The sequence below is a fragment of the Aulonocara stuartgranti genome, assembly GCF_965226115.1.
Source record: "Aulonocara stuartgranti genome assembly, chromosome: 14".
NCBI lineage: Eukaryota > Metazoa > Chordata > Actinopteri > Cichliformes > Cichlidae > Aulonocara > Aulonocara stuartgranti.
Window position 1 is genome coordinate 13410736 of NC_138950.1, and position 120499 is coordinate 13531234.

The window sequence follows — 120499 nt, forward strand, 5'->3', positions numbered from 1 at the left end:
AGGCATATCTCGTAGCAAGCAGAATTGTTTTTCCAACACTGTAGAGACCCCTAGAAATTAATTAGTTTAGATGAAAGCCATTAAAGTGTGTTCTTCGACAGCACTGCGGCCTATTGTTGCATTGTGGGTAATGTAGGTGCCATGTATTGATAAATAGCACGAAGAAAGTAATATCTCTGGTTACTAAGCATCCATTTTTAGACATTAACACTAATGAGTAAGGGTTGAAGGTAAAGTAAAGCAAAAAGATGCATATACAGTATCTTAAGTCATGTCCTCTAAATATATACACGAAATAAGAGTTTGACGCACTGTAATCATTGATAATATATCTTTATTTTTTTTTCTTTACTCTCACTAAAATAACTCAATTAACATGTCTTAACAGAATATCCTCGTCTACATTAAGAATTTAAAAGAGCATCTTTAAATGAATAAAACATGTAAAACACCACACTGTTAAAAGTTCCCCATGAAGAGCGAAGAAACTTTCATTACGCGACCAAAGCACGATGCCGCACAAAATACACTTTCACCGAACCGCATGAGCTGACTCGCATGTACATCTCGAGCATATTTTGCCGCGGTGCGTTCGACCTTAACGAAAGAAAAGGAAAATACGAAATCAAAAATCATAGCACTCATTGTTATTTTGCAATACACAATGTGTGATAAAGAAAAAGAAGCGCAAAGTTAGAAAGCATGAGGTTATCTTCCGCTTTACCGACCCTCCCAAAAAGTGCTAATTTGGATTTTAAACAAAGATTCTGAGCAAGCTGCTTCTTACAGAAAAAAATAGATACGCTATATATCAAGAGGCTTCATGTATACCACGTTAAGACAATGTGTTTCGTACACAGTTATCCTTAAAAGTGCTTGTTGAAGTCTGAGCAGACCAGAATAAAAAACAAATGTACAGTACATTGGCCACATGTTAGATGTGTTATTTATAGAAATATACGTTTAAAATGACTGTTATTTTATACACATTCTAAACTTTAAAATCATATTCATAAAACCAGTTAATTTACCTTGTCATCCCTTGTTGTGTTGCTTAGACATTAAATAAAATCTCTTCTTTTTTAAACACATTTTCTTCTCGTCATGCGTCTTAGTGTTTACACTCTTTTCATTTAATACAAGGCCTGCATACGATTCATTTGTTGGCTTCTAGCTTCCCTGGAAGCCACTGGGAAAATATGAAACTACCACTAACGCTGGCAGTATGATCCCCAGCAGCAGCAGCCTCACTTCACACTTTTTGTAGCAGCTCCTGAAGGTTAAAATAAACACACTTTCAAAGCAACAGTCTGTTGGTCTGGCTGAGGATAAAGTGCTGTTCTCCTTTGGCCCCAATGTGGAATCAGATAAAAAAACAAAAAAAACAAAACAGTGGTCAGAATCACTCGTAGACCCCGGCTTCTGATCTCAGAGCAGCGTGATAAAAAGCCTCATGACCCAGAGCCTGGGACAACAGTCTGTGCCCGCGGGGCGACATGCAGCCCTGGCCAGGCAGATATCCTGCCACGGCTTTAACGGATCTTGTGGGTTTAGGCTTGGGTGCTGCGTAATACCCCTCCATGTGGTCATATTGTGTGGGCCTGACTTTAGTGCTCTGAGTCCTTCTGTTGGAAAAGGATCCCAGATGTTCGGGATCCATTTGGGATTTGGCGTGGTAATGGTAGTAGTGACGGTTTTCTCTGGTGCTCTGCGACCTCCCGGGTCTCCTGAGGATGCTGGGTTTCACCATACCAGAGTAGCTGTTGACAGCGTTGGTCATCATTAATCGATCCTGGTCGTGACCTCGCGTATGGCTTCTGTCGTTGTGCTCGACGGTCTTAAAGTTAGGACAGCCTCTTTCTGGGAGCGAGGGGACTTTGCGAAGCGGTGGCTGCTGAGAGGAACGCTCTTTGATGTGAATCCGCCTGGAAGGCCCCGAGTCCGCGCTTGAGCGGTGAACGCGCTGCCGCCTGGTGACCTCGGGGTCTACCGGTTGGGACCTCTGGGAAGTCGGGGATGTAAGCATAACATTTTGTCTTTCCATCTTGTCAGCGGAAAGGAGGCAGGCATTTCCAGGGTCTGACTTGCTTCTCGTGTGTGCGATGTCTCTACTTCTTGTGTCAGCAAGCGAGATGGGACTCTCGCAAGGAGACGCAGCTGGATATGTGTTTTTATGTCTGGATTTACTCTCCTGCATGACTGGTTGATATAAGAGTCTTTCAAAAACTTCTGCGTCTCTCGCCTCATAAACAACAGTGTCCCTGCTTTCTATGAAAAGCTCTCTGTTCACAGGGGGGACGCGCTGAGGAGAGTAGTTGTAGTAATCTGATTGTCCGCTTTCTCTTGTTGAACGCACGGTGTAAGACTTACTGTGTCGGATGCCGCTTTGCCGGCAGGGCTCTGCGTAATAGCGAGAGCCATCTGCAGGGTTCACATTTGAATAGGGACTGTAGTGGTAGTCAGCGTGTGTGTTCTCAAACTGCGGCCGCACAGGGTGAAGACCAGTCTGATTCAGCCTCTGATAAGGTGCTTCCTGGCCTGCTGTCTGCTCGACATAAAACATGGTGTCAGGGGGCAGGACTTCTGTCTCTGCCAACTCGTAATGACTAATCTGAGGGGCATGGAAGGAGCGAGCCCTCCGGATGGCCGGGTGCCCGACTACTCTATCGTCTGACCTCTGCCACTGGCCTTGTTGCCTGTGGCAGCCACTGATAAGGTGCTCATCTCTATGGTATCGTCTGTACTGAGGTGACAAAGGGTGCCTTAAACCTAAACTGCTGTAGCGGCCTTCGGAGGACTGCCTGTACAAGCCTTTTGGCCCAGAAAGGTGAACCGGCAGAGCATCAGGCCGAGGGCAGTGAGGTGCAGGCATTCGTGCTGCCTGAACTGGTCGGTGATGATGATGATGATGATGATGATGATGATAATGTTGATTACTGTAGACATCCTCAAGCATGCCGAGCGGCGTCTCCTCTTCTGGGCTGTAATGATGCGTTAAGGAGGGCTGTAATGGACGCGGAAACACCTCCTCGATGGATGCGGGCATGGAGGTCTCTGCCAGAACGGAGCGGAAATTAAAAACGTTTATCGAGTCCGGGTTGACGTATCCAGGAGAAGCCGATGGGCTCTGAGGCGAGTAGACGGGCTGAGTGGGTGTTGACACTCCAACACTCTGATAGGTGTGCTCTGTTTGCGTGACATCGCTAAGCTCTTTTTTCTCTCTGCAGTCCCTCCTCTCAGCGCTGCCTTCATCCAAGCTCCCTGACCCGAGCGGACTGACATTAGGAGTGAAATTGCACATGCTTTCCTGTCCGTCGGTGACCTGTAGCGACTCTGAGCAGAGGTGCGGAGGCAGGAAATGAAGAGGATGAGAGTAGCAGTGGGTCTCCGCAGGGCTGTGCACCGATGTTTGCCACTGGGAAGCAGGGGAGACATTAGAGCCGCTGTACTCCTGGGGATATGCTTTGAGATCAAGGACTGAGGGCCGTGGTGGTCTGTCCTGGACGTGAGATGCTTCCGGTCTGTGAAGCGGATGCACAGGGACATTGCTTCTTCTTTGGGAGCCACTGCTGGCCTTTTGGGCAGTTTCAGCCAGAGCCAGAGCCAACTTGCGTGCGGCACTCGTCAAGGGAGGGTGAGGAGGGAGAACAGAGACTGAACTCATAAGTCTATCTGTTCCTGGGGAGGGATAAGACAAACAACGCTACAGTATGACAGGACAAACAAAGCTATGGTAAGACATGATGGGACAAGACACAAAAGCTTTCATAAGAAACTAAGAAAGGCATTCTTATTTAAATAACCGCTAACTTTACAGTATAAATCAAGTATGCAATGTGAAAGAGCAATGGCACTAACCTGGATCGGACATGTTCTGTGCAGACTGAGTGAGGTCTGTCACAGCTGATGCCTGGCTCGCTGTGCTGAGTGGGCTGCAGTGTTGATAGGACGCTTTGGGCCCTTTTCCATCTGCCAGTGGAGCGTCACTGTTATCCGCTGGGGTAGAAGAAACCTTCTGAGGTGGCAGAGACATGGATGCAGACTGAACATCTGCTTGCGTCTTAAATGATTTCTTCCTGAGTTTAGGGGAGAGCTGCTTGTAGCTAACCTTCCTCACACCTTTACTGAGCACTGGACTAATGTCTGGAGACTGTAGGCAGGCCAGGTTGTTGTTGTTAGGAGAAGAGATGAGCTCTGATTCACTGGAACAACCAACATTCTTCCTCCACTTGTTTGTATCTTTACCGTGTTGTGGTCCAGGGGTTGCTGAAGGTGGGCTGCACTGAAAAGACATGGGGTCAAAGTCTAAAATAGAGATGCCTGCAGCCGGTGGAGAAAGGTCGAGGTCATCCTCCTGGTGCGGAGGTGAAATGCCTGCTGCAGTACTGACACGGTCAGCACCAGCATGACTCTCGTGTGGCGGTTTTGTTTTGCGGTCGCGTTTACTGCCGCCGTTGTGGAGGTCGTCTTTACTGACGGCAGACATGGCCTCGCTAGTTGAACGAGGTCTGAGAGGACGGTAACTTGGAGGCTCCCCTGGGATGGAATAAATTATACTCATATTATATTTATACTGATTATTTAGTAGTATGTTGTACAAAAATATTATAAACCACTGGCAGCATGTTTGAAGTGTAAAAAATAGACAATATTAAACATTAATTACCTTGTAAATTTTGCAAAGAGGTGAGAGATTCTTCACTTTTGGTAGAGCGCAAAGTGCCACTATCTCCTCTTCCCCCTGCAAACATTTGATCAAATTAATATTCCTAATAAATTAATCAGCATCTCTAATAAATACATCAATCAGTATAAGAAAGCGATAAATTAAAATGCAAAAAAAGAAGCAATAAAGATTTGGGGTACAGAAGCTGCATGTTTTCTGGCTGCGCAACAGCAGCAGTGAGCTGACCTGGCAGTGCAATGCTCTTTATCTCGTTAGGCTCACTGGGGTGTCGCTTCAGTTTACGTTTGGACACAGAATGGGATTTTCCCAGGTGGAAAAAAGAGAGCCAGTTCCCCACTGGAGACTTCTTAGCCTTAGCAGGAGGCCGCTTGCTGCTGCAACACAGAAACGCATCATTTTCAATACTGGCGCTTGTTTCTAAAAGTACAAGAAGAAGAAATAACTGCTGTGAACAAAAACAAGACATTAGTAGTTACTATTTTTTCATTATATGATGTGATTAATTATCTAGTCTACAACCAGAGTGTTAGCGATGACTCACGATCAATCACAAATTGCATGATATTGTGAAGTATGAGAAGAGAGTGAAAGGTTTTCTTATCATTGGCTGTATTACACAAACGTATTAGAATTCAAATCCATTCAAAACTCAAAGAGGATCCTGCCACAGCCATAAACAGCGTGATCATCATGTCATAGAGTGGACCGGATTAGCACAATGATGATAGGAAACCCCCGACCAGTAATACGAGCACTGACTCAGCGATTATGACCAATAGGAGCATGTTCATCACCATCTAACAGGATACACGTGGCAAAGTGAAAGTTCGAACTCTCCTGTCATTTGTTTTTTCAGCTTTTTTCATGTTGTTCAAGCATGTTTATTATCATGGAGGATCTCATGTTAATGACTTGAATGACTAAATTGTTTGAACTGATTCTTCAGCCCATCAGGAGCAAGAATTTGTAAGTGGTGTGCATGAAGGTCACACTGTGAAAATGGAAAAACCTTGTAAGTGACCTTATCCACACATTTCTTTTTTTATGTGTTACAATTTGTATTCAGCCAAATTGTTGTAAAACTTGAGTGAAGACCCATTACGTGATCATCGTTAAGTGCGATTAAACTGTGACCAATACTGTAAACGGACTGACAGATGACGGATGCCTCATCATGGCTCATCAGTCATCTGATTGGACTAAAAAAAATAAAAAAATAAAAAAAGAGAGAAAATGCAAAATTCCCAAAAGTGAACTTGACATTTTCAGATACTTGTTTTGGCCGATTATTCATCTCATGGCATCTAATTAAAGAATAATTTAGTTATAAAGTTTGCAGCTTTGCTTTGTAAATGACTTTTAATTAAGTGCCAAATATGCTGCTCATCCATTAACTGTTATCAATAAACAGATCAGATCGGGTGTGACAACACGTGAGTCGCGGTTCGAGAAGCAGAAGGATTCCTTCACATATATCACAGAAGGCGGCCATATACCAACCTCTCTATCGGAAGCTCGATGACTGTGTGGAACTTGCCGAGGAGAGCTCCTGGTCCCTCTCCGACCTCGATGTAGTCACTGTGGGTGAGGCAGGGGGTGGTGGCCGGGGAGCTCAGATGTACCTGTGTGCGAGCCTGAGCTTCCTCTATAGACAGTAACTTAGTGGATGGGGAGCAGACCATCAGGGACTTTGGTCTGGATAAGGTGTTGTTACCTAAAGTTGAAATGTTCAGTGTGTTAGAGATGCATACAGGGTATATAATGTATACAAGAACTTTTATAATCCTTGACTGGGAAACAGTTTAAAAAAAAACACTTACCAGTCCTTTCCCTTATGATCGAATTAAGTTTGGGGCTGAAGAGAGCCTCAGTATTATTGAGGATGAATTCCACCACCACCGACTGGATACGCACCTCCATGAACGCGGCCGTGCCGCTAAAGCAGGCCGACTCGATCTGTCTGGACCTGAAACACAGCAAAGCACAGCGCAACCCATTTCACAGCTCTGTACCACTGAGACATGCCCCAGTTCACCGTCACAGAAAGGCTAGAATGAAACAGCAAAGCTAATGCTGTGACGCTATGATAGTCACCTGAGGAGGTTAGGTGCCCAGACGATAGCTAAGTTTTTTGTGTGCATGTTAGTGATGGAGCTGAAGGTGGCGAGTTGGGAGAGGTGCCTCATGAGGAACTCCAGTGTCCTGCAGAAAAAAAGTAAATTTTTAATCTAAGCTTTTTTCTTTTTAGACTTTAAAATTGACAACTTTAGCTTATTGTATCTGCTCAAACCCAACACAGTTATCCTTCCTATTACCAATAAAAAGATTTGAAACTGGTAGGATCAGTTTTTCAAATCTCAAGCTAAATAAAATAACTTTCAATTGCTGTATTTGGTGAATATGAGAGACATTTTTGTAACTGAGATATCGGCTTGTGTAGGAAAACGGGATCTCACGGCTTCCATAAACCAAATCAGGCTCTCAGCAGGGTCCGACATGCTGTTTACAAAATCCCATTTCCACTTCAGACCACCAGGGTGCAGCAGCAGCGAGCTTGAAAGCTGACCTGTAATGTGGAGGAGGCAGCTGCTGGATGACATTGTGGATTTTGACCAGCCTCTCCTCATCTGTGGCTGCAGACACAGCCTCCTGTAAAAAGACAGAGGATAAAGCGCGCATGACTTCGAGACCGTTAATCACAGCCGAGGGAGTTTCCTCAACATCCCCGCTCTCGTTTTCCCCCTCTTTTTTTAAATATTCAAAGCAGCCACTGTTTTGTCTCGCTTAATCTGCTATTCGGGTTTTAACATGCACAACCCCCGCTGTTCCTAGAAAGCTCAGCGTGATGCACTGACCCCATTTTGAGCAGCACTTCAAAATGAGCAGAAATTTTGAAATGATTTCCTCTGTTCTTTTGTCAACACTGAATAACTAGAAATAGGTTCCTCGCAGCTTTTTTGCCCTACTTGTAATACTTGACACTGTTGCAATACCAGCTTCCTTTCTGATATCTATTCCCAGTGTAAACCCGTGCTGTGGTCCTTACCGAGAATCTGTCGTAGAGCTGGTAGGTGAGAAGAGGGTTGGGCAGCTCCCTGAAGTACAGTTTGCAGAGAGAGCCCACTGAGTGGATATCCTGTGTGTAGACGTCTCTGCTCAGGTCTGGGACCTGTTCAGAGTCAAACTCATGCCTACATGGAGACCAAAATAAAGAGAAAGCAGAACAGTGTGGGAGTCATCCTACTGCCCATCTGTCAATATATGAGAAAAACAAACAACAAAAACAGGACTATAAGCTCCTTTTGAGGCAGAAATCATTAATTTACCACATGATAATTATTATTACTATTTCAGTGTCTTTGTTTAAAAAAAAATTTCATTCTTGCATCTAATGCAGGAAATCTATTAATAAACTTGCTGATTATTATCAGAAAAGCGTCGACTGCTTTTTTATCTCCTGTGTTTTCATAAATGTTGAAAGACTATTTCATGTGGTGTCAGTCAGTTTTAAGTGAGAAAAGACGTTTTGATTGGCTGTCAAACACCATCAGGTTCTGTGCCTAATTTATGTACTGATGGGGGATTGTTTCACAAATTCCTCCTGGCAAGCATAAACTAGATGAGAAGACCATTACAGCCGTTCAGAGCTGCACAGCTTGAAACAAATTGTGTTTGATGGATTCCAAGAGAAGCAGCTCAAAAAGAAAATAATATTTAATGAATCTCAGTATATTTCCAATTACTTATCATAATTCAGTCACCAAAAAAGCTTTTGAAAGAAAAAAGAAAATAAGCAAAAAGAAGAAAAAAAAGACACTGAAACCCCAGAGGGAACTCAGACTAGAGGGAATATTTTAGAAGGTAGATGCCAGTTTTGGAATTTGGTCCTTCCTGGGAATCCTCAGGAATTGTTTAGGGTTATATATCGATTTTGCAGCATGTGCGAAACAGGCACAAACCTCAGTTTCTGAATGTTGGAAGAGATCCCTGAGAGCCTGTAGATCCCATCCACCACTCCATGTTTCTCTATGAAGTCTGCACAACTCTTAACAACCTGGGGCACTGCAATAGACAAAAGATGGTCAGCGACATGCTTCATTCCTTTAGGATATCTGAAGTTGTCTACGCATTACCACATAAGAATAAAAAACCCCAAAACTCATTGTTCCTCTGATTAACAAATGGACTCTCCTCAAGCAGCCTGCCGTAGATCTTACAGAGGAGGCTGAAGAGTGTGATCCCCATGAAGCTGGAACACATTCTCCGGTCCACCTTCTTAAAAAGAGAAACCACTACCACAGTCTGCCAGTCCAGAGACATTGTCCTCAAGTTCAGTGCTTTGCTGCAAAAGCATGCCCACTAACACAGCCCTGAAACATCCGGTTACTTAAGAAATTCGAGAAGAATCTCATCCACCCCAGGAGCCTGGCCATCAGTGATGGGCAAGTCTTCCCCCTGGTCCCCAGTCTCTGATTCTTCTGTGGAAGCCGTGCTACTGGGATCTAACTATTCCAGTGCACTACACTTACTGTAGACAATGTGAGTAGAGCCCTGCTCTCCCCTCCTGGAAAACCTGATGGTTTGCCACAATTGCCCCAAAGTCTACTAAAAGTTTTGCACCATGGTCTCAATAAACTCCTTTTTTGCTTCAGCTACAGCACAGCTGCACTCCATACAGCCTGCTGGTAGAAATGAGCTTCCCCCAGAGGGTCCATTGGATGAGTTAGGGAGGTGGTTGGGGAGAGGGAGGCCTGAACATATTTGCTTAGACAGCTGGCCCTGTGACCAATGACTCAGATAAGTGACAGAAAATGGCGGATGTAACAATAAAACATCTGTTTTGTCTTGATTCGGTGTACTGTGCATCTCTACATGTTATTACAAGCCAAGACTTTTACTAACCACTGCAGTCTGTTTACTGGGTTGGCCATCACTGACTACGGGCAGGTAACAGTGGTAAACGTCCAGCTTATCTCCGCATCATTCTCTGTTTCAACTCCAATAGTCACATTTAAATAGCTGCTTTTTTAGTGTGTTTTTGTGATAATCTGCTATTTTCGCACCTTAGACATGGATTACTTTGCAGTAAAGACTGAAACACGCTTATAGCTAGTGTCAAATTGAAAGTCGTCATTAAAAATATCCTTTCTTCAGGTGTTTTATAAGTTGAAGGTTTTCTATATCACGTTGCTTGTGTTACATTTTGCACACATTTTTGATGCCTCGATCGGTTCTTTCAAAAGCAATTTTTGAATGGGACGCCCTGACAAAAATCAATCATACCACGAAGTACTGCATGTGCAGCCAAAGCCCGAAAACCTGGATCGTATTTCTCTGTACCACAGCATGGCTCGTTGTGCTATGCAACAATTAAAAACATTTCACTGAGTCAATGTGTTGCAGTGGATAACAGGCTCATTCATCACTGTAAATACAAGGTACTGTGGTTTATCTTGAGCGAATCCAAAACACACAGTCCTGAGGCTGTTAAGACTCTTGAGTGAAGTGTTTACGCAGCATTTAAACATACATCACCCACCTTCAACAGGGAAAAACACTGTAATACAACTGGATTTTTTCCTATTTCAGCTGTTTTCTATGAATCATTACTCACTGGCTGAAGTGTTCCCACGAGGAAAGGTTACAAGTAGGCATCGCTTCATTGTAAGGAGTCACAACACAGGTGAAATTACATTATCCAGCGTGAAGAACAGATTTTACTACAATATTTAGCAAGAAATGTATGAAATTAAAATTAAAATACACATGATGAAAGTCACATGAGTATTGTCTACCTATTGACCCGAAGGCCTAAAAACCCAAAATACACAAAGCAGTTTTGGCAAATCTACAAAAATCTATAGAGCCACAGATTCACGAGGTAATCCCTGCTTTGGGATTAGTTCTTACCTTCCAGCAGTTTACACTGAAATGTGAACAGCCAGCAGGTAAAAATGATTCACTGTAAAATGAGAAATAAAAATCCATTTTACCCTCATGTCCTGAGTTGTGGAGATGTTCCCCCAGGTCACAGCCAAACACACGCTCTCGGAGGATGCCGCGCTGCCTGAGCTTCTGCGGCGGCGGTCGAGACTTCATAAAAGACCTCAGGAACGTTACCAGCTTTCCATGCTTCTTACACACTGATTAAGATGAAACACACAACCAACATACATATAACAGGCGAGTGAAATCAATCTGACTCATATCCTGGAAGCAAGTCTTAAATAAATCATCACGCACCGACACACACACACACACACACTGAAAAGTACCTGGCTTTGGCACTGAGCTTTGAACACTGGGGGGAATCTTGTCATTTATCAGCTCAACACAGTCACAGGGGAAGAAACCAACCTGGAAGAAGAGAGAAGAGAGACTGAGAGGACTAAAGGGGAGAGACAGAAACTGTGATACGCTTGAATGTTAAAAGGACCAGAGGGGGTGTTTTATGCTGGAGCAGACTGTTATACGGCGAGGGTGCAGAAATAGGTCAGGAAGCATGAGACGCTGCCTCAGACGCTAAATCCTCAGCTATCAGCTGCAATAGTGTGGCTGGCATTGTTTGTGACAAACAGACACAAAACCTGTGAGTCTGTCTCGTTGCGTCTAGATCCTCATTGCAAAACGTGCTCCTGTTGGCAGCAACTACTTCTACTCTAGCAGGGACAACAACACATTTGATTACTTTGGTAAGGCATCCTGGAGTTGCAGGCCAAACCTATTATTAAATATATCCACAGACTTTGTATGGACATTGTAAATGGTTCATTTATTTGAAAGCATCAAATTTTTAAAAACATTTTCTGCTCTCCCATCTCCAATTTGCATAAAAATGTTGTGCGTCCAAAGTCTGAGGATATAACGATTGCTGTGAAATTTAGGCTTCATATGCTAATTACTTTGTATACATTGTATTTCTGGTTTGTTGAGCCACTCCCAGCGTGTTTTTCGTTCACACTTTGAAATCTGAAACTATATTTGAATATGAATATCTCATAAAGTATCCACAATAAAATGCCTGAAATGTTTTTATACATCAAACACAGCAAAATAATTAACAGTTATAAGAAAGGGATTAATAATTAACTTTCCTGTCATAAGTGTCGCGAGGCCAAATTGCCGTTTCCTCATGCCGAGATCGGTATCTCCAAGACCTTAACTCCCCATTCCAACAGTAAGTCTAAAGCCACAACTGCTGCAGGCAAGCAAGGACACACGCTAACTGCCAGAATATATATGAAAATGCTACATTGTTGCATTTTTAATGTCTCTCTGACTATATTTTAAACTTAATCTGGATTATCAGACTGCTCCGGGGCAGTAGGACTCGAAAATTAAAATACACAAAACATATTTTAAAAACATTATTTGCTTAGTTATAACTAGAGTACCATTTAGAAACTATTCAGATCTTTTTGGATCAGACACAAAATGTTTTTGAAACCAGAGAAAGTCGAGCAGAAGACCCATGATGATAGAATGACTCAAAAATATTAAAAGGTAAAACAGAACAGGGATGCAAAGTGGGACACCTCTGGTTCTCTTTAATTAAATTCAAGGTATTACCTGTTTTTACCTGTATTATTATACAGTAGAAAGAGGACATTTGTGCATTTATTATACCTGAAATCCATGTTTCCCTCGCCACCAGCCTGTGTCTTCTTTAGGCGGCATGTCGATGACTGAAACAATGTCCCCCACCTGGATCACAAAGCGTGTGATGATGAGTCTGATCACAGGTGAGTCCATTAAAAAGGAATCATGATGGAATCAGAAATCTGCATATGCTAAACACTCGGTCAAATAAAATCTAGCTAAAGAAGAAAAAACAAGTTAAACAAATGGGAGTGTGTTTCTCATAGATGTTTTATAATAGCTGGTACCTCAAAGGTTAGCTCGTCTGTGGCCTGGGCTGTGTACCGCTTGGTGACGTGGGCAGCGGCGATGGCGGGGACATTGATTGAAGCTTCTTCAGACACCAGCAGATGGTTCCCCTTGTTGTCGATCTAAAAATAAAAAGTGTTACAACAGAGACGTGTTAGCCCAGTTTTTCTTAAGCACAGGAAGCAGGGAACGGGAGCTCTGTCGCTGCAGTAAAAGTGACAGAGACAGGAAGCAGAAGAGAGGGAAAAAAATATTTTCTTTTTACCTCCAACTTGACTTAATATCAGTCGTTCCCTGTTAAAGCAGAGCCTGAACAATGCACAGCATGTAGCATAAGCTATTAAACTATTAAAGCATGTTTATAACCCCTCAATGTCCAAAATCGTCATTAAGGCTACAGGGGAGGGCATCAAATGTAATCTTTATAGGCGAATGAGCTACAGGAGACGCACTACTTCACAAAATACACTGACAACCGCAAGTTCTTTCATGCTTGTGTTGATATGATCTTGGAGCTCTGGTTTCTCTCACCATCAGAAATGTGGAGGGTTAATGCTACCAGTCTTGCCCAGGACACTCTAAATTCTGTTGTGCTATTGTGCTAATTCTTGATTAAAATAAAAAACTTACGTTTTTCTGCAACAAAAGCAAAATGTCAGAACAAAAATCACCAAAAAGATAGTCAGATACCTCCATCCATGTTAATACCGGACCACAGTTGATCTTATTGTCAGCGATGTTAGAGAAGCGGGACAGGTAGGTTGCCAACATTGTGGCTACTGACTGGAAGGAAGCACATGATCAAGATTTGTAAAACACAAACTGTCTGTAACATTAAACAGATAACTTCAGGCAAATCTGTGATCTTATACGTTATGGACATAGATACCTCATCGGTGTCCTTCAGCGTGTCGTATCGCGGCAGCTCAGTGAGCTGGGAGTAACGACGGTCGTATATACACAAGTGCAGATGCTTGTCCAGCACCCGGAAGTCTTCATAAGACCTCTTCACCAGCCAGTTTCGACCCTGAGAGGACGAACAAATGATAAATGGAAATGGAAAGAAATATACGACATCGTGCGATCTAATCTCGTTCACAAAAGTAGCAAGTGATGTTACCTGGCAAGTGATCTGGACCAGAAAGACCAGCTCCTTGGAGTCCAGCCCAGCCTTTGGTCCTTCACTCTGCCCCTCTGCAAAGGCCAGCTACAGAGAGACAAAGAAGCTAACGCTGAGAAGGCTGTCGTGCTAAATAATTGATCAGTTTAATACAACAACCTCTCTGTATATGACCTGGTATACAAGGAGAACTTCATGTAAGGACCCATTTCTGCATGAAATAGTAAAACCACTTTTACGCTGAACAGTGGAGTGAAAAAGTGTGATGAAAATCAAGCACCAAGGCACTGTGGGCAAATAATGCATTAATATAGGAGGATGTGAAGATTTTGTAAAAAAGGAATTCCGACAAATGATCTTTAAATGTGACTGACAGCCTTCGTGGTTAAGTTATTTGGCGGATAAGGAGGATATATATCATCTGCCAGCAGCACTTCACTATAAATCCTGCAGTATGAAATGTATAATAGATCAGCTGTTAGGATTTCAGAACTTGGAGGTGGTGTAGATTTAAAGAATATTTCTTTTTCTCTTCCTCCTCACTAATTTTTAATATGCCCCAAAACTGAAACGATCAAAGCTTCACTGTAGTTTGGGAATTTGTTGATAGACATTACTGTAGCAGCGACTTCAAAGGCCTCGAAGCCAAGGGAAGTTCTGGTTATTTATATCTGTTAGCAACTCATCCAGATACACTGTTATACAACACGCAGCGACCCAGTTACTGCTCAGCAGTAATACAGCAAACCACAGTGACAACGAACGCAGTCTGAGAAATTTGTATCTAAATAATTCATGATGGAAGAGCTCTTGTACACTGTGAGAATCTGAAATACTAGTCCTGACCAAACAGCTAAATTAGGTACGGACGGGTCAACGAGCCAAAGAGATTATGATGAGAAGGATTATGGACTGAATCACAGACAAAAAAGTAGGTTTCAATTTAAAAGATTTGAATAAAAATAAAACAGCAAAAATCTCAAAGTTTTCACCGAAGGCATGCTTGAGCATCACTTCTTCCGTGACGCTCACACCTCAGAGGCTCCTCTCTTCAAACTAGAGCATGCTAATGCACAAGCGTGACATTATTTCCTCACGAATATCAACCATCAGAAGCTCAGATGAATATATAGTCAACGCATGGTTATGTTACCTGCCACTAAGGCATCTCACATATTCCCCGCAGCTGGAGGAGGTGGCTCTCTCTTTGTGTGCAGCCGCAGTCCTGGACCTCAGCAAGCTCCTCCAACAAGCCAAATCTTAGCTCAGAGCAGCGGCTCAAACGCAGCTCGCCTATTTGCCGTCCCCTGCCGTTTTACCCAAAAAGCTCATTTCCAGTGCTTTGGATCATCGCGCGCTCATGCTCTGTTCTAAAAGCAGAATATATGAAAAGAGGATGCTCCCAACTGTGTGTGTGTGTGTATGTGTGTATATATGTGTGTGTGTGTGCGTTACCCCCCTTCCTGCATCCCTTTTTCGATCTCTTCCCCCTCCTCCCTCTCCTGCGCTCGGTCTCCATCACCCTCCTCCTCTCGCTCTCCCTCGGTCTCTCTCTCTCTTTCTTAACCCTCTTTCCTTTCTCCGGCAACAAAAGGGGGTTTGCCAGTAAAATGGGCTCAGCCGGCACACACAGATACACAAGCTCATCCATCATACAAAGGCACAAGACACAAAGATGACCCTTTGTCATTTCAAAACAATTCTCCTTCACTGCGCTCTCAAGGCGAGACTGCAGCTAATCTGGAGAGGGATCAATCAGGCAGGCTGCAGACAGAGGCAGTCTGCTGTCCTTGTGCTATTCTGCAATCATGATATATGAGACTTGATCAGCGCCTGGCTGCTGCACTATGTGGATGAAGAGACATGAGAAATGCATCACGGGACAAAGACTAATCTCTCAGATTAAGTCGAGGATTCATCACGTTGCATTGTGGCGTGCAATACACCCCACAGCAATGTCTCCACACACCCAAATTTCTATTTCAGCTTGACTCTGCCTTTTGTCTCCTTGTGGTGCTTTCCAAGGTCACTGGAACTGTGCTGCTTCCACTTCCCTCCACGCTGCTGATGCATCCATCACAATCATGGCAACCACAAGAGGATGCGCAACAGAGTCAGAGCATCCAAGAATCGAAGTCCCGTCCAGCCTGTTACACTGTAGCTGACTAATACTAGATGTAGGGATTCAGCCTTAAAGTATGTGTGCATACATGCATACACTGCTCTGGCAGCCTAAAGCTGACACTGGCAGCCTGTAGTTGGAGCAGCCTGTATCAGAGGTGACTGACGCACTCTGCTGGCAAGCAACCTGCACTACACCGAGGTTAACCAGGCGACTAACAATCACTTCCACACATGGATGAGCAGCCACTAAGGCTTCACTGCTTCTTATTATCACTGCAGTGAACAAAGTCTTTCTTAAACCTAGAAAATTATCTATATGTCCAAATAATTTATTACGTGGTTAAAGGAAAGGAATCCCAATCACTGACTTCAGAGGCCTGTGTTATGAAGCCGGATTTAAGGTTTAGTCTGTGCTTTTAGGTTAACTCTTCCCCTGCATCAACTATAACTGCAGCCACACTCACACACGTAACATGTGATTTATCAGACTGAGATTTTAAATTTGTCTCATACAAAATCCTACAATTCCTGGATAGAATAGACTATTTGCTCTATTGTGACATTTAAGGAGAAAGAAGGATAGAGCAGTAACTGTCCAGGAAAGGCAAACAAGGTTATCGATTCAGCTGCCACGCTGCGTTTAAAGAATGATTCCTTTCTGGAGCAATTCACTAAAACGGCCACTGAACTCGAGCCAAAGACACAATTACTAAACATAGAAACTCTGCTGCTGAAGTCACGGTGTAAGTATTTTCCGGTCTCACCTGAACATTGCCAAAATCAACTGTCTCATAGTGGAAATGGGCACACTCTGCCAATCTGGGAAAGTGACCTCTGGGAAAAGTCAGCCTGAAAAACAAAAACAAAAACAAAAAAATATAGCAAACGCAGCAACTTATCAGTATTTAAAACACTGAAAAAGAGAAGAGCAAAGTTTATTGGCATAAAAGAAGAAGAAGAAGAAGGGTGAGGTTAGGTCTGCACATGATAACAGACTCACTTATCTGTCTGTGTCACACCCGTCATTTTATAGGTCCTCATTTCAGTGGCCTGAATAAGAGGCCTGGTTTACAGCCTATAATAGCAGCAACACTGTCTCCAGGAACACCTACTTCTTCATGTTCTTGACCTTCATGCTGGCTGTGCTGACGCAGGAACGCAGGATGGGCTCAGCCGGGTGCTCTGTGATGTCATCGCTCCTTGCCTGCCAAACGGAGACAGCACCCTTCGATAAATGTCAGTCAGTCACGGGACAGCTGATGGAGAACCATTTGCAGTGACCACAGTAATGATGTCGATCACATGAAAGAGTGAAGGTGCTACAACTGAAGTGCTACACACTAAAGGAGTGACTCTAAGCAGTACAATAAGTTTTATGCTACAGCATAGTATGCAAGGCTAATATGTTATATTACTATATGCTGTGGTGTATTGCATTCTTTGCTATCCTATAACTGTGTTATCATATATGTGTTCATGTTTTGTTGAAATGTCATTTACACTAATATTAGCAATTCCTGTAAGCATTAGGCCTTTTCTTTCCATGGATTCTGTTACTGTACTACGTTGCTATTGTGCTCCATAGAGCTAGAAAGCCATGCACATGAATGGACAGATATATATTCTAGTACATAATGAACAAATACTGCTTTATCTGACTTGTTATCAAGTCAGATGTTATCAAGTTCATTACTTTGAACCAAAAATGTACTTTATTCAGCATATTTCATACCACCATGATGTCAACAACTCAGAAAACTGGTGCAGCAAACTTGCTCACTTTGAGGCAGAGTTCATTGGAATTTTTCCAGTTAGAAATCAAGTTTTCAATAGTGAACGCATGAATGCAGTATAAGCTGTAATCTTGTTCTTCTTTAAGCTGTTCCCTTTAGGGGTCGACACAGCAGATCATCCCTAGCATCCTCTTCTGTCACACCAACCCTCTGCATGCCCTCCTTCACTACATCCATGAATCTTCTCTGCAGTCTTCCTCTTTTCCTCCTGTCTGGCAGCTCTATAATCCACTTTCTTTGTCTAATATATCCACCATCTCTCCTCTGCACATGTCCAAACTATTTCAGCCTTGCCTCTCTAACTTTGAGCCGTCCCTGTGATGTACTCATTTCTAATCCTGCCAACTCTGCAACCTCCACCTTGGCCTCCTGACTTTTGGTAAGTGCCACCGTCTCCAAACATGTATTATAGCAGGTTTCTCTACCACTGAGCAAACTTCCCCTAACACTCTTGCCACTATCCTTCTGTCACACTTGTCTCCACCCACTCCACGTGTACATAGCTTGAAAATCAAAATGCAAACTTGGAATTTTTTTTTTTTTTTTTTAAAATACAGTATACATTAAAAAAAAAATGCACACGTCATGTGACCACTTTGCCTAATAATCCCTCAGGAGGTAACCATGAGACAACGGGTATCTGGTGCCAGGACTTCCTGTTTTTTGTAGTTGTTATTGTTTAAGAATGTAGATACATTTTTAAAAAGCAAATAAGAAATAATAATCATACAGTCAGTAGTTTTTTGTTTTTTTTTTAAATTGCATTTTAAAATGCATCTATGTTCGGTTAATCAAACAGGAAGTATTGGCACAAGATACATGCTGTCCCACGGTAATGACACTACCCCACAGCCACCCACCTTTGCTCTTCACAGGACTGTTTCCCTGCTTGCAGTCTAACATTGACCAGATGTAAATGGTTAATACTGCTTCAAGCAGAAACCAGAACGCTTCCAGGAACAAGAATCTAGCAAGTCCCTTGCTAACAGATTCTGCATATTCATGTGCAGATATCAGAGTTAAGAGAGATTAATATGGATAGAGAGAGATAGAAACAGACAGATGGTAATTAACAAACAAAATTCACCAATTTTACATCTTAAAATCCCCCTTCAGATAGATAAAGAAGACAAACAGAGAGAAAAGATGACATCATGTGTCTGTGGCATGACACCGTCATCACACCTTTACCTCAGCTGCTATCAAGCATGTCATCTCAGTCTCTGGTGAGATATCCTTAAATGCAAATTTACATAACAGCTGACTTTCACATGTCCGCCATATGACCTCGGTGACAAGATGCTGTGAATAACCTCCAGAACCAGTGCAGCCTCATGGAAGAAGGGAGACATCCATCTCTGCTGGTGTTTATGTGTTTTCTTGTATAAGTGATGAGTCAGAGGCGTGTGTGTGTGTGTGTGTGTGTGTGTGTGTGTGTGTGTGTGTGTGTGTGTGTGTGTGTGTGTGTGTGTGTACCATGACAGTGGATGTCTCCTGTGGTTGTTTCTCCTCTAGAGGATTACTGTTAGTGGCTTGAGGTAAGGCATCGTCTTTGTCCAGCTCGGTAGACGGTAACACGTCACTACAGGAAGACACAGGCCAGGAATTTAAATAAAAGAGAGATAACATGTCACAGTATCAACTGCTGTGCCACGGAGACTTTAAAATAAGGCTTGTCACTTTTTTTTAAAAAATACACCAGAGGGAGCAAGTGAGGAGGAATTCATAAAGTGTGGCTTGGTCTCAAATCCTGACATTGCAACAGCATGGCCCAGAAAACATGTTGTACAAGCACTGCAAGGTTTAAATTGCATCACATATGATAACTGGGAAATATGTGAAAATACTAGTTTAATCCAATCAGGTCAAGGTGGAAACATATGTTGCACAAATGTCCGTGATCCAGATTAATCTGAAAGCAAAACAAAACAAACTGTAGCACATTTGGGGTCTGTTGGATGCCCTTAGGAAAGCCAAGGTTGACTATTCAGTGAGCCATAAAGACAATTCACCCACAAGGGACTGCTTCACAAAACCGTCACTTGAAATGTGACTCAGTGTATTGAAGAGGGCAGGGTGAGGTTCCATTCAGCTCAACTTTTATGAGCAACAAAGCCAGGAGAGAGACAGAGCACGGTTTTGTCAGCGTAATTCAGCATGATGAGATCAGGACTCCAGGCCAGGAACACAGACACACAGTGTAATTTATGTGATCCACAGGGATACAGTGAATTGCATAAGAGAAGAAGAGATATGGTAAAGTCTGGACATGATGAAGCTTGAAACAGAGACAGTCTGTCTGTCTCTCTCTCTGGGGACAGGGTCATGTTTTAGCCTTAACGCTGTCCTGCTCTTACTTTCCTTCATGCAGCATCTCAAATGCAAAAACGCATGTAAATGAGCACACAAGCACATGATAGTTAGAGCTACGCACGCACACGTCTGTCTCCACACATTTTTATGTTTTTACATGATTCACATCAGCTGACATGATGTGAGAAAAAAAACAGAGCAACTCACCTCTCAAGGACGTCACTACTTCCTGGTTCTCCCTCGGGTCCTGAGGCAGCATTCTCAATCACCGCGGCAACCACGCATCCAGCCTCCATGATGCTGCTTTTCTGCAACTGTCCGCTGTAGAGAAACGTGAGTGGGAGGAGAGGGAGGGAGACAAAGCCAGAGCGGGTGGGTGAGCGTAAGAGTAGAGCATGGGAGAAGGAGTCCGATCCTATGAAGCCGCCAGACGTTAACACACTTGAGGCTGCAGCGTGCGCGACTCTCAAGGCTACAATTCACATAGCCCAGACTGTAATCTGCGATGACATCATGCTACAGTGCCAGGAGCTGCTTCAGGGATATAAAGAATGTCAGACGGCACATTCATGAGAGGATTTCATGAGAATATCAGCTTCTTTTCTTTCTTCCTTTTTTTTTTTTTTATCATTTTTGCACTGACAGGAGTTAGCTGGAGAAAACATCCACCTTCAAGAAAATGTCAAGGCTGTCATGGCAGTTTCAGTATGAGCCCCGGGATAAAATTAGTTCACTTAGCATCATTATCTTTGCTCATAGATATCCACTCACTGGCCATTTTGTTTGGTGCAACTGTTAAGCTGCTAGTAAATGCAAATATCTTATCAGCTAATCACATGGCAACAACTCAATAAATTTTGGCACGTAGAAATGTTCAGAACAACCTGCTTAAGTTTAAACTGAGCATCCAAATTGTTAATAGAGATGATTCAAATCACTTTGAATATGGCATTGTTGTTGGTGGTCTGAGTATTTCAGAAACTGCTGATCCACTGGGATTTTCCAACAAAATCATCTGTAAGGTTTACAGAGATGGTCCATAACTGAGAAAATGTACAGTGAGCACAGTACTCTGGTTAAAAATGACTTCGTACATCAGAGGAGAATGGCCAAAATAGTTCACACTGATGGGAAGGTAATAGTAACTCAAATAATCAATCATTACAACCAAGCTATGTACAAAAGCATCTCTGAATGGACAACATGTTGAACCTTGAAGCAGATGGGCTACAGCTGCTGAAAACCACGCCAGGTGTGACTCCAGTCACCTAAGAACAGGAAACTGAGGCTAGTGTCATAAAGGTGTGGGAGGTTTTTCCTGACAGACTTGGGGCTCCTTAGTGTTAACTGGCATGATTAGAAATGCTACAGCTTACATGAATATTGTTGCTGACCATGTCCATCCATTTGTGACCACAGTGTACTGATCCTCTGATTGCTGATTCCTTTAAAATGACAATGAGTATACTGCACAATCAAATAGAGCATCTATGGTGGAATGGGACGTTCACATCATGGATGTGCAGCCAACAAATTTGCAGCAACTGTGTAATGCTATCGTCTTAATATGGACTTCATCCATTATCTACTTCTAGTTATCTAGGGGCAGGGATAGCTCAGTAGGTAGAGCGGTGGCCCCATGATCGGAAGGTCGGGGGGTCGATTCCTCTGAACAGCCACCCTGAGGTACCCCTGAGCAAGGTACCGTCCCTACACACTGCTCCCCGGGCGCCCAATGGCTGCCCACTGCTTCACTGAGTGAATGGGTTAAATGCAGAGAGGAATTTCCCCACGGGGATCAATAAAGAACACTTTCTTCTTTCTTTCTTATCCCTATCAAAGCACCACCTCACATTGGGAGGTCATAGAGTATACCCTGTACTGACCTTCACTCTGTTGCAAGTCACAGACAACTAAATAAGGTTCATACTGGTGCTGTCCAGGTGCAATTTTGGTCTGGGGTTATTTCTTATGTGCTCGGCTTGGCTCCAAGTCACGGTCTGTAGCCTATCCCAGTTACCACAGGGCGAGAAGGGGGGTACACCCTGGACAGGTCGCCAGGCTGTCGGAGGACCAACACAAGAAAACAGACGACCATTCATGCTCACATTCAATCCTACAGGCAACTTAGAATAACCAGTTAACCTAATCCCACCAACTGTATGTCTTTGGACTGTGGGAGGAAGCTGGAGTACCAGGAGAGAACCCACACAGACATGAGGAGAACATGCCAACTTCACACTCCAAAACTCAAATTTAAAAAGTTTTAAGTGTAAGAATGCGTAAGAATCATCATATTTGGAAAGGCTCATACCAATATGGCCCTGATCTATCTTACTGTCTAATGGAATCCAGTATCACTACTGACCTCCTTATGTACTGTAAACAAACAGAAGAAATGCCCTGATTAAGCAAACTCGGCACCACAATCTTCCCATAACTAGCTTCTAACCAATGTGGGTGTGCATTGTGAAACAGTGCATGTTAAAAGGGCGTGTGGGTGGAAAAAACAAGCCTCTTTTCACACCTCTGAGGTTCATCTCCAGTAGAGCTGGGCGATATGAGATTTTTTCATATCACGATATGTTTTTTTCATTTCAGGCGATAACGATATCTATCACGATATAAGCCAAATAACTATAATTGTAAGATTTAAATGTGCCGTTGCTCACAAGTAAAATGTGAAATAATCAGCAGCTTGTTTTTATTTAAATATTTATTTCCCATAATAAGTTCAACAGGGTAGATGTACTTAAGGAACATGAGACTTTTTCAGATAAATAAAGGCAAATATTACAAACTACACAAAAGGCAGCCGCTAAAGCGTTTAAGTTTCAAAATAGAACAAACGAAACAGACTAAATTGTCAATTCCACTTAGAAACAAAGTATTAATTCTAAAAATAAATCTTAGTTTGTTTTACAGAAGAACAGACAAAACTGACTAACTTTTGTCAATATCAAATAAACTGAGAACTAAAAGGAAATTCTCAATCTCTCCTTGTTGTATAGCTTAGTTTTTCAAACAGTTTTAACAGTTACTTTAGTCTGACAAAAGCCGAATGACAAATTAGCGCTTCCAGTCAGAGACTGAGGCTACGTCCACACGTACACGGGTATTTTTGAAAACGGAGATTTTCCGTTTTCGTTTTAAAAAATAATCCCATCCACACATAAAGGCAGAAATGAAGGAAAACGCTGCTATGAACATGCCAAAGCAGCAGGTGGCGCTAGATTCCTAACCGTGCAGAAATGTTGGCCAATCAGAAGTCTAGAAGCCTCGGTGGGAAAAAGTAAACAAAGCTGGGGCATAGAAGCAGAACCGAGTCGTATGTGTGGAGGGACAGTAACTGTGTGTATATGTAAGCATTTAAACACTGCAGAGAGTAGAATTAACAGTAACAGTATTGTAGAAATTCATTTCACCGAAACAATAACGTGGCGCACAGTGTGACGCATGCACCAGTTTATTGTATTTCCAGACTTGCTTTCGGCACAATTTACAGTGCACGCTACTCTGTTTTTTGTCAGACTTGAAATAGCCGAAATACCTTCACACTACGGAACTTCTATGGCTCTTCCGTTCGACAATCTCTCCGGCGTTGGAACCATCATCTGTTTTCTCTTCGGTCACGCTCGGTTGATTTTTCTAGTCGGCACACTCATTTCCTCCATTACGCGCTGGCTCCATTACCCGCTGGCTGCTTCCCAAACAAACACACGTGCGGCTTGGCACTTGTGCTGTACGTAACAAGTCACGCGACGTGACGCTGCGGCTGTGATTGGTTCGGCTCTGCGCTACTGAATTTGGATCGGCTGACCTTTTTTTTTTTTTTTTTTTTTAAAGAGGACAAGAGCGGCGAGGTCTATCGCGATAGCTTAATTTCTCTATCGAGTAAAAGTTATATCGCGATACATATCGTTATCGTTCTATCGCCCAGCTCTAATCTCCAGCACTAAAAATCCCTCCATTTAACTCTAAGGCAGTTTTACCATCCCTAAGCAGCTCTGCTAATCAGCACAGAAATGTTTGGAGTAACAAGTAGATTCGTCAGCCCCAACTAACTGCTGCTGTAGTAGCAGTTTCCCACCAGCCCCTCTGGCCCAGAGCCTCACTGAGTTGCTGTTGACGGCCTTCTACAAAGCCTCCTGACTCAGCAGAATGTGAGCAGGCAGACAGGAATATGGGCCAGATCAGACTCCAATTCATCCACATCTCATACTGCATCTCCTCTCTAATAGACACTGTAACCTTGCCAAAGGAGAGCCAACGTACTATACAAGCAAGCAGCAAACTAATTTATTGTTTAGAAGTGTTGCATCAAGCACTGCTTCATAAGGGTCACCGGAGGGAATGTTTTTTGGAAAGTCATATAGAAGTGAAGACAGTATGCTGCCAATTAATGTGGCTCTAGAGGCACATGTAATAAAATTAGTGCCTCTATTTACAGCTTAAAAATCTAGGTTAACACAAAAAGATCCAAGCATTATCTCTTCATTGTTTACAATATTTCCTTTATCGTGCATTCCATGATTTAAAAAAAAATGTGTGCTACATGGTACAATACCTGACCTTGCTGATGGCACCGCATAAGACAGTGAATCAAGCATAGGAACATGCTGTACTGCACACTGCAGAGGAGGCAGGCTAGCTGTGTGCTTTAAAGCTGCCTGACAGAAACAGAAGCCTGACAACTTGTGGGGGATGAGCTGAAGATAGCCGACAGCAACATATGATTGAGGGCTATACCAAACACCTCTCAGCATCATGAAAATCACAACACATGGAGGAAAAAACAGGAGGACTATTTTGGAATTGCCCCAAATAGCTTGAGCTATAAAAAGATAAAGCTGTCACATCTGTAAAAAAAAGTCATTACTCTAGTTGATCTTGGCAATGAAACAGGTAGCACATATTGATGCAGCCGTACAGGTGAGAAAAACACCATCCCGCCAAACCAGGCATCAAACCCATGTAACTAAAACTGCAGAGCTGCTGTACGTCAAGCAGAAATCATCTTTCCACCACATCTCCATCAGTCATTTTCAATGTGTTAAGCAAACCTAATCCAGATGTACAAATAAAGAAACCCTCTACCTGTCACTTAAAAAAAAGAAAAAAAGTAGTGCTGCTCTGATGTCAGGAGACTGCAACAGAGAGTGTAAAAGGATGTCACCCCGGTATCTGATGGCCTAGATGGCATTTTAAGGAAAAACAGGGCAGCCTACACAGTCGTGCACACTTTTTATGAAACTGCTATCAGCATGTGTGCTGACAAGAAGAATGACTGCCTGTATATTTGTAGCTACAAACACACAGCAGATGTGTCTAAGTGAGTCACAGATACTTTATCACATATGAGAGGAGGCAGGAAGGCAAGCCAAGGAAGGAAGGAAGCTAAGAAGAAGGAGAGGGAATATGAAAATGTCTTTTTACCTTTCTCTGTAAAAATTGAATTTAACTGACACATATTAATGCAAAAATCGCTCCCATTCTGTGGACCTACAGTAAACAGTGTAACATGACGTAATCACACCTTCATTATGGAATTAGCAGAAGTCTAATGAAAGAGCAAAAAGAGTAACAATAAGGCTGCATTGTAATTATCACTGCTAGCTTGCAGAATGTTTGATTTTTACTTTTTAAATTTGATCCCTTACTGGCCAGATGATAAAACACACATTGTTGGAAGTTGCCTAAATAAATACTTCTGGCTACATGATAAGTGTAAATCTGCTACACTCTGTCCTGCTGTTTTCACCACATTTGGGTGTCTGTATTTCAGTGTTAGCTGGGCTGTGTGAAGCAGGTTTGCAGGCCTGTTGTGGTTAGAATGAGCCAAAATAGTAAAGATGGCAGGTCAGAAACCCAAAATGAGCTAGAAAAAAGCTGAAATTATCCGAGAAGCTGAGTTACACAACAAAGTGTGATGATAATCATAGATGGGGAGGAGGAGTCACCATGACACCACCCACTCATCTGTGAGCGGAGCATTTTGCCCGTCAACATCAGGGTCCTTTAAAACTACATTTCACATGTGAGGGGTGAATCCGAATAAGGAGAGAGGGCACGGCACACTCATAAACTTGTGACTTTAAATCACATGACAGCCAATCAGATACTCTGCTTTATAAACTATTTACTTTACATGGAACTATGATTACCAAAATGAACTTCGTGTTGGATTCAATAAGACTTGGAACTGGTGACTGGGACAATAAATATATTCGCAAAGTGTTTACTGAGGTCATGAATGGAAAAACAAGATGACTATATCATAGTTGCCAATAGTTGCTATTAGAAAGAAAGCAGGTTTAAGGCCCTTGAGCACTGGTTCTACTTTTCAGACCCAAATACGATGCCCATTTCTTATATACGGTCTATAGTGATAACTGTCTCTGGGTATGTGACCCTTTCACATACACATGGCCATGGTATCTGTGAAGTTTATTAAATACCGACTGTATCAGCTTAAACTGCACTTTTAATAAAATTCTTTTATTTTTTCTGCAGAACCCCCCAAAAGGCAAGTGGCTGGCCGATGGAGGAAACTTGGTTTCATGCTCTCATTCTGAGCTCTGGATTGCAGTCAACACAGGCAAGAGACGCAGAGGAGAAAGCCCTGTGGTTACCATGGTAACCGCTCTCCCGTCCATCGTGACTTGATGCTCCTCCAGACTGAGGATGAGGTAAGCACAAGGAGGCAAATGATGCCTCAGAGGAACCTTTGGCCAGAAGCTCCGACACATCACCAGAAAGTCTATTTGTTGCTTCTCTGCACGGCAGGACTGAGACAGCAGGTGAGGCACTGCTCTCTGATAATGCCGTTTAAAAAAAATAATAAAAAATCAACTGTAGTTACTGAAGCTTGGGCTCAAATCACTTCATAGAGGGAGGAGGAGGAGATGGTGGTGGCGAGCGGTCATTTGATCTTATAATCTCCTTGAAATCAAACCACAGTGAGATTAAATTTAGCTCGGCCTTTGCCCCGCAACCTCCAGAGTTACAGTGATCCCCGGTGCCAGGCAGAGAGCGGGGTGACCAGCAGGGCGATTAAGTTGTATGCAACAGAGCCAAATATTTAATCAACAAGCTGATCTGTCACTCTGGATGACAGTCTAACCCTTACAGTAAGATGAAGGTCTTTCCAGTATAAGCACGAGTGTTTACTTTGTCTAAAAAAAAGACATTTTACCATTTTACTGTGTAAGACAAAAAAAGAAAAAATGCAGGAATGCCAGAGGACGAGATCCCAGCTCCCTTTACAATCTAGTGCAATCTAATACAGCAATCCCTGCAACAGCTACAAACTTTGTAAAGCTCATGTTCAGCTGTCAGGGAGGTTTTGACTCAGCTCTGTGGAAATGCATTTATAAGGCTGTACTGTACAGTCGACTGGACCACATTACACAAAATACACATTACCATAGAATATGACTAATGCAATTATTACAGCGAGCCCACACACTCCAACACACATTTCTAAATAATATTTTCTACGATGAATCGTTTGTTTTACGACATCTCCAATGCATTTATCTCCTAACGCCAAATACAGTGTCTGTAAATAGCACGTTTTGTCCTACAGACATTACAAACATAATTGTTCCCGAGTGACAAACTGGACCCAGTGGATTCTGGGAGTTGTGTAAAATGTCATCAACTGGATAAAAATATAGTTCATTAGTACAGAATGTCAAATAGCTCAAAGTCTTTACTGGTGCATCTGCAGTCTTAAAAACAAAGCCATTTAAAATGTATATATATGATTACTCAAATGTTGTTAACATATTTCAGTTAACTGAGGGATTGATGGACTAACCATTCACTCAAAAATCTGCCTGTTTCTGTGTTTGACTAATGTAATTACATGTGATTTTGTTACATAAGTATAATGTAAAATTTTACATTTAATTGAATCTGGGCAAATGAAATTCACTTGATTGGTATACATTACATTTAACACATTAACAGTTCATTTAATATATTTCAGTAGCATCTCACTCAGAACTGTTGCTTTATGTTTGTTTCTACTCTACAGCTATTTTATACTCAAGCCTCCACCACACTTGCCATATCTTACATAATGAACACAGCCTCACAAATTACAATACAATTCTTAGCTTTCAAACACTAAAGATCTTTCTAACTAATAAATAAACACATGGCAGAAATTCGAATACAGGAAGTGCAGGTGTCACAACACTTATTGCAGGGCAAGTGTTGCACTGTTGCAGTAACACGGGTCTTGGTTACACTGTGTCCACGCACTGCACAACAGTGATTCACAGACACACACCAGCAACGAAATCCTCTTGACAGACAAAGTCAGTTTTAATTCCCTGTGATGCAATCATGCGCATATTGCAGTCCCGTAAACCGACTCCTGGGATCCACTGGGAAAACTTTACAGCCTGTGTACTCTGACCTGTTGGGCCTGACAGATCAGCGGTCAGCTGCGTGCGTAACACACGCGCACACATAAACACACGATCATTAGTCAACTCTAATGTAAAGAATCACATCAGCTTGGTGGTGGTGGGGGGGGGGTCTAAAATACGCGCGATGGTCACACCTTCGGCGGTTGACAGCACATTAAACCCGGTGTGGTTATGTCTGCACAGCCAGTTACGATCCCTGCTCAAACAGCAGCCTACCTGTAACTGTACCCGCTGCTCCACTCTGCTGCCTCCTCTATGCTGCACAGCGCAGGGCTCCTCGACGAGGAAACATGTTGTCAGCATCGCACTGCAGAAATGCGCAGCTCGGACTCACACTCGGGCTACGGCTGATCATCTGAGGTAGACGTTTTGCGGAGAAAACCGTTGACCGGGTGCGGCATCGCTGAGGCAGTGTGGGAGTCTTTCCGGGAGCCGCGACCGGACTGACTGAAAGGCTGGGAAATCTGCACACTCGGTGCCGGGAGCGCGCGCTGCTGAACTGACCTCGTGCCCGCGCCTAGGATGTTTTAGCCTCAGGGCTTCCCAGACCTTTCAAAGTCAAGGACCCACATATGAGGCAGGCATGAGGGTATTGCAAGCGCTTGTTGGAGAAATATTCACCAGTCCGAAGAGCCCCGTCTGGCAAGTTGTGCTGCATTAGGTAATGCTCAGTAAGGAATTACATAACCCTGTAAAATAGGTGGGTGGTAACAGAGAGGAGTGAAACCTGGTGTGCAAGTCACTCATCCTAATACAGCATCTATTGTGCTTGTCCACTGAAGGAGGTAATGTGAAATTCAGCTCTTCTGTTTTAGGCTGTGGGAGCACTGGGACCTTTTGATGACCTTTTATGGTCCTTGCAAACCTGTACTAAAATTTCTGGCCTACTGTAATTTTGAAAATCGATTATACAGCTAGCATAATTGATAGGATCTAATCCATCTTTTTAACAGAAGCTTCTATTTTCATGCACAGCCATTTTTGGCACCATTGAATAACATCATAATATACTGTGAACAGTTTGTGCTCTCTCTTTATTTATTTTTCTTCCAAAAGTAGCTAGCATATGATGGAGATGGACAAAATGTGGAAATTAATTTTGATTATAAATCTACTGCCTGGTAACTAGTTAGGATACCATACAAATTATTCAAGTCCTTCCTTTTCAGCAGCTTGAACGAATGCCTCGTCTAACCTGCACAAACATCAGCTCGGCTTAATTTACATAGAGTGCTGCATCCACAGCCACAATAATGTCACTGCTGCAAATAATCCACTGGAGACTGGAATATGTAACAACATCACCTGTGAAACAAAAATAATGGGGAAAAAAAACATTTGACTTAAAGTTGAGTAGAAGATGAAAAGGACAGATGTTATAGAAAGTGTGACAAATCAGTTGCTGTTTGAACCTATGCTATACATTTCATAGTTGTGAATAATAAATGAAGATAGTACTGTTAGGCCACCTGGGCAAACCCGCTGAAGTCGGTCCCTTTGGAGAACCTGACAGATGTGTGTTACTGCTGTCTGATGCTGCTGGTATGCAGCGTGGTGAACTCACAGGAAAGGCTCAAGCTGCTGTAAGAAGCCAATAAAACTTCAACTCCTGTTAAAGTTTTGTCAAAACCTGGGTTTTAGTCATTAGGCCCAGTGGTTAGCCTTGTTAATGTACCTCATAATGTTAACTTAGTAAAGTTATAACTTTTCCCAGGGTTTTATTTTCTAAGAGATGCCAAGTTTCAGAGCAAAGTGAATATGCAAAAACACCACACAGGTCCCGCACAAAATCCAACTCTGTTTTTCCTCAGTAAACCCTTTCCTAATGAATTTATGTTCTCTAGACCTGTTAATCAGGATGCAGCCGTTAGTGATGCATCCACAGCTTTAACATGTTTTTGGGAGTTGTCTGTGTTTTTGTCTTTGCACCCACTTGCTGTGTGTTTTCAGTTCACGTTCATCTTGTAATGTTTCACTCACATTCAAGTAACTATATTTTGTTCTAAAGGTCAAAAACATGGAGTAACTTTCAGATACTCTGCTGTTGTCCAGTCGCTCTGAATGTGATTTGAACAAAAAAAACAAACAAACTGATGTTTAGTTTATTAGCTGGTTTCCTGGTGGAACCTTGTTTGTACAGTTACACCGTTTATGAATTTGTGCTAATTAATTAAGGCGATTTTGCCACCTTTCACCGATTAAAGCTGCTATACTTACCACCCCTGTCCCTCTCATATCCTGTATGCCACATTAAAGGATTTACCAGACAAATCCAAAATGTATTTGGGTCTTATCATCTAACTCTGAGGCAGAAAACTGCCGATATGTAAACATGTTATTTAAAATGGGCTTTTTGTATTTTATTTTGGGCTATATCATTCATCATATCATAGTATCATTGTAATGAATATCTGATGCTCCCAGGCCTCGGGTAAACTGTGGTATTTACCACTATTAGGCAAATACTCAATGTTAAATAATGTTTATTCATTTCTTTAAATAAAAACACCCTCACATTTGCTTTATTGACTTACACAAAAAATGCCATAGTTTAAACAGCAGGAATAAGATACAAAGCAATTAACCCTGTCTATTCAGCAATCTTTGTGAAATGCAGGTGACGTCGTCTGTTTGACCAGCGGATTAGGTGAACTTTTATTTTCCTAAGGTGTATGCAGATGGCTTTGCATTTGTTTGCTTCCAAGCATGCCAGAGGGAATTTGAACAAAAGCACAAAGGTCAGTGTGACAGACCTCATCCTCTTTCAGGTTATTTGTCTTCCTTGTTCTGGCTCAGCCGCAGGACAATTCATTCCTCAAAGTCTGGGTGGGGATATTAATCATTGAACAACAAGCATGCATTTGAACCGAGTCTTTGATCTTCCTTGGTTGTGTCTGTCGGATCTAAGAGTACATTCACAGGATAACTTTTATTCTTTTTTTTAATTCAAGAAAAAAGGTCATTCGAAACCTGGCGCTCCTGTAATCATCCTGCTCATGTGTCCTAAAATAAAAAAACAACAACAACAACAAAAAGGAAAAAAAACCCTGACCTGATTAAGCTGCTCATATCCCATCCTCACTCTCTGCCCAACACTTACACCCTGTGTCTAGCGTATGAACTACAGCATCTTCTTCACCGGTCACACAAAACCACAGAAAAAACAGGACCTCTTTTGATTTTTTTATTATATCAAAATACAAAAATTTGAGAGGAAAATTTCATATGGGACTAAACGTTTGAAATGATATGGTGACATGAACACAACACTGCTTTCATATTCTCACAGACATGCCATAGATAGAGCATAGAGCATGTGCTAAGCCCATGCCTACGTCATGACGAGCCACCGGAAGTGAGCCTGTGCGTTTTCCCTATAAAGGCTTGAGATGGCAACGACTGCCGCTGTACATCCAAGGCCAGTTGGTAACGGCCCAGGGTGGTTTTTACATCATAGTTCATTCAGGTTTCAGTTTTACTCAATAAAGAAACAAGATCCATGGCAGTTGAACATGAAGAGTGAGTAAGACATGATCTGAGACGAATTCACTGGAGAGCAGTGGCAAATGAGAAAAAAATGTAATACAAATATTATACATAAGGCTTTGGTACAGCACCATACAGTATGAGTTAATTGCTCACAAAAAGTTAAGTGAAGCATAAATACCTGATGCGGTGACAGAAAAGAAAGACAAGTCTAAAAAACTGACCAAAAACAAAACAGAAACATCAGGTCATTGTTGTTGTTTTTTTTTTTAAAAAGAGAAAAAGTAAAAACAAAAACAAAAAAAACAGACAAATGTTTTTGCTTTGAATTATTTACATATGAACATTATGGAGACAGATTATGCACATAAAAAAACAAAATAAAAACATATAATACAGCATGTAAACATGTGATGTACAGCACAGAGTTCAGTGGATGGAAGTGAAATGAAATGTAGTAAATTTTCTTCCTTTAATTAAGCACTACTTGGTTTGCTTGAGTATGAGCATTAGCTAAAACAGTCAACGATGTAGTGCTTATTGTAGCCTACGATAATAATACATTCTAGTTCTCAGTGCTGGTACACAAAAACAGAGAATATAGAAAATACTACATATTTCTATTTTCCGTCCAATAACAACCAGCTCGGATGTCCATGAATGATTGCTAAATAGGCGTTTTTGTATTGTCTCTACATGCAAGATTAATACAATTTAAAAAAACGAAAGGAAAAAAACAAATCTCTTCTAAGTATCATCCTACCAGCACCTAGTGATGCACTAAAAGCTGTAAGCAGAAAAATTGAGAGAAAACAAACGAATCAAAAAACAAACAGAAATGAGCTAACAGTACATCCAAAGCAGCCCTCTTAAACACTGTACATGTTTCTGTTGAAGATGCAAGGAAAACAAAAGAGAGGGAAAAAAAGCCCGGAAGACAACATCCATTCTTAAAAACCCACGAGGAAGAGGATGTATGAGCTTTCCCGATTCCTTTCTACGAGGGGGATAATTACAAATGTGGACTGGTGACTACCCATGGCTATACTGTACAGTACTAGTAGCAATTCTACCTTGAAAAAAGGTGGCGGTGTGACATGAGACGGTAGCGCCCCTGCAGTCGTGTGCTTGAAAAACAGTGCTGTTAACCAAAGACCTACAGGAAGTGTGTAGAAAAGATCCCCTCGTGATCTGATGCTCTTAGATTCCTTCTCATGTGTCCTGTGGCGTGTACTAATCTAAATTAGGTTATGTTTCTCCTTTTAGGCTGGGTTAATAGTCTCAATATCAGCACAAACATCGTTTAGAGAGGGTACCTTGGAAGCACAGACAGACATTGCAAACACGCTATAGAAAACAAGTCGTCTTGAGTTCATCTGAATGTCACAAGTCTCTATTATTTGAGGTTACACTACTAGTTTCCAGTATTGTCTATCACTGTCTTCACACCATGATACCGTTAACGAAAAGGGCCTAGAGTGTCTAGTTGCTCAAAAACACCAGGGGCCGACGGAGTCGCTTGTGGAAACAGGGAACGGAAAAAAAAATCTTCAGACCTCTATTCTACAGCACCACAAAGTTAAACATAGCACCAAGTCGTAATGTTCAAAGCAACTATGCCCTAACACACGTTTCGTCATCGAACTAATGTAAACACAATTTCCTCCACAGCACGTGTTTTACAGGACTCTAGCATGTCCTCGACTCTTAGAAAAAAACTTTATTTGCTTTGGACACGTGAAGGCGAAGAGATCTGGAGTGAATCTACAGGTGTGCTCGTGAACGGGCGAAATACAGGATTACTTTGTTCCAGAAATATTATAGTAGAGGGCAACACACTTCTGCTCCTAAAGCTTTTTCCAATGGGCATTCACGTACTATACATCAGAGAGAATACTAATCAACTTGTGCAGCCAGCGGGCTATGGCAATAACACACTGTACGGTACTAACATGAACCTTTCTTTTCTTCTCAGATAAAATAACGTCTGCTAAAGTATGACAAATTAGGCACCTTAAAATGTTTTAAAAACATTATCCACTTAAAGCCGTACTGTAAGCAAATACTTTTATATATAATCTAATTTCTTTTTCCGTGGGATCCTTTTCATACATCCTCATACAAGAACGTGTTCCTGTAAAACATGGTTTGCGTCATCTTTACAAATACAATACACACCATGTACAGTACATAACAAATATAGATTTTTTTTTTCCTCGTATCTTACACGAAACCAATTTCTGGCGCTAGCCTTCAGGCAAGCGCCGCTTTCTCGCTCGTCAAAAGATTTCGGCGAGCAGACGTGGAGTCGAGTCATTCGCGCGGATTTTTTTTTTTAGCTGGAAACCTTTGAGTCGTTATTAGGAGAAGAACTGTTTGATATGTCTCGGTGACAATACGATGATAACTGCTTTTCCTCTTCTGCAGATCAAAGCGGGGACTTGGCTCAGAAACCGCGTGGGACTGCATACAGGAATTTGGACTTGATGCGCCAACTGGTCACCTCACCAATCTCAGCTACACTAGAAGCAATAATGACGGGTCATTCAATGTTCTGTGACATTGGGACATTCATTTCCTGTACAGCAAAACATACATTCAGTATCGGTTAGTGTCGAAAAATCAACAAACACACAGAGAAGTAGCTAGCAAGTAATCTACAGTTGGTAAAGATAAACAGTCAAGGTGGCCGTCGTTTGAATATTTCCCATTGCTTGTTAACAGCTTTAGAAACAATCACATTCTCCTCTAAGAGCTGCTGCTAAACATTAACATCCTCGCTGTACTGCTTGGTTATTTTTGCATCAAATCTTTTGCATGTACAGTGCAAAAATGTGTCGATTTATTTGCCTTTTCCCCCTCCTAATCTGACTGTGCGCATTTTTTTAAAAATTGTTTTTCATAGGTTTTAATCTGGTTCTATCCTATTATTTGGATATACACAGTTGAAGCACAAGCCCATGTTAAAAGAAAACAAAACAAGTGTTCATGCATCTTCCGTAGCGATTTCTCTCGTGAGTCCTTGGCAGAAAAAGTAAAACCACACACACACACACACACACACACGCTATCGGACTCCCTCACTCCTACAGTGAGAGAAGCGTGAGAAGGCGAAGAAAAAGGCAGTTTATGTTCGAAAAAATAAGCAAACACAACAGATAAATACAAGGCAAAAACAAAAAGGCACCTCGAGCTGTGCCGCGTTCCACAAATGATTTCCTTAATAATGAAATACATACAGTACAGTTCACAATTTGTCACCCCCGTCCCTCTGACCCTTCAAGTCCAACCTCCGCTGAGCATCTGAGTCCCAAGTTAGTTTGAGCGATCTCGTGAAGGTTATGATCTTTGTCTTAACGCAGCGCCGCAGTGCTGTAAACACACTTGAACCATCGCGCAGTAAAATGAAGACGCCTTCCTCTAATTGTTGGCATCGGGTCACAAATCAAAACAAACACAATATGCTAGCTTTTACTGGTAATAAAAAGCTTCTAAAGTAGATAAAGTTAGGCCATATTATCCGTTTGAGAGAATGAGAGTGGCGTGTGATATAAACCTTTTTATCCATATGTAAAAAGGTCAAGTACGTACAGTATACCACAAGAATTACAGCAAATCTGCGTTTACTCTGAGGTATATTTGTGGTAAGAACCCTGTGTTTAAATACTGAATCTATTTGTATTGTAGGAAAGGTAGACTCATGTCCCTGTCCGAGGACGCACCAGGCTTAACAGTACGCTGTATCACTGAAAAACCTAAAGATATGGACCCCTCAATGACCAGTGAGTGAAAAATCTTGAACGTGTTGTGACATACTCAACCAACACATTTTTTTATTACTGTAGGAGGAAGCTTAATTCCCTTGTTTTACTATTTATATACATTATATATTTTCAGAGCATTTTCAAGTGAAATTCCTCAAAGACAAGTTGCAGTGACAACCCGGAAAAGCCATTGTTCTTGTCTTCCAACCCCGGAGTATTCAGCTCAATGTTTCCCACTCCCCGAAACGCAGATTAACTTTTTAAGGATTATAAGAAAGGTATTCGTTTGATATTTAGGTAGAGCAGGACGTGCTGAGGTGGGATTTCTCAGGGGTGGTCAGTTTAGTCGAGTCCAATGGCTTGTTGGGCACACGGGTCAGCGTAGAGTCCCATAATTTGGGCCCTCTGAGTCTGCACTGGCCAGAATGCCTGTCTGGTCCTCCTCGAACTGCCTGCGGCGCAGGAAGGAGGTCAAATAGAGATAGGGGTTCTTCTTGTTTTGCTTTTTCCTCTTTCTCGGGAGGTTAAGATCCTCTCCCTCTTGGGGTGTCTGAGATTGCTGCTGGGTCTGAGAGAGAGACGCACCTGAAAGAGAGGCAAAGGACTCATACACAGGACGGCCGTTTGATCGGTAATCTTTTGTAGCTGCTCTCCGATCGTCAGACAAACCTGTTCTCCTTCCGGAGGTTGTGTTGTTATTGTTGTTGGCAGCCACTCCCTTGGCTTTAGTAATACAGTGTTGTAGCAGTGCTGGTAAGCTCTCAGACCCGGCAGTATCGCTAGACGCACCTAGAGGTTCCCTGAGAAGATGAAAGACACAGCACACATTGTTCTGGATTAATCCAACAGTCGTGTTCGGTCACGTCTCAGAGAGAACAGACAAAATGGCACTTTCATTTCTATTTCCAGAAGGTGCTATCATATGATTTGATGAGCTCTTGAACTTCTACTGAGAGCCCTTTCACTAAGATGATGAATTTCCACTTTCTATCTGCGGTGATGGATGAGAAAAGTTAGATACAAAGAAAGAAAGAGAACGAAAAAGAGAAAGAAAGAATAGTTGACTTAAGGTGGCAGTGGAGTTGGTGAATTATTGGCTATACATTTGTTTTTCTTAAACAATCATTATGTTAAAGACCCACTCTGGGATTTATAATTAAAGTGTATTTGTTCTCAAATTCAATTCATTCAATCAGTTCATTTTCTTCTGATTTTGGTGGAATAACACTCTTTAAAATCTGGGATTTCATCGAGTCTTAGAGACAAAACTATAAAAGAAACGTGCTAAGTTTACAGCAAGCTTTCGCTTTAACATTTGGGTCTTTAAATAGTGACTGCTTCAGAAATGCGAGCAATATTGGCCTCTTTGCTGTATAAAACTCATAAAATGAAAATAATTTCTGGAACTTGACAGTTCCTGTACCAATGAAGTCGTCTAAAAAAATTGTACAAAATTCTCTATTAGCGCTATTTTTACTAGACCGTAGGTTCAGGGGTCGGCAACCTCTGACCGTCACCTGCGTCAGCACACAATCTCGTTTTCAAGTAGTGGCCCGTGAGACGGACAATGGTTCAGAAAATACAAACTACCAATCAAAATTTGGGGTCACTTTTTCAAACGTGTTCAGCTGTGGGCTGAAGAAATGTGTGCCTTAAATATAATGTGTAAGTGGCGGTTGCCCTGTTGCTAAACGTTACTAATAAAAGGGCTTCTTGTTATCTTGTTTTGGTGAATCAGCAAAAGACTTGCTGACATGGTAATGTGACTTTACAAGCACCATACAGTTCATGCTGAGAGGTCTTTAGGCTGCCATACAATCCTCCCCTGTCCCTCAGATATCTTCAAGTGCATGACACAGAAATGCTGATTTAGTAAGTGCAAATTGGGCTTAAATTGAAAGAAATTAATGGGTAAAATTACAGAAAAAGGTCTGGTAGCTCATTTCCCTGGAATTATAAAATGTAATGTAATAAAGTTTTTTTCTGTTAATTCACAGAAATTTCTATCCTGTAGCAAGAGTACTGACAGGGACTAGAAAGAGACAGGATATTTCTCCCATACTGGCTTCACTTCATTGGCTCCCTGTTAAACCCAGAATCAAATTTAAAATAATTTTCATCACATACAACGTCTTGAATAATCAGGCCCAATCTTATCTTAAAGACCTTATGGTACCATTTCACCCGAATGCAGCACTGTGTTCTTCCACTGCTGGATTATTTGTGAGTATTTAAACACAGAATGGGGAGCAGAGCTTTCCGCTTCAAGGCCCTCTTCTGTGGAACCAGCTCGACTTAAAACATTTCTTTTTGATAAAACTTATAGTTACGGTTCGATCACACGACCCCAAATCCTTCTTTAGTTATGCTGCAATAGGTCTAGGTTGCTGAGGGCTTCCCATGATGCACTGACTGTTACTCCTCACTCACCCTTTTTTTCCACTCACTATATGTTTATACACCACTCTGCATTAGTTATTATTAATCTATTTTTAATATTATTCCACATCATGTCTTTGTCCTGTCTTCCTCCCCCCACCCCGTCAGATGGCCGTCTTTCCCTGAGCCTGCCTCTACTGGATGCTTCTTCCTGTTGAAAGGGAGTTTTCCCTGATGTTGCAATTTGGGGCTATATAAATAAAAGTGAATTGAGTTTTCTCTGTTATTTAAATGTTTATTTATTCCTTAGTTGCTTTAGTACAGTATGAATGGACATGGGAAGATCTTTGTCAATAGGAAAAGCCAGTTAGAAGTTCAAAATCTATACACTCCTTTACATTCTCAAGAGGGCCAAATTGGAGTCTTTAACGGGCCGATTCTGGCCCCCAGTCCTTATGCTTGACACCCCTGTTTTCAACTCAAAGTCAGAGAAGATGATTACATAAAAGAGGCTTTAATTAATTCCTTTAACACTTGCCTCTGTCCACACTAACTGTTGCTTACTTAATTACTGGGAAAATTTCTGTATTTTACTTATTAGTCAGCTGCATCGCAGCTATGGCTATAATTTTGCAACCCAAACTGTGCATATAATATTATAAAATTGTAGATGAGGTCAAACTTATCATCATAAAAAAAGGTTGCCAACCCCTGCAGTCCATTTATGTACTCTGCATTTCTCTGATTGCTCTGCATCCTAACATGAAAGTTCTGCACATTTCAAAAAACCAGAAACCAGAAAACACACAGGAAGGTGTTCCTGAAACCTTGAGAACTATTTTCATTTCATGAGTGATGCATGCGAAGTTGAATGAAAATAATTAATTAATCAGCACAAAGTAATCACATCACGTTAAGGTATCCTCACTTCCAGTGGTCTGCTTAGAAGCAGTTTTACCTCGTACTGGAATACGCTTGTTGTACTTTTGTTGTCCATCTCTCTCATAGAAAGATGCAATAAAGTTAAATAAAAAAAAGTCCAATAACCTCACAAAAAGTTAAGCTTGTGTTCACGAGGCTCACTGTTGGCTCTTTGCCTTTCAAAGAACTGAATGCAAACAGCGTCGAACCTGACTTAATGCTTTCATTAAGTCAGGTTGTCGCGCCAAACATGTATTGTTTCAAAAGGCATGGGAACACAAAGCTTTAGAGATGCTGTCCATCATTTGTCACTGTGGAGAGAAAGATTGAGAGCCATTAGCAGAGAGGGGGAGACAAATCGGAGAATTGCAACAGTCCTGGACAGTTAGAGAACATTTCCATTATCATCACATAAACTGTGTGCCGAGGCAACAGTGTTAAAATATTGCTCATTTCCATAGACATAAACACTATACAGCACACTTTCAGAAACATGAACACTGCGTACAGAGGCTTCACCATGCTGACGGGAGGAGATGGCAGGTAGAGGAAATGGCCGTTAAAGAACAAGTCACATGACAGGAAGAGGAAATGGCCATTAAAAACAGTCACATGACAGAAAAAACGAAAGCACTCAGGACAACAAATGTGACAAAGAATTTAGTTTGAGAATTGTTGTTATTTGTTTGGTTGTAGAGAGAAGTTTAGAGAATGCATGCATGGCATTTTGCACATGGAACAAAACTTTAAAGGGGAATACTCCAGTCTATCATTCATGTGCGTCCTCTATTGATTCAAGGCTTTTTCTTTTTTTTTTTAGTGCAGGGAAACATGTCTGCGTTCAAACAATGAAAAGGACAAAATCAAATGCTTCTCCACAATCCAAAACCACTCCTCCTGCTTGCTCACAAGCCTAATTACTGTAGCCTACACCACAGCAGGCTTACTCTGCCTTGAAACTGTATTGACAAATGTGTCCTGCAGTCATTATTACCATTAGTTGCACTTCACTTGAATCCAGCACAGAGGCACAACCCAAAGCGATTCCCCTTTAAAGGAGAGAGTGATTAGAGCCCTCCCCCTGCTGACCCCTCCCCTCTCAGACATGGGTCCGACCCTTACCTATTGCGGCGTAGGGGACCGGGTCACAACAACGCTGCCCAGATAGCTGAGATCAATCAAAAACAAATCAGGTAAGACCCTTACCCTCTAAAAAGCAGCAGCCCTATAAGCTACTTTCCCTTAAAGGCCAGTGATAGTGCAGGAGCGAGTCTCTGCTGCATGGCTTTAGCTACCATGTGATTGTAGCTTCTAGGGTAGTGAGGTGGGTGTGAGGGGCCACAGGAGTGTGTGCAGTAAAGAAACTCTACGGGGTGTAGATGTGTTTAAATGTGGGTGTAAAGCATAACATTTCCTCCTTTATGTAGTAAATGTGCTCAGCCACTGATCTACCAATACTACGAGAAAAAAAATCTATTGTTCTATTTAAGCGGGTTAGTCGGTTTTTATCCTTACGGATGCCACTTTCTAATAATGCAGCCATTATATGTTATATGCCTTATAACTTGACACTAATTATTTTTGAATATATTAATTTAATGGTTAATAAATCACTCTGCAATACATCGGATTAAAGTGAACTATTTTGCCAAGTCATCTTCCTCAAAACACTTCGTTTGCCTCTTTAGCGCTCCAATTTTGGACCTTCTAGAAAAGTGGGAGTCCCAGGATATATTTAACATCTTACTTTTTATGATCAAGTGACAGACACAGAGCCTTCTATTTATGACTTTACTATTATAAATACAACTCATCCAACTGTATAACTATAGACCAGATGGTTTGTTATCCATCCTTATAAAGTATTGATAAGTTGAGATTATGGCTTCATTATTTGTTTATAAATTGTTTACTAATTCTTTTTAAAACAATCTTATTAGTTTATGAGCAAGAAGCGAAAGTTAATGAATAACATAACACAATGAGTATGTGTCAACTACTAAATGTGTACAAACTACCAACTGCTTTGTTTTACACTTTCTTTCCATCGCTAAGCTACAATATAGACTTTTACAATTTCAATCTTCTTCAACAAAGAAGAAAAGTGTTCTGCTACAAGCGGCTATAAGCTACTGGCTCTAATATTGGTTGAGTTATGAATAAGTAAGCAATTTATTATCCATGAATAAATAGTCTGGAAGGTGACAGAATAATGGTATAAATAATAAATGTAATTGTTCATTAAATGTACAGTAAATTGTTGAGGTTAAACCTATAAACACTAGTTTCATAAACCGACCCGATTTAATATAATTTATACTCAGTTTTTAAAATACTTTAACTCAAAGATTTTAGATTCAACATGGGAAACAGAAAAAATGGCTTTTAAAGTTGATTTAAGTTTGAATTATGATCAATATTTCATCGATTCTATTGATTACGAGCCATCAGTACTATATACAAAAATACATGATCTTAAAATCACACTGAGCTTTCACATGCTATTCAATGTTAATGTTTAGATCATTTTTAATGAACTGAGACAATGTGTGCTAAATGCAATTACATGCCTTCTGCATATTAAAGTACAATATGCATCTTAATTACTTCTTAATGGAAACATCAAAGTGATACTGAGGATATTTAGCGAGCAGACGAAAAGTCTCCTCCTTAAAAAATGTGTGACTATTCTCTACTGCAATGGATCACCTACCCTGAGGCTGATATCTGGAGCTGGGAGGGCTCTGAGGGTAGCATCTCCTCCTCTGTCCTTCTCTGGGATGGCCTCTGCCCGAAAACATCCCTGCCCTCCGGAGGGGGAGAGGGGGATTGGGAGGGGTAACTGGCTGCAGTGGAGGCATAGGACATGTGGGCGTGGTAACTGGGGCTGGGTTGCTTGGCGCCCTGGCTCTGAGTAGGAGAGGCGGTCAGGGAGGACCTCCGAGAGAAACTGACAGTAGCCGAGGGCTGCAGGGTGATCTCAGGCATCTCCAGAGACCGAGAGGTGCGGAGGATGCTGGGGCGCGGAGGAGGCCTTACAAGAATATCTGGGGAACCCGGCTGGGTGCTAAGTGGGCTCTGGGAGAGTGGAGAGAGGCGGGAGGGTTGGAGTACTAGTGGGGGTAGGCTGGGGTCTGCCCGGCGCCCCGCCCTCGGGCTGAGCCAGGACTGAGGGCTACTACTGGGGGCTGTGCTTGGGCTCCCTGCACGGACTGCCGGGTCAGGGTAAGGCAACACTGGTACACCCACACCGTGGGCCGTGTGTCTGAGCTGGCCAAGACTCTGGGCCTGTTGCATAGCTAAACGCCTAACCGGAGGCCCTGGGGGCCTGTCTCTGCCTGGGGGAGCCACAGGAACCTCCAGCTGCAGGAGTCCGGGGCTTATTGGATCCTTTAGGTGTGGGAGGTGCAGGCGACTGGGAGGGAGAGAGTGAGGAGGATATGGGGGTGGGTCAGGGAGGTCCTGGGGGTGATGTAACGGATGGTGAGGTGGATATATGAACCGTGGACCTTCTAGACCCAGGAAGGGTAACTCATGAGGCTGCCAGCTTTCAGGTGAGCGAGAAGGAGGGCTGTGTGTGTGAGACAGAGAATGGCCAGAGGCAGTGTACTGATGGTGCTCCATCTCTCCACTCTCCTCGGGGATGGAGGGGTAACCAAAGGGCCCCTCGGCGGTGCCTGGGGGTGAGGATAGAGCGGAGCTACGTGGGCTGATGTCAGGCATGTAGAATGGTGGTGGAATCCCTGATTCAGCGCGGCTGCCTAGATACCCATAGAATGGGCCTTGGGGAAAGCCCCTGTAGCGGGAGGCCGGGGCCTGCCCTGAGGCGTGAAGTGCACTGCCCTCTGCAAAGCTCATACCTTCCATGGGCCTGTGTAGGCGGGGGCTGTAGGTGGGGGGCTGCGTTGACTCCAGGCTCGAGGACGTTGGGGAGAGCTGGGGCCGCAGCGTGGGCATGATGGGCGGCAGAGGCCCTGGGTCAAAATCATTCTCCTCATCGGACTGCCGGAACTCAGGGTACATGTCAGACTCCTCTGCGAAGGGGAAGCCCTGGATGCGGCGGGGAGGTGGGCTGGTCTCCATGACGAAGCGGCCATCGGGGCCACGGCTTATCAGCTCAATAGGCGTGGTGACCTCTGCCTCATGTTTGGACACACTGTATTTCTTGCTGGCTATGGCACGCTTGGTTTTCTTGTAGAAGGAGAGCTCTTTTTCTTTTTCTCTCTGAGGACTCGGGAGCTTCCTGACATACAGGCCCGGACCGTGGGAACCCTCCGACGAAAGAGAACGGGGCCGAGATGGAGGGGAGCTCTCTGGACTTATCTTCCCCGATGATAACCTGATAAAAAAAATAAAAATGCAGACACAGAACGCCGGCTTAATTTAACACATAACAGATGAAGCGGATAGTGGTAGGAGTATTTTAAAACAAATCCCCAAAAATCTCTGATACTTGAAATAAACTGATATGATTGCGGTTTGTAAACAGATGACACAGTAGAAAGCCAAAGCGCTCGATCAAGGCAGCCATAATGAACTTCATTACGGTATAATGGCCAGTTTATGGCGGCAGCAGACTCCTGATAGGGGCTGCAGCTAATGAACCAAAGAGTGACGGGATGAGAGAAAAGCCAACAACGCAACCATGACAACCGTATCACAGATCTACTGAGTCTACATCTTCTTGAGCAGACGTGAGACCAATTTCCATATGCTGCACCAAATGGTGATGTGTGGAAAGCAGATGACATCTAACCAGGCCTCATTTGCCCACACCAGGAGCAGCATACTCGACACTTACTGTACTGGGTCACTGAATGCATCGGGTAGACATCAATTAGAATGTGAGTGCATATACACAGTACTGTACTGTACATGCAGCTGAGCTAGTGCAATTTAATCCCTGTATGGTGCATGGAAGTCTGTGCATGCAAATAGTAGGCACCCCTACAACTACAAATAATCACTGTGAGCTAATCATTTCTATGCAATGCATTAACCATGCAGCCAAGCCAGTGCAGTGCAGCACACTCTGTATTTTGGTGCAGGCAGGCACTCACAGGGGGCTGGCCGGCGGGGGCAAGAAACTGCTCCTGGCAGGCTCGTCCCAGCAGGGCTCTACCCCTGGCAAGGGGGTGAGAGGAGGCCTGCGATGGGAAACAAACGACACGGGCCTGGTTCATCTTTAACTATGCTACTTGCTGGAAGGACTAAGTGTAAACTCCCTGAGCAGCCTGGACCATTTCATGAAAAAATAGAAAGAAGTAATCTGATACTGATGTTTTAGGTTTTAAAGTCACAAGCAAACATACATTTACTCTGCAATGGGATTTACACAGATTAGAGTCAGAAAGGAGCTTCTTTTGAGATTGAAATGCAGTCATACATGTACACAAGATATACAGACAGACAGGTACACACGTGTAGCTGATACTGTACAAAGAAACAGCATCATTAAACACTGAGAATCATGCAGAAAGCAGACAGTGTTAAAGAATACAGATGGATCAAAAATCAATACACATACTGCAGCTTGAGCACTCTGGGTAATGTGCTTAAAATGCAGACTTTGCTGCTTTGAACTCTCCTTAATTTTTCCCGTGATCCGCTAGAGGTTGCTACTGTTCATGTTCTTTTACACCTACCAAGAAGCCCAATCATGTCATCAATGGGGTTTTTTTTTTGGTTCATTTTCAAGACTTTCCTCAGATATACCATGTTAGATACTGACTTGTTGTTTAAAAGCACTGGAGAAAACATGCTGAGGGTAAAAATCAATTCTTCCCAGTAGGCTCCAAAAGGTATTTTCAGGTGACAGGTCAGAACTGAGTGTTATTTAATGTTAACGTGTATGACTTGTCATAGCATGCAAGGGTACAGATAGTTATAACAGGTGTAAGAGAGGACGAACAGTAGTGGCGACCTCTAGCAGACAGGAGAGGCTCTGGGGTAGCTTTACTTACGGCGACTCAATGCTTTTCCTGAAGTGTGTCACCGACAAGGGAGGATCTGAGAGGACAAACACATTTAAGTTTAGGATTTTCTCTAATGAACACCACAGGTAAAAGTCAGTCACAGGGATGAATTATGAGACAATGAGCTTCTGGGCGCAGACGATAAAGGACCCCCGCCCAGCAAAACAAAAAGCAAGACAGACTGAAAAAGACCAAAAACAACTGCAAACAATTTACTTCTTAGCTACTCTTTGTTGTCATTTTTTATCTCTTTGTGCTTGCTTTGTGTTTTTCTTTGTGCCTCTGAGCCCATTGATAAACCCATCCATGGTCAAACATGAACTTTTACCTAATCTATGTAAATTTAAGTGAAAGAGGAGACTAACCTGGTTTGCGCTTGAGTTTGCGACGGTGTTGCTTGTTGACAAAGCAAGCTGCTAGAGTGCTGAACAGTACCGCCGCTGCCAGAAAACAGATAGTTGCCACGACTCCTGCCACCACAGGTCGCGCCAAACCCTCATCGGGCAACTCTGGAGCAGGGAAGGGATCTGAGAGCATAAAAGGAGATATGGAGTAACAACTTAAAAATAGATTATTCATAAGGGCCGAGCACAAAGACACTCACCTGTGCTAGAAACTCCCACAACATTGCTGCTCTCGCTGATCAGGTCATCCATAACGGCCATTACTCGAAATTCATACCAGGACTCCTGTCAGAGAGATGCAGAGATGCGCTGCAATGCAGGGTATTGTGCTCAGACTATAAGGCATTGTCTTGCTGCACATGATATATTGAAAGCAGCTTCTTATTTATAACTGTTTGCATACCAAAGAGGAGCTACTTTTCCTTAATTGGATTGACAAAAAAGTACTACTTTTCTACTCCTTAGGATTCAACGTTACACAGCTAAATTTCCATATACTGACCTGAACAAGGTCTCTGGCTATGAGCTCGGTCTCAGTTGAAGGGATTAAGTCATCCAGAACCTCCCACCTCTCCCCAAGGCGAAACTCCATGATATAACGGTCGATGGGCGAGGAGTGGTTGGCTGGAGGGAGCCACGTGAGGAGGACACCGTGCTGCGTGCGATTGGCTGTGAGGCACCGTGGTGGAGTAAGAAGCACCAGTGGTTCTGGGGTACCCAGAGGAGAGCCTGTGAACCAACCATGCATTATGAAAATGTATTCAATGGGGGAAAAAAATCAAACAAACAAAAAAAGTTACAGGGTGTTGCTCGTGCGATCGCATTTTTTTTTTTAAAGAGTTAGATAGGGTCCAGATAAAAACTCTGGATGGGCTCCATTCAGGGACCTCCATCAATGGAGCATCAGAGTACACTTTGGATGTAACGATTACCAAGAAATCAGAAATAGCAACACAAAGAGCATTGACTTTTCTTACATTTCTTAGGTTAATCAAAGCTGATTGGTTAACTCAAAATATTTCATTATAGGTCGTGGAGAAATGTATTAAACAGCAGAAGCCTACTGGTTTCCATCTGAGAGTGTGAATTAGGTCAGAACTTTGCAGACCTCATTTAACATTTGCTAAATGAAGGAAAACAGTTGGCAATGTGAGGCCGAATCAGGGCTCACGAGGCAAAAAGTACCCCCACCATCTGGGCCGGATTATCCAATGGGCATTTACCCAGGGGTATGTGCACATAATGTGAAAATAAATTAGAAGTATTTAGCTGAAGTGTATTTTATTTATGTTAGTTCTTTTTTAACTTGTAGTTCTAAATTGGAAGATTATTGTGATATTGAAATATAAAAATAAAATTACGTTCTATTATTTTTTCATCGCTCAAAATAAGCGTCACACTCGCTGAAGCCGGTATACCCGCCGAAACGCCGTGCATTTATCGAGACTTTCAACCCCAGGTAGGCCAATTATGGCTCTTTGGATCCACATTATGTCAGCAGCTATTCTCCTCCGTGAACTATGTTAAAAACAAACACCGCTCACGCCTCACAGATGACAGCTTACAGTCCTGCGTAAAGATGAAAGTGACTTTGTAAAGCCCCGATTTGCACAGAAGCAGAAGTCCCATTGTAAACATACTACGGCAGACCCGACGATGTTTCCATGAACACGCTCTTTAGCATCTCTTTATTGACCACTTTTCACACACGGTTGCTGTACGCATACAGCCGGCTGTAGCTTTGCAGCTCACAGCCCGACACACACCAACACAACAGCAGAGAGAGCACAGATGTTAAGGCGCCTCCCCTGCAGCGGCACTGCAGACCACGCCCTGCCACACACATTAACCAGTTAAAATACATATTTAGGCAGAATTTTGCAAATATCTATTTTTCATTTTTCAGCAGCATAGTGCTTTTTTTCCAAATATTTTTTAAAAGTCAGGTCAAGGCTCCAAAAGCCCAAAGGCGATATAACAGTTTTTGTTTGCTACATGGATCCTTTTAGTTCAGCTGGGTGTCTTTCCTTTTGTTATATTTCTTTAAGAGTTCAAAATGTGTTAATAACATAAATAAAATGTAATTTTCTCTGTAGCACTTCATGGATTTCATAAGCAACACACCTTAGTTGTACACACAAAGCATAAAGGTAAAAAACAATATATACAGTGTTATCTTCATTTTAGATTTCAAAAAGCATTTGTGGCTCCCAGTGTTTTCTTTTGCTTGGAAACCAAATCCCAATGGCTCTTTGGGTGTTAAGGTTGCAGACCGCTGGCTTAAACGAATAAATAGAAACAATTCCCTTAGAGTAATACTGTAGTCTTGTTATAATTTAACACTTTACTGCTTAGAAACTGATCACTTAATAAGGTAATATTGAAAAACACAACAAAACAAAGCAAAAACACTATATTTCAAGTCAAGATCCTCTTCAAACTAGCCCCATGTAGCTGAATTCACAAGCAGGCTGCTCCTTAGGCAAACATTTATTACACAAGATCAAAAATGCCTCTGGCTGACATCTATCAAAGGCTTTACCACCTGCGGCTTTTCTTCCATTTCCTGTCTGGCCATTCAAAGTGTCTGAAGGATCTCATGTTTAACTTTATTAATTAACATCCATATTAGCTGTTTCCAGACTGTAATGACTTACAGTCTGGAAATCTTCCTAAAAAACTTTGTGACACCAATTTGTTAACAGTTTAAATGTAAACAACACAAGTGTGTCTCTATCTTTCTTGTAACTTCCATTATTTCTGAATTAGATGATACGGATAAACTTACGGGTTCAATATACATTTCATTTCTACAATAAAACATACAAAGAGTCTCACTAAGTAACTATTGCATTTTGTACTGCAGAGTGTTTCTAATATAACATTAAAAGTAACTAAAATGCAGATTAGTGGGCAGTCATCATGTCCAACAACCTCTACCAACAAGGTAGCCTGCATTACATAATAAAGTAAGCTTAAGAACTGTAAAGTAGGGCTTAAATAAACCTACACAGCCACTGTGGCTGCATTTCTTCATTTAATTTGTTGCTCTGAGCTTTTGAAGGTGATGGAGATGAGCACATACAAACATACAAAATCACATTGGACTGTATCTCATCTGGAAATCTGAATACAGCATTCACATTTAAACAATAAAACTAAGCATAGGACAGGATGAGTTTAACCATCACTAGAGGGCAGTATATTCCACACTGTGTCTGGTTATAGTCTAAAATTAGAAATAGTGTCTCAGTGCAACTCAGCGGGTTGATTCTGAAGTCAAAAAGCAGCAAACATGGCTGGAACATCCTTTGATTAGCAGTACCCACCTGCAGTGGTGACTGTCACAACTTCACTGAATGGGCCCGTGCCCAGTTTGTTTTGAGCCAACACACTGAACTGGTACTCTGTCCCAGCCTCCAGCCCTGGCACCACCAACCAGGTCTGAGCACCAGAAACTGGCATTGAATGCCAGTCATGAGGACCGAAGTCTATTTTCTTTGACCTACGGACAGAGAAATAAAACAGACAAAGAGAAACTTATGAAGGAGAAAATCTATAATGATTAATTAACTATAAACAGTCACATGACAAGCTGCATCTAATTTAAAGGCGACGCACCAAACAGAGTAACTTTTATAACGTTTTAGAGACTCGGATCAATCTAACATGCTTACGATTTATGAAACCTCCAGGCTCGACTCTTTGAAACACTGTAACGCGTAGGAGAAAAACTTTGGGAGAGGCAGCCTTTAATTTCAAGCTCTGAGCTGTTAGAACAGCCTGCCAGAGAAGTGGAAAGCAGCTGAAACAGTTCACATCATCAGCCCCATGAGGTGTAAGCAACTTTTCCTATTCCATAAATATATATGCCTGGTCTAGTTCAGTCAAAAAATGAGAATTTAATCTAATAATGCACAGAACAGTTCCTGATATGCATCGTTTTAAGGAAAACCTAAATATAAACTGGAAACCTGAATTTTTTCCTTTTTATAATAGTGTGAGATACATAATATTTGGATTTCCAGAGTCTTGGAAACTGGGGGAAATTTTTAAAATAAAAATGTAAAGAACATCAGATAAACATAAATTTGCCTTTTTTCTTAGACTCTTTTCCAAAAAAGTCTTAATATTTTTCCTGTTAGACTAAAAAAAACTATAAATGTCCTCTTTGTGCATAAAAAGATAAATATTATGTTAATTAAAGATACATTAATACATACTTTGTGTATTTCTCTATCATGTAAGTCTTGTGTAAGTCACAGCTATTTTATTGTGTTTTATTGTATTCATTGTGTCCACAATACTGCACTCCACTCAGCCATAATGTGTTTTGCTCGACATTAAAAAATGTGCTCAGTATGTAATTACAGTATCGCTTACAGAGGCACAACTGCAGACTGTGACTCACATATTCATGTCTGTGATGTCCTTGTCTTCATGTTTACAGTCAACAAATGTCTTTCCTGATACACCAGGATAAATGATTTGCACACAGGGAAAAATATTCTAAATTTTTGTGATGCCATCTGGTGTTCCTGCAGTGACACTCCATTAAGTTCTCAGTGCACACCATGAATTATGCACATCTATATCTATATACACTAAATACCTCAAGTCAAAAAAATCCCGCTGTGAGCGTCTGACTGAATTTGCGAAGAAGAGCTCCGACTAATCCGGACGTACGCGTCTACCTCCAGCTACCATCTGTTTCTGCATCTATGCAGACTGCTGGCATTGATTTAAAGTAAAGTGAGAGTACTCACACTGGACCATACCACACAGAGAATGTCTGTTCGAAGCCGCCATCATAACCTGGTTCCCAGGACACATTAGCAGAGGTTGTTAAGGGCAGTACATGGATATTGCCAGGAGCGTGTGGGCTGGTGCCTGAGTGATTTACAGAGACAGAGACAGAGTGGGAATAAATTCATAATGCACACATACTAATTTACTTATAATATAACATCTTACACCCACACATCACTTAATATCACTTGCAGTGATTAAGCTATAGAAATTCTGTAAATACTAATACTGTTTTGACATTTTATACATATAACTGTCTGTTCCTGAATTACTATGATTTGTGTTTTAGTCGAATAATGTAAATGACGCAAATTATTTATGCTATTTATGCTATTTTCACCCTCCAAATGTTGCTGTGTCATGCATCTGCCAGCTCTATGCAAATCATGTGATGCTGGCTGAGGTGGTGACCAGCGTAAGGTCAGGCAATTCAAGTGCAGCAGTGCTATCTGCAGCTCATCTCATCCCACCAAACAGGCCTAGCAGCTGTGCAGTGTGGCCTGAAGCCAGTTAGTTCTCACTGGGATAAAAGGGAGACCTGTGGGTGGTCGGAGGAGCACAGCTGTCTGCACCACCCTGCCACACCTGCCAGCTTAGTGCTGGTCACATGGAGGCGAGCTGAACGTTGCCAGCTGTGCAACACTGTGATGAATCCTTGGAAAATAGGCCAATGGACCACAGTGTCAGTCTTACTGATCTGCTCGCTTTCACCAGAGGAGAGTTCACAGAATTTATGATTTACCTGTACACATCTGTTTTTAAAAAATATTAAACATTTCTTTGATAAACTACATTAATATTTTGATTTTTTTAAAAACTTTTTTATTAAACATTTTAGCTAGTTTTGAATTTGATGGCAGCAACACATCTAAAAAAGAGATGAGCTGAGATGGGGGCAACACATAGCTAGGAAACAGCTTAGACATGTTTTGCAGGTTGCTAATGGTTGGGTATAAAAGAGCATCTTAGAGAGTATAATATCATCAATAAACTCAGAGAATCTGGAGAAATCTCTGTGTGCAAGGCCAAAAATCTATATTGGATGCCCAATCAGACAGCAGTATATTACAAACAGGCATGATTCTGTCATGGAAATCACTGTGTGGGCTCAGAAATCACTCTTTGTGAGCACATTACCATCCATGTATGCAGATAAGAGCTCTATCATTCAGAGAGGAATCCACATGTGACCGTGATGCAGAAATGTCGCTGTCTTCTTTGGGACAAAGCTCATTTAAAATGAACTGAGGCAAAGTGGAAAACTGTTCAGATGACTTAAAATGTGAAATTCTTGTCAGAAAACATGGGAATTGCATCTTTCAGACTAAAGAGGAGATGAACCATCAGCTTGCACACACAGGTTTAAGGACATTTGCTTTTTCCAGTGAAGGTCTTGCATATTTCAGTAAAAGAAAACTAAACCAATTACTACATCTATTAGAACAGCATGACTTCATATATTCATGAGTAAATCATTACATTTTTAATATGATAAAAAAGACCCAGGACTGTTGAGCAGCTAGAATCCGATATCAGACAAGAATGGGACAACATTCCTCCCCAAAAACGTTCAACAGCTGCTCTCCTTAATGCTGGGAAGTTTATGGAGCATTGTTAAATGAAGGGCTGATGCTACACAGCGGAAAACAGCTAAACTGTTTTAAGATATGTCGCTGCCATCAAAGTCAATATACATTTTTTATTCAAATGGTACATTTTCTCAGTTTAAACATTTAAATGTGTTTTTAATGTAATATTGTGAATAAAATATGGCCTTTATCAGATTTACGAATCATTGCATTGTTTTTGTTTACATTTTTTACAGCATTTTTTTTTTTATTGGGGTGATAGCATTAGAAAAGCTGAGCGGCCATCTTTGTCCCAGTGCCTCCTATCTATCTCTGCAGAAAATAATTTTTAGCAATCATTATTTCATTTCATAATTTTATTTAAAAATGTAAACTTTTATGTTTTGATATTTTCTATATAAACTTTTATATATTATATTATTCATTACACACAGGATCTTGTGAATGATCATCATCTGTATAGTCAGCAGTCTTCCTCGTGACTGTGATTGTGTGCATGAACTAGAGAGAGATGTATTTATGGTGTCTGCTCAAATTTTAAATTAAATGATACTAGATTTGAGATTAAGGTGCAATCAACACAAATGAAACCAAAAAAAAGTTTGAAATATTTCACTTTCAATGAAAGACAATAAGTTGTAACTAAGAAACTGTAAGTTCACCTTTTTGAATTTGATTTATGATAAACTGAACTTCTAACCAACAGTAGGTTTTCAAAGTCTAGACAAGAATCTGAAATTTAATTGCAAATCATCATAACTTCATTTGCCATATTAGTTATATATCGATGAAGCTACAGTATGCAGCCCACTTAAATGGCTGGGATTCCAGACATAAGGAAATTGTGACATCTTAAGTAAGTAAAAGGCATTGTCAGTGTTGCGAAATCAATTTGGATCAAAGAATACAACAAAAGGTACTTAAAGGTAAAATTGTTGAGATCAGTTTGAATGCTGCAACTTGATCGCAGAATACAAATAAAATAAGAAGATCCACAATGTAAGACTGGCTCTACCAATGCACATGAAGGCTTTCAGCAGCCTGTTTCAAACTTAATAACCCTGTTTGCCTTTGTCAACACTTCAGTCAGTCAATTCAAAGAGTAAAAAAGATGCCCTTGGTTCAATGACTAGACAGACAAAGGCTGCAGTGACAGTGTTTCAGCACATTGTACTTACACATTCAGGCTTTAAATTAACTGTATAAAGCCACTGCAGATAAGATTAGATTAAATTTTAATGATGGCCAAAGGGAAATTGGGTAAAGGCAAAGAGTTTGAGGGATGAGGGTGACATCTTCTTCATGCAAATCCCACAGCAAAGTGAACTCAACATAAGTAAGAAAGGTCAGTGGCTGAGGAAACTGAGAAAGCTGAGAGCGCTGTGCAGACTGTTTGTACCGATGACTAGGATACGCGTGCTGGCAGTGATGCTTGTGACCACATTTGTGGCTACACACTCCCATTCTCCATGGTCTTCTTTGCTGAGGGACACAAACTGTAAGCTGCCACTGGGTAGGATGTTGTGCTTACTCCTGCTTGGCTTCCCCACCTTCAATTGACATGAAAATTACAGTGGTACAATTAAACACAGCAAAAATGTCAAGTTATAGGTGAAAACAAGCACATATTTTCAAGAGAATTTCGATGGCGTGTGTTTAGCTGTTTGGCACCTTTCTCCAGGTGATAGATGGTATATCAGGGTCTCCAGAAGCAGCACAGGGGATTACTAGCTCTCTCCCAGCCTCTTGACGGTACTCCCCCCCAGGCCTCACATTAAAGTAAGGGGGATCCTTGAGAAATCAAATCATAAACACTTACAAGTAAGTGTGCACAAGTTATAAAAGAGAGACTATATAGAACTTAAACAGTGATCTACCTTTAGCACCAAAGTGGCAGGGGGGGACATGCCCATGGTACCCAGGGCGTTGTAAGGCACACAGGTGTAGGTGCCCAGGGAGTCTTCTGTGGCCTCCGCCACCCGGATACTTCCGTCTGGCATCAGGCTCCAACCGGGGTACTATAAGACAAGGGGGCATCTGAAATGCTTGATTTTAGGGGTTTTCCTGAACTCTCAGGGTCCCATTTAATGTTTTTGAACTGCACGAGAAAACAAAGATCCCCAAAGATTCTTTAAATCAGATGAATGGAAGTTAATGTTTATTTAATACAGACCTGCCCTCAACACTGGCAGCATTTTAGATAAAAGAAAAACAGAGCAAAGATAGAGAGCTCTGTGCACAAAGATGCTATACCCAGGTGGCACTTTGAAATGATAAAAAAATCATTTATGTACGCAGCTGCTGTACTGTGTATGCAAAAAAAAATCTTTACTTGTTAATTTATGCACCAACTGGCCACTTCATTAGTTACACTTGTTCAGCTGCTTGTTTGAGCAAGTAGAGCAAGCTTGTTCAGCAGAGCCCGACCGATATATTGGCGTGGAGAATATATCGGTCGATACTAGCTATATGCCGATGAATTCGCATCTGCATTTATAATGGCCGATATATGAAAATTTAAAAAGTAAAAGGTGGAAAAAACAAGCTTCAACCTTGTTATGAGTGTTTTTGTTGCAACGTTTGTCCAATATCGGCATCACTATCATCTTAACAATCTTATATCAGTCGGGTTCTACTAATATGGCAATGACATGGGAGCAACCCGGTCAGTTTAGGCATGTAGTCATAGTCGTGATGACCTGCTGAAGTCCCAAACAAGCACCAGAAAACGGAGAAGAATGACAATCTAAGAGACTTAGAAAGTGGCTTGCTTGCTGGTCTGAGACAGTCTGGACTGAGTATTTTAGATGCTGTGGATCTACTTGGTGTTTTCTTGGCACATTTTTGGCCCCCTAATAGCAACTGAGCACCATTTAAATACCACGGCTTAGCTGAGTACTGCTGCTGACCTTGTCCATCCTTTTATGACCTGTATTATGATGACCAGCGGGATAATGCACCATCTCACAAAGCTCAAATAATAACAAGCTAGTTTCTTTCACGTGACACGGAGTTTGTTCTAATCAAATGGCTTCAACAGTCACGGGATCTCTGTCCAGTGTGTATGTGCACTGTGTGATGCTATCAGGTCAAAATGGACCAAAATCTTTGAGCAATGATTAAAAAGGCAGAAGGGGGTTCAAACCAGTAATACCAAGATGTAACCAATAAAGTAGCCAGTGAAGGGACACTGCAAGTAAGTAAAAACTAGCAACTAAAAATCCCATTTAAGCTAAACTACAGAAATATTATCAGCAAATGTACAAAAATGTTCAAATCAAAAATGCCCCGGTGAGTGACATTAGTAGATTGTTAATACTGCTGTTAATTTTATTATTATTATTGTTAGATTTGTCAGCGTGTACTGAGATAATGTTGAGAAACACAAGACAGAAGAACACATCTGCTACAAATATTTGTACTTTTCGCCTCATTGGGCTTCCAACAACTTACTCAAAGGAAACCATTTGTGAACCTTAAAAAGGGAAATGAGAGACATCGGAAACATGGCGAGATCCTAAATTAGACCCAAAATACAAACAACATCTGATTTTTCAATAACGTCTCATATTATTCTTTGCTTCTATGAACGTCTCGATGCATGCTCAATAATCCACGTATGGAAATCTCGCACAGTTGAATTTGTTGGATGCAGTGTTTTCACTGGGTGACTTTTTCAGCCTCTTTTCAGTGGGAGAAATGCTTCATCGCTCATCAAAGAGACTAGAAAAAGTCACTTTGATGAGCGATGAAACATTGCTCCCACTGAAAACACGGCAAACCCAATGAACAGAATCAACTTTCAACGTTTTAATGAATGTTCCAGTTCTGAAAAGTGAGCAGTTCTTAAGTAACAGTTCATGTGTCAGATATGAGGAAGCAGAAGTATAAAGCAGTAGTTTAATGGACCCCAAATGTGTACACAAGTACAGTATGTGACTAAATGCTCACAGTCACTTAACTATTGGCAAGAAACATAAGCAATAGTTGTGTCTTTTTGAATGCTTGTTTCCCAAAAGAAAACCAATTCGTAATTTAAAAAATCCACAGAGGGCTGTTAAATATAACACTTCAACACAACCTTCAAAGCAGTCCAGCAGTCCAACAACGTAATAACTCCTCAAACCTAATAAGATATTAGACTAGATGATACTTCTCTGAGTTTCTGTAAAATCTGTTTTTATGGGTTTTACAATAAAAATGGGGAAAAAAAGTCATCTTTACTGGACAATATTTGAGAAATATAATTTTCAGCATAATCAAAGACTCCCTTGTGCTAAACCGATAAGATAATTATGACTTATTTTGCCACGAATCTCAACAAAAAAGCAGATCAGACTCACCTTCTCCACTCGGAGTGGGTATCCATCTTTCTCCCACTTCACTGATGTCACAGGTGGGTTTGCATCCACTGGGCAGCGGATGATGCCTGGCAGTTTCCGTGGGACGTAGATGACCGGGGGCATGTTGATCACTCGGGCAGGGTCTGGACAAATAAGGGTCGGGTGATAAATCGACAAACTATAAATAACTGTTAATTTCTGAAAATGCTTGATTCAACATGTTTTGATTAACAGAAAAATCAAACATGTTTATAAAGCTTCCCAGATTAGGAAGATTCACAGCTAGAAGTGTTAGCGTCTTATCAATTTTCTTAATGCCTATCACTGCCAAATTTAGGAACACATAAACAGAGGCAGGTAAAATCAGCATTAACATATTTTTAAAATTGCAGCATGTGGCATTTCTGGCAAAACTAATATCTTCACAACTCGTTTTATATATCAGGACAAAAACATTTAAATTTCAAATAATTTACATGCAGATAAACAACAGCACATCACATATTCTATTCATTATTTTATATAAACTAAGCCAGGATGGAGACGCAAGGCGTGAAAAAACAAGTGCGCCCCATGATTCAGCAGCTTGTAGAAGTAATAACTTTTCTGTAGGACTTTATCGGTCTCTCACATCGCTGTGGAGGAATTTCAGTCCACTCGTCTTTACAACGTTGCTTCAGGTCATTGAGGTTTGCGGGTATTTGCTTTTGCTCGGCTCTCTTTAAGTTCTCACAACAGCATTTTAATGAGGTCGAGGTTTGGACTCTGACTGGACCGTTGCAGCATCTCGATTCTTTTCTTTTTCAGTCATTCGGTTGCTGCTGTGCTTGGGATCATTGTCCTGTAGCATGACCCAATTTCAGCCTTTTCAGCTTTAGCTGTCAGACAGACGGCCTCACATTTGACTCTTTGAATACTTTGGTATAAAGAGGAGTTTGTGGTGGATGCAATCAGTGCAAGGTGCTCAGGTCCTGTGGCTGCAAAATAAACCAGCCCTTCCTCGCTGCACCGACAGTCAGGACGAATATTTGTGCTGAATTGTTGCGATTGGTTTGCAAAGGACATTCCTCCAGACGTCTTGTGGTTAGTTCAGATGCAATTCTGCAAACCTATGATTTGGTTTGGTTTCTTCGAAACAAATCATGACACTGCTTTATATGTCATCTATAAGTGTTCACCTGAGGTTGCACTTAAATCATTTTAAGACCTGCTAAGGTCTGCTCCCAAACCATGAATCTACATCAACTACAACAAATAGTATTAAGATGCTGTTTCATAAATGCTTCACTTATAGCTGTTTCTGTTCATGTTTAAGAGATGAATTAAAACATCTCCGGAGCATTTTCAAGGACTGGGAAAAATCAGAGAAGTAGAAAAAAATCTCCTGACATGTAAGGAACATAAAAGAGGTGCTGAAAGGGGAATTAGTGGAAGAGAAGATTAGGCAGCAGCCAGCAAGAGAGTTCTCAACATAATCACTGCACATGCATGTGTGTGAGCAGCGTGCACAGGATGTGGTGAAGCATTACAGCCTCCAAAAGGTTTTTTAGTGTTCAATGCAAATTTTCTCGAGTACTATCGTTTCTTTTTTTAAGCCGAGTGAGTGAAATTTTGACATATTTCTGCACATACAGACTTGCTAAGTTACAGAAGATACTTGGCTTCGCATATAAAATCCAGAAAACATCCAGAAAACTATTGCACCACCGTTTAATTTCTGCTTTGCTAGTCCAAGAAGTTTTTTACTTTGAGTTAGGAGTGTTTTTCCTCTCTTCTGGGAGTGATTCTCAGCTGCTTCATACATAAAGCTGGAGTTTGTTTTACATGGACCATCAGGACATTGGTTTATCGCCTGCTGTATGTGAGGCTAGTGATGAAGTCAGTGCCTGCAGTGCTGTGAATCCCCCAGCTCCCTCTCATAGTGTAGCACAATAATCAATGACCAGCAGAAACTTGGGAGCAAATTAGCTCTGCACAGTGGACTTATGATGAAACGTCATGTGTGTGGGAGTGGGGGTTCTTCTCTCATCACTCACAGCCACAATCAAAGGAGAGCTGGAAAAATTGAGTCTGAGGACGAGTTTGTCTCCATGTTTGTGCACAGGAATGAGGCTGGAGCCGGAATAGATTATAATCCAATTCCTAAATTCCAATGAGAGTGAGAAAATGGTCAAATCAAAACTCTGCTGCCTTTCTGCAACACCTGACCTTGAAATTCAAGAAGGTTACTTTGCATTACAGGAGCAGCGCAGCCAAATACTACAGCAGCCTCCAGCACGAGCAGACTCCATACTGCTGCTGCTGCTGCTGCTCCTCACATGGCTCGCTGTACTAGCTCCCCGCCCCTCCCCCTCCCACTTTGTCGTCATGGCAACACTCACACTGAACAGTCAGGTAGGCTGATGCTGAGGGCGAGATACCGAGACTGTTGCTCGGACTGCAGGTGTACTTCCCAGCATCCTCCGGCTTGACCCGGAAGATGATAAGGGTGCCGTCGATGAGAATGCGCACTCGGAGCTTCAGATCGCTGCAAGAAGACACAGACGTTTTATCACAGCGTGTTACTGAAGCACACCGACAGGACAGGGCACACATCTACAGAGCTGAATTACATCAAGGTGCCATAAGAGAGCAGCAGAGAGTCAAACAGAAGCCAGCTGAGAGGGGTCCAAAGAACACTCTGTACAAAACGAGAGACTCAAATAAATCTGCTAATTGTCATAACTGCCAAATGGTACGGCCCTCGTGGTTTCCCTTTCAATTAAAAAAAAAAATGACAGAGCAGACAATATTAATTTATTTTTCTTTGTTTGTTTTAAACAGATACTCAGGACTCACTCAGTACTTTAATAATTAATTACTTTAAACTAAAAAAAGCCTTTAAATAAAAAGTAAACGTAAAAAAGACCTGCAGGGCTTTGTTAATGGTTGATCATTTATTATACAGATGAGTTATCACATTTATTTAACGGGATGATATTAATACTTCTAGAAAAGAGCTGTTAAAGATTATTTTGTCAAATACTTAATTGGTAACTAACATATTTGTCACACTGAGCTTCGCAAATTGTTGTTGAGACTTGGTATCTGCTTCCTCCTGCCTTCAGCTTATTTGTACTTAATGAGAGTTTTGAGCATCTACAAAAAAGTTCTTTACAAAAACAAATGATCATCAGCATCAGTAAATCAGTAAATTTCATTTAAATTAATAGCAACAAAAAAATGAGAAACCCCATATATAACAGTTACATAACTTTGGTTTGAATGATTTAATTATGTGTTGCAACTAAATCAGGATCATTAACATTAATGCTGACTATATATTATTTATTAGTAACTAAGAGAGCAGCCAAAGGGTATTTTCACTCATTTCTCCTTTTTTCTCCAACACCAAACAAGCAGCAAAAGTGAAAATGAGAATTAAACCAAGAGAACGCCAGAAGGTCACTGCCATAGCAGCTCATTTGGCTCACGATCCGTCACAGTTCACCGGTTAGGGTGAATACCCATTAGGCGATCACTGTGTGCAGGTTTCATTTAAGTTTAATCCAGAAGGAGTCCTTGTGAACTGTGAACGACAGGATGGACGATGGAAGTCTCACCCTGGTATAAATTCATCTGTCTTTCGGCTGGATGAGCTAAAAGATGTAAAAATCTCACTGGCCCTCTCTACAATAACACAGGCTGAACATTTGGCTCAGAACACATGACCGGATCTGTTCTGTTACACGCATGAGGGCATCAACAATTAACTATTAAAATTCATCATATGTAATCATATTTTATGTATAATCAGACTTTTGTGGAAATGTTACAGCTGTGAAATAAAAATGAGATGTTTTTCAAGCTGTTGTAGGTGCATAAACGCTAAAAACTGTTCATTTTAGCCAACAGCTAAGTGGTTGTAGCAATCGGCTAAAACGTGACATCACAAGATCTAATGTAGTCAAGAATCTTCATGGGCTGAAGGTGTAACTGTGAGCCAATTTTGGCTGCTCAAGTCCCGATCATGTAGGACTAGTTCACAGGCAAACAAACAGAGGATTTGTCTGCAGAGGAGCACACACCTGAGGCAGGGATAGCTAAGTCTATAAACACTTAGATCAAGTCCTTTACAACTTGCTGGTTTTGAAAGGGAAAAGATCACTAAGTCAAATTTCAGTACCATATGGCACATATAGCCAGAGTGTTTATATATATGCACATGTGATTAATCATGTGATCATTTGCTAGCTGTTCTTAAAGGCTATGGTTTGCTGTAAGCTGCTTAAATTAAACGTTTCTTACTTCTAACACTTGGCAATAGGCTCTTGTTGTGCAACCACTAAAAGTTTGATCAGTGCATAAATTCTGACTGTCTCATCATAAAGTCCCTCAACTAAATCTTTCCCATCCTGTAAAAAAAAAAGAACGAAAAAAAAAAATCAAGATTGACGTTACAAAAGCTGTTTAAAATTAGTATGGAAACTTCCTCTGTGAAAGTCCTTCAGACACTTGTTTTCACCGCCAGTCAAAACCCTATTCACTAGTTCTTCCTTCCCACTTGTTCTGTCTGTCACTTCCTCACTGCAAAAGCCTCTCAGACTCTAAACACCAGCTCTGGGGAGCCTGCAGAGGTCCTGGCTACGCTTCATATCATCACCGCATGAGAGGCATATGATGACACAAGGCCTGAGTCGTGATGTTGTCACCAGAGCGCACTAACTCGCCTGGCACGTTCCAGACGGAACCCCGGCAGGCCCACTCTTACTGCCTCTGGGGTCACAGCAGGGCATGGCACACACAAACTAAATACCCTTGGACAGTCGCTCAAAACGCAGCACAGCAAAGGGCTCAGAGACCCGCAATGTCAATCACATCACAAAAGCTCAGGGATAAAGGCCTTATGCAGCTTGCATGGTGCTGATTTAAATCACTAAGTCTTAACCTCACACAAGTGCTTAACTAACAAGTTTCCCTACACTGAGAGCGAGAACAGCCACAGTACAGAAGTGAACTTGATCATAACTTTACTTCTTGAAGTAGACGTTGTCCTCTTCCCAAAACCAGGTGTAGGTGAGGTTGCCTGGATATGCCTCTGCTTGGCAGGTAAAGAGTGCATTCTGGGATATGTTTACAGTGACATTTTCTGGTGGTGAAACGATGTATGGAGGCCCTGAAAGAAACAGAAAAAAGTGTTAAAAGCGCTGAAGCAGGCAGTCTTTTTTTCAATCCGCCTTATGAATGTTAATTCAAAATTTCCGTCTTTTTACAGCTTTGGTTTTCATCTCCATTTCAGCTTTTCTAGCTGCTAAATGGACTCAGGCCCATTTCCAGAAAAAGAAATGGAAAGATGGCACTGTCTTTATCTAGGTATATACTGTGTAGGCTTTGCCAACGCCAAAGAAGGCATTTTACAATAATATTTAGTGCAGTGCTTGCAGTATACACTCATCAGCCGTTTTTATAGGTGTTCAACTGCTTGTCGATGTAAATATTTATAGCAACTTTGGGATGTGGAGGAGCACAAGACAGCCAAGGTGTATCTAATAAAGTGTCCAGTGAATACTTTCTAATAGTTTCAGCTGGTTTTTGACATCTTTTGTTTGTGGATGAACAGTCACTGTCTAGAAAGGTTTGTAGCAGATGTTTCATGTCGCTTCATAAGCTTGAACTAATACAGTAAAGCTGACAGTGGATGAAACAGCGAGCACAAAGATGCTAAAAAGCACAACTTCCTGTGGATTTGTTCTTTGCACCACATAAGATAAGATAACCTTTATTAGTCCCACGCGTGGGAAATTAGTTAACATATGTGGTGCCCAAAGCTCTTGTTTTATTTTTACTTAAAAAAAATTATATTATTGAATGTTAGGCATATATCATCGCCTTCACCCCAACCCCAACATAATAATTTAATTCTTTAAAACCTAAACTTATTAATTTTTTTCAAAATTGATGAAATTTCATTTAAAAAAAATCTTATTTAGAGGCTTTCACACCAACTTTGTTCTTTCGGGTGCAAATCAGGGTGAGAAAAGGCACACACTAAGTAATATTTACAGCATATATCATCACAGTCTGATTTAAAATACAGTAAGCAGCCAGCTGTTGTAAACTTAATACTAGTCAGCATTCTGGTTTCGCATGCTTCACACTGTAACCTTTTTCATCTCCTGAAGTGCTCTAGATTTGCTCTTAGCGCTCAATAAAACAGCAGAAGCCATGAAAGGTAAGCTGTCTTTTATGAGAAGGCCCAGATACAAACCTCCTGTTTGTTCACTTCTGAGCATGCACAGCCTTTTACATCACTGTGCAGATGTTTCACATAACAATTAAAAACAGATCACCAGACTGAGAACCATGACTCCTCAGATGTCTCCTGGTTATTGCTCCGCGTCTGCGAAGTAATCGCGTCTCTTATTTCACGGTGTTATTCGTGGTAATATTCAAACAAACTACAGCATCAACCTTTTTTGTTTTTGTGGTTTTGGTCTTGTTATATTGCAAAAACACTGCAATGTCTACAAAACTACAATGAAAGATTTCTGTGCATTTATCATATACGCATATCATGACTGAGACTTCTTGCATAACGATAAGAGAGAACAGGTATCGAATTGGTACTTCCACCAGAGGCCTGAAGCCTTAATGCAGTTGTATCTCATGCACCACCAGTTAAGTCTTCAGTAAGTTACAAAACAATCACCATGTTTGCAGTGTGTGTGTGTGTGTGTGTGTGTGTGTGTGTGTGTGTGTGTGCGTGCCTCCATTTACTGTACTGCGAAGGAGTGGAGTTATTTCTCTGCTATGTTTGCACCTACAGAAGTCAAGCGTTAAAACACACCTTAAAAGCAAGATGCTCAGTTGCTTGTTAAATACACACTGTTAACTCGCCCAAGCCCCGCTGTATCAAGAGACCGAGAGAGGCTGCTATCACAACCATCTATCTGATCTGTGTCTAGCAGAGAGCCTGGTTAATGGACCGGAGACAGACAGTGACGCACTCTTAGACAGATCCTGTTGTATACACATGGCTGTGCACACATTCACATACAGAGGCCCCAGACTGAGCTATTGACTGCCCGATACAGACTCAGAAGGTATGTTACATACATCAGTACCCCAGAGGAGTGCAGAGCTTTGCCTTTAAGTATAAATAATGGAACCTAACTACTATATCGATGCAATCAGAGTGGTATGCCTCCGGTAGAGACGGGGAAAGATTTTTCTTTTCAATGAAAAATCTGGCAAAATATCAAAACACATTCGGATTCGACTTTTATATTTGTAACTTGTATATCTGTTTTACTCATCCTGAGGAGACATCACCTTGAACCAACAGACGGGTAGTGTGGAGCACTTCTCCCTGGTCGCTGTGGGCTCGGCATGTGTACGCCCCTCTGTCATCTCTGGTGATGCCAAGGATGGTTAGTCTGCCATCGTGTACCTGCAAATGAATGGGCAGGAGAAAGAAATAAACATCCAGCCTTTATATGGCAAATTTAAAACTTAAAAGCCCTTGTTATGTTATAATTAGAATGATACCATATAGATGAATAGAAGTACAATTGTATAGTACCTCGAATGTATTCTGTTCAGATCATGTAGTTTGTTAAATTTTACTACAGGTCAAAGTTTCATGCAAAAAAAAAAGACTTAAAAGTCACAAGTGTGTCCTGATTTATTAGCTCCAGGTGTGATTCCTGCATATGGTCACCTTGGTAACGTCTAACTCAGTGTTACCGTACATCCCTGTGTGCAGGCACTGATGAGAACCAATAAGCGGCGAGGAAAAACACATTAACCAAACCTCATAAATTATGCAACAGGTGGCGAGAGGCTCTGTCCATTCATGTCACACACAGCTGTAGTCTGTCCATTCACACAGCTGAGCGGAGAATCTGCTATGCCTGCAGAATTATTGCTATTCATCTGTCTCTCAGATGCTTTATGGTACAAGCAGAGCAAACAAAGCAGAGCTTAACTTTTGCAAGGTTGTTGGGGAGCTGCATCGCCGTCATAACAATGTTAATGGCGAGATAACACCCTCGTGTGTGGCACACTTGGTTCTAGGAGTGTAAACTAACCACTGATTTAAGGTGAATTTATTGCTTTGTTGGTTCAATAATGACTGAAGGAATGAAACTGTCTTTATTTTAGTAGAAAAATAATGCTCTCTTTCCAATTCCAGTTCACCTCCTTCACATGCAATTTACTTTAAATGACCTTCTCTTATTCAAGGCTTATATAAAGGCTAATCGTTAGCCGCATTCACTCTCTAAAATTGAAATAAAAATTTTCTTTGTGTGATTAGTGCAAAATTGTTCGGTGAGCCAAACTGAGCATGCTATATAAGAATGATTGCAGTCCAATCATCCAATCATCACCCATCATCCAATCTTCAGGTATTTTGGGATACCAGGTGAGAATTGGAGATCTGGTCTGAATTTATGTTTCTAAACTATCTATGCCATGGGGTATTGTAACCAGTAAGCCCTTCTGAAAATCTAAACTGTAACTAGTGCCATAACATGATGTATAGCTCCCTAGAAATGTGAATATGCAGCCCGGGCAGCTCATAACAACTGCGACTGGCCCACTCAGTACTCTCATTTCCTCGTAATTCTAATGCTAACTAGTGCATTGGCAGCAAAATCTATGTAGGCTCTACATAGATTCAATGCAGACATAAAAATTTTAAATGCAGCCAATTCCTAAGTGCTTTAACCTGCATTATTTTTTAAATGACCAATAGGAGGGTTGTAAATAAAACCTGTCTTTACATAGAGTTCTTTGGAAAAACAGCCTTTGGTTCCTTTGCTCTTTGTCTTGTTATGAAGCTTAATATCAACGGTGGCTACATCCATCTTTTACATACAGTCTATATTTGGACCGAACAGTGAAATAAACGTAGCTTGTGTTTTGCTAAAGCCTCAGGCACACAGGCCTAGAGACTGTTTGACAACTGTCTGTCAGCCAGTGGTTGTAAGAAAAATGTGTATTCTCCAACCAGTTGGCAGCTGTGGGAGGTTGCTAGCTATTGTTTGGTGAAAATGGCCACACAGTGGTACACAATTCAGCATGTTCTATGCAGACGATGAGCAACTACGGCAATCTGCCAACAAACCACATCCATGTGACATTTAAGAGGTATGTTTAGCCAACATTGAGGTCCCCCAACTTTTATTTTGAAACTATTTTTCAACCATTACTAGACATCAACAAAAGACCGCCATCTGACAGACATTCAGTGTTGAAATGTTTGCTGGAAACGTTCAGTCAGAGGCTGAGTGTAACACAAACAAAGACACTCATGCACAAAAGGTTATTTTTAGCTAGCTTGTCATTGCTAGCTATCAAGCATGTTTCGGGGACAGCGTGGTCTAGCATATTTTTAAATCCTGGCATTTGTTGTTGCACTGAATCTAAAAAAGCCAAAGAGTCTAAACCACTGTTAGATCAAATCACTAAACTCATACACACCACAAATGCAGCAGTGATGTTAACACACAGTAATCTTAACAGAATCTAAAGACATGCACTGGTCGTCATTCTGATCCAATACTTTCTGTGCCATAGCTGAACTCAATCCAAGGTGAGTGTGAGGAAAGTAAGCAGAATTCCAACTTCTGTCCTATGCACTTCACTCCAGTGAGAATGATATTTGGTTGGCTGCCACTGCCTTCCTGAGTTTTTTAAGTCTTCTTTTTCAGTTTCCTGGTTACTTAATAGATCTTTTTTTCCGGGCTTTAAAAAAATGAGGAAAGTGAAGAAGGAGGAGAATGTGGAGGATGAGTGTTTCTGCTCCTCTCTAACCCCGTCTGTCACATTCCTCCCTTTCTCCATGACGTCTCCGTGGATCTGAGCATGTGGGTGAGCAAACATATCCTAATGCTCCCTATCGCACACACACACACACACAGCTCTCCTCTCAGCACAGAAAGGAGCACTCCCGTATTTTAGGGGAGATGCAGCAAGAAACAGGTGAATGTACGAGGGGAGACGATAAATGCAAAGTGAGGTTATTAGAATTTGGCATTTGGCTCTCACTAAAGATTTTCCTTTTTAGTGCAACATTCATATTAGGGCTAATGTAATATTGATGCCGAAAAGGGGAGATTAATAATGCATCAGAATGTTGTCTAATCGTTTACTGAGGGAATGGTGTTAAAGAGAGGCGACTGATGGTGGGGCAAAAAAGGCGAAAATGAAAGGAAACGAGGCCTTTAACAGACACGCTTCTGTGCTGCTGTCACTTCCTTTGCTGTATGTTACACAGGCAGCTGTGAAAAGGTGATAGCGCCTGCAGCAGACTGCAATATCAGACACATACGAGAATGTGAAGGCATGAAAGAACCTTTGAAAAATCCTAAAAACAATTACAAGCAGTATGAAAAATTACCACCGTTGCTACACTTCTTAGACACGATCAGCAATCTGCTTGCATCTGTTACAGGCGTTTGTGCGTCTGGTGTGTGTGCGTTTTGTTTTAGCAATTAGCTGATGTTTGAGTCAGCCTCCCATATCTAACTTAACTTTTGCAAGACTAACTCCAGAGATGAATTTGCTGGGGGTCAGACGTGTAGGTGCAGGTAGTGCTTCTCATAGTATAGTGAGAGCAAGCGATCCTCCACTCCAGAGAAAGTGACACTTGCACCGCTCACTCAAGATCCAACATCCTATGGCTCTAATGCATCATCGCTCGTCGAAGCTTTTGCCACTTTTGAATCATCTGTCATGGAGCCGTGGGTTGACTGTCTTTGATTTGTTGCAACTAACACTACAAACCTGATTTAAATGTTTGCAAGCACTGAGGCAGTGCCAGAAATATCCTTGCCATGACATCAGGCTGTCTGCATTTGGGAGTTTAAAAAAACAGTCAGGCATCACCAGACAACAAAGAGGGCTCAGAAATGTGAGGTGTGCCACTAAGCTGTGCTTAAAATTGTTCAGATTATGCAGGGTTTATTTTTATTTTTCCTAACGACATCACAGGGAAGACAGAACAGCCTGACTGTCAGTCATCCTGGAGCGATGACATAATTGTGTCCTAAATAGTCAAATATCTGCAGCTTTCCACTACTTGTACACCAAGTCTGTGGTGCAATGTTTTAAATGTACAAAAACGATGGGATGGTTCTGCTGTTTTTTCAGACTTCGGACAACACATCAGGTTTAGAGACTAAACCACAGCTCATGAAGCAGCTCGACAATAGAACAAACTGACATTAGCCCGAGTGAGACATAGTCCACAACATACTGTCAGTACAGATGGGCTCAGCGGATGATGCCATCTGTGCACAAACCCCACTTCTATTTTTGCACACAATCATAAATCGGAGTTATGTCCATGATATTTTCTTACCGAGTATTTTGCGTTGGTTGCAAGCTCCTCCCCCTCCCTCAGCCAGCTGATCATTGGTTTTGGATTTCCCTGGGCAGAGCAGCTTAGCGCAGTGCTTCCCCCTTCCTTCGCCTCCACGTATTGCGCCGGCGTCTCCGTGAATGAAGGTGGAGCTGGGGAGAACATAGGACAAGGAATTCTTGGTACCATCCCAGTATCCAGACAGAAAAATCTCAAAAGCTATTCTATGGACTGGCATAGGCCCTTTTCCCTCACTGCTTCTTAAGCACAATCATAGGTTTTCCTTACATTGATTGACTGGTGCAGTTGATTGATTGGATTGATTCAATGGTAACCACATGATGTGTTAAAAAGACCTTTGTAACATGTTACTTCTAACTTTTGAGACTGCCTTACCTCATAATCATCATCACATGTTAAATACTTTGGTTCATCACTAAATACCTGCATATTACTTTAACATAAGCCTCATAAGCCTTTATTTGGAGAAAGGTGGAAGAGACACACCAAATGACCAGGGGTGGAATCGCACCCGGTCCTCAGTAATACTCTTGCAGCACCTGTTTAATGTGTTTGGCTACACCATCAAGCAAAGTATCTCTATGGCTAAGAACAACCTTACTGAGGTAGCATGGCAGCTGACTTATAAGTGCAGTCCTTTTTTTCCCCCCTTTTCATTTTGGATAAGTTTGGAAAACTGTACTGTAGTTTGCAGTGCTGTTGAATTTGTGTTACACTCAGGGATTTCCCTAATAGCACAGCAAACTACAGGCTCCAAGATGACACAGAGTCATTGAATCAGCACCAAGATGGCTTCAGGCATTCTGCCATTGGGCTCTTCTGCACGGCTGTTGTATTGCAGGCACATGTAGTACAGCTTTCCATTTTAGGGGGTATCTGTTTACAGCTGGTTGGGCAGTAGGATCACAAGTGGACAGCCAGTGGACATTTCCATTGAATACGCAATTGTAGTAATTTGAAATCACTTTACATCCTTAAGCACCTTTAATATTACAAAGAAAACCCCAGCAATGGGCGAGCACTTGGTGACAGTGGGGAGGAAGAACTCCCTATCAACAAGAAGAGACTTCCAGCAGAAGCAGGTGCAGCAATCTGCTGTGAGCAATTCTAAAGTAAAGGGAATGAGAAGAATAGAGAGGATTCAAACAACAAACAGACAAAACTACAAAGCACAGGCTGGACTAGACAAACGTTAACTCTCCGGATTCAACAAATGCGCCGGCTCATTTCAACTTCTGTCAAAAGTGTGGTTTTGTTGTAATAGTTTACAGTGGAAATGTGGATCTTATTGAGAGTTTGTTGCATGGAAGTCCTACACCAGAAAAACAGATCTGAAGGCAACAAAATAACCATGCTAATGTTGTGGAGACATCTTTGAGTCTCTTTGGGGCGATCGTGGCTCAAGAGTTGGGCGTTCGCCTTGTAATCGGAAGGTTGCCGGTTCGAGCCCCGGCTTGGACAGTCTCGGTCGTTGTGTCCTTGGGCAAGACATTTCACCCGTTGCCTACTGGTGGTGGTCAGAGGGCCCGGTGGCGCCAGTGTCTGGCAGCCTCGCCTCTGTCAGTGCGCCCCAGGGTGGCTGTGGCTACAATGTAGCTTACCATCACCAGTGCGTGAATGGGTGGATGACTGGATATGTAAAGCGCTTTGGGGTCCTTAGGGACTAGAAAAGCGCTATATAACTACAGGCCATTTGAGGCTTTTTAGATATTTAGATATTATAATACACATAATATGTGTGTTATTTTTTAGATAATCTCAATAGATATTTAGGATTCAGTTAAATGTTTTAGTTTGATATTGCAAAGCAGCATTTGCTAGCAGTGGTTGGCGCTGCTCTCCCAAAGTGCGGGATAGGATTAGGGTTAGGGAGAGTGCATAGAAGTGTTTATCGTGTGTTTTCAATCTCCAGCTGACCCCACGTGACCCCAAGATTTTTGTCCACAGTTATTTTGACTGAGCAAGAACTAGCTAAGAAAACGCATCCAAAATGCGTCAAGCAAAGAAGAACATGTGTACGCATGATTCAACTGTTGAAGCTGTCAGGCCAAAGTCATTTGTGACTTTGAGACACGGGACACAAGCCAAAAAACCGACACACTGGTGACATATTTTCCCGTTGTGTTTTCGCTGGGCATCAGGACAAATTAGTGTTTACAGTACAAAAGATACAAGGCCAAATGTGTCCCACGTTGTTTGAGTGAGAATAATGAGTCTCGGCGGTCATTTACACTTGTATTTAGTGCTAATTGTCCAAGACACATTTCAGAAATCTGAAGTAAATAGGGTCTAAGTCAAACAGGCATTCCTCAGATAGGACATGATGCAACACTTGCACAGTGGGACATGTACCAGGGTTGATAACAAGCTCCCCTGCAGGCTGCCTTCTTTTTGCTTTGTTTTTTAATACAAAACCACTTTGTAACACTGCTGCATTTCCACCTGATGTATCCGAGCTTCGCTAAGAGTCACACGGGAGCTGTTCACCAGCTCCTGCAGGCCAATAAACTGTGGCTTCCTCAGCCAGCTGCTTTCAGTGGTTCAACATAATATTTTGATTATAAGTAGTGGCACAGTGTTTAGTTAAATAGGGGGAAAAAGGCACTGCTATACAAGTGGGTCACCGCTTGCCGCTGGGAGTGCTGCCATGCTTAGACTGCACACAAGCACCTGGCATGGAGTAAACAAATTGGCCAATTAGCACATTTAGACATCTGCCCGTCCATTTTGCCCTCTCGCTCCCTAACACTCATTACATTATATGATACAGCAGATTAATGGAGATTCTAATAAAATGCATGACTGATTTACGTATCATGCAGTTGATGGGTCGGCGGTTACATTAAACGGATCATGATGCATTATTTTAGTTAAGAGGCAACCCTGTGCCGCTGCTTCACTATGAGTTTCTGCATGTATAGTATGTCGCTGATTGTCACTGGTGGCTGCAATATGTATGCAGCCAAGTACGTTTACTCAAGAAAAGCAACTTTAAGCTCATAAACAGCGACATGCTTCGGCTCCAGGACATTTTGCGTTTCTGAAGAGGAGATCTCTCCTTTAATTTATACCAGTATTTCATAGAGAAATATAGAAATATTTATAATAATACAGCTGGTGTTTCCTCTTTCCTACTTCATCAGTCATCTCACAACAAGTCCAATTTATGTTGTGATCTTCTTGACCTGACTGACTTCGTTGGAAACCACTCAACAAAACCAGATATTGGTAAATAGTAGAAAAATGCTGATTGCACTCTAATGCAGCAGCATTAATAGCACAATGCTGCTGCATTACAAACATGGTGAACATTATCTGAATGTTGTGTCCTTAAGAAAGAAGAGAAAATCCAGCATAGACCTGGCACCAGATTTGAGAGAATAATCTGACTCTTCACTTAATCAATCCACTGTTCACTGAAATTAGCCATCAATAAGCCATTCTTAAGGATGGGAAAAACAGAAGACATTTCTGAGCTACGTCAAGTTACATGAGAACTGTGCTAAAAAATCTGTGAGAAAACATGATGATGAATCCAAATTTGAAATTTATGGTTCAACTTGCATAAATATATACAGAGCTTTTGCAGTCATCTGTAAAACACAGTGGAGACTCTCTCATGGTTTGGATTGCATTTCATCCAGTACTTTCAGGGTTTGATCCACCATGCAATATCATCTGAAAAACATCTGATTGCCTTGGCTTTATTTGTCACCATGAGAATGATCACAAACACAATGCCAATGCAGTAAAAGCATGCCGGGATAGAAAAAGACACAGTGGAAGACTGTGCCATGGATTGGCCTCCCCAGAGCCGGGTCTTCAACATTATTGAAGCAGTGCGAGATCATCTTGACAGAGAACGGAACAAAACGCAGCCAACATCCAAAGAAGAGCTTTGAATGTCCTTCAAGACGCCTGGAGAACTATTCCTGAAGACTACTTGAAGAAAAGGAAATTAGAACTGTACTGTTTTTGCTTCATATACTGCATTATCTATTTTCCTAGCAAAATATAAGGAAATGAGGGATGGCTCAAGATTTTTACATATAGAGTATGGGTGGATATATTTAGCAGGTAATATTTCTGCACTTTTACTCGTGAGACATTTAATTGTAACGTGGAAATTTTACAGCACTGGTACTTTCACTTAAGTGAATCACCTGAGTACTTGCTCCTCCACTGTAAGCGCTGTTATTAATTCTAATCCCAAAGCTTTTATCAAGGGAATAAGCACCAGCTGACAGGAAATAGGTGGCATACATGGTGGTGCTGGTGACAGCAGCAGGCACTTTGGTCAACTTGGGATTTGTTTCACACCGTCAGGTACAGCTCATCACAGAGGAAGTGTCACAATACTTGGGGAACCTGGGAGTTGCTCTACAAAAAAAGTAAGCTGAGCATTAAATCTGCGCCCTACTTACAGCATCTCTTCATCAATTATATACATTAAAAGATGTTTGGAGTTCCCAAACTCCCCCTGTTCTTCTCTGTAGGCCATGCAGCACATCAGCAGATGGCCTGGATGCTAAGAAGCAGGGTAAAGGCTGTTCTTTTTGAAGGCTTATTTACTCAAGACTGTGTTTGCGGCATTTTATTTCCTTGCTTGTTTTGGGGGGTTTTTTGTTTTCCTTTTCTTGTATCTGTTCCTAAGAGAATATGGAGAATTGGAGTACATATTTTCATTGATTTCACATCACGAGTCTCAAAGGTTTAAGTGTAAACTGCTGCAGAGAGAAGAAAGAGGCACTCGGTGACACTTTCCTCCCTCTTCTAATGTCAGCATACGTAAGTTACTCCACAGCGTCTCATGTGTAATTAAGAGGAGAAACAATGGGACTTACTTCCTCTCACTTCTTCACTGCCACAATCCCATCCATCTCTTTTCTTTAGGTGGACGTAGGTTATTTTGTAGATTAGATGATCATACTAACATAAACTCTTAACTTCAAAAACAAATGTGCGTTTATCTCGGTTTGTTGCTTTCCTCCTCCAACTTATAGAAAGAGCTGCGTGAGCACAAGGGTGCTTTTATGTCTGTCAGATTTGTTTTTAATTACAGTGAAAAACTGATGTGAGTCATCCACATTTGTCTTTTCTAGGCATGTTTTTGGAATACATCATAGCTTTTAGGAAATTTGATATTAACTCTGGAACAGGCTGTGCTGGAAGTTATCCCTACTAACTATACAGTCTAAATTTTATTTGAATGTCTGAATCATTAACTGTAATTCTGAGTAATAAATGGCTGTAAGACTAGTTTCTGTTCATTTAAATTAATACTAAAACGTTTGTGCATTTCCATCACAGTGAGACCTTTGTGACAAAAAACATAATCATTCAAATCATCAACCAGTTGAATACGGACATTTTGAAACAACTAACAAATACAGTGAGCCTAAGGATAAAGCTTTCCTGTGCTTAGAGCCAGCGACAATATAGCAGCCTCGGTTATGATGAAAACTATGGAGACGAGTGAAAACGAGAAAAGTCCTGTTGTCAGGCGAATTTACAAATACGCTGGAAAATGATGTGAATACCTGACATTTGTTTGTTATATCAATCTGTTACACCTGCTTGTGTTTGCTAAGGCAAAATATGTCAAGTAAAGCTTCAGCTCATTCTGATTTATTCCAGTACCAGAGCACTTTATTTTCAGTTGCTCCCATAAGAGAAGACCCTGCAATACTTAATGCAATTAATGCAGATTATGAGAACCTGAGATTAATTTTCTTAACGATGGAAATGTGAATATTTTAAATTGAAGAAAAGTGAATCTTTGATTGTGTATGCTGCCAGTTAGACTTTTTAAAAAGAAATCAGTATTGGCCAAAATTCCTATCAGCATCCACAGGGCAACAATTACAACCTGTTAGGGTTGGGCGATATGTAAAAATTTTCCAATCGGCAATCGTCAGTCCAAGAATCGCCGATGGGTGATATATTCGCGCATGCGCAGACTTTTTGATGGGCGGAGCAATGTAATCATGCACGGACTGATTTGCACGTTTATGACACAGAAGAAGTCCAAACATGGACAAAGTAGTTGAAAAAAGCAAAACAAAAACGCTGTCAGCGTTAACGCGGCTTAAACGCGGTCATCACGATTAAAATTTTTAACGCTCTCAAACCATCTGGAGCGCAGAATGAACAAAATTTGGACAAACTGCCGAAATGCGTTGACAGAGACATTTCAGGGATTTTGCGCTTCACATGGGTTAATTGTTAATCGCGTAAGTCATGACGACGGCGCTGACAGCACTAAAAAAATATAAAGTCGCCAATTTGGGGTTTCTTTGGCTTTAAACCAGATGAAAAAGGTAAACCTAAGGATGTAACCAAAGCGGTGTGCCACTTGTGCAGACGTATAGTGCGAGCAAAGTACTGAAACACGGCTAACTTGCAAGCGCATGTACGTGTCCATCATCCGGCTAAGTTTGCTAGGCTGTCACCAGCTTCTGCAGCTCCATCAACAAGCATTTGGGCGCACTCTGAGGAGGCTGCATTTGCTCGCAGATGAAAGAGGGTGCTGTTAAAACAGCACTATTATTTTTTTTTCTCATGTTGACTGCTTCTATTAGCTCCTTCTATTAGACAAATATATCGTCGATAGTCGATATATTTGTCCAATCAGCTCGATATATTCGTCCGATCGAACCTTGCAGACAAGGTTCACTAAAGTCTTCACCCAAATTGTGTTCAAGGTCAAAATCAAATCTGTCATTTTATATATAATAACCTGCGAATTGTGATGGATTGTGAGCCAGATAAGCTGCTGCATCACTAACGTTCTGGTTAATACAAGCACACAGTTATACAAGAGTCATAATAGAGAAAAACATTTGTTAATTTTAGCTTATCATTTTTATCGGGGCATCTTATTCACCACACACACAGTATTTATTACATTTTGTACGCCCACCTCTAATTTAAATTTGCAAGCTGGGCTCCCGTAAAGTCTGGAGGGTGATTGTTCACCCCAGACTCACCATAGTGGACAGCACAGTGACTGACAAAGACAGATACACACGGGTAATAAATGGAGCTGACATTTGGGACCCAGTTGCATCGACCAAATGGGACCTAAATGCCAAGCCATCACTAACCCAGTGACATGGTGGCAAGGTCTGATTGTGTCTCTTTTTTCAAGTTTAAATATGCATGGATAAAATTAAAATCACATGACAATGATGGGGCACTTTCTTTTTGCTTTCTTAAAAAGCTTACTGATGCTTGAGGACTATGCTTCTTACAAAGGCAAGAAGAAGACGAGGGAGGGAGAAAACAGAGAGAGAGTAGCCTTAGTGTCTTTTTCGGGCACAAGGCCTTGCCATCTGACACCTGCCACTGAGTGGGCATGAATTCCCTCTCCGCTTGGCAGGAAGTTAAGGCCAGTCACAGGAACTCAAAGAAGCAGTATATGCAAATACTAACGGCCAAAGGAAATGAGTGCCCTTAGTGTCTGTGCCTAGGCCAGACGAAAATGGCACCTGCTTCCTTCACAGACCCCCATTTAAGGGACAACAGTAGCAAAAAGGCTTCATATGAACTCCCCTGTTAGATGTCTAGACGTTGAAACAGCTTTTGATTTTTTCATGAATGTCTGTCTGTTGTTTACATAACAAAACTCCAACTAAATATTTATACCAGCAAAACATGTCCATCTGTGAGTAGAGCTGTGCGTGCACTCTATCGAGAGCGGCATTGCATACATACATGAGGTCTTACAAAATGCAGACATATAAAATGCCAAATATACATGAGATTCGGGGATATTATTAGATGTGTTGAAGCCAGAGGAGCTCTGTTTCTGTTGGAAGGCCTGACAGGAGTAGAGACCAGCACACGAAGGAGGGGAGGGGGGCAGTTGAAAGTGAATATTGATGAAGCAGCTACAGAGATGCAGTATGCCTACACAACAAGACATTCATACGCACACGCCTACAGATGTTCACAAACTCCAAACATCACAAGAGTGCGCAGGTGACGCTCACTATGACTGATTCACCCTATCCGACATTAACCAGCAAACAGAGATTTCTTTCAGCCGCACACAAGCACGCGAAATGGGATGCTCTCGTGTCAGCTTTGAGTTAACGTCCGTTACATGGAGCACGCGTTAGAAAATCATTTGCGATGCCCGATGTGGCAAAACACAAATTCAAAGCAAAGCACCGATAATCACCATTTTTACAAAGTGATTATGCTGTGCACTGGACAGTATAAATGATCTTTTTTTTCATAGAGAATTTTGCACGCAGTGCAGTGTAATCACTATTCAAATACGAGAAAAGCATCTTGTAAAACATATGCATGATCAACTCAAATATGCATGACTTTCACACAGCTCTCAAGCTCGAAGTTCACAGACCAAAAATATACATGTGAATGAGCCTGACAGTACTTTGTCTCTAAAGTCTCTCTCTAACAGCACAGAGGATTACAGCTTTCTGAACTTAGAGTCCTGTGACGCTTTACCGCAAGAAATTCACCGCTTTCGGTTTCTCTTCCAAAAGTCTGCTTAGGAAACATTCCCTGACACATAAAATCAGTAACCAAAAAGCTAACAAAAGAATTGCGACTGATAGTACTCCACAATCTCGTCTCCTGCACGAGTGTGCCGCGGTTTCTTTATTGCATCTTTGCTGCGCCGTGCATCTGCAGCAAGCATCGACTGTAAAACAGGAGCTTACTGCGAATATCTTTCCGAAAAAGGCTGAAACGCACAGAGTACAAAGGCATCGCTGCGCAATGTGAAGACACACTTTGCACAGGAGTCTCTGCGCCGCTGGGGCATTCCTGAGAAATGCAAAGGTGCAGATTTTTTTTCCGCCTGGTCATCAGTTTGATAGCTCTCAGACTATCACAGACAATCCCTGCCGGAACCGCCTTAAACTAGACACAATCAATCCTCCTCTAACCAGACGCTCATCCCTTTTTTTCCTTGAGGCCTTTTATAAAGGAGCTACAGGAGTGACCTAAAACAGTGCCTGACTCAAATACACTGATAAATTTGAATTTTTCTGTAAATGAAAGATGAGTAAAAGAAGGAGGCCTGTGAGCAACTAAAAAAAGGTCCAGTTAGCATAAAAAAATGAATGAAATTAAATATTTAAAGCAAAATAAATAAATAGATTTTTTCTAATAACAATGTACCATTCCCACATCTTTAATTGAAATGCCAATGATAAATCTACGTGATTATCCTTATCATAAAAACACACGGAGCTTAAGCCGATCCTCTTTTCTTTTTCTTTTTTTTGTCTTCACAGACTCACACTTCCAGGTCAGAAGGTAGGCTGTTTGGCCAGATGACTCACCATTGACTGTGAGGTGCACCCAGCTGCCGTTGTGGAAGGTGTCGTACTGCTGCTCCAGCATCAGGACCCTGCACTCATACCAGCCCTGGTCCTCGGAGCGCACTGGGTCAATCTGCAGGGAGGCCTTCCCATGCAGAGAGGCTCTACCTGCAGACAGCAGGGAGGGAAAAAAGCAGAATTAACCACTTCAGTACTTTAAATGTATCTTTAGAGATACCACCATACACACACCCAAGAGCTTTGCTGGTCACCAAAAAGATCCATCATAGCAGCTGGGGGTTAAGTGCTTTATTTTAGGGCAGTGGCTGTAAGAGTGTGAGTTTTATTTCTGCTCTGACAGTAGTCCACAGCTCACAGTCGTATAACGCTTCTAAGCATGTTCCAGATGTTCAAAAAATAATATATAAAGATAAACTAAAGATTCATATATTTTCCTTTTCCTTGTAAGGGCGTCGTAAACTCAAGCCTTTTGATCCGCAAAGTCAGGTATGACAAACTGATTCATTTTTGAGGTCTTTTTCAAACTGCTTACTCGTATTCAGGCACTACATCAGACTGGAGCCTTTCCAAGCACTAGATGGAAGGAAGGAAAACACTGGCTGCCAGTCTCTTGTAGAGCTAACACAGACAGACAGTCCCAAACACTTACTGTACAGTCATACTTACGGGCAATTTAGAGCCTTCAATCAACCTGACTTCTAAGTCTCTGAACTCTAAGGAAACACACACAGATATAAACAGCACGCAGAGTCGATTTGAGAGCAGAATGGTTTTGATTTTATGAGGGAATATGGACATTTTCCGTCTTGACAGAATGTCAAGCCCATAGCCCGCTTTAAAGAGGAGATGGTTATTTTAGTTTAATGTATGAGCGCAAACAGCTGTAAACAGCTGACCTAGATTCAACTGAAGATTTCTTCAGTCCTCTTAATACACAATTAAAAGAATACAGCCGTAATTATAATCAAAAGAAAAATTCTGACCAGTAGGCTTTTCCCATATTATGGGACCGATACTGGTTCGCAGGCACTGCAGTGAGTGCAAACAGCAGAGTGTATGTGCTTAAAGTGGCAGAGACACAAAAAAGACCTTAAAAGATGCCTATGGGCCAGATTTATTAAGAATGATGCTGGTAAATCAGTTTATGCGCTAACGTCACTCACAAAAATCTCTGAGATCCCACAGCTTGCATGCAATCTTGTCAATACCGTTTCTTTCTAAATAATGACACAAATGATTTTTATGCCAAATGTCACTGTATAGCAATCAGACAAACTACTAAGTGGACAAGAAGTTTTATTTGTTGCTAATAGGTGTTTGTGGAAGTCTTTTCTCTAAGCTTATTTAAAAAGCCAAACTTCTGTTTCATAGGGTTACAACAGAATCCCTATGAGTGTCCCCAACACACACACACACACACATATACATATATATATACATATATATATACATATATATACACACATATATATATATACACACATATATATATATACACACATATATATATATACACATATATATATATATATATATATATATATATATATATATATATATATATATATATATATATATATATATATAAATTCCCAAAATGTAAAACTAGTTCTTTAACTTATTAAATGTCACAACTTTTACGAGCATCCACATGGGCCGAAGTATTATGATTTATCCTTAGAACTGCCAGTCACACCTTTAGCTGAATTTTAATACAGCGTTTGGTGTCGCTGTGGGAAAAGACCAGCTTTCCACTTCACATAAATGATCTTTCTTACGAAACTTCTCCATCCCCAACTCTTTTTACTTCAAGGCTGAGGATAAATTGGAATTCTAAAAGGAGGAAATCACAAGGGATGAGAGACATTCAGGAAGCCAGGCATGGTGAAATCTTCAGCTGCTAAGCTGTCTGTCTTCAAGCCTCCAGCCCGCTGCTCACATGGCTGCATCTGACAGCCCGACAGACTAAAACATTCGAATCTCCTCTGTCTGACGAGTGTTTGGAAATGGAGCATTTTTCCTAACTTTGATGTGTAGATGTTCTGTAAGCACTGTTTCCTCTTACTTCAGACTAAATGTCAGGCAAATCTATCGACGCTGAGGGCGGGCTGAATTGCTCTACCGGTACAAAAATGCAATAGATAGATACCCAACCCTGTGATTGCTGCCGTGGCTGGGGTAGAAAACTGACGTTTTTTTTGTTAGTGGAAAATCAATACAGTACAGAGGAAGCGAGAGAAGCGCGGACTGCAGTCTTGCAGTAAAAAGGTAGATCGTCTTTAAAAAGTCAGGGCTATTTTTGAAGTGCTGAGTGGGGTGGGTGGTGGCATGAAGGGTAGGGATCAGTCTCAGCTTCTATTTGTCAAGGAGTGAGAGGGTGCTGCTGTAAACAGAGTTAACAGCACTGTATCCACGTCAGAATGGGCCTCCTGGGTATACACCACTTACACAGTACAGGGTTCTGTCTGCTGTGAAAACAGAGGGGCCAACACCTTGTTCAGATCACATCACAGGCTATGTCAGATGGGAAAGCTTTGAAAAGTAAATACTGAAGATCCAAAGTGACAAAGTTGGCAAACACATTGAGAAAAGACACATTTTAAGTCAGCTGAGTTTCACATGTGAGTAAAAAGAATATGGCTAAAGGAAAACGTTGTTGTAGTAAGAGTACAAAAAAATTTGAATTCAGTCTTTCCCCATTATAGAGTGAAATGGCACATCGTGGTTAATTCAGTAATCTAAAGCCTGGTGCACATTGCTTTTGGGTTTGTCGCCGATGGTTGGTCACCAGCAAACATCCCCGTGGTTTGCTAGTAGACTGGTTGTCTAGGTAACGCTCTTATGTATTTACTACCCAGTCATTTGTCAGTCCTGCACTCTCATTGGTGGTCAGTTTAAAAAATTGAATTCAGGGCTCCCTATTTCACATTGACTGCAGTTATTTCATCCATCATTGCTTGAAGTCACTGAATATCATTGACTTTACATGCGCTCTTACTGCTAGGCGCTTGCCGTGCATTCCTTTGAAGCTGATAGTTGTTTACTTGAGAATATTTCAGTCACCGGTTGAGAAAAGATTATCTCAGGTTACGCACACTTTCTGTCACCAGCGGTTATTTTATTGTATATTGCATAAATTTTTTACACAACATCTTTTTTCCCATTTGCATTTGAACATGCAAACAATGGCACACATAAATCCAAAGCACCAACTTCATCAAAATCATAAAAAAACATATTGGGACCTTCTGATTTTCATGTTTTACCTGCTTTAAACCTGGCTTTTTATTGCACTTTTGCAAAACTTTGGAAGTGTTTTAGCTAGTATAGTTTTTAATTCCCTGAATCAGCTTAATTAGAAACCTTTTTTTTGTAGATTGTTGAGGGTTGAGCCAGAGTCCATGTTGTACCTTATGACTATTTCTCTTCCATTGAAAGTTTTCATTTTGTGAACAGTGCTGGGCTTGGAAGCAAGGGAGGCCGCCTGGTTTAGTTTCATGCTAAAGCTACCACACAGTCCAGACTTGAAGGCACATCGCCTTGAAGCTGGAGAAGGTTCTATGCTCTGGTTGCCTCGGTAACCCACTAAAATATTTACTACAAGTTCAAACGTCAGTTAACAGTGCTGTCGTGCTTTTATTGGATGTTGCTTCAGTCGCTCACCAGGAAGCTGAGATAAATGTATCTTGGGTCACGCCCGCTTCAAATCACCAGCGGTTATTTTGCTCGCGGCTGCTTGAAGTCACCAAATGTCATTCATTTCCTGTGATCTCAGCTCGCCGGATCGCTTGCAGCATGGATGCAGGTTTTCCCTTCGGATCAAGCACACCTTGCTGCTTTTTAACGTGAATGTGTGGTTATTTTACTTTTATTGCTTTACCACATTAAAACCAGCGTATTGCATGGCTGTCAGAAATTTCGATTTTGCTACATTTTTTGAATTATGTCATGCTAAAATATCCACTATTGATGCATTACTACTAACAGGCTGCTCCTAACTCAGCCCTGAACAAGCAAAACCAAACTCTCTAAACAACTCCTCTTATTTTTAATATTAAGAAAAATGCAACACATTGCATCATCTCTGCATCCATCTGCAGATAACTGATTATTACATATCCGTATTATCCACATGCAAGCTGGGGCTAAACATGGTGGCAAAAGAGATATGATTCAGTTTTCCAACAGCTTGTCCCAAAGCGGCAGGATCTGACACTAAAATTTCACAAGCTGCACATCTGAATTATTGATTGTGTCTTTGCTACAGCAGGCACAAAAATAGATGTTTTTTAATGTTATAGTTTCCATATAGCTGCAGGTCAAACTGGCAAACAAAATGATCCAGGATAGCAGAGAGATCTGTATAATTTTGCATTTTGCATCGAGTTAAAGAGGCAAAAAAACACACACACACAGCTGCAATGAAAACATCTCGTCTTAGATTTGAATGACACATAGAAATGATTGTGCTATAGGTCTCTTAACAGTCTTTAAAACCGGATAATTAACAAGACTGATAGGCCTAGACAAACCGATGCATTGAACCCGAATGGATTCCTGGAATCAAAAGTGCAATCATCAGAGTGAAAATATGCGCGCAAGTAAGTACAGTATTCATGGATAATCTTCTCTGTTTTGGTAGCAGCTGTGTGATGGAATAATCACACATTTCCTCTATTCATCAACTTTATTCATACTGAGTGATAACGATTCATGGGAATAGCCCAGATGAGCTCTGAGACCACACGGGCCCATTAAGCGCCCAAAGGAGCATCTCATAAACTGCAGTCCAGTGTCATTATTACGCTGTCACCATGCACATGCAATCCCCAGAAACACTTTAATCTATGTAATGAGACTGGCTATATTCAAGTTGCATCTGTTCACTGGTAATTCCTCAACAGTGGACCTAATGCCACATGGCGAAGGCCCACTAGTCCAAGTGAGCACAGTGAAGTGTAGAAAAGTGCTGTTTGTTCACACAAAAAGCTGTTAGTCACGAGCCTAAACAGTGAAACGCTTCAGCAGCTGCAACGTCTACTGTAGCCACTGTATAATAAAAAGGGGCGCTCCCGAGACAGTGAGTCACTGCCATTAGGCTTCTTTGCCGTGAAGATCCTGCATTAAAAGCCCACTGGGAAGAATTCCAGTGATTGCTGTATTATTTACAGGCTTTACATGATTCATATAAATAAAAGCAGAAAACTCTTTCACGTCCACATTTAGGACACTCAAGCTGAGGAGGTAAATCCTCGGCTTCTTCGGGAAGTCACGTCTTCATTTATTTCACAGCCTATTACCAGGTCAGCCAGAAGCTTTGTGCTTCTAAAGAGGTGAGAAAAGGGAAGGGCTAAATCTGACCTCGTTCTGACAACTCACCATCTTATCACAGCCGCTGAGGCAACATCAGAAGAACCAATTTCCTGCTGTAAGCACTCAGCACAGAGCCTGCTGCAGACATACTGTCTTGACTTGTGTTACGCTGTGATGAATGTGAGGTAAACACATTTTGTACCCTAACCTTAAAGCAGCTATAATCAATAATTTTATATTAACAGAGGATCAAATGTAAAAGTGGTTGCCCGACTCTGCGGTTCAATTTCGACTCTGCGGAGCTCTGCGACATCGTAGTTTTAATTTTACAGCGCACGGCTTTATTGTTTTTGTTCACTCTCACTGCTTTAGGACATCACTTTGGCCTCAACCGTCAGCTGAGTTTAGAAAAATCCCAGTGTTAAGTACTGTGCCGGCACCAGACAGCACACAGACACGGTTAAGACACAGGTAGTGATCATAGAAATGCATTTAACAGCCAGGTTATTCTTTCAGGAGCTGGTAGACCAAAAAACAAGCAAAGTAAAAACAGAATGATGCTCATGTTGCTCCCCGTCTGCACATCTGCTTAAATAAAAACAGACTTGCAATAAATCCCCCATTAAAAGGATGCAGCTTCACACATTAGGCACATTCATCTAAATCATTCTAAACTCCAGTTACATCTCTATAAAAGCAAAGATTGTTAGGGTTTACTAACATGAGATTACTTTTCTTTTTCTACATGTACATGTGGGGGCTTTTTTAATATACTTTACTGACTCTGTACTTTATGTGCTCTGTATATTTTATGAGTGTGTGGGAAGGCCTACATGTTCAATGCACTATTCAATTATTGTGAATGTTTTTTTCTGCTTTTCCTGCACAGCTCTGAACACCCAGTCGTTCTCGAGCCGCATAAAAGCCTCGGTGCGCGATGAGCCACTCGCCTGATGCTCAAACAGCAGAAGTACGATTCTGAGGGGAAAACACTGTGGATCAAGCTGAAATTGCAGGTCAATCTTCTCAATGAAATACGACTGAGAGTTACACATGTGCACAGCACATTTGCACTACAATCTGTTTGAAATGGTCCCGCTCTCAGCCAAAAGCTCATAATAAGGTCTGCAGCAGTGCAGGAAAATCTATATCCTGCGCAATCATAGAAATGTTTACCGAATGATTATAGTTATGCAGGACCCTTGGAGCTAAACATTGCAATGTTTCTGTACTAATATATCATTACTATAGCCATGAGCCACAAGATCGGGGGCTGACTTGACAGGTTGATCGAAGACGTCTTTACCGAAACAAGGTGAAACAACTAAAACGAGGAAAAAATGAGATGTTTTGTTATCTTTTTTTGTCTTTATAGAATTACTGTGGCGTGTGGGGGAAGATTTATTTCAATGCAGAATTAAAGGAGAGGAAATAAGCAGAATCCACCTATCAACAACTCTAAAGTTCATTAATGACCATCTGAGAGGGGACAGTTGGGTTTATATGAGCAAAAACCTGAAGTTCAAGATAGATACATCACAATCAAGTGTGGATTATATCTAGATGTCAATGAAAAGAGTCTTAGAGGTGCTAGTAGGTAAATATATCTTAACCTATATTAACTATGATTTTGGCACCATTCACTGTTTGGTATGCACTCGAATTCGGTTCATATTACATACAGATAAACATGTGTGCTCGTCCCGCGGGGTGTTCTTCAATTTGACCGCTGTATGTAGCGTGAAATTATGTTGTCAACATTGTTTCTGCTGCAGTGTCAACAATAAAAAGTCTCAGATTCAGCGTGCTTGGCAGTTGATAAGATTTTGATCCTCACTTATCCCAGGAGGCATCCAAGTCCACATTAATTCAGAGGTTTTAGACTAAATCCATCATGGATAAAACTTATTACTCACAATGTTTCTGTATTTGTCTGCTCTCTGTAGCTGCATTACTTTATTTTAGCCAGACCTACAGTTGTCTTACCAGTGTATTCTGGATCCACATGAGGAGGGTAGAAGCGGAAGTTGATGAAGAAGGGAATAGACACTCCAAACCTGAACCACTCCACCACATAGGGGGGCTGCTGGCCGTCCAGGGGAGGGGACACGTCACACCCCAGGATCACGCTCTCTCCAGCGCGCGCCGTCACAAACCGGGGCTCCTCTCTCACTCCGTGGGCACCTGGAAGGAGAGGGAAGACGTTTTGTGGGCAAACACGTCATTTTCATGTTCATCGCAGCACAGCTGGTGCGTGACATGCAGGAGAACAAGAAACAGGAAAATCTTCATGCACTGAAATCCTGCAGACTAAGCAGGAAAATCCCATTTCATTCAAGACTAATTTACAAACAATAATTGGGGTGGCGATTCAACACGATCGACTAAACTAATGGATTAAAAGTACATTTTATTCAAAGAGCGCTGTACTGTACAGTGAGGTGGTAGTGCACCGGTGACCGCGCACATGTGAAAACCCCTCATCCTATCGGCCTATCGTCATCTGTCACCTGCATCTGTTGGTTGAGTGTTTTGCGGCTGTGCCATACTGTACAATAAATGAGCTGCCAAGGGGTTCCATTGATCATAGCTGGCTGTTGCTCAGATGAGCTTTACTATGAGCACCACCAGGCTTGGCGTTTAGCCATGAATGTCCAGGCACGCTGCCGAGCGTTGACCTATCAGATGACTCAAAGGTCGGCATACCTGCCTCAGCAGAACGCTCACTCTGGGAATGGATTTTCTCCAGCTGCCACCCCTGCCTTTCATTGAGCTGGCTGTATCTCCACCGTCAGAGCAAGCATGACCACCCGCCCTCACCCAGGGGGAAATTCGCTTCAGGGATCAAGAGACATGCTGACGTTTCACTCCAGAGAAACACCAGCTGAATAACTTAACACTTTCATTAGCAGTAACGTTCGCATCATCAGGGATCATTTTTACTGAAGAACAAATATGTGACGACTTGGAGGTATTTTGGGCTCAAGCAGAGCTGCTGTTACACGCCGGGCGGGAGTGGGTGGCCATGCGTGTATGTTATGATGTTGGACCACCTTGTCACAATTGAAAATATGAACACATGCCTTTCACCTGTGCATTAAAAAAAACAAAAAACAAATCTCTTCGCCCAGTTCCTCTACCAAAAATATTTTTTTTAAAAATGAAGCTTTGACTCCACCCCTACAGGCCATATGCACCACTTAGTGATTGTGTTTACCAGCTTAATCTGCATTATCCTTTGACAGAGTTAATCCACTTTATTCGTTTCAGCCGGCACAGATTCTAGACTGAAACAGAGCAGATTTAATCAAATTACACTTTTTAAAGTGGAGATATGGTCTGCCAGTTACAGCCTTCAGTGCTGGAATCTGCTTTGCTACTGTGCCTCTTTAGTCACAAGGAAAAGCAGGCATACTGTGCAACACTAAGCTCTAATGAGCAGCATAAACCAACTGAAACAAGTGTGCATGACTGCCTATAACCATTCAAACATGGCCTATAACATAAAACTGGGGTGATGCAATTTTTAAAAACCTATAAAAGAAGTTATATAGGAAAGAAATAGCATAAGCACACCACTTTGTACCAGCTAGATCATGTTAGTAATAAAACATTATTCACTAAAATAAGTAAACTGTAGCATGTCAAAATGGACAAAGATTGCTAAGACTGAACACTGAAGGGAGCTAATGGTTGAAAAGTGCTTCTGTGGGCATAAAACCACCCTGCAAGTGATACAAGCCTTTTAATGAGCTTCTGTAGAAACCTGTCCAGTCCATATCAGCGCAACAAAATCAGAAATCTGCTATACTAATCCTTTCAGGCTCGCCAAAAGTCTGGAATTCACACCTGAACATGCTCCATTGCAGGCTCATTTATAACACTTTCACAACGATTATAATAACCCCCTCAACGCCCATCAGGTGATTGTGCTGGGGCATATCACACAACATTCAGCTGTTAAATTCTATTTAAAAAAGGATGAAAGAGTAATTCTAGTTCAGTGAATCCCAGAGTGCCTTAAAGCTCTCGGTTCAAAAAATGTAGAAAATAGACATACTGGCATTCTTGAAAACTGTTTGTCACCAAAACACTAAGAGCTGGACTGGTCCAGAAAATGCAGCCAAATACACTTTTTTTTAACCATATTTCTTGTACTGCTATAATTATTGGAGGGTGAATTATGATCATTATTTTCAGATCCATTTTTTTTCCCTTGGACTCTACTAGAGCAGCTTGGTGTGATTCACTGTTTAAAATAATTTTACACATAAAACATTGTCCGAAAGAAGCTGCTTTAGCTACCTGATTGGCTGCCCCTCACAAGCAGAAGACTTTAACAATAGATTGGGGCTTTCTATACTCACAGCCAGAGCTGTGTGCCTTAGACAGCCGTACAAAACAAGTGGCCTCTCTATGGCATCATACAAACTCGAGAGTAGAATTAAATTGTGTGTGTCCACAGGTTGACCTTTTGGGATTAGTTGCACATGCACTGACTTGATAAATGTTTAATCCTGCACACACCATTGGAACAGTAAAGGTCCTTATAATCCATGTTAGTAGATGGATTGTGTTACCTCCAAACAAAGACAGGCTAGTAGTTTCCTTGTGTTCCCAATCTAAACGGGTTAGTGACAATAGTGGCTGGACTACCAGAAGGACACTAACTTATCCATGAGGTCAAAAAAAGCGCAGAACAACATCTGAAGAACTTCAGTCCTCACTTGCCTTAGCTAAGGTCTGTGTTCATGACTCAATAATAAGAAAGAGACTCTGCAAGTTACTCTGCAACCACTACTGATCAAAACCCCCCACAAAGGCTTATTAACATTTACCAGAAAACATCTTGATTTGATTTGATTTTCTCAAGACTCTGGGTAAAATATTCTGTGAACTGCTTAGACCTAAGTTTAACTTTTTGGAAAGTTTGAGCCTCCTTACATAAAACTAATACAATACCAACAGTCAAACATGATGGTGGTAGTGTGTTGGTGATGGCTTTGGTGTTTTAGGACCTGTATGACTTGATATAGTTTTGAAGGAATCGTGAATTCTACTCTTAAACAGAAAATTGTGAAGGAGAAGATTTGACCATCTTTTTGTGCCCTAAATTTCAGGTGGACCCTTGTTACGCAGAAGAACTGAAACACATCAGCAAGTTCAAAACTAAATGAAGCTTTCAGAGCGGCCTAATCAAAGCGGAGACTTTGGTGCTTTGGCATGCCCTTAAACAGGCCGTCCATGCTTAAAAACCCCTTAATATAGCTGAATTTTGCAGAGAGGAATGGGCCAAAATTCCTCTAGTGATGTTAAAGACTCATGCCAGTTATGAATGCTTGACTGCAATTCTTACTGCCAAGAGTGGCACAACCAGTTATTAGTGTGAAATTACTTTTTCATAAAAGGCTAGGCAGGTTTGGATAACTTTTTTCCCTTAATCAATGTAATCGTTGTCTAAAAACTGCATTTTGTATTTACTCAGGTTATCTTTGTCTAATAGTAAATTTTCTTAGATGACGAACGATAAAAGTGTAACAAACCTAGCCAAAGACTTAACTTTGGGTGATCATAAAATAATATTTTGCTTTCTTTTTGGGGGGGTGAACGCAGTGAGTGTTTCGGGTGTAAAACAGTGTCCAGCATTTGTACTTCGAGGCTTTCAGAGGAAAAAAAACACAAGTTCCTATCCATAATGAAGCACAGTGGATACATTGTTTGGTTTGAGTAAGTAGAGTCACTTGACATAAAGCACACACTCAAACCCGGTGGAACAGCAGTGCATGCTGCTGAAATCCATTGTTTTCTCTGCAGACAGTTGAGGTTGCAGGAGTTTAGCAGCTCAGATTTCTAACTCACATTATTTTTGGATCTATGTGGCAGAGAGAGCATGCCTTGGACACAGAATAGGCTTTCAGGGCTTGAGATAATATATGGCAGGGCCAATAATTCTCAAGTTCTTTTATGAGATCCTCATGAGGGAACAATCAGCACAGGCTTGGTCACCACTTTCATTTCCTTAATGGAGACACAGCGACCCAATAGGGTTTATATAGGGGCTTATTCAGGGGAAATATTTATGCGCTCAACAACTCATAAATGTGATACAAGGGTCCATGCTTAAGATCTTTCAAATAAAGAGTGCTGTAGATATAAAGGAATCAATGCAGTTAGGATGGTTGCAACTAGTTATTGCTTTGGCATTGTAAATGTCAGCTGAACCCAAGTTGTACAGTGAAACTATTCAAAGAGGTAGAAATCTGTTGAGTAAGATCTGCATAAATCAGACACCTAATAAATCCTGCAGACTATTATGTTTTACGTTTCTGTCCTCAGCCTGAAGTGGATTTACTGCTAAGATCATGAATTTCTGAAGGGTAACAATTCAGTTACCTGTCAAGATATATCCGCTATACGGGCAGTAGTTGAGGAACAAAAGCAAAATACAGAGGGAGTAAGTCGGAGTATGAACTAGATACTAGTTTTGACTTTGACTTTTCTATATCCTCAAATCATTTTGTCAATGAATCATTTGGGTAACAAAATGTTAGAAGATATTGAAATATGCCCGTTTGGACATTTCCAACATTTATTTTTTTTCCCCAAACCTCAAGCCAACAGCAACAAAATCCAGTTGACTGAATCAACCTCTTTGTGTCTTGTAACCCCTTAAAGAGACAATTAACACCAAAATCAAACACAAGTTCTTCCTCTGGCCAGTAGTTCAACAACAAAAAAAGGATTCATTCATTTATTTTTCCAAATTTCACTCGCCAAAAAAGACAACATGCAGGTAGCTAACAATATAGCTCAGGTGAGTAGTTATGCCAATAATTGTAGCTTTTTTTCATAAGCACAAGACTCTCATTATTGGTAAATGCAAACATTTCCTCCTGCAGAGGGACACAGTCAGTGGTTCTGATGTGGTATGAAGAAAATAGTATAGTATGAAAATGTTCATAACGAGGCTTGAGGATTTTTTTACACTGTCGCTGTATCTATTGCACTTTTAGCAGCACAAGGTGAGTACCATATATATACATATATATATATATATGGTATATTATATATATATATATATATATATATATATTATAGCAGCTGGATAGCGTAGTGGTTAGACTACACGCCTTTGGAACAGAGGATCGCAAGTTCGATTCCTGCCTGGGGCGTCTGTATCCAGTAAGGGTCCTAAGGCTAGACCCCCTATGCTAAGCAAGCCTACCGCAGACATGAGCGAGACAGATAAATATGAAGGCATGCCGGCTCGGACGTCGCCCGGATCAACAAGGTCCGCGTCAGGTGTTGAGGAACCAGGGCACCCTGACGAAAAGTGGGCTACTGGAACAAGAAGGCATCGGTGGGCAAGGGACGAAAACAGGGCGTTGTTGGAATGCTACTACGCAAGTAACCCCGGCGGAAGGGGCTACATGAATAGGATGAGGGACCTATGGATTCTTCGATACCCAACATCCACAATGACGGCGAAACAACTAGTAGCTCAGTGTTCCAACATTCGAAAGAAGGGACTGCTCTCACAGCTAGAGATTGACGAGGTACAACACAAATGCTACGGCAAGGAGGAGTCAGGACGCCAGGTCAGGGGGGAGATATCATCACCCCCACCCGAGATTGGGTACATAGCCCCAAGTGCGATAGGAGAAGGATCGTTGAGTGCCAGAGGAACTGACCTGAAAAATAGGATCATGGCCAAGCTTGAAACCTGGATCCCCCGTAGCCGGTTACCAAGATTACGTGAAGTACCCTCAGAAGGTCTGCTAGATGATGTTAATGCAGCACTACGGGCAATACCTACAACCACGATTACCGACACTAACAAGCTGATCTACAATCAGTGAGATGCTTGGCTACAAGTTGAACAGCCACAAGGGGCAGTACCCTCCATGGAGAAGGAGGCTAGAGGGCAAGATCAAAGTAGCACGGAGAGAGGTTAGCCAACTAACGGAGTTGCAGAAAGGTGCGACGAATAAGGTGCCTAAGAAATACAGCAAGCTGTCCATACCTGAGGCCTTGGAAACTGCCAAGCAAAGACTCACAGCCTTGGCCAGCCGCTTGAGGAGGTACACCAGAGAGATAGAAGGCAGGAGAATAAACCAGCTGTTCTCCACAGAACCAGCAAAGGTGTACTCTCAGTGGCAAGGGAACAATAAGAGAACAGCACCACCAAGGCTGGAGACGGAGCAATACTGGAAGAGCATATGGGAGAAGGACGCAACCCATAACGGCAATGCTCAGTGGCTAGAGGATCTGAGGGCAGACCACAGCGACCTCCCTGAACAGGGTCCAGTAACCATCACAGTGGCAGATATCCAAGAAAGGGTCTCCAGTATGAAGAGTTGGACAGCACCAGGGCCCGACATGGTTCACGCCTACTGGCTGAAGAAGCTGACTGCACTCCACGAGCGTCTGGCAGCACAAATGAACCAGCTGCTAGTTAACGAGAGACACCCGGAATGGCTAACTGAAGGCCGGACGGTCCTGATCCCCAAGGACCCCAAGAAGGGACCGGTCCCCTCCAACTACCGACCAATAACCTGCCTCAGTACTACATGGAAGCTCCTGTCAGGCATCATATCGGCTAAGATGAACAGGCACATGGGTCAATACATGAGCGGGACACAGAAAGGAATTGGCAAGAATACCAGAGGCGCAAAACACCAGCTACTGGTAGACAGAACAATCAGCCGAGACTGCAAGACCAGACTGACCAACCTGTGCACTGCCTGGATTGATTACAAGAAGGCCTATGACTCAATGCCCCACAGCTGGATACTGGAATGCCTAGAATTGTACAAGATCAATGGGACCCTAAGAGCCTTCATCAGGAACTCAATGGGGATGTGGCGTACAACACTAGAGGCCAACTCCAAGCCCATAGCACAAGTCACCATCAAGTGCGGGATCTACCAAGGAGATGCTCTGTCCCCACTGCTGTTCTGCATAGGCCTGAACCCCCTCAGTGAGATCATTAACAAGACTGGCTACGGATACCGACTACGGAACGAAGCAGTTGTCAGCCACCTCCTGTACATGGATGACATCAAGCTGTATGCCAAGAGTGAACGAGACATCGATTCACTGATCCACACTACCAGGCTATACAGCAATGACATTGGAATGTCGTTCGGACTGGAGAAGTGTAGTCGGATGGTAACAAAGAGAGGGAAGGTAGTCAGAACTGAGGGGATTGAACTACCAGAAGGCAACATTGCAGACATAGAGGACAGTTACAAGTACTTGGGGATCCCGCAGGCGAATGGGAACCATGAAGAGGCCGCTAGAAAAGCTGCAACCACCAAGTACCTGCAGAGGGTCAGGCAAGTCCTGAGGAGTCAGCTGAATGGTAAGAACAAGATCCGGGCCATCAACACGTACGCCCTGCCCGTGATCAGGTACCCTGCTGGGGTAATAGGCTGGCCAAAGGAGGAGATAGAAGCCACTGACATAAAGACAAGAAAGCTCCTTACCATGCATGGAGGGTTTCACCCCAAGTCCAGCACCCTGAGGCTGTACGCTAAGCGGAAGGAAGGGGGCCGGGGACTGGTGAGTGTCAGCACCACAGTCCAGGATGAGACAACGAACATCCAAGAATACATTGGGAAGATGGCCCCAACTGACCGAGTGCTCAGTGAATACCTCAGGCAGCAGAAACCCAAGAAAGAGGAGGGAAACGAGGAACCATCATGGAAGGACAGGCCCCTGCACGGTATGTACCACCGGCAGATAGAGGAGGTGGCTGATATCCAGAAATCCTACCAGTGGCTGGACAAAGCTGGACTGAAAGACAGCACAGAGGCACTAATCATGGCAGCACAAGAACAAGCTCTGAGCACAAGATCCATAGAGGCTGGGGTCTATCACACCAGGCAAGACCCCAGGTGCAGGCTGTGTAAAGATGCCCCAGAGACAATCCAGCACATAACAGCAGGGTGCAAGATGCTAGCAGGCAAGGCATACATGGAACGCCATAACCAAGTGGCCGGCATAGTGTACAGGAACATCTGTGCGGAGTATAACCTGGAAGTCCCGAGGTCAAAATGGGAGATGCCCCCAAGGGTGGTGGAGAATGACCGAGCTAAGATCCTGTGGGACTTCCAGATACAGACGGACAAAATGGTGGTGGCTAACCAACCGGACATAGTGGTGGTAGACAAACAGAAGAAGACGGCCATAGTGATCGATGTAGCGGTTCCCAATGACAGCAATATCAGGAAGAAGGAACACGAGAAGCTGGAGAAATACCAAGGGCTCAGAGAAGAGCTCGAGAGGATGTGGAGGGTGAAGGTAACGGTGGTCCCCGTGGTAATCGGAGCACTAGGTGCGGTGACTCCCAAGATAGGCGAGTGGCTCCAGCAGATCCCGGGAACAACATCGGAGATCTCTGTCCAGAAGAGCGCAGTCCTGGGAACAGCTAAGATACTGCGCAGGACCCTCAAGCTCCCAGGCCTCTGGTAGAGGACCCGAGCTTGAAGGATAAACCGCCCGCAGGGGCGTGCTGGGTGTTTTTTTTTTATATATGTGTGTGTGTGTGTGTGTGTGTATGTATATATACACACCCCCAGGTTATTATCTTAAAATTTTGCATTATTAAGTCGCAATTTTGAGATATATAATGAATATTGACCCAAAACTTTGACTTATGGATAGCAAAAAATATCTTTTCAATGCTGGAAACAAGCTTTCACATGATTCAGCAATGTAATAAACACCATAAATCAATAAAATAGCGGCTGTTGGTCAACCAGACCAGCACGTGAATCATCGCAACAGAACAGCAGTGGCACGCAGGGTCAAATCTGCCACAGATTTAAACTCAAAGCGTTTTTCAAATGGCAGTGGGTTAAAATGGCTCTTCACACAAAAAGAACACTACAGTGTACTTTCAGTAATGGTCCCAGATTTGTAACGTGAATAGCCTCTCAAGGCAATTTTGGGCAACAATCAGGCAGAGAGGAGTTGCGAAAATGTTTTGATAGTAATAAGGCCCAATAACACAAAATATGAAAATAAAGGGAGTTCAGTGAGAGACAATTTTTGATTAACTCTGCTCAGATTTCTGATCTAGGCTGCCTAAACCTTGTTTTTGAAACTGGAGCAATATTTCAGGCAGTAAAACTAAAATCTAATACTTACCTCGTGCTTGGATTTGATTCAGCACATGAGCGAGGATAACCATTGCTCACTGCAGTCAGAGATTTTGTAAGGGATACATCAAACGTTAAAATGCTGTGTGGGTGGGTGGGTGCATGTGTGCGTGCTTCTCAGTGATGGGGAGCTGAATGGCGCTTTATGCTGGACAGAGCTCCTGATGTGGAGGATGTAATGGAATATAGACTGGACAGAGGCTGGAGAGAGAATCTCAAGGACATGCAGCCACTGGGCTGGAGGGGCCACTGACAGGGCGGTAATTGAATGCCAGCCTGCATGTGCTGAAGGTCACATCAGCAAATAGCCTGAGTCTGTGTGTGCCTATACATATCTGTGTTACTGCGCTAATCTGGGCCTGCACAATTAAAACATGCAGCACCTAAACTACAACAGAATACAAACTATTCCACTCAAGGAAAGATGCAGCAGAAAGTTAAAAAAAAAACTTTTTTTTAAAGAATTAACAAAAATACTTTAAAACTTCAATGGATTATAATTGGTGTCAGTATAATAATGAGTAACATAAACTACATTTAAGTTGCTTATTTAAAACCTTCTTATTTGAGAGGAATTTCAAAAATGCACAGATAAACAGAGTGTAGGTGTATGGGTTGTGTATAGAAAAGCCTATAATCTGATGTGTAAAAGAGGATTTAATCAGACTTTGTTAATTGATTACCAAAGGTCAGATATAGTATATGGATTAAGGCCTTTATCTCAGAAGAATAACACAAGTCAGAATAGGAAATAACTATTTAGGAAATATTTGCTGAAAATAAAACACTACTATATATTGTAAATAATAATGTAAAAATATAATAAAATAATGACATTGATGGAAACAAAGAATGTATTACAGAGAAATGTGCAACATGGGAACAAATTATTTGGAAATTATTATAAAGAAACAGGAAACTTTGGTCCAAAATATTATACTGTATTAGCAAAGAAAAAGCAAGGCGTTTATTTGTAGTTAGCATGCTATATTTATCTATATAGCTGCCTACACTACAATTATAACTATAGCAGTGCATATAAGAGTATAATTATATTAGCAGCTTTCATTGTCACAAAGTCTAATTTAAAAAGTAAGGAAGAGCACCGGTAAGTCACTAACATTTTATGACTGGTAGCAATGCACTGAATTAAGGATCCAAAACTCTTAATGTAATAGACTGGTACGACCCGAGTTCATCACTACACACATGCAGTATTAGCTCGACAGTCATAATTTCATGGGTACTGACATATGTTTTGGTATCAAAAGTGAAAGCGAAAGGAAAAATGGAAGATGGGGTGGGGGATTCGGGGTAATCAGTGATTTGAAAGTTAGCTTTAGCAGAACACAGATCAAGGGTTAAAACAGGGATGGAAGGAAGTGTAGTAAAAACGAAAAACAAAACAGGAAAGGACAATGGCTTTACAAGATGACCGTGTGAGTCATGAGATGAGATGGAAATGCTCTAAAATCAAAAAATGTCATTGTGTGATGTCTGTGAAGGTTCATTGTGTGATTTAAAAAGTTGTGTTGGACTGAGTTAATTTTTGCCAGTAATATCTAAAACTTCCAAGTTACTGTGGAATAAACTAAAGGTTGTGTGTGCAAGACCTTTAAATCCTATATGGTACAAACATTTCAAATAAAGATGTGTGTCATGAAACGAACTTGTGAATTATTGGCAGTTTTCCTTGCTAGTTTTTGCTTCAGTTATTGTACCACTTAAACCATGAATACTCAAAGTTTCATATTGAGTAAATGTAGAAAAGAATTTATGCATCAAACCAGGGCAGAAAGATGTGTGTTTGGGTTCAGAGTTGAACAATCTTCTATAAGTGGTGCAAATTTAGCAAAAAAAACTTATTTCTATTGTGTGCCAAGATTTGCTGTTTTATGTTTCAAAATCCAAGTTTCTGTGTATTGTGTTACCATCTTGGTGTTATATAGTTTTATATAGTTTTGACCACTCTGAAAAAATAACTGTGCAAAGCAATAACATATCTTTTGTTGTTGACTACTTTCCTGAAGTCTTTTTTGTTAACTGTATCTCCTGGTGATTCTGTTGGTGATTTTAGTCTGTCTTTATGGGTTGGATGGGGACACTGACACAATGTACAGGTTCATTTTCATTGAAATCTGAGTCGATGTTGGATGATTCATGCTAGCAACTAGAGCTGGGCGATATGAGATTTTTTCATATCACGATATGTTTTTTTCATTTCAGGCGATAACGATATCTATCACGATATAAGCCAAATAACTATATTTGTAAGATTTAAATGTGCCGTTGCTCACAAGTAAAATGTGAAATAATCAGCAGCTTGTTTTTATTTAAATATTTATTTCCCATAATAAGTTCAACAGGGTAGATGTACTTAAGGAACATGAGACTTTTTCAGATAAATAAAGGCAAATATTACAAACTACACAAAAGGCAGCCGCTAAAGCGTTTAAGTTTCAAAATAGAACAAACGAAACAGACTAAATTGTCAATTCCACTTAGAAACAAAATATTAATTCTAAAAATAAATCTTAGTTTGTTTTACAGAAGAACAGACAAAATTGACTAACTTTTGTCAATATCAAATAAACTGAGAACTAAAAGGAAATTCTCAATCTCTCCTTAGCTTTTCAAACAGTTTTAACAGTTACTTTAGTCTGACAAAAGCCGAATGACGAATTAGCGCTTCCAGTCAGAGACTGAGGCTACGTCCACGCGTACACGGGTATTTTTGAAAACTGAGATTTTCCATTTTCGTTTAAAAAAATAATCCCGTCCACACATAAAGGCAGAAATGAAGGAAAACGCTGCTATGAACATGCCAAAGCAGCAGGTGGCGCTAGATTCCTAACCGTGCAGAAATGTTGGCCAATCAGAAGTCTAGAAGCCTCGGTGGGAAAAAGTAAACAAAGCTGGGGCATAGAAGCAGAACCGAGTCGTATGTGTGGAGGGACAGTAACTGTGTGTATATGTAAGCATTTAAACACTGCAGAGAGTAGAATTAACAGTAACAGTATTGTAGAAATTCATTTCACCGAAACAATAACGTGGCGCAGTGTGACGCATGCACCAGTTTATTGTATTTCCAGACTTGCTTTCGGCACAATTTACAGTGCACGCTACTCTGTTTTTTGTCAGACTTGAAATAGCCGAAATACCTTCACACTACGGAACTTCTATGGCTCTTCCGTTCGACAATCTCTCCGGCGTTGGAACCATCATCTGTTTTCTCTTCGGTCACGCTCGGTTGATTTTTCTAGTCGGCACACTCATTTCCTCCATTACGCGCTGGCTCCATTACCCGCTGGCTGCTTCCCAAACAAACACACGTGCGGCTTGGCACTTGTGCTGTACGTAACAAGTCACGCGACGTGACGCTGCGGCTGTGATTGGTTCGGCTCTGTGCTACTTAATTTGGATTGGCTGACCTTTTTTTTTTTTTTTTTAAGAGGACAAGAGCGGCGAAGTCTATCGCGATAGTTTAATTTCTCTATCGAGTAAAAGTTATATCGCGATACATATCGTTATCGTTCTATCGCCCAGCTCTACTAGCAACCACTGCACTTTTTTTGGCCTTCAAACATTGAGTACAGATTAGTTTATAGTCTCTCTGCAAGCGGCTGAATAAGTCAGCTGTGTTGCTTGGATATGATTTGTTCGTGGTTAATATCACTTTCACTAAATCCAAAGCAGTTCCTAATAACGAATGATAATCCGCTTCGAAGGACAAACTCTTAACCTTCTACGGTGCCAGAAATTTGAATTGTTTGGTGTAGTTGTCTTTTAACATGTTGGTGTCTCTCCAGACTCGACTTCAAGCTGAGGGGTGCAGGGACCAGCTGTGATTGGCACATACAGACAGGTTGTCAGGCAGTGATTTATGGAACGCTTGCTTTGCGTTCTGTCGGCAGAGCACGCATTTTCAGTATCACTCAATCAGTTTCATTTAATTGTGTCAAGCTATTGCGACTCATTGTGATTACATTTCAAGTGATTGTGGAACCCCAAGAACTGCACACAGAAAATCCTGGATTTAGACGAACCTGTAGTTTCCACATTGTTCTACGCACTTTGGTTCTTCAGTGAAGTGTAGGGATGTCCCGATGCCAGAAATGTAGTAGAAGTAATGCCACTCAATAAACAATTTGATACCATAATTAAGAAATAAAGATTATCGTTTAAATAACTGACATGGTGGTGGACTGCTTATTTCAAAATTTAACATTATATTTTGTTGAATGGACACAGATTAAAATGTTAAGATGGTTTGGATGCCATTTTTACCACATCATGTCTCCATGCTTTCCTATGTGCTGTACTCTCTTAAGCCTTTGATCATTTAATTTCAAAGATTCATACTCTGTTTACTGTATACCATCCTGCTAATAAACTCCACTGCATAAAACATCTAAAACAGAATTTTGAATTTCTTCCTTTCTTCTACCAACTTTTCCACCTCAGATGGGAATAAAAACGTCTCTGTCAGTTAAATATCTGTGAGCTTTTTAAGTTCCTGCTTGTTTTTTTGATTTTGGGGAAATCTAAAAAGGCACATAAATTAAAGCTGCACCTTGTGTCTACTCTGTTCTTCGGTACAGGAACAATCTGATATAGATCTCTTCATTATTTAGTCCTCTTTAATGTCTAGGTTCCCTTCCACTGACAAGCAATGCTCAGTCAGGGATGCGATAGATGTGCTGACACCTGAACGTGCAGCAAGAGGAGAAAGAAGATGGATGTGTGAAATGAGCTTGGCTTGCCAAAGGCACAAAGGGCAAACCAACATCACTGGGCGCTGCTCTGGCAGAGCTGCACATTATAGGGGATCTCTGGCAGTAGCTGTAAGCCAGAGAAACCATTCAGTCATTTTTAAAGTCTCTCACAGTAATTTTTAGATGATTTATAAATGTTTAAAAAAAAAACACTGCAGCTAATAACACATATTAGAGAGTTCACATGGCTTGTCTAATTAAAGCTGCGCACAAGACTGCATCAGTAAACCATATGTAACCACGACACACAGCTTCTATATTCCATATGAGCTGCTCGTACATCAACTGCACATATCGTCCTATCCTCTCATTCACTCGCTCCCTCTCTCACAAGCTTGCTTCCTCTTTCACTGACTGTCACACTCAAGCTGCAGTTCAGCACGATGTAAGTGTGGAATCCACATCTATCGCTGGACATATGCATATGCATGTGAATGTTTCTCCTGAATACACACATTTAAGATGTAAGACATGTGACTAACTCTTAGGAGGAGTATGTCTTGTAAATGACCTAGAAGGATAGGAACTGTTGTATTATCATCATTCAGTATCTGCAGTTGTGTTCCTGCCTTACTTTGTTCCGTAAACTACAGTTAAACTGTGCTTCAGTCCTTTTCATACATATTAACACATACAATTTGTCAAATCTCATTTGATAACAATAAGAAAACAGTATTTGTTTTGTTAAAATGCACACCAGTTAGCCACAAATTTCAAACTATCGACAGCCAAAGTGAATGCCACTGATCACCTCTTCACAATGCAATGTTCTACTGTGAGACTTTAGTTTGCTATTTATATGGGGACTACTTTACTGCTGATCTAACCTAGCAGACCAGCACAACCCTCATTGTTAAAGCACTCCCTGATGGCAACAGCCTCCCCAAACAGGGAAGTGGATGTAGCTACAGGGCTTGATTAGCACAAAAACACAATCTGACTGAACATCTGCAGGATCCATAGAGACCCCACTGTGCAACCCACAGAACCCAAAGGATCCACTGCCAACATCCCAGTGCCAAGACGCCCCACTCCCAGAAGTCCATGGTGGTGCTACCACTGGGATCTGCTCAATATTATGCACTGATCTATATAATAAACATTCAAAAAACAAATATGGTAAGTTATTTATAAAGGAACCTGCACATTCATTAACATGAAGTTCATCGTGCAAATATGCCAGATTCAACCATACAAGCTCATTTTTAGCTGTAGTACCAAGTTAAGTTGCAAAAGCATGTAAGCTTAGACACAAAGAGACAGAAACATGAATGATAAAAGGAAACCATAACCATATAAACACAAGAATGCAATCAATAAAACACAGGCAGTAAAAACAGAGACTTTCAGTGACAGCACTTTAGATTATGACAGCATGTTTGAGTATCCAGCAAGAGTTAAGAGATGCATCTACTATATCAGGTATGTCCTGCTCAGTAAGAAAACACTGACTGCCCAAAATGCCCCCTTTTTTTTGCAATCCACCCTAAATAATGAAGCGCTTTACAAGCGGCGTTCTGTTCTGTCTCATACTCCTTTACCGTATCTGTGCAATCCTATTTATGTTACATCAGATGGACAAGATATGTTGATATAACGCAGTGTCGTCCACCACCACAGCTCTACTAACACCCTCAGCATAAAGTAGAGTTATCACCTTTCTGATAATGTCAACAAAACCTGAAAATGAAGAAGCTTTTGTAGATGCAGAATTTATGGGAGAGCCGCTGCGTTGGTTCAGAATTGATCGGACAAATGCTGCTAATAGGATTCTCACTGACTGTATATGGCATATAGATTATCTGTAAAATGATGCCTGAACTACTGAAGAGTGACTATAGAGACTGTTGAACAAAGTCTGTCAGAGAAACAAACAGGTCAGCCTGCAGCTGGGATGCTTCTTCAGTGGGGACTTTAAGGGTTCAGTATTGTAAGACCTAATCAAATAAATTAAACCTAATTTGACCTCAACTAAAGGAAACAATGAAAACTGATTTCTGTTATATGTAGTTCACTGTGTATAATCAAGTAACTGACCATGTTCATGAAGAGGACTCCGCTCTGCCTCCTTTAATGAAGCGCCTTGGTGTTATCTGCTCAGTCCAGCCCAGTCTGTCTGGATCTTTATCTACAACTCCCAACACCGAAAGCTAACATGGTCAGGGACTTGTCTTTGCATTCAGCGCCTGCTACTCGAACATATACGGCTGATTCTGATCAGAATATGGTTCTTTTTTTTTATCAGTCACTGAACTCAGTCCAAAAAGTCCTCATGAATAAATGACAACAACCTTCTAAGTCATGCCCAATCCAAGGTTAACATATATTTTAACATAGTATTTGCCTGTACTTTCTGAAACAGGAAAAGCATCCATCCCTGAGACTTTTCATATCAATATACGAACACCACAGTGTATCCAGTTTCCTCATTATTTGTATTGTTCAACAAAAACCCCAATGTTTTTTCCTTTGATTCTAAAATAAAGACATCATCAGAGATCTTTGTGGAAAAGCAACAGACCTCAAGTTCTCTCACTGGTTGTTTCACTGTCAAAGGCTTCAACAAACAACAATTAACATTAACATTTAAACTGTTAATCAACCAATTACTTACCTCATCAAACATAATAAACAGTGCAAAACATTTTAATTTTATATTTTCAAATATAACATAGGTTTTCCAAAAAAAATGTTCATTTCTAAAAAGCAAAACTAGAAGTGAATAAGAAATTAACTCATACATTTTATTGCTAATAGTTTGAGGATTTCTTCATCATAAGTCATCAGATCAGTAACAGAATAGGAGCATTTGCATGTAAAATATATGAAATATGGATAAAATAAACCGGGCTTTCTGTTATCCATTGTATGCAAATGCTCGACTACTCCGCCTAGGCTGCACTGTCGAGTTCAGATCCACTGAGCGCAGCGCAAGCTAGCAAGACAGAAGCTAAGCTCATTGCAACATGGCAACTGCCTCAGTGCTACCCGAAATTGAACCTCCCCCACCCTCATTCAGATCTGGCGTTTGGAACTATCTTCTATCTATCCTGATGGTAAGCGCGTCATGGACAAAAGCAAAACAGTATGTCGGATGTGCCACGCAATGCTCAATTGGTGGGAACTAGTGCGTTAGCGCAGTTTGCTTGTTAACGTGTTGACGCCGTCCAGCCCCACGCACGGGGCGATCCGTGGTAACTCGTTAACGGAGATTTGCCGCGTTATGGCGTTAATGTCATTTTAACGTTATTATCGCTGACAGCACTAGTGGGAACACAACAAATATGACTGCACATTTACGCCGACATCATCCTAGTGCAAAGACAAGTGAAAGCAGACAAAAACAACAAGCACGCATGCTACAAACTTTACCCGAGTCATTTAGACAGCCGTTAGCACATGATTCTCCTTATGCGGACCTGATATGTTTAATATGCTGCTGAGAATATAGCCCAGAAGAAGCGTATAGTATAGCTTTTATTTTAGAAAGAGCCATTTCTCTGTAATAAACTCTCTTTTCCAAAGATGAGTGATTTCTCGATCAGATAGATGTATTTTTAAATTATTTTGTTGTTTCAGCAACATTAAATTTAAAAACTGTACTTTTGAGTTAAAATATATATTTATAATTTTAATAAATGACAAATTAAAAAGGCATGAACATTTTTTTGTATCGAAAAAATATCGAACCGTGACACCAAAGTATCGAACCGAACCAGCCAAAGCAGAGCGAGAGCAGCATGTCAGCCTAGGATCATGATTTAGTATCTAAAAACAAAGCTTTGTCAACAACCTCCAAAAAAGCACAAAACTTTGCAAAATATGCAAAAAATAAAATATGCCCACTAAAGGTGAAAGCAAAAACTTGAGAGGATATCTGGTGAAAAAATGCTAACGCTAAGCTAGCTAAGAACCCAGAGTGAAAGCTGAGTGAATGCCGACCCAAACAACCAGACCCTTAACTTCAACAGGTAACAAGCAGATGAGCAGTCGGGCTACCTGTTCACGTTTCGAAAGCAGAAACATTCGCTTTTTTGTGCCGGTTTACATTCTTATCAATTCCCATCCCCAGCTCCTGAAGACTTACAATGTTGTTACTTTAGTTACCGTTAAACCAAAGTAACTAAGGTACTGTGAAGGAAAAACACTTCTGAAACACGTTATATTACCATTTGCTTCCATTTGACTAATGGAAAATGCATTTCCTTACACGAATAAATGTTTCTGTCTGTAAGATGCACGCATCAGTGAAACACTGTTCAGTATTTTTTCTATATTGTCAGAAATAGCGCTATCACAAGTTTGCTTGAAATATCATGATAGAATTTTGAAGCTGTATCACCCACACCTAACTGAATTAGTGACCCACTTATTGTTCATTTCCTCTCAGTTTAAATCCCTGATTAATCTTTAAGTACATTTTTTGATCGACTGCCTTTTTAATCAAATTCACATTTTATTTACTTTTTAGCCACATGTGAAGAAATGCCGACTTGACAACTTGTACATATCACTAAACCTGACATACTGAGGCACATTATATTATTCTTATCACTGCAAGCAGTGAACTGCTACATGCTTCGAGAGAGATGAGGCTGCAGGTGTCAGTCCATCCAACGAGAACCACATATTCTGAAAAACTGGCTTTCCCAGAATGCTGCAGGCTTTGTTTGGAGACTCCGCTGGGACTGGACTGGCTGAAGGAGGAGTAGAGAAGGGAGGGGGCATCAGCAGAAAGAGCTGGCACATGCCCAGTACTGAAAGTCTGCCATCCACAGCTTGAGCACGGCCCCTCTCCTAAGCTTACTAAGCTTTACTCTCACGACAGCGAGCGACAACGTAAGGCGCAGAGAAAAACTGAGAGAGTGAGAGAAAGAGTTTGTACAGTATGTCTGCAGAAAAACGATTGGTTGGACAGAATCAGGAGGGGATCACTGCAGAACTGTTTGGCAGACATATAAAGCAAAGTCACACTGGACAAATATTTCAAGTTTAAACTGATATGAAATGAATAATAAGTGATTAATCAATGCTTCTTAATTCTTAACTGAGAACCCAAAACTGAAAAAAGGTTTATGTACTTGTAACTTTATGCTCAACTTGACAAGAGGAAAGAAAAATCAAGGACTTCACATGACTTGAACTAGCCAGTTTGTGTGGGCCAGAAGCTACTGTCTCTATTACCAATCAACTTAATTCAGTCAGGCGATTAAATAATGGAAAGCTTCTTATTCTGAGAAACTAAACTGTTGGGCTCATAGTATCAACAAATATAATGAAAACCTAAAAAGAAGTGATGGGAGAAAAAAACCTTTAACCACGTTATGAGTGTTGATGTTTCATAGTTTGCCCACTACAACTTCCCCATTGGCCACATATGTGTTTGGAGGGCCACAAACACAGGAGCAGCTGATCTGATCAGAGTCACTGAGAGAGTGTAAACTATTAAATAAATAACTACACACAACAAATGTTAGCGAAATCTGTTTATGTTTTGTGTGTCTGAAAGAAGTTTGCTGCATGTTTTTATTATGATGTACATGTGATATATCAGCCGGGTCACGTGACAGTTTGTGAAACAGTCACAAAAAATGAATCCAATTTTTTGTGTTCATGCACACGAGCTGTTATGAGTATGAATTTGTAAGCAAAGCATTTAAATAGGAAATGTATTTCATGTCAAAAACATGGCGTTTTTTGTAGAGAAAGCAGGAAGTTGTCACTGTGGCAACCAGGAAAAAAGACACGGCAGCCAGTATTTTAACCTACATCATGATAATTTTGTAAATCTAACTCAGTAGTTTCTAATAAAGTAACTTAATTGAAATTTATAATGCATTTAAAAAACAAAACTGAAGCTGTGACATGTATGAGTTGTATTTGGGCCTCTGGTATGCAAGTCAAGATGACTTATTTCTCTTCCACCCCGTTCCACCCTAAGTAGCTGGATTTTTTTGCTCCCTTTTAATCAGTACATTTCAAAAGTCATGTTCAGGGGCACAAAGAAAAAATGGAAAATTCATGTCCTCCAGCACGAATCAATAGATAGAAGGTCATGACTATATTATGAACTGCTGTGAGTCCAGACTGTATACATATGTATTTATTTATGTTCTTAACTCATTTTATGATGTGAATTATTGGCCTCTTGGCTAAGTGCAGTTTCCAAACTATATTTTCCCTGGAGGATAGTAAAGACTATCGAATCCAAACTACTGACAACAAAGAAAATCTGAAATCTTTAATTAAATTGGCTTTTGGGTCCAGTGAGGCCATGGTGTCAACGCCAAAGAGCTCTAATGCAGATGCACTGGCACCCAGTCCCTAAAGTAATTTTGGTTATTCCAGCTTGTTTTCCCCCAGTGAACTGTGTGCTCATTAAGTGCAGATTGTCTGACACAGAAGTCAGACAATCATGGAAATTGGATGCATAAAATATCAAAATCAGGTTTCAACAAATCAAAACCAGAAAAAAACAATTCAACAGTCATTATCTGATTTTGCATGTGTGTGTGCAGGTGTTTGTCACATTCATTAAGTAAAAACAGTTTTAATTCTCAATTAAAAGTGAAGAAAAAAATCAAACATGGATCATATTAAATCTCTAATCACATTAAACCATAAATTAAATCTAAACCAAATTTAACTCTTTATTTGTTGTGTTTTTAGTCATTTTAAATAAATTGTGAAACTATCACCAGATTAGCCTTGCTTACCTAAACCTAATTTTTGACTGCTGTTCACAAAGATTAGATCTTATAGAAAAATCACAGTTCCTATTCAGTCAACACATAAAACATCATTAAACCCAACTGTAGAGGAAGTTTAAAGAAAGAAGCCACAGTGGATGTCAGACAAATTAAAACTCTGCTGTCAAAACAGTATTTCAACCATATCACGAACTGCAGCCTCACTTAATGTCCCAGACAGTTCTAGCATCCAGACAAAAACCGAAGGCAGACCCATTTATCTGAACGACAATCTGAATCAGGACCCACAGACGCAGTAGGAGGGTTTTCAGACGGTGCCTCCGTGCTTCAGGGAGCCCTCAGATATGTGAGTGACATTTCTGACACCTTCATAAATCCCATCTGCATCTGTATATCCAGCTCATTTAAGAGCAAGCATGCCAAGCCATGGCTCATGAGGGAGTTCCGGATCCAGTGAAACATCAAGGAGGTGGTTCACAAGAAGACAAATACAGATGAATACCATCTGGCCAAAAGCCAGCTCGACAAACTCTTAAAAAACAGAGAGTCCCAGCAGAGGACCAGGGAGGAGATCAGTAAGCCATCAGTGACTCTGAAAATAGTCCTTCAAGTGTACCACTTCCCAACAATGGCCAATGACAATTAATTACTTCTGTATTGCCGTCAGTGTCCCTCACGCTTCACCTTCATTGGTTGCCAAGTCACTGTTGACTTTGCTGAGCTAACCTCAGCTGTCCCTCACCATATGCCGTCTCCCCAATGGACACTTGGCAAAAATAAAAAATAAGAAATGTCTAGTTCCTGTGACTGATTGTTCACCGAATCAGAAAAATATGTTGAAACTGTTGATTACATTTGGTGAAGAGGTTATAAAGAGGACGCTGAAGCTTAACTATAAATAATGTCTCTGTTTGCTTTTGGAGACACAGAAACAACAAGTAACAGTCCTTAAATCCTACTAAACACCTTCTTTCTGTGGTGTGTCGCTACTTGGGGCAAAAGAAAAAGAGTAACAAATGTTGGAAATAATCAGTAACAAATGAGTAGTTACCGTTGTGTGTGGCTCAGTTAATGGTGCAGGTTAATGAGGACTTGAGGGGAGCTACTAATTAAAAAACAAGAATGACTACAAACTGATGATTACCTAGTGGTTCACTAATATGCTACTTTTTGAGATAGCCGTTAGATGATCAAATAAGATAGATCATAAAATATTAGTTTGCATGATAATTGAATGAGTTTGAAGTCTTATCAGAAACTTTCCTACACTTTACAATAATTCCATTCAATGATTCTTGATTCTTCTTGAGTCTTCTTGATTTTTTTTGTTTTATTCACATAGTGCAAAAATCACAAGAGTAGCCTCAAGGTGCTTTATATTGTAAGGTAAGGACCCTACAATAATACAGAGAAAAGCCCAACAATCAAACAACCACCTATGAATATACACTTGGTAACAGTGGGAAGGAAAAAGTTCCCTTTTAACAGGAAGAGACCTCCTGCAGAATACTTTGAGGAGTGGTTTTACAACTCTTGAAAATGACAATACAAAGTAATCCTTACCTAAATGACAGCAGTAGACTCAATTAACGAATTATGGGACTACTTTCTTATAACTCAGTGCTGCTTTACTCGAGAGTCCTGGTCACACTCCAGGAATCACGTCTCTTTCAGATGGAAATCCAAATTTTTGCCAAGAACTGTTTAAGACTTATCAACCCATGAAGGATCAGAACCTATTCAGAAGGGTTTCTAAACTACTCATTGTAATTTTATAAGCTCTGTGCATGCCTCACAGTGTATTACAGCAAACACGTTTGCAGATGATGCCTCGTCTACATCTCAAAATGCACTTTAAGTCCCTATAAAGGAGGCGTAAAGCCTGTGCAAAACCCTGTTGTACCATTAACACAACTTAGTGTTTTAAGACAATTCTAGTCCAAAAATCAGTTTTATTGTCACTGCAGGTGTATCAGTATATTATATTTTGATTTTCTTTCTGAGGCTATCCTGTATGTCTATCCTGTATGTGTTCAATTAGAACTTTCTTTCCTAAAATTCTTATCTTGTAGCGTTTATCCAAATATCTAAATGTGATTTATTTTAATACATTATCAAATATTAACATACAATCTCATCTGAAAGTTACATTGTGTAAAATCTTACCTCTATATGTTTTTATCCCTCCCAATTTAGGTGCACAATCCTAGCTACAGTAGCCACTGTAGGACAAAAAACTCTGGTCACCATTCATCTATAGTGAGTGTAGGCTGTCAGTCTGCTGTTTACCCTGTCAATATGTGTCTACAACCATTTCTGGTGGAGGAGGCTGTAAAACTTAAAAGGAGTCCAATACGAGTTGATGAGTCAGTGAAGCTCACTTCTCTCAAATGACAGTCATACTGAGGTGCTGAGGCTGAGAACTTTTCTGTCAGTTAGTGCTGCTGCTTTTGTGGTATTAGCTGCTGTTAGCCTCCGTTAGCCTCCGTTAGCCTCCGTTTGCTGCTCTTAGCCTCTGTTACAACATTCATTAAAGTGGATTTAACATCGTTGGACTTGGACACTTAGTGAATGAATTCTCATACAATGTGAGAATGTAATCAAACTATCTCAACCAGTATATTCAAGAAGGCGGGGGATCACAGCCACTACATCAAACCAATGTCTGCTCCTATGCATTTTTAATTGATTAAGTCTAGGTTTATGAGAATTTAATTTATTTTTGGAAGACACAATCCCACAGTCAATGTATATTAATAAGTAAAAAAAAAGAATATTTTTCCCCATTAAATAACCTGAAAAACAACTGAATGTAGCTTAAAAAAATTAATTATATAAATTTGATAGTATACGAAAGAATAATAATTATATCTCATTACACAAAACATTCTCCATTTATGCAATAAAATATATATGTGCAACTATTTCTGAGACAAGTCACCAGACATCATGAATTTAAGTTTGAAACATGTCATCATTTTGCTGCAGGCTCACGGTCATTTATTAATCCCTAACACTGAGCAAAGTGCACATACAACAAAAACCCAGCCATGGAAAATGAGCCAAGTCTCAGCTCATCTGAGATCCAACTTTGATTCTCTTTCTTTGGAGCAAGTAAGTTTCTGGCCATTTGTTTTGTCCATTGGAATATAAAAATTGGACCTGAAGCCTCCATACATGGAAGCAATGATCAAGAATAAATGACATAATCTGCAGTGGCAAATCCATCAAACTTTATGAAAAATATAACATTTTAATAGCAGGGTAGTTGTTTCACCTTGCCTACAGTGCATATGCTAAGCTAGGCTAAATAGCGGCAGGGTGTAGATTCTCAATTAATGGACACACATGAAAGTAGTAATGTTCTTCCAAATAATTAGCTGCCAGAGTAAATACTGATGTTAATGTTTTAGCAGTATGCTACATTTTCAACTATTTTCAACTGTACCTATACTGATACTTAACACGTCGTTTCTTGTTCTCTATTAACCAAAAATTACATCAAAACACTTCATTTATTGCCAGAAATCCTTAAACTCTGAGCACAGGTCAGTGTGCGCTGTAGTTCACGAACAGTCAAGAAAAGGCACAGTTGGTGTTTTCATGCTTTGTCAGTGATTTTTCGTGGTAGCAGGCTACAATCAGATGGTATATTTAGGGTCCCTGTAATATTTCAAGTAGACCGCCTCTCATTTGTAGTCACTAATAGCCTATGTCATGATTTGTGATTCTCTCATGCAGCCTGTGAGGCTTAAATCACCTTCTGTGCAGTGACTATATCAGACAACACCTTTGAATCGATATGATTAAGATCCCCATCTATGTAAGGCAGATGATGAGTGTTTAAAAAAAACCCTCTGAGCGGTTTCTCTTCCTAAATCAAACTCGTTTCACTACATTGGCTCAAGATTTCATATTGGGCTTATCTTGGCCTTGGCTGACATCACAGGAGGAGTCAGACCTGTGAGCAGACCAGTTTTGACTGGGTATGTGGGGGTCATTGGGATAAGTACTAGGGGACAACTTGGCAGATGTCTCCCTCCTCTGGACACAAGTGGAAAAGCAAGGTTAAGTAAGTACATGGGTCAATACAGAGTGCTGGTAAAAATAAATAAATAAATATGAACAAAAGGGAGATTGTGCAGGTTGTAACTGTAGGAATGACTAGTTTACGAAGCTCTTAGATCAGCACAAGGCGAGTCTTGCAGCCTGGGTGCTTAGTGCATCACATACAGCACCGTGACCCCCCTCCCTCCCTCCCTCCATCCATGTGCAATGTGAAATTCAGCATACGAATCCCATGCATGCTGCAGCGGGCTCTATCAAATCCAAGAGTGCATTTTATCTGACACGTGATGCATTATTTAGTTACTTTTCCATCTTGAGGGCTGAGACGGTCACACCCCTCTCTGGAGAACTCAAATGGGACTGCTTGCTATGATAGCCTACAATGCACACATTTCCCCTCAGCAGCAGCAGCAGGGACGTTATCTTCCAATCTGCTCGCTGCTTTATCACCCAAATGAGCCTCACATATTTCACATACACGGGCCAAACCCACCAGCCACATTAATAGAGCTATCTTTGCCGTGATCAGTCATCGTGGACACATGGATGTGTTATCAGAATTAGGCTATCTCATTTCAGGTAACCATGTAAATGAGCCAGGCCGTTTTCAAGGCAATTTTTGTTTTCCTGACAGCCTTTAACCAGGGCTAAACTTTCACGTGACATATGAGATATGCAGCCATTTGTTAGAATCAAATTGCCCCACAGTTCATATGACCTAACATACAGAAGAAGAAGGAGGGAGGGGGGGGAGGCAAAAAAAAATCTCTTGCGATCAGAACAAGCAGCACCAAGAGCACGCGAAGACAGCAGAAATCAAAAGCTATGTGCGGCACAAGATATATTGCACTTCAACTCACCTTGAGCGGCCGTTCCTCTGGTGCTGAATACACTTGCTATCAGAGTGGCCACATACCAAATCATAGTACTATTGCCGACCAGCTATTACCACGCAAAGTGCCCCGTTCAACCAATCTCTCATATTCGACCTTGCACCTCGCGGTCTCTTAGCACAAGCCCCTTTTCATATCCTATTTTCTTTCCTCGTGGCGTTTCCCTTCATCCCTTCCCTCCCCCGTCCTTCCATCCGCATCCTCTCCCGAAGAGACAGAGCACCTGCACCGTTTGTAGTAGACGGAGCCGTTTTACGAGCGCATAGTGAAACCAAGTGTGAGAATGCAGCCACAGGTCCGCCTCTCCTGTCACTGGATTGGCTGCTGATTGAGTCTTTGGGGCGTGTATTGGTTCTCCTTACGCCCCGCACCCGAATGACAGGAGAATCGGCCGTGCGCCGATTCAAGGTGAGTTGGAGCGTGCCGTAGTAGTGGAACCGCAGTATCATGCGCATTGACAAGAGAGCCCGTGTCCACATCTTTGAACACCTCTCCTAAAGTGTCCCCACGTGCACCATCACCGCACGCCATCCATTCATCCACCCACTTGCCTTTTGCATTATTCCTCATATCAATACTGGCAACCTCCCCCCCCCCAATCCCGCTACATAGGTTGCAGGTTGACTGTGTGTGTAATGAAAATGGGGGACGCTGGTGGAGCTGTGTGACTCATCTGTGGCTCCTCCACAGCCGTCGGTAGCTGTCATGTCGCTGTTGCCGGTTTAAAACACTCGTTTTTTTAGGGGTTTGGGGGGTTTCGCTACTGTGCCGTGTCTGGCTTTATTTGCTGGGTGTGGCGACACATGCGAGAGCGTTTTCCACTATTTTTTCCTCGATGGCCGCGAGCGTGAGGATGCAGCTCCATCATGCTGCCCACTGCGTACACATGGTTGCCACTGATAAGGGTGCCTCAGATTCACCCCCTCTGTTTTTCTACATGCATGACCACAGAGGATTCAGAACGCCTGTGCGTCTCTGGCTGCTCCACATCAGCTCAGATCGCGCACAAACTACACTCCTTACACGCTCCTGCTGCCGCCGCCGCTGCTGCCTTGTTACTGAAGATAAACATGTGGGTGATCTATCATTTTAGCAAAGTCTTGCAGCCGAATTTGTCTCATTTTTGCCTCGACATTTCTGTCTGTCTTGTCTGTCTGTCTCATCCCTCCCTCCTTTTTTTCTTTTTTTGCTCCTGCGTGAAATCAAAGAAAAATCTACAAATGTGACCAAAAAAAAAAAATCAAAGACACCCCCCCCCCCCTTTTTTTTTTTTGTCTGGAAACCATGCAGTGAAATGATATTGTCATAACGCATTTGAATATTTTAGCACACATTTGAAATCCACTATAGGGCTCAGGTTTTACTGGGATTAAACCTCAAGCATTAAGCCTCCTCCACATAAACTCGGGCATATGTGTTAAATGCAGTAGCATTTAAAAGGGACAGGCATACTGAAGTATCATACAGAACACAGTCTCTAACTCATCTTCGAGATGAGTTGCACTTTATCTCAGATGTGGGACATTTTGATGGAATATTCAAACAAAAGATAATTGCCCATTCTTTGATTTGGTGATGGTGGTGCTGCACTAATGTCAACTTAAATTCTCATAAAGGTGTCAGGTTCAGGTGTGGTTACTTTCAAGACCAAAGCTGTGATCCACGCATCCTCTTCAGGGTGGTAGTGTGGCTGGAGCCCATCGCAGCTGCAACAGGGCGAGAGGCAGGGTACGCCTTGGACAGGTCACCCGTCTGTTGCAGGGCTAACACATGGAGGCAGAAAACCATTTGCACTCACATCACATCTATTGGCAACTTCAAATTACTAGTTAACCTAACCCCACTACCTTCATCTCTATAGACTGAAGGAGAGAACCTGTGCAATATGCAAACTCCAAATAGAAAGGCCCCAGCCAGAGGGTGGATTTGAACCCATGCAGGACCTTCTTGCTGTGAGGCAACTGTGCTAACCACAGCTCCACCATGCCGCTTGCCATGATTCAGATAATCTTATGAAACCTTCCACTTATTGTTATGCTGTAAGCAAGCATTTACCCCCATTCAGATTCTTTTTCTTTCACCCGCTCTATGTTACTTGCTTCCAGCCTTCGCATGGGCTCACACAAGATGAGGGGTTAAGGATTTATAAGACAGGAAGTAAGTAAAATAATAATTTATATTGAATATACCTTTATTGTGAAATTCCACAGAGCTTTGCAGTACCAAGCCTCTAAAAAGTGTTCAAATGAATCAAACTTCGTGCAAATATGAGTTAGAGGTAGCATCTGCTCCTCCCTCACAGCAAGCTGTAGCATGCTGCATACATGTTTCGGTGCAGCTCTTATAGGTGTGAGACCCAGTGCAGGATGCTAAAGAAAGCCTCCCTGAGCTCATGTTGTGCCAGTAAGAGAACAGCCTGAATGCTGCTGCTGCTGCTGCTGCTGGAAGGAAGGCTTTACTCAGCAGCAGGCTCAATGGCATATACAATGCAAGTTGTGAGTCATAAATTATGAGTCCTAATTATCAATAGCAGTGTGGCAGGAAGCTCTTGTTTAGTCATGCCCCTACATTTAAACTCCGCAGAGAGAGCTGCACGGAAGAAGTGTTAGCAATGCAGCTCGAGCCATTTGGAAGGTGGAGCATCCGTCAGATTCTCACAATTGCTGCCGGTGGAGTTGTGCAGCGTTGTGCTGTGGCTGCTGCATGGCAAAACAAGGTCATATTACCGCCAGACCCCCCTTCCCTCTCCAACCTTCACCTAAAGTTACAGAAGTGCTGACACAACACCAGGACACATTATAGGCCTATACCTTGAATATCCCGAGCCTTTGATGAGCTTGTTTCCACGGGGACAAACATGACATTTGCTTCAAAAGACCACAGGAGAGCCTTTTTTGTTGTTGTTGTAATTTCTATGGAGAACTTGATTTTCTATAACGAATGGCAAAGAAAAGATAAGAGTTAGGATAATCTCTTATGTAACACCACTTCTATTAGTTTTACAGCTCCAATCGAGGAGGCTGAGGATAGTTATTACCAAATGGAGCAAGGGAACATAAAAAAGTCTATATTTTTAAATATAGTGCGAACCAGTCGTGCTGTCTGGAAAATAATTTCAGGGATTTTTTTTGTGGAAAACAGTAATTTCTTTTAATGAAGGCATCATTAATCAGATTTCGGTTTCACCACATCCTTGCTGCAGAATGCTTTAAAGTGTATCAGTACAATTTTGGTGCAGCATTTCTGATTTTGATCATTCAAGGTCACGTTGCTGCATGTTGCATCTGCTGGATTTCTACATGTAAGGGAGGCTTATTACGTGGGGTTTTTTTGTGCTTGAATAAAAGATTATATCACTCCACTACCACCAAGTCCTGTACACTTGCTTATTTTTAGGGTGATCATCCGGTGGGATCATCTCAATCTGTCGCCACTGTGAGCAGACAAGTTTTTTTTTCCATGTCCTCCACAAGATTACTCTAAAAACTGGAAAAGAATACAGTTATAGTGTCCTTAATCCACAATTTTCAAACAAAACCCACAGCAAATCCTGGCTCTGTTCCTTTATTGTAGTGTGTTTAAAATCCAGTGCAATATGCATAGGCTCAAATGCTCCCACAGACTCGGATGCTTTAGTGACAGAGACATATGGGTGTGTACACTGAGGGCCCCATCCAGCATCAGTCAGTCAGGCTGCAGCTCGCTAACCTGCTTGCACCAAGCAAGATGTCAAGGACGTCGACTGCTGAGCAGATGTTCTGCTGCATGTCTGTTTATGGTGTTTTTAAAAGCTCTGTAGGTCACAATCATTTCAGACTGTTTCTAAGAATAATTCACACTTTTGGCCATTAGTGGTCAGCAGTGTTTTACACAACAGAATAGCCCTGCTTTTCAACTTTTATTTTTAGTTGCTGGTTTATTTTTGGACCAGCTCTTTATCCTCTCGAGGATACTTGAGGGGGAGTTTGCCCAACCAGTCTACATGTGTTTTGTGGACTTGGAGAAGGCATTCGACCGTGTCCCTCGGGGTGTCCTGTGGGAGGTGTTGCGGGAGTATGGGGTGTCTGGCCCATTGCTACGGGCCATTCGATCCCTATACAACCGTTGCAAGAGCTTGGTTCGCATTGCCGGCAATAAGTTGGACTCGTTCCTGGTGGGTGATGGGCTCCGCCAGGGCTGCCCTTTGTCTCCGGTTCTGTTCATAATTTTTATGGACAGGATTTCTAGGCACAGCCAAGTGGCGGAGGGCTTTCGCTTTGGTGGCCTCAGAATCTCATCTCTGATTTTTGCGGATGATGTGGTTCTGTTGGCTTCATCGGGTGAGGGCCTCCAGCTCGCACTGGAACGGTTCGCAGCCGAGTGTGAAGCAGCGGGAATGAGGATCAGCACCTCCAAATCTGAGGCCATGGTTCTCAGCCGGAAAAGGGTGGAGTGCCCACTCCGGGTCGGGGATGAGTTCCTGCCCCAAGTGGAGGAGTTCAAGTATCTCGGGGTCTTGTTCGCGAGTGATGGGAGAAGGGAGCCTGAGATCGACAGACGGATTGGGGCTGCAGCTGCAGTAATGCGGACGCTGCACCGGTCCGTCGTGGTGAAGAGGGAGCTGAGTGTAAAAGCAAAGCTCTCAATTTACCGGTCGATCTACGTCCCTACCCTCACCTATGGCCACGAGCTGTGGGTAGTGACCGAAAGAATGAGATCGCGGATACAAGCGGCAGAAATGAGCTTCCTCCGAAGGGTGGCTGGCCTCTCCCTTAGAGATAGGGTGAGAAGTTCGGCCATCCGGGAGGGGCTCAGAGTAGAGCAGCTGCTGCTCCACATCGAAAGGAGCCAGCTGAGGTGGTTCGGGCATCTGACAAGGATGCCCCTGGGCGCCTCCTGGGTGAGGTGTTCCAGGCATGTCCCACCAGGAGGAGGCCCCGGGGCAGACCCAGGACACGCTGGAGAGATTATATCTCTCGGCTGGCCTGGGAACGCCTTGGTATTCCCCCGGATAAGCTGGAGGAGGTGGCTGGGGAGAGGGAGGTCTGGACCTCTTTGCTTAGGCTGCTGCCCCCGCGACCCGGCCTCGGATAAAGCGGATGAAGATGGATGGATGGATGGACGGATGGTTTATTTTTGTGTTTGTGCAAAAAAAAATGTGGCATTAATTTTTCAAAATATGAATCAGCTCTCACTATGAGTTTTACAAGTTCAGAGTATTGATTAGCTTGTAGTTCACTTTCCCTTTCATATGTCTGACGAAACAGTCATTATCAATAGATGGTGTGTTGCATTACCTCATAGTGCTCCTACTACAGGATGGGCCATTTATATGGATACACCGTAATAACATGGGAATGGTTGGTGATATTAAAGTCCTGTTTGTGGCACATTAGTATATGTGAGGGGGCAAACTCCTCAAGATTGGTGGTGACCATGGTGGCCATTTAGAAGTCGGCCATCTTGGATACAACTTTTGTTTTTTCAATAGGAAGAGGGCCACGTGACACATCAAACTTATTGGTAATGTCACAAGAAAAACAATGGTGTGCTTGGTTTCAACGTATCATCAACCAGACATTTTCACCCAGACAGCTGGATATTTTCTCTTTTCCAGGCCATTCTCTATAAACTCTAAAGATGGTTATATGGGAAAATCCCAGTAGTTCAACATTTTCTAAAATACTCCTACCGGCCTGTCTGCAACTGTTTCACCTTCAGACTAACTTAAATCACTTTTCTTTCCCATTCTGAAGCTCAGCTTGAACTTCAATGTTGACCATATCTGCACCTTCAAAATGCATCAAGTTGCCATGACACTAATTAAGAGAAAGAATAAAAGGTGGAGGATGGCTGCGAAGTGGCCTGCAGATGTGCTGCAACTGTATAAGCATGTATAAGGATAATTAGCTTAATTAGTGTGCCATACCTGAAATTAACTAAGGGCATCAGCTGAGCTCTCAGCTCATGTGGGCTGGCATTGAGATCAGCTGATCTACTGTGCTGAGCTTGACTTTGTGGACTGTGTGAATTAACATGTGGGCCATTTGGATTTAGTGCGAGGCAAAGAAATAATCCTTAAGTAAGCCTTGTAGTGTCTCAGAAAAATCTCATATAACTTTTATAACCCAGAGAAAAAATAAAGTGAATTATTTTCGAACAATTTTTTTTTCAGTTTTTTGCCCGACGCAGACACACTGCAGCATTTCACAGAAATTATTGTATCAATGAGAACAATTAAAAGTAGGCGTAAATGCTAAACATAACCTTTAAAAGCAGGATCCAAAAACAATTTGATATCTTTGTGTCCTTTGTCTCTGTTTGTCTATGAAGCAGCAGATGTGACTGACAAATCCATTGTGTTGGCAGGAGGGCTTAGGGCCTCAAAGTCACTTTGATTCTCTGCAGTGCTCCTCAGATGAGAATCACTTGTCATGTTCAGTGGTCATCAGTAGAGTCTGTGAACAGCCCGCCCAAATTGTGTATCTGTGGGGAAAATACGGCAGTAGCGAAGCGCCACGCTTTGCTTTTCTCAGCGCACCGAATCACAGCACTATCCTTCACATGTGTCTTTCAGCTTAGCTCAGAAGGTTAAATAATTTAATTTTAACGTTTTTTTCAGTCTTGATTTGCAGTGAGTCTATATAACTACCCGCACGCAGCATCTCCACACCCATCAAAAGCCCTGCACTCAGCTTTTTGATGACAGTTATATTAAAACACATTTAGCTAAGTGTAGTTGCCATGGTTTTGCATGTTTGTAAAGGTGTACAGTGCTTCCAGAAATAGCTCCTCTTAATGAAAACACACCCAGCTATTATCATTATAAAGCAAAAGACCAGGGTGTGGAAGAAAAGCAGAAATTTGAAGTTCAACCTAAAATCAATAAGCCTCTAAACATCTGTGTTTTTTCTCCTGTGCATCGCACTATTTTCCAGCTCATTTGTGAAATCTATAAATACCACAGTGCAAAAAGAGCTGTAGATGCAGCGCTGTCTAATTCTACACTCTTGATCTGTGCAGCATCACGGTGCCATTTAGCCTCTCTGAATGTGATCAGCTTCACTGTGGGCGAGGCTCAGTTGATGAAGGAGTTCAAGCTGTTGTGGCCAACGGCGGGAATCTCTGCACGTGAGCAAAACACAATGAACACAAAGAACTCGCCTACTGCTTTTGACTTTTCTCATAACTTTTGTAAAGTTAATCCCATTTGCAACCAGCAGACAAACTTTACAGTGCTACAAGCTGAACAGTGCAGTCTGTTCCCAGTGTTTAATACTGCTATGGTTTATTCCTTTTTTTACAGAAGAATTTAAACTATTACCCATCACTAGCTGAAACAATTCAGTGAACTTTTTGTTTTTAAAAAAGTACTGTAAGCACAGATGTGTAGAAGTATTCAAGTATATGCAAAATATGGAGTTATTCAGTATTTATTCTAAAGACATCTCTCTACCACACAACTTTTCATTTAATTTTCTTGAAAAACCTCAGTGAGAAAACAAAAACTCAGCTAAATCTTTTGTTCCTTGAGGATCAGGCTACAAGACATCATTCACATCACATTCAGCATCATCTTGACAAATGTGGCCTGGAGTGTAAAGCAGATAATGTATGTTCACTTTGACACACTCAGTAAAGTTACTGGATGAAAGGGGTCAGTGGCTTCAGAGAATTGGTTCAAGAATCTGTTACTGTTCTGCACAACAGTTAAAATAAGCTTTATATCCTCACAGGTGATTTTAGAGCTTTAGTCAACTTCTGCCTTTTTCTAATGACAACGATCATACAAATGCAATGAAGGCACAGCTGATTTGATTGATTTTCAAGATTTTACATCTGCAAACCTTTAACAACACTGGGGCTATCTTGTATTTTCCTTATCCTGATCACATGATTCATATGTGAAATCAATATCACAAAAGGTAACCTGTTATTCTGTCCTTCTTATATCATAAATGGTACATTTCAATGTGTGGTTAAACAAATCCATAAAAATTAACATGGAAAATTCCTTCAGTAAATTGTACTGTACTTTTACACATTATGTTTTTTGTTTTGTTTTGCTTTTACAGGGGAAGCAGATGTAAAATAAGAAGCTATTTTATTTTAAGTTTGTAATTTCAGTTTCATAACCTGATCTATAATTCAGCTCTTCTATTGGCTGAGATATTGAAATTTTATACAGAGATCATTTGTAATTTCTAATGAATGACATTAGAAAACTGCAGCTTTAGAGAAAGTGCAGATAAATAATGCATCCCTCCATTTTCCTCCACTTATCCAGTTCAGGATTGCAGTTGGGTTGGAGCCTTTCCTGGCTGTCATGGATAGAGCGGCAGGGTACGCCCTGGGCAGGTCACTGATCTAATGCAGAGAGACCGACAACCAGTTTACATCTACGGTATATTTTTGAATCACCAGTTGATCTAAGCTGCATGTCTCTGGATTGTGGGGAAAAAACTGGAGCAGCTGTAGGAAACCCACACAGAAATGCCCCTGGCTTCTTGCTGTGTGGTAACTAATCATGCTATAAAGGGCACAAATAAACAGTTATCAGGATATCCATAAATGTCACAATGAGCTGAAGCATTAAGATTATATAGAGATAATTTAATTTAAGTGAATAGTTACATAATGCCGCAGAAGGACGCTGAATCCCTCCTTAACGAACCCATTTGCCTCCTTCAATCTGACATGATGTGAAACTTTAACCTCCCCAGCATTTGTTCCTTTTCCTGCCTTTTCTATCTGATCATTGTGTCTGGGACTTTGAGCTGCACCTTAAAGTCCCACCGACTCTTCTGGCTGCAGCTTTTTAATGAAAGCTCCATCCGAATGTGTGTCAGCTGCAATCAGAAAAATGTTACATTTAAAATGAAAGATCAAAAGCAGCGCAAGCTACACAGCCTCAGGAATCTCGCAGTTTTAAAAAGCACAATGCAGCTTAAATGTACTTACATTATACAGTTAGAACAGGAACAATATGCAGCAGAAATATTTGGAAGAGAAAAAGACACACACAGACACACACACACACACACACACACACACACACACACACTAATGATGGCTGCATGGAGGGGGATGGCAGGCTTTATGGGAATCTTTAAAGAGCAGGTTTCTGACTCTCACAGAAGGTTACTTAGAGATTAGAATATCCATCAAAGAAAGTGTGACAGTTATGACCAATATAAAGCCAGAGATAGTCTACATTAGCATTTCTTTAAATCCCTTAAGATGTGGAGTGCCTTCATCTATCCAACATATGTATAATTTGTTTTCAGTGTGAAAAGCATGAGAAACAGCAGTATGTAAAAGTACTGGGCACTGAACTGCATATAAGGCATTTATATACACAATATAATAAGTGTATAAGGTCTAAAGTTTGGATATGGATGGCCATTATCTTGAGCAGGTTTATAATGATGCGTCTCTGCACAGCATAACAGCGCGTTACTGCCGTTGTGCAAGACAGCGACCTGGTATGTTCTTTCACTTCTGCCCTGATTTTTTTAAATGAAATAAACAGAAAGTATCTGCTGTGAATAACCTGCAGAACTCTCTCGCTGCAGAACACAGCTCGCTGTGTATTTCGCAGTAACTGACTGATGAATCCGGCAGTTTAGAGATGATATGCTGCAAGTGAAATATGTGACTGCTTTGGCAAAGAAGGGCAAATGTTTCGGTCATGAGCAAGTCTTTTAAAACACCTGAATAATCTCTCCATGGTTGGTCCAGTCGAAAGAGTCAGAAGATGCCCTACTTACCTTCGTCTCATGACTGCTAAGATTTCAGAAATAAATCACATGACTCTGAAGGGAACGTTTAAAATTGCAACTAAAACCAGGAAAAGAGATCACACCACGCTGAGAATTGCCACGTGGGCTTTTAATTTTGTAAGAGATTGATTTTAAGATTGTTACTGAATGGTTTTATAGCTTTTCCAAGCCAGAATCAAGACTATATTTTAAGCTGTGTTCAAGTTTAAATCTCTAGCAAGAAAAGTACAATTACAGCTATTTTACCATGTTTCCTGTATCTCTGTTTTTATTGTTTTCTAATATTAAGGCACATTGTAACACTGGTTTTAGAAGCTGCTATAAGGAAGCTGTTATTATATACAGTATTTACACTTGAGGGACTAAAGTGCCTCCATTTGACTAACCATTTAAGTCTTGTAAGAAAAAATAGAAATCATGGACAAAGTAGTAAACAGTAAAATACATTATAGAATAGAATAGAATAGAATTCAACTTTATTGTCATTGCACATGCACAGGTACAGGGCAACGAAATGCAGTTTGCATCCATCCAGAAGTGCTTTAGTGATATAGATATATTACAATATATATTAGCAATAATATAGATATGTGAGTATATTACAGAAATGGGTCTATTATGGTATGTTATAATGTACACGGTATGAAGTATGTTGTGAATATTCTATAACTATAAGTATGTACAGGCTGTAGTGAGTACAAGCTATGTACAGGATATGAACAGGATATAAATATGAAAAACTATACAGAATATGAAATAAATAACTTTACAGAATCTGGGATATACAGCTATACAGAAATGGGAACTATGCAAGTTGTAAACAGTTGTAGGATTAAAGATTATCGAATGTACAGAATGATTATTTACACAGAGCTATACAGTAGTGCAGTTAAGATGTACTGCATGCAGATTAATGCGGATCAACCATTATTAAAGGTTATAGTGCATGGCACATTGACTAAGGGGACTAACTAAAAAGATGTGATGTTTCTTGTGCTTTATTTCTGTTGCATTGAATCTAGTGGAGTTGTAGCTGAGAGATGCAGACAACAGTCAATAACAAAAGGCTTATTGTAGTTCAGAATTTTGTC

General features: G+C 41.4%; 2 protein-coding genes across 5 annotated transcripts; both read right to left on the minus strand.

Annotated features, from left to right (window-relative positions):
• Positions 1–316: 316 nt before the first annotated feature.
• arhgap32a (Rho GTPase activating protein 32a) lies at positions 317–28672 on the minus strand. 2 transcript variants are annotated; one of them, XM_082501939.1, is made up of 22 exons: positions 28582–28672; positions 20132–20245; positions 19088–19193; positions 16931–17022; positions 16583–16667; positions 13695–13781; positions 13464–13601; positions 13265–13357; positions 12574–12696; positions 12314–12391; positions 10963–11044; positions 10681–10830; positions 8647–8749; positions 7734–7878; positions 7254–7336; positions 6782–6889; positions 6508–6653; positions 6188–6401; positions 4913–5058; positions 4667–4741; positions 3859–4536; positions 317–3678 (listed from the first exon to the last, which is right to left on the minus strand). In XM_082501939.1, the coding sequence occupies exons 2-22, from the start codon at positions 20218–20220 to the stop codon at positions 1403–1405; spliced, it is 5097 nt and encodes a 1698-aa protein (XP_082358065.1). In that variant the 5' UTR covers positions 20221–20245; positions 28582–28672; the 3' UTR covers positions 317–1402. The 2 variants fall into 2 exon arrangements, with proteins under 2 accessions (XP_082358065.1, XP_082358064.1); XM_082501938.1 differs by having other exon boundaries at positions 4913–5061.
• A 2912-nt stretch (positions 28673–31584) lies between these two features.
• Positions 31585–109996, minus strand: igsf9ba (immunoglobulin superfamily, member 9Ba). 3 transcript variants are annotated; one of them, XM_082501940.1, is made up of 20 exons: positions 109615–109996; positions 84023–84220; positions 76724–76870; positions 67383–67534; positions 63347–63464; positions 61049–61190; positions 58417–58562; positions 56036–56178; positions 53570–53710; positions 53364–53483; positions 53092–53242; positions 50061–50184; positions 48624–48799; positions 45797–46023; positions 45495–45579; positions 45256–45417; positions 44879–44924; positions 41629–43254; positions 36285–36415; positions 31585–36200 (listed from the first exon to the last, which is right to left on the minus strand). In XM_082501940.1, the coding sequence occupies exons 1-20, from the start codon at positions 109676–109678 to the stop codon at positions 35992–35994; spliced, it is 4308 nt and encodes a 1435-aa protein (XP_082358066.1). In that variant the 5' UTR covers positions 109679–109996; the 3' UTR covers positions 31585–35991. The 3 variants fall into 3 exon arrangements, with proteins under 3 accessions (XP_082358066.1, XP_082358068.1, XP_082358067.1); XM_082501941.1 differs by lacking the exon at positions 31585–36200 and adding an exon at positions 40038–40083 and having other exon boundaries at positions 36354–36415; XM_082501942.1 differs by lacking the exons at positions 76724–76870; positions 84023–84220; positions 109615–109996 and adding an exon at positions 71567–71633.
• Positions 109997–120499: the final 10503 nt, after the last annotated feature.

Bases quoted from the DNA above. Each gene is read 5' to 3' on its own strand.
- arhgap32a (XM_082501938.1), bottom strand. From the start codon at position 20,220: ATGGAGGCTGGATGCGTGGTTGCCGCGGTGATTGAGAATGCTGCCTCA. The intron at 13,358-13,463 runs GTATCTATGTCC...GCTTCCTTCCAG, and splicing joins CGCTGAAGGACACCGATGAG to TCAGTAGCCACAATGTTGGC. The intron at 7,337-7,733 runs GTAAGGACCACA...GTCTTTTTACAG, and splicing joins AGCTCTACGACAGATTCTCG to GAGGCTGTGTCTGCAGCCAC.
- igsf9ba (XM_082501940.1), bottom strand. From the start codon at position 109,678: ATGATTTGGTATGTGGCCACTCTGATAGCAAGTGTATTCAGCACCAGA. The intron at 46,024-48,623 runs GTGGGTACTGCT...GTTGGTTCACAG, and splicing joins TGTGACAGTCACCACTGCAG to GCTCTCCTCTGGGTACCCCA. The intron at 45,418-45,494 runs GTGAGTGTCTTT...TTATGCTCTCAG, and splicing joins TGTGGGAGTTTCTAGCACAG to ATCCCTTCCCTGCTCCAGAG.